Source organism: Notechis scutatus, chromosome 2 (genome assembly GCF_049901735.1).
Source record: "Notechis scutatus isolate UNSWTSFEM ecotype Mainland chromosome 2, rNotScu1.2, whole genome shotgun sequence".
Taxonomy (NCBI): Eukaryota; Metazoa; Chordata; class Lepidosauria; order Squamata; family Elapidae; genus Notechis; species Notechis scutatus.
The window spans coordinates 125,948,418-126,092,596 of record NC_142010.1 but is presented as its reverse complement, the minus strand read 5'-3'; the positions used below and the strand labels follow the sequence as shown (position 1 = coordinate 126,092,596).

The following is a 144,179-nucleotide window of genomic DNA, read 5'->3' as shown; positions in this document are numbered from 1 at the left end:
GTAAGATGGCTTGGGCTAAGAGAGAGGAACTGGCCCATAGTCACCCAGAGGGCTTTCATGCCTAAAACAGGATTATAACTCAGGGTCTCCCGCTTTCTACTCTGGTGCTTTCACCACTAGACCAAATTGGCTGGGCTTATGTGTAAAAAAAAAAAAATAGAATTGCTGTAGGTGAACATAAAGCTCTGTCATCTCTAATGGAATCCATTTCCAGACAGCATACAAAGGCAAGGAAATCCTGTCTATATTAGGATCTTTTTTAAAAAATAGCAACATAAGAGTTCTAAGATTTTTCAAAGGAACCTTATGAACAGATACCTTATCAACAGATCAGTTTTCCCAACCTAGCACCCTTCAGATATATTCAGATTCAGACAAACAGCAATTTTCGCCAATCTTCAAAAAAAAAAAGAAGCATACTAAATAGTTACCTATTATTGTGACATTTATCCTTTTGCTTTGTTGTGAAATAGAGTGGCCATTGTTAGCATGGCACCTGTATTGTCCAGACTCTTGGATGCTAGTCGCTTTGACTGTAAAGTTTGCTGGCACATTTTGTTCAGTCACAATCTTCCTGATATATATATTCCCTCTGTAAAGGGAGTATGTTATAGGCAGAGTCCCAAACTTTGAGTAGCATTGTAAGACAAAGAACTTATCCAGAACACCTACTTGGGAAAATGGTTGAGAAAGGACAGGCAGAGAAACTGGAGCTGGAAAGAAACAAGAGTATTATCAATTGACTGACTGACTGACTGACTGACTGACTGACTGAATGAATGAATGAATGACTGAATGACTGACTAACTAACTAAATTTATTTGCCGCCTATCTCACACATTAGGAGATTATTGCAGTTGAAATAATAAAACAACCCTGTTTCATTGCATGGCAGTTAATTCCTAAAATGGGAAATGAAAGTGCAGAAAGAAAGCCACACACAATGGTGAGGGGAAGTGCAGTCTATCCTTATTCAGAAATACAACAGCTCATTTAGTAACCATTCAAAGTCACAAAAGCACTGAAAAATGTGACTTAGGACTGTTTTTCTCAGTTTTGACCTTTGCAGCCTCCCCATGATCAAAATTCAGATGCTTGGCAGCTGGTTCATACTTATGGCCATTGCTGTGTCCCAAGGTCATGTGATCCCCTTTTGAGACCTTCTGACAAGCAAAATCAATGGAGAAGCCAGATTCACTTATCAACTGAGTTAAAAACTGATCAACTGCAGTGATTCACTCAACAATTGTGGCAAGGAAGGTCGTAAAGTTAAGATTCATTTAATAAATGTCTCACTTCACTACAATTGTGGCCGTAAGTCGAGGATTACTGTATTCTTTATGAAAGTAGTACGGGACAAAAATGCACTACCGCAGGACACAGATATGAGCTGATTCATTTAATGAAACAGATATGAGCTGATTCATTTAATGAAACATGAGTAATCACACACTGTCGTAAAGCTTGGTCACATGACCACGGTGTACCGCAAACAGCTGTAAATGTGGGCTAGTTGAAGAATGGGTCAAAAAGGGTCATGTGACTGCCTGTCTCGGGGGAGTTGTTGGAACTTCGGAACCAGGTCCTAAATAGTTTTTGAAGGTCCATCATAACTTTGAATGGTCACTAAGCAACTGATCATAAGTTGGGGGTTACCTGTACCATAAAGTTACAGAAAGGTTTGCATTCAAGCGTATAAAGATTTCCAATTTATCAGATAAGAAAGCCTTCCTTAGCCTTGGCTTTTCCAAATGCATTGGACATGCCAGCTAAGATTTCCAAGATTTCCAAGCTGTCCCAACTCTCAGCATATCTAGAAGAGGGTTCCTTGGTGCTCTCTGACCTTGCTTGTTTCCTTGCAGACATTTCATTACCCAAACATCATGGTGTTACCTAATTTGGGTAATGAAACATCTGCAAGAAAACAAGCAAGGTCAGAGAGCACCAAGGAACCCTCATTTCAACCCTGAACTACAAATATTCTCCTTTATTGATATCTAGAAGAGCTCCAGGTTAGAGAAGGCAGAAGTAAAAACAGAGGGCTTCACATCTTTAAATCAACCTACCATAAATGTGGAGAAATACTGGGTCACTTTCCTTGGAAATGTTGTTTATCTCTGCTCTACACATATAGATTCCACTGTCAGATACACGGAGTTGAGCCGTGTAAATGCTGGAGTTTATCAATATTTTGTTGTCCTTTATGAGCGAGAGACTGATCGGCATTGGGCCATTCACTTGACACTGAATTCGTACGATGCTGTTTTCGTCCCACTTGGTTTTATTAACCACTAACATCGGTTTGGAAAACAGTTCTGCAAAATAACGAGAGAGCATATATTACTGATCTGGAACGAGAAGGGGAGTCTGAAGATAGTTGTTTATTTAGAAAATTTATACAGCTACCCATCTTAAGCAAATAACCAATATAAAGCAGTAGTCAAAGCACTTCACAAATACAATCTCAAAAGCATGGATACCGGCTTCTGCTAACAACCTGGCTCTCCTTGTGGAGGGGTAACCAGGATTTCATAAACTTCTGAAAGGCCAAGAGGGTCAGAAACATTTAGATCTGGGGCTGGGTTGGGAAATACTGTTTCTTAAGATAGGCACGGTCACAGAGACTGTGTGACTCCTAGGCTCATGCAAGATGGCTCTATATCATTGAGGAGACCTGAAGTATATGTGCCCTGTTGGGACAGTCAGAAATGACTGGGGTGAGGCAGTTTTGGCTCTGTGCTATATTTGACCTTAAAAATTGTAGCTGGCACCTTACACCAGTGAGTTGCATAGACAAACTTAGTCGTGGTTTAGACTTCTGCATCACTACAGTCAGAGAACACTTGCGCCTGTTATTCGGAGACAATGGCATAGCTGTTGCATTATACTTTTGTGAATGCCAGTTTTTTGGATAGGGGGCCTTCAAACAACAATGTGACTTCCCTTCCACCTGCCTCCCAACAGGAACAATCAATCAGCATGAAGGACATGCATCTCTACACAACACATAGTTGACATTTGGGAGGTATGCACCTCAACCCGCCTACAACTATCAGCAACCTACTTTTATCCATCAACCCCTTCACAGTGCAGATATATGTCGATACCTACACTCAGTTGTGGACAAGTCTAAATCAGAGTTGAGATGTACCCAATACTATGCATGTCGATTGTTTCCTGGACCAATTGAAGGATTCAAATGCTTTTCAAGACAGGGTGTTGCAGTAATTCAATCTGAAAATGACTAAGGCATGAAAGACTACCAGCAGATCCAAGAAAAGGTGCAACTGGTACATAAAATGGGATTTGTGCAAATGTCCTGCCCACCTAGCATTTTGAAAGCATGCAAATGTGAGTAGATTAATAAGTACCACTTTGGTGGGACAGTGGAACAGTAACACCATTCCATGCACTTTTGGCGTATAGCACTGCTGGCCACATGACCATGGGAAATGTCTTCAGACAACGCTGGTTTCCTTGGCTAAGAAATGAAGATGAGCACTGCTCCCTAGAGTCAGACATGACCGGACAAGGAAATCTTTACCTTTCTACATTTTAGGCATAGCTACCAACTATTCCTTGATTAGAACTCATGAGTACAGGAGGACTCCCAGATTATACGCTAACTCTGCCTGCGGGGGGTGGGGGGAGGTGTTACTAATACTTCTAGAGTTATCAATGGCACCACTCCAGAACTAGCCCAAATCCAGAGACACTCATACTTGCTTGTATGAGTTGCAATCCAGTAAAGATACCTACCACCTTCACACTAAGATATGTCATCAAATGTTAGTTTTACAGAGTGTGAACTACCCTTTCAGAACCCCAAAAATAAAAAAACCATTAAAATAATTAGTGGGAGCATATGGTCAAAATTCTTGAATAATGGTTCCAAACACAGATAGATAGATAGATAGATAGATAGATAGATAGATAGATAGATAGATAGATAGATAGATAGATAGATAGATAGATAGATAGATAGATAGATAGATAGATAGATAGATAGATTTTCCCTCCGTCATCCAACAGGGAATGTTAAGTTAATAGTACTGGAATTATCACCATCAAAGTTGACACCAGCCAGAGCACAGAACAACACAAAGAAGTTGTGCAAGATCAGAAGATGTGGAGAGACATGGTTCATAGCATCACCAAGAATTGGACACGATTGAATGGATAACATTTCATCATCATCATTGGAATTATAGTGAGGAGGAATTTGTAAGGTGATTGTAGAGATGAAAGGAACAGGTTAACTATAATAACTGCAATGTACAAAGCCTCTTCCTTATCAGTACATAATGCATGGGATATCAAGTCTTAGTACCCCAGGCACGAACTGCACATTTATCTATGAAATGTGTGACCTGCCACAATTCAGTGATTCTTGGCAGCTTACAAAACTGAGCTGCCTTTTTCTGTTTTTAATAGCGAAAACAAGCTTAATTGCCCAACAGAAATTTGCCATTCTCAAGTTTGCAGAAATAATGGGGGAAGGACAATCTGTTGAAAGGAACTATTCAGTCCATGGGTTTCCTGCTATGTAAAAGGGCCTATTGTATGCCAAAGCATACAAAATTATTGTTTAAATTTCATGCATGGGTGATACTGGCCCCAACACCACCCTTTCAGCATTTTGCTCTGGGTCTAATTTTTCCTGTCACTGTCAGGAAACTCTGGATGATTCACTTTCGCTTCTAAGAACACTAAATGCACTTATTTGTTCACTTGCTCGCTGCCGAATGACTGGAAGGTGGCTTTTGTTTCTTCCAGGAAGTTTGGATTAATGTTTATGTATTCTTCTAAAAAGACATCCACAGTACAATGGAAACAATAAGAGAAATCATGAAAATAATAGCACATTGCTGAAAAAGACATAAATGTAAATCTTAAAATACGTTAAACTACAAGGATTACAACACTCATTCACTTTAAAAAGTAGTCCTCAACATACAACCACAACTGAGCCCAAAATTTCCATTGTTAAGCAAGGCAGTTGTTAAATGAGTTTTGCCCCATTTTCAACTTTTTTGCCATAGTTGTTAAGCGAATCATGCAGTTGTTAATTGGATCCTATAGTCATTAAGCAAATCTAGTTTCCTCCATTGACTTGGCTTGTCAGCTGGGAAGTGGTGATTACATGACCCTGGGAAAGTGCAACTGTCATAACTACATGGCCAGTTGCCAGGAGTCCAAATCTTGATTATGTGACCGTGGGATGCTGGTGTGACAGTGAAGCAAGTTTGAAAACTGGTCATAAGTCAGTTTTTCTCACTGCCGTTGTGTGAGAAAACAGACTCACCACTCAGAGATTTGACAAAGTGAGTGAAGCAGCAAAAAGTTTATTGAAAAGTACGTTCTTGGGTGGCTAGCAAAGTAAGCACACCCAAAGACAGATTCCAGCAGCATTTTATTCCCTCAGCCCAAAGCTCAAGTCCCTCCCTTGTTTTCCCCATTTGACAAGGGCCATAAGGTTTACAACCATTCCGGAATGCCTGTTTCACCCACCTGAGTCCCCTCCCTGTTTATATCTCTCCATCACCCTCTACTTAATTCCCTTTCCCCTTGTTTGCCTTTAGCAGTGAATGTGTACAATTTCACCTACCAGTAGCCCACAGGTCCTGCTTTCTTGGAACCCATTTGCATTGGTACAAGAAACTGAAATAAGTAGTTAGTTTCTTTAGCCTTATGCTTCTCTGTAAGCTCTTATGGTTAAACTGTTAGCTGGCATGTTTCTATCACCTAGCTATTCTTCTAAGATTGCAAACATTTCCTATTCTTCTAACTACTCTTCTTTGTTATTCTAAGGCACGTTACTTTTCTAAGTACATGTTCTTAAAAATGTTAAATTATGTCTGATACAAAAACAACCCTTTGTTATTTTCCACAGTTGTAACTTCGAATGATCACTAAATGAATTGTAAGTTGTAAATCAAAGACTACCTGTACTGTAATGCTACCCTATCATAGAAGGAAGGCTCTGTGTTTAGTTGAAGGAATTTTAAGGAATGCACTACATTAGAGTAATTCATATTTGCCCGCAGACTCCATGAGATGGCTCAAAAACATCCTTCTGAATGCTATTTCTGAGTTTGAAAAGTACTCCTGATAAATCTTATTGTCTACTGTGCCCTTCCCAAGTTTTAAGTGGATTCATGATGGTGGGCTGAAGGACTCGGCTGCCTTATTCTTAGGCAAGGCAACATTGTCTTCATATCCTACAGCTTGCCTAAAAACATGCAACACCTTCTGTGTTTGTTTCTAGAACTATGATATATGAATCCCCAATCCTGCTGTACTTAAAACTTGAGGAAAGGAAAGGCATGTGTGTTTAGATACTCCCTTATATTTTGCTGGGTTCGCCTGAAATAGCTTCACAAAGTGTGAAAGACATCATAGGACATCATGAGACCGCTCTGACTAGAATTCATCCATACGATAAATTCATATCTTGAAAAAGTAAATATTCCACTCCATAATTAATGAAAACATAGACTAAAATCAGGCCATGAGTTATTAAAGCAAGATGGAAAAATCTCTTACCAGTCACCACAAGTTCTTCTCCAGAGGTTTTAGATACACTTCCATGCTCCACTGTGCAAATATAATTGCCATTGTCTTCCAACTTGACTATCTTGCAATATGTTAGGGTCTCTCTGCCCTTTGTGCTATTCAGAATTGTTTTATTTTTCTGCAAGATAATTTCAGTTTGATCCTGGCGAAGTAGGACAGTTGAACATGTTATACAAATCTTATCCCCTTCGGTAATATTCTGTGGTGAGTCGATGGTTATTTTAGGAACAGAAAATGGTTCTGCCAAAAAAGAAGCAAATCTATGATAATTTTAAAAAACACAAAACAGCACATGGAAAGATTCCAGAGAGGTAGCTACATTACTCCGCTAAAGCAAAAACCTAAACCTGGGCCTTGTGGCAGCTGTCAGAAAAATAATTTGGGGTTCCAACTCAAGCTGTGGCTGCGTAAGAATAAATAAAAATGAGATGCAGGCAGCTATGAGGAAAGAATAAATATTTATTCCTAAAAGCAAAACAGTTTGCATTTAAGGGCAAGCTGCAGAGAAATGGGGTACAACAGTGGAATTTTATAGGGGCAGCTTGTCCAGGTGTCATGCGCTGATTCTAGGATGACACTTGAGGGGCATGTATGTGTGTATGTGTGTGTTCGTATGTTTATTCTTGTGAATATGGAGCTCCTCTGGGAGACCTAATTTACTTAACTCTATTGTGTTTGTAGATCTTATCTTTTGATATGTGGATTAGGTCTAGGTAACTTGTTTGAGGAAGTTGCTAATTTTAGCTGATTAACTTAATTTCAGCTTGACTGTTAATTATCTAGTGGGAGACACTGATTCTCAGACCATTGTAGACAGTGATGGGATTCAATTTTTTTTATTACCGTACCGGTTCTGTGGTATGATGTGACCCAGTGGTAGGATTAATTTTTTTTTACTACCGGTTCTGTGGGTGTGGCTTGGTGGGCGTGGCAGGGGAAGGATACTGTAAAATCTCCAGTCAGAAGTGGTATTTGCTGGTTCTCTGAACTATGCAAAATTTCCACCAGAAATTGGAGAACTTGTCAGAACCTGCTGAATTCCACCTCTGATAATATTTTGAGGGGAAGATGGAAACAGTATAAAGAATAAAATACGGTATATTCGGATGTAAAACTTCTCACACACCTTATAAGCTAACTAAGAATTTAAGATGTCATTGACTATGGTCCACTTCTTTAGATATATGTAATATTATCCATATAAAGGAATCTGAGGAAAGGGAAGGGTGGGAAAGATAAAAGTAAAAATTAAATAAACTATACAAAGTAAAAACAATTATTACTTATAGTTAGTCGGGCTGTGTTATTATTTATTTCTTGGAATTGTTGAGACTCTGGGAAAATATACATTTGATTTAAGTACTTGGTGTCCAATGGCATGTTTGGGGGTGGGCATGAGATGGTAATTTCAACTGTGTAATGAAAGCCTTGCCCTACTCCTTTGTATATGCATGCAAGATTGACCCATATACAAAAGGAACAAGGGATAATCTCTCTCTCTCTCTCTCTCTCTCTCTCTCTCTCTCACACACACACACACACACACACACACACACACACACACTGCTAGGTCAAATAATGATCTAAAGCAGCTTTTTATCTTTAAATCCAGAGCACTGCATGGGCCTAAACAAAAAAGACCATTCATAATATAATTCTGTACCCCTGTTGAATTTATTCTCACACTGGGGAGATTATTAAGGAACATACACAATGTTCTAAGAAATAAGTATGTCTGTTCAGCCGAGAATAAATTGCATTAAGACCTTTTAATAAAATTTCATCTCTGCTCCTTCATGATGATGAACAGACTTTAGCAAAGTAATTGTGATGAAATATTTGAGTTGGGTTTCCCTAACGGCAACATCTCCACTACTTCTAGATTAAGCTCTGCACCCACAAAAACTCACGTGGTTGTGTCTATAAGGCAATATACTCTTTATATAGCCAGTTAACTCCTCATTCTTTTGGGGTGCAAAAAAAAGTGACTGTGGAGACAATTGAGCAGCATGGATTTTGGAACTTTGGGGTGGATGCAGACCTACTGGGCATTCTTGCCTTGTTCTGCTTACTGGTTTCTAAAGATATCACCCTACCCTTAGCATAGCTGAGTACTTGTGTCAGAAGCACCAAGGGCCTTCCAGGTTGAAAGATTTAGCCAGTGGCATCACCACTGCTCAGAGAAAACCCAGTAGGGCGCTCCTTTCATGTCCCCAGCAGAAGCTGGAGCAAAGGACAGAAGTTCATCCCTGCCCCATGGTAGCATTTGGGTCTCAAACACAGGCTTGCTAACCTCCAACCCAACATCCTAACCACACAAGCCACCGTGCTCCTCACCCTACCACCTTTGCTGCTCTTTTATGGTTTCTGGAGGAGCAACATGGTAGCTCCCTGGAACATAACTTAGAAATCACTAGAAAAACAGGGAAAAGGTGAAACAATTGGGGGTTTTGCGGTGCTTCCCATTGGTCAATTTGAGGACAAATCCATGAGCTCATGAGATGCTTTCAAGCCTCACATCAGTAACAAGAAGAGCAATTGTGGAATGGCTGAAAACAGTTGTTGGAATGAAAACTGTGGTGGTATGCAATGTCCTTTATTTTCCCTGGGTTAAAAATGGTGACGTTCTTATCACAGCATATATTAATCAGCTGATCCATGCAAAAAAAAAAAAAATCAACTGCAGAAGGATACAAAGGTGCATACATAGTATTACTTTCTCTGGAAAAACAATAGACAAAGTTGCACAAACGAAGTGTCACAAGACTAATGGTTATTTTATTTTCTGTAGTGATCTTTGAGGGCTTATATACTAGTTACATTTCCTTACATTTAGTTCTGTGCAAAACTCTTCTATGAACCATGGAAGAATTTGACAAAAACCTTTAATTTATTTTAAAATATATGACTGCCAGCATCAGGGATAATCCAGAACCAGTGCTTTCGGCAGTTCTTGTACCTTCAATCATGAGTCAGCTAACATGCTTGGAATATCTCTGACAAGTTGAAAACCGCCCTGTTGATTCAAAGATCCATCTGGCATAACAATTATTTCTCAATATGTTAGGATATTTAATTTAGTAGCAGGAACAGTAAAGTGTACAATAGGCCAGAAAACAGAGTTGTAATTAATTAGAGAGTGCTGACTCATGCATGAGGCAATCTATGCTATGATTGGTTGCTGTAAGTTTAAAAGGGGAGTTTCCCCTTTTTCCCTCCTTTTTTTTCTTCTGTGTGCTTTGTATAATGTTTAATTTACCCCATGATGTTCCTGTGTTCCTGACTATCTTGTGTTGTTTTTTTTCTGGATGATGAAAAAGACTGCTGTAAATTTGAATGATAAATATATTTGTATATATAAAACACTGCAAGTTTGTGTTAGTGTCCCCAACTTTATCTGGACAGCTGCTGCACAATTCCCTGACACAATATCACCTAGAGAACTGGGATCATTCATAGGTTTCCCTTTTAGGAATATTTCATTGATTTTAGGAGTATTTCGTTTATTTAACTTTTAGAAATATTTAAGGATATTTCATTGATTTGACATTTAAGAATATTTCATCGATTTGACTTTCAAGTTAGTTCCTAAAAGCCAAGTTGACATATGAGATGTAGAAAGAACCATTACTAAGTGATTCCTTAAAGTGTAAAAAAAATGTAGAAGAGAATATATTTAGGCTGGTTGGGTTTACCATGAGAATGTGTTTATCTGGGATAATGAGAATTTACAACTCAGTTTGCAGCATTTTTTAAACAAAATCAAAAGGCATAATTTTGCTTATTAATTTTGAAAGTAAAAGTCTGACTAACTTACCTGAAACTGTGACTATTGTTCGGTTACTGCGCCCTGAAGCTTGAGATCCTGTCACTAAATTCATCTCGACAGCACATTCAAAATTTAAAATACTATCTCCGGCATCAATGGGAAATTCTAACTCAACAAAATTTTCAAGTTTCGATATTCGTTTTCTCTCATGTACAACTCCATTTGCAGACTGTTTAGTTTTATAAAATGTGAAAATTAAAGGTGGCTTTTCATCTGGCATTTCACAGCGTAAAAGTACATTTTCACCTTCCATCACTTCTGTTTTCAGGACACTCAATTCCGGCTTCATTATGCCTTCAAAATAGAGAAGCATTCATGAATTAAAATATATCTTTGCAAGTGACAAGCTGAAAGCCATTTCAGCTTGATCTTGGGATTTTTATGTGTCAATACAGGAAAAATCTCAAGCTCAGGCTGTTTTTTTCAAGCTCTGAAAAAAAAGGAAAACCTAGGATCTTTCTTCCAAAGGATCTTCTTCTAAAGTTCTTTTTTTCTTGAAGTTGTTGTTATAAGTTATGACAAGTTGTAACAAACTGGAGAGCCATGCTGGTTAAGGCACAGGGCTAGAAACCAAAGAATCGTAAATTCTAGTGCCACTTTGGACATCAAAAGCCAGCTGGATGACTTTGGGGGCAGTCAGTCTCTTTCTCAGCCCAACTAGCCTCACAGGGTTGTTGCTGTGAGGAAAATAGGAGGAGAAAGGAGCATTAGGTATGAGTTATTTATAAAAATAATAAAGGCAGGAGGGAAAAAAATAACCCAAAGAGGCAAATAGCAACTGACAGAGAGATCTTTTTGATAAAGTAAAAAAAGTGCCACTTTCTTTGGGAAAAGGATCACCTAAAGAAAGCCATTTTGTATGTCATGGTTTCTTTATGGATTAGAGCCAAATGCCACAAGTGTTGCAAAACCTCTTTGGATTTCTTCCTCATAGTGCAGACTTGGGAAAGACTGTTTTTGTTGCTTTGGAAATTTGTAACACTAAATGGTAGAGTAAAAGGATTTTCAAAAAAACAACTGAATAAAAATCTGCAGTCCAGATAGAATTTTACACAAGAGAAGCTACATCCACAGAAAAATACCAGGAAGATGTGACTATGAAAAACATGAGACACAAGTGATAAAGCTGGGTGCTTTCCAGGAAAAAGGCTAAAATATGTTAAGTAAAGAAAATGAAAAATAACACAAAAAGATTTTCTGGAATAAGCAGAAAGAAAAGAAAAGAAAAATGAAAAGAAAAGAAAAGAAAAGAAAAGAAAAGAAAAGAAAAGAAAAGAAAAGAAAAGAAAAGAAAGAAAGAAAGAAAGAAAGAAAGAAAGAAAGAAAGAAAGAAAGAAAGAAAGAAAGAAAGAAGGAAGGAAGGAAAAATTAGAAAAAAGCACTGTGGTAAAAATACAAGGAAATTTTGTGTTTAATCTTTCCTATCTATAAAGAACAATTTTAATACCTGAGTTGTTTCTTCAAAGTATAAAGAGACACCTACCTTCAACTTTAACGGTCAAAGGGTCACTGAATTTTTTTTTCTCCTCAACACTTAATGAACATTCATATTGTCCTGAAGAAGAAAATCTAGCCTTTGAGATTGTATACTGGGCGCTATCTTGTTCAACTGTGTTAGTGAACAGAAGCTCACCATCCTTGAAAAATGAAAACGTGTAATTCAGTCGGAAATGTTCATTCTTGCTAATATCCACAGAACAGTTGAGGATGAATGGTACTCCATTGTGTATTTCGTTTTGTGGAAAAGCCTGGAGTGAAACTTTATTGATAGTGAACACTGGAAAAGAAGAGAAATGTTCATGATATTAATTTCAGGAATCAGCCACAATCTGTTTCCTCCCCCCAGAAACTATTTCATTGGATTCATACATCCAATGCATTTGAATAAGATGTTAGCCACTAAAGAAATCTGATTGGATTTCTTATGACTTTTTTAATTAATTAAATCAAGAATAGGCTTGATTTGATTAATCAAAAAATTACATGATTGTATACTTTGAGTTGCATTTATTTGATACATTCTTAAACTGAGTAAAGATGATAGACTTGTAGTCCAAAGCATATTAGATTGCAAAGACTGTACTAGGTCATTGTGTAAGATGTTAGTCATCTTTCATTTGATGTTTCTAAATATCCAGCCTTATTTTTATCACAGAAGGATTGTTTCAGTTGATGGAACAACTTCCTTGAGAGCAAAACTGGGGGATTAATAAAAGAGAAAACCTGAGCAATCCAAGGGGGCTGTCCCTCATCATTGAGGAATGATAGTGAACCAACTGTAAATTAAATAGGAGGTTGGTATGGTATGGAAATTGATGGATGCTACACTCTTTGGCTGATATGATACGTCATAAGGTTTTCTCCTCACCCTACTCCTTTCCTCTTCTGCTGCAGCATTTGAGGATATCCCCCCAAATCTGCTCAGGTGGTCTTGGAAGACTGCATGGGAAAAGTCTTCTTCCCCCAATCATCCATCTTCTTCTTATGTTATTTGTTTTCATTTATTTCTTAATTTTAGTATATACGATCACCCACTCATACTTGACATAAACAATAAAATAACCTGCGATCAAACAACAAAAGCATGTTGAGAGCAATTAAAAAGAGCTCATTTGGTCTAGTGGTTAAGGCACTAGGCTAGAAACCAGGAGACAGTGATTTCTAGTTCTGCATTAGGCATAAAGACAATAGGAGCAAGACTCTCACTCCTTCCCTCCCCCTCCCTCCCTCCCTCCCCCCCTTCTCTCTGTCTCTCTCTCTCTCTCTCACAAACACAAAATCACCTAGTGCAGGGGTCCCCAACCACTGGGCCCCGGACCGGTACTGGTCCGTGGATCATTTTGTACCGGGCCGCCTACTTTGCTTGGGTGCCGCCATCTTGTTTCGACGGCGCTTGAGAAAGTGCTTCCGGGTGAGCTTGTCGGTCGTCGGTTGAAAAGCGGCGTTTGGGTGCTGAAGGAATCCTCGCACCTTAGATTCGTCAAAGGGGGGGGGCTTTGAACGAAGAGCCGTCCCGATGGTGGTGGAGTCTCGCGTTACTCAGGAGGAGATTAAGAAAGAGCCCGAAAAGCCCATCGACCGCGAGAAGGTACAAAGGAGTTGAAGGTGGCGGGGAGAAGCGGGGGACGGCTGGCTGGCCAGTCGCTCGGCTCGCCTTGCCTTGGTCGTGCGTGCTGATGCCGGTACTGGTCCGTGGATCATTTTGTGATGCCGGTACCGGGCCGTGGTACAAAAAAGGTTGGGGACCACTGACCTAGTGCATTCACAGAATACCAAAAAAGGCTCATCCCACAACCTGGCCTGATGCCCTGCTTCCACTGAAGGAAGCAGTTCCATTACTAGAAGAGCTTGACTGGATTCCATCCAGAATAAAAAGGAAAGTAACAAAAATTTGGCTGTTTTCATTTGCATTTTCTTAAAATTATACTAAATTAACCCCTGCACCAAGTGCTAAAAACAGTCCAACTGCTGGTAAACAGTCCAATAACAAGTACAAAATGGTCAATGATAGGTAACCAATTTAGTCTAGTGAGCTGTGAGGCACAGTGCAGCCTAATCTTCCGAGGAGAGAGATCAACAATGAGCAGTTCAAGTTAATCAGTAGGAAAGTCGGCTCCTTCAACAGATGTTCCCTTCTTTCTCGCCTGCCTTGGTGGCTGCTACTGTTTTAAAGATGACTCATCTGTGTGCATGTGTAGATAAGCGAGGGGCCCACCATGAGCAATGGGAAACGAAGAAGAGGGAGTGTCCTCTTTCAGCTACACAGTCCTTATGCAACCCTACCAAACAACTTAAAATGGATGACTTTTTAAATGATATTCAGTCAACGGCCATAAGTAATAAATTAGCAAGGTTCTCTCTCCCAAGAAGTCTTGGATAAAAAGCACACAAGTTTTAACTGTTATCTACAGCGACATCAGATTACCTGATTAATTTTAAATAACCAAATGAATAAAGAGAAGTGGGGATTTAGAAATGCGGTTATTCTTTCCCTTAGCCAGCTTCTTCGCTGTGAAAGGCAGTTGGTGGATTTGTAGAGGGTGGAATGGCTTCCCTCCAGAGGGGCTTTTAAACGTATTTTGCTGACTTTTAAACAACCCACTATAGCCAGTATGCTGTTCAAAATGAATTCCTTCCTTAGTGAATTTGGAATTTTTCCTATTCGCATGTTTACTAAGGAGGGTATTAGTCCTTTAATAACTCATATTGGCAAGAAGAGCACTGCTTTCCACAAGCCTAATTGCAACGATTTTAAAGCTGTTAACTCTAAGGATGTTATCTCTCCCGCACCCTTGAGAAGTGGCAACTTGAAAAATCAACCTCCTATCCGGCAGCGTACTGAGATACTGGAATCAAGCCTGATTAATTCTTTTTGTACTTTGCCAGAGCTTGAACAAGTGGGCATCATTAAAAGATTAGACGACTTGAAGGATCTTTTAGAAGTCACACATAAAGCTGCAAAACCTTCCATAGGATTTGCTATCCTGGTTGCAGATGTTATTAATGCTCTTTCTGAAAATTCTGATGAAATTTCTCTTCATATAGATGCTGCAAATAATAACTCTGTAAAAGAGGTGTACAGGCGAGAAGGAGTGGTTGCTCAATTACTGTGGAACAACAAATAGAACAACAAATAGAAGATGACCTTGGAGTAGGTGTTGAACTGCGTCATAAGGAAGTTCCCACCTGCTCGTTGCTACTCCCTTTGGTCTCGGACACTATCCCACTGGGCCAACCTACAATGATGCCTTTGCAACAGGCTGTTGGCCCTCAGAAGCATTTGGAGTCTGTTTATCAATTTGGTAGTAGTGAAGGCAAACACCGAACAAACCAGTGCGTCTTTTTTGACTCTGAGGGAATCTTGGATAATATTACTCCTGTGGAATGACTGGAAAATGTTGGAGTCCCTCCCAATGCTCACATTAATTCCCTCCCTATAATGACAAATGACAAGCAAGTAGATTATTTTCACCTATTGTCCTGGAATATTGCTGGCTGGAAAGCCAGAGCCATGGATGGTGACTTGGAGGATTTTTTGATAAATTTTGATCTTATAGCCCTTCAGGAGACCTGGCTGACCACAGATGAAGAACAGATCCACCTGCCTGGCTTTGATTCGTGGTCTATTCCTGCAGTTAAATCTAAGACTAAAGGAAGGGCCTCTGGAGGCTTGTCAATTCTAGCCAAAGCAGAGTTGGGCTGGCAAGCCCAGAAGCTCGGCTTTGGTGATGCTTCTGTTTCTCATTTAATCGTCAAGTTCTTCTATGGTTCTTTCGAATTGATATTGCTGAATATATATATATCCCTCCTCACTCCACCCCTTATTATACACCTAATATCTGGGCAAATTTGGAAGAGACAGTTCTAAAATTAAATGTCCAACATCCTAACGTTACTATAGTTTTGGCAGGAGATTTTAATGCCAAGGTAGGGGCATCTTTACATAACTTTGTTTATTCTGGTGTTATTCCTGAGGATTTACTAGCTATTCCTCCCTGGCATTCCAGTGATTATAAAAGAAATATTGCAGGTACACAATTGGTTTCTATGATTTATAATTGTAATCTCTATATTATAGGAGGTAAGGACTATAGTTTTATATATCCTTTTACTTATCACTCAAGTAACTCCAGTAGCGTTCTAGATTATATATGTGTTTCAAGAGATAAGCTTGAGAGGTTCGCAGATATACAAGTCCATGTGAGGGAAGGTAGTGATCACCAACCAATTTCAGTTTTATTTCAAGGCAGTTCAGATATATGGAGAAACTCATCTTGTGGCAAAAGTTTTTTTTTGCAAATCTGGAAGTGAGACTGGATAGAAAACTCAAATGGGCCAAAGTTGATACTGCGGCATTATCTATTTTTTTTTTTTTTTTGATTCTGCACAACCTCAGATCTGAAGAACCTTAATTTCTCATTCATCTTCAGGCTCAGATAATATTATGGCCCATTATGATGATCTATGTCATTCATTGAAGAAATTTTTTACTGTCAAACTTCCGATAAGAAACCGCCAACAAGTTGGAGTTGGTTGGTTTGATTCTGACTGTTCGTACAGTAGAAAATATTTGAGAGCTGCAATGCGTAGGGTTCAGCGATGTCCCACCTCAAAAAACTATAGCAACATGTTGAAAATTAGATGTGATTATAAGAAATTGATAGCATCAAAGAAGGCTTCCTTTTGACTAAATTATGGTCGGACTTGGAAATTTGGGCAAAAGGGTCAAATTCAGCTTTCTTTTGGAATGTTGTCTCAGGTATATTGAAGGAATGTAAATTTTATTTTGATATCCCCATTTCTGCTTCAACGTGTGAGAATTTTTATTCTAATCTTCCTTTTAAACCCAATCAGGACTCTATGCATACCCAAAGCAATGATTTATTAACTAAATCTCCCTATCTGGCCCCCTGTTTCTGTTTCAGAAATTAAATCCATTATTCGATCATCAAAAGCTAATAAGGCATCTGGTGAAGATTTTTTGCCCCTGGAATTTATATGGACTGGTGGGCGCCTTTATTAGCAGGGCTATTTACCCTTATAAACAATACTGGCCTCATACCTCTGGGTTGGGAAGTGGCCATTATTGTTCCCTTACATAAAAAAGGAGACAGAGGCAATCCAAATAATTACAGACCAATAAGCCTAATTGGAATGGTTGCTAAAATGTATGCAAAGCATTTGTTGAGCAAAATTGAAATCTGGGTTATGGAGAATAATCTTTTGGCGGAGGAACAAGCAGGCTTTAGACCAGAGCGATCTACCATAGATAATTGTTTCACATTATATCATTTGGTAACAAGGTATTTAAAAATGGGTAAGAAATTATTCACTGCATTTATGGATCTAAGTGCGGGTTTGATTCATTAAACAGAAATATCTTGTGGAGGAAACTGGCGGACCTGAACATGGAGCCCAGACTCCTTTTTCTGGTTATGGCCCTTTACTCAAACACCCATGTGAAAATCTGTACTGTCGTAAATGGAGCCCTCTCTAAGAGCATACCTACCAATATTGGCGTAAGACAGGGCTGCATTTTAGCCCCAATGCTTTTCAATCTCTATGTCAATGATTTACCAGGATGCCTGCATGCAGTAGATTTGCATATGCCAAAGATTCTTGATAAATTTATTAATACCTTTTTATATGCCGATGACATGGTATTAATGGCTCATTCACAAATAGGCCTGAGGAGACTGTTGCATAAGCTGAACACCTATTGTACTTTGAATTTCTTAAATATTAATAAAAGCAAGTCCAAAGTGTTGGTTTTCAGCACAAAAAGTAGGAAATATAATTGGCAGATTAATGGGGAGTCAATCGAACAAGTAAATTCTTACACCTACTTAGGTGTGGTCTTTACTAATACAGGATCTTGGTTTAATCACATTAAAAGTAGTGCATTAAGAGCTGAGATAAGCACCAAAAGATTATATAAATTATTTAACCATAATTACCCAGGCACTTTGACCTCTATGTTGAAACTATTTAGGGCAAAAATAGTTCCAATGCTGACATATGGTGCAGAACTGTGGGGTTTAAATAAAGCACTTGAACAAACACAGACCCGCTTTTTAAGACAATTATTGGGGACTGATAAGAACACTTCTGCTTCAGCAGTCAGAGCGGAATTGGGTATCCACTCCTTACATAGCCATTTAATCATTAAAACATTTACATACTGGCTAAAGATACAATCAATGGATTCGGATTAGACTTCCCAAACTATGCCTAACTGAACAGTTAAATAAGTTCCAATTTAACTCCTGGGCCAGTCAACTCCATAGAGCCATTTTAAGACATGGGTTTTCTACCCAATATTTATTGTCAAGGGTTTCCCAGGCAAGGGAAATTTTTAAACAGAGAGACTTGGATATTAGTGCCCAGACTGACATGGAATTATTAGCAAAAAACAGATCTATAAGATGGTTGGCTAAGAATAAAAACATCTTCCAACCTGAAAAATACTTTTCAATGGGTATGTCACAATTATAGAGAACAGCCTATACCAGAGCCAGATTTGAGTTACTGGATTCCATGTCCAGACATGGGCGCTTCCACCAGGCACCATACCACGAGAGAACCTGCATATGTGATTCGCCTGCCATTGAAGATATTTCCCACATCTTGTTCAACTGCCAAATATATGCCCCCATTAGGCTTAAATATTTATCATTTCTATTGGAAAGAACAGCCCATTGGGAATCAAACCACAGATTGTTATATTTCCTCTGGGCCTCTAATGTACACATCGTTTGTAGGACTGCTAAGTTTATAATCAAGGCAGCGATCCTAAGAACCCAATATATTGAACAAATTGGTGTATCCTGCAAGAGTGATCTATTATCCAATTTCTGACTCCCTGGTTTTCCACATATGTTTTTATTATTGTATTCTTATATATCTAACTTATCTGTATTTGGTCTTGTTATATATTTATGTTATGTTATTGATAAAGTCTTATGACTATTCAATGAAATAAATAATACAATTTAGTCTAGTGGCTCAGGCACCAGGCTAGAAATCAGGCATATGTGTGTTCTAGTTCCGCCTGATCCAGCTGGCTGACTTTGTGCCTCATGCTCTCTCTCTCTCTCAGCCACGTTTCTCAGCCAAGGGAGCCAGCATTGTTAGAAAGCATTTCCATAGTCAGGTGGCCAACGTGACCATATGCTGAGGCATACAGAACACTGTTGCCTTCCCACTGAAGTAGTATGTATTTATCTACTTGCATTTGCATGCTTTCAAACTGTTAGGTCAGGGGTCTCCAAACTTGGCAACTTTATAGCTGGCTGAGGAATTCTGGGAGTTGAAGTCCACAAGTCTTAAAGTTGCCAAGTTTGAGGACCCCTGTGCTAAGCGGGCAGAAGCTGTGGCAGGAATGGGAGTTCACCCCTTTGCGCAGCCCTCAGATCTTGAACCCAGGCTATCAGCTCTCCAGCTGACAAGCTCAGCATCTTTAACGGCTAAAATTATTATTTATAAACTTGGTTGTTTGGATTGAAGTAAAACATACATTTTGCAAACAAAAAAACAAACAAATAAATAATTAAAGCTGCCAATCTTGCGTCTCATTCCCTAAACCACTGATTCACCAAAGCTTTACCATGTTCACTGCCAATCAACTAGCCACATCAGCACCGGCTCACTGCCTTAGCCCACCTCTCCTTTTCTGAACTTTGCAGATGCTTTGTAGCAATGGATCGGTATCTGTAAACTGAACTTGTAGTGTGCAACTGATAATGCAAGCAACAACAGGACTCCTAAAATTTGGAAAACTGACAATGGACACAGTTATTAATTGTAAATCCAAATGAAACAGATTTTGCACAAGTGGACCCCCCCCCCAAAAAAAAATGCAAACAGCAAATGCAGTTATTAAGATTTAGAGAACTTGGTGATCTCTTCTTCCTAAGATGATTTCTCATGAGGAACATTATTGAGTAGCATAAATTTGTGCTAAGAGTTGCTGTTGTTGGGTGCATAATATTATTCAACTGTTACTAAATAGATTCTTACTTTTACATTGAATGTTTGATGCAAAATTTGGCTGAGAGAGGTCAGGGGATGCAATGGAATAGTAAGGTACCCACAAATACCCATGTTTTCCCCCAAATAAGACTCTATCTTATATATATTTTTGCCACCAAAAAAGGCACCAAGTCTTATTTTTGGGACATGTCATCCACTGACTAATCTCACTTGCATGCGTTGCCTGTGGCCTTCTTTTCGCTGTCAGAGGCCTTCAGGAACTTCATCTTCTGCAGCTGGCAAGGCTTTTCTGAAGGCCTCTGCAGCAGATAACAGAGCTCCAGATCGATCCACAGCTTTGTTATCAGCTACAGGGGCCTTCAGGAAAGCCTTGCCAGCCTTGCCTGCTGCAGAAGAAATGGGCCGGCAAGGCAGGTGTCAGGATGTGCGAGGCCTGGCTACAACTGTCCAAAGGTGAGTAGTAGGGCACCCTAGCTTAATTTTTACCCATGTACTTGAGTGGGCAGGATCTTAATTAGGGCTTATTTTGGGGATAGAGCTCATATTGGGTGTACGAATAAAAATCAAGCTAGGATTTACTTTCAGAGTAGGTTGTATTTTGGGGGAAACAGGGTACAACTATCCTATCACCAAACAGTGAATTACTCTGCCCTTAAATATGAAAATAAAGGAAGGGGGACTTAAGTGAGAAATCCCCACATTTTTTTAAAAAAATATTTATTTAGTGATCCACAATTGCAAAAAGTTCAAGAAACACTATCCTAACTAATCCTGCCCATAATTCTTATCCCCCAAGTTTTCAATCCAGCTGAAGTCTTCCACTCTCTGACTGATTCTCTCTCTGTCTTCCGTACAAAATCCCACTGGAATATGGCTACAAGTATTAATTTTGTTATTTTGTTCATGAGAGGAATGTACGTTGATGAATTAGTTATAGGTCATTTCCACACTTGTGACTCATAGCAACATCCAACAATTGTGAAGTGATATACCGCCTGTCCTCGCTACTATTATTTTGTTCTCATTACTATTATTTTGGCACAATAATGATTGGGTGATTCTAGAAGATACTATAAATTACTGGTGCTGAAATTACTTCCGTATCTTTCTAAGGGAAGCTTTCCAGATGTGTGCAATCAAGGGTTGTTGTTTTTTTAAAAATTGGAGCGATCTGTCTCTACCATCTTTATATACTGAGGTGGATCTGCTTCTTTGATCTAAACTAGTGAGCAGATGCCAGGAATATGTGGATCTTGATTGATCCTAAATTGACCAATCCATAGAACACGTCATGATAGGGAATGTAGCAATTTGATCAATCAATAATCAATAAAATGTTGCAGGCCTTTGTCCCTGCTTATTAGGGTATGGTGAGAACTAATTGATTGCAAACAAAAAACCTTTAAAAAGTATTGGGAAGTTCTCAGGAGACAGTGTATTCCTCTCTACAGAATGAAAATTAAAGTGGGTTGTTTCCTCACTTTCCTATCCACTGGTCATTTGTGAACATGAAAAAAATAATCTTCATAATCTGGCCAACCTACTGAGGGGAGAGCAGAGGAACCCTAACTATTGGAACTGCCTTGGATTTATATAATTGATCTTTCAAAGCAGAGGTGGTATATTTATTTATTTATTTATTTATTTATTTATTTATTTATTTATTTATTTATTTATTTATTTATTTAGTCAAAAGCTTACAATACAATAGAAATAAGAATAAACATAAGTTTAAATATAAGAAATAGGAACTAATAATTGGGGACAATAGGACAGGGACGGTCGGCATGATTGTGTGTTTATGCACGCCCCTTACCGACCTCTTAGGAATGGGGTGAGGTCAATAAAAGTTAGTTTGAGGGTAAAGGAGTGGGGGTTTGAGCAGATGACAATAGAATCAGGTAGTGAGTTCTAGACATTGACCATTCTGTTGCTGAAACCGTACTTCCTGCAATCAAGTTTGGAGTGGTTTACACTAAGTTTATATCTGTTGTGTGCTCTTGTGTTGTTGTGGTTAAACCTGAAATATTCATAAACTGGTAAGACGTTGTAACATATGATTTTATGTACTATGCTTAAGTCCAATCTTAGCTGGCTAGTTCAAGGTTGTCTAAGCCTAGAATCTCAAGTGGTGGTGTAGGGTATTCTGTTGCGAACAGATGAATGTAGTACTCTTGTGTTAAAATACTTCTGGATTCGCTCAATTGTAATTATGTCTGATATACAGTGTGGATTCCAGACAGCAGAGCTGAATTCAAGTAGTGGTCTAGCAAAGGTTTTGAATGCCCTAGTTTGCAAAACAATACTACCAGAGGAGAAGCTTCATAAAATTAAATTTACGACTCTTAAAGCCTTTTTGGCAATACTTGCAGTGAGCTTTGGCGCTTAGGTCATTTGATATGAGAACTCCAAGATCCTTGACAGAGTGAGGGCCATCAACAAGGTCATACCCACCTAGCTTGTATTTGATATATTGATTTTTTTTACCAATGTGTAGGACAGAGCATTTGTTGGTCAAGATTTGGAGTTGCCAACTGTTAGACCATTCAGACACATAATCAAGGTTTTTTTGAAGGACGGTAGCATTGATGGTGGTGTTGAATAGTTTTACATCATCAGCGAAGAGGACGCAGTTGCTAATAAGGTGATCACAAAAGTCATTTATATAGAATGTAAAGAGTGTGGGTCCTAGAATGCTCCCTTGGGGGACACCGCTGATAACTGGTGCAGGGTTTTTACTATTTGTTGCCTGTTTGACAAGAAGGCAATAATCCACTTGTGAAGGGATCCAGAAATGCCGTAAGAATTTAATTTTTATAGTAGTTTGTCATGTACCACTGAATCAAAGGTTTTGCAGAAGTCAATGTAAATTACATCTATTGCTTTACCCTGGTCAAGTAGTGTAGGGATCCCCAACCTTTCCGCCGCGCGGTTCGGCGCAGCTGGCGCCGCGGTTCGCGTCAGCTGGGCCCGCCATCTTTTGACAAAATCACTTCGGTGACGCACGAAGTGATTTTCGTCAAATTAGTCTGGTGAGCTTTTCGGGTAGAAATGGCTTTCTACCGGAAAAGCTCACCAACGCTGGCGCGCCATCTTTTTGACGAAAAATTGCTTTTACAAAAAGATGGCAGCGCCCAGCAACCAGCGGCCGGTAAGGCGTTCCGGCCGGTACCGTCCGCGGACGGCGGTTGGGACCCTGGTGTAGTCCATATGTTTTTGCAGTGTAGAAGTTGCAAATTGCAGGACAATTTTTTTCTAAAACCAAATTGTTTATTGGAGAGTAAGTTGTTTGACTCTAGGTGGAAGGTAATGCATTGATTAATAATTGATTCCATAACTTTGCACGTGACACAACACAATGAGATTGGTCTGTAGTTTCCAACCAGGCAGGGGTCACCTTTTTTTGAAAATAGGGATGGCCATTGCTAAAGACCATGGGTTTGGTAAGGAGCTGGTTCTGAATGATATCTCATATATTATGCTTAGGGGTTCTGCTATGGTAGTGGAGAGCTTTTTTAAGAAGAATGCACATAAGCCATCAGGGCCAAGATAAGGATGGTTTTAGGTGGCGTAGTGCATTCTATGTTATCTTCAGTAAAGTCAATTTGTAGTTTGTTGCAGTTAGATGTTGTACAATTAGGAAATGTGGGGCATGAGCCATTACTGTTTACAAAGACTGAACTGAAGAATGTGTTAAAGAGGTTTGCCTTAATGGCTTCATCGTATAGTCTTTCCCATTAGGACCTTTGAGGGATGGGATGGTTTTTGAGTCTTTAAGTTTGGTGTTTACAAAGTTATAGAAGGCACGAGTAGATTTTGTGCGTAGAAGATTTTCTTCTTGCTTGCAGTGGTAATTGGTGCATTCTGCCTTTAAATGTCGGCATAAGGTGTTGTATCAGTTTTTAAAGTTAGCTATGTATTTAGTTTTGTTTTTACGCCATAAGGATTTTTTTTAGATTGAAGTTTTCTTATTATTTTGGGTAAATTGTTTGTTGGGGTTTTTTTTTTTGTGGGTTACTAATGGAACATATAGTTTAATGACTCTTTCAAGTTCAAGCAAGAACGCGTTATAATGTTCTTCTATAGTTTTACAGCCAGAGAACAGAATGTGCTAATCAAGAGATGATAAGTCAGCAGCTATGAGTTTATAACTGGCTTTTTTAAAATTGTATTTTTGAGATTCATCATTATGATCCTCTTTGAGCAGGTATTCAGCAGGTTCTAACCAGTTCTGGAGAACCAGTAGCGGAAATTTTGAGTAGTTTGGGGAACTGTCAAATACCACCTCTGACTGGTCCCGCCCCCATCTATTCTCTGCCTCCCGAGTCCCAGCTGATCGGCTGGGTCTTCTTTTGTTGCCCTGCACAGGAGAAGGGAGCTGGAAAGCAGATTAGTAGGGTGGGGAGGGAATGGGGATTTTGCAGTAACCTCCCCCCCAAGAGTGGGGAGGGAATGGTGATTTTGCAGTATCCTTCCCCTGCCACTCCCACCAAGCCATGCCATGCCCACCAAGCCACTCCCACAGAACCGGTGGTAAAAAAAATTGAATACCACCACTGGGGAAGCGGGGAGGCAGGGAAAAGAAAGATTGTCCTTCTGGAAGAGCCAGTTGTAGAGACAGCTGAAAGATCAGGAGAAACACTTTAGATGTCATTGAAAGTAGCTGCTATTGGAAAAAGACATTATTAGAGACTTTTGGATCTTTGAAAACTGACATAGATAGATTGCTTTCCTGTGGAGAAAACTGTGGAAAGCTTTTCTTAGCCACAAGGAAAATTTAAGCATGAATTAGGCATGATTTAGGAGTTGAATCAGGTATATTTGAGGTTTAATTCAGGCTACCATCACAGTTTGTTTACATTAAAGAGGCCTAATGCAGAAATAGGCATCATTTGGGTTGGGTTTTTGCCCCATATTATTGAGAGTATCTCTGTTGTTCATTAACAGTTGGGTTGGGTTGATATTGGTTATTGTTGGCAAAGCAACTTAAGGATAAAGGTCTTGGAGTGAGGTCTGGGTTTGTCAGAAAAAGACAAAATTGTGCTGTAAAATTGTGTTTTACGGGTGACACTGCTGCAGTTATAATCTAGCTAATTTTAGGCTCTGAAAATTGTGTTGAGAGCCAGTCTAGAAGACGACACTGTGTATGTTCTTCATGTAATGTGGGCCAACGCCCGTTTTCCTTCTCCCCTACTAAGCTGCTGTTCCATTGGAATAACAACTAGTGATGCTCCATTCCTGATAAAACAGACAAAAGGTAGTTTTGCCAGTCCTGACTGAAACAAAAATAAGACCTTTAGCATAATGAAACCTCATATTTTAAATAGACCAAAACCACGGTCAGCTTCCATACAGGGAACCGGATTTGGATATGACATTTGCAATCACCCATTTTTATTCAGGAAGCATAAACGTGATCTCCATTCCTAATTCACAAAAAGAAGTTTTGCTCAGAAATGATGTCTAACCAAACAAAATGTGCACTATGGCTGATTGCAAGATATTATAATATGCCAGGGAATTTTCAGGAAGGGTCCTGGTAGAAATTTCTTGATCTTGGGGATTGGTGCCTATTTCCTGACACCACTGGAGCAAGCACCCGATTTGCTTTCAACTTAGCTGTATCTCATCTGTTGTTTTCCTTTCCCTTGGGCTGCAACACTGGATCTTCCTTGAGCTTAAAGGCAGGTCATTTTTCCCATTAGTGGGAATGTTTGCCTTATAGCACCCTTTAGCTCTTTGGCTGCCTTCCCTCCACACAATTATGTAGCCATGGCAACTAGCAGCTATTTTTATTATCTGAAAAAAACATGATGAAGCAAAAAAAAAAAAAAGGGAATGGAGGGTGGGGTGCAGACCTGCATGCCAATTCTGGCATTGCCCCATGAAGGGAATACAAATGTGGATCATTGCCAGAAAGCTTCTGAGATTTTGGTGAAGAACATTTGGGGAGACATCTGGTGGCTGAATGGAAAAGTCCCAAAGTGATATAATATTAAATAGAAATAGAGAAATTGTTGGAGGCACTAGACTAGAATCTCCGAGGGGATGTCCGTATTTGAAAGATGGAGTATGAAGCTCATGGAGTTAAAATATGAGGAAAAGCCAGACTTGCTATACTTGATGGATTCTACAGAAGGACCTCAGGGATGACATAGCTGCTGGAGGCAAGGGTAATCTGTGCTTGTTTTTCTTCCCTGTATGATGCCAGCTGTGTTTGGAGGAGCTCAACTATCTTCACAATGATCTTATGTAATCTAATTTTAAAGGGGGTGGAGAATTTGCTTGTATCTATTGTAATGAAGGCCAGTAGTCACTTCTTTCTTTTTTTCTTTTCTCCACCTTCTATTCACTTTTCCCCTATCTTTTCTTCTTCTTTTAGTTTGTATTTCATAAATGTTATAATCTTTAATAAAAGGTATTGCAAAGAAAAGGCTTTACCCAAGTTACGTGCTAATTTGAAATGTACCACATCACATGAAGAAAAATGGGGCTTTAATATTAAATTAAGCTGAAAAAGTTATTGAACAATCAGAGACGAAGGATTGGCACCCCATACAATTTCCAAACGTATGTTTGGACTTTGTCAGGTGTTTGGTTTTCCATGTTCAGTCTTAGAATTCCTACTGTAAATATTGTCAATCCTGAGCAAGAGTTCTGTTCTCATGTCACATAACCTTGGCACCAACATCTTTTTAACATATTCTTGTGTTGTTGCCTTCCTCTTGTTCCCAGCCAAAGAATGAGACAAGTGTACTGCATCCTTGTTGTACTAGTGATGCCATCCATGGCAGTAGTGAGATTCAAAAAAAAATACTACTGGTTCTGTGGGTGTGGCTTGGTGGGCATGGCAGGGGAAGGATTCTGTAAAATCTCCATTCCCACCCCACTCCTGGGGGAAGGTTACTGCAAAATGCCATTCCCTCTCCACCCCACTAACTTGCTTTCCAGCTCTGTTCTCCTGTGCAGGGAAACAAAAGCAGACCCAGCTGATCATCTGGGATTCAGGAGATAGAGAATAGATGGGGGCAGGGGCGGGGCCAGTGAGAGGTGGTATTTGCTGGTTCTCCGAACTACTCAAAATTTCCGCTACCGATGCTCCAGAACTGGTCAAATCCTGCTGAATATCCCCCCTCTGATCCACAGGCAGTCTCAAAGCTGATAAAAATCTGTTAGGCGTTGTCTCCCATCGCTTGGAAGAAGTCAACGGCTGCAATGACTAGGAACAAAGGAAATGGAGACAGGATAGGGATTGTCAATGGGAACTACAAAGAAAACGCTGGTATGGTTTCTGCAGATCCGAGGAAGGGCAGAGAGCGCTCTAATTTAGTTATGGAGAAAGGCTCAAGAAATAAGTGGCACCTGTAGGCTTTTAAGCAAAGGACTGCATTGAAATAGAATGAATAAGAACAGGCAATTAAAATATGCCTTTACAAAATTCTAAAAAAAAACATGTGCCTATTTATAATGTGATTAACAGTAAGAAATCAATGATTTAGCCATTCTTCTCCCTCCTCCAATTAGTTAATTGGCTTAGCAAACGATGGCTTGATTGCTGACATTCAATAATGGCAGCAAGGAACTAGCAGACTGTGTCCCACGTGGAATCTGCTGCTGGCTGCACACTATAGATCTATAAGACTTGCCCTTTCTACGGCTGGTATGGAGCCCATCTGCCCAGCCATCCATCTCCTGAACCCCTTCAGTTATGTGAAATTTGATTTCTAAACTTTTCAGAAGAAACTCAACTAGAAGTCCACACATGTAGAAAATGCCAAGTTTGGGAAATATTGCCCTATACAAGTAGTCCTTGACTTATGACCATAATTGAGCCCAAAATGTTTGTTCCTAAGTGGTACATTTATTAAGGGAGTTTTGCCCCATTTTGCAACTTTCTGGCCACAGTGGTTAAGTGAATCACTGCAATTGTTAAGTTAATAACACAGTTGTTAAGTGAATCTGGCTTCCCCATTGGCTTTGCTTGTCACAAGGTTGCAAAAGGGGATCATGTGGCCTTGAAACACAGCAACGGTCATAAGTATGAACCAGTTGCCAAGCATCTGAATTTTAATCATATGATCATCGGGATGCTGTAATGGTCATAAGTGTGAAAAACGGTCATAAGTCACTTTTTTCAGTGCCCTTGTAACTTCAAAAAGTCACTAAATGAACTGTTGTAAATCAAGGACTACCTGTACACACAATCAAGACACACTGGCAGAGAAGATATAAGCATCTCTAGAATCATGATAGCAGTGATATCTGAAGCATTTATTTCCAAAGTGGGGATGATAAATGCATTATAATCTGTTTACATGCATATGTGAAAATTGCAGACGACATTTCAGAATAAACGTCAACCATCTCACTACACAAACGACTGAGGGTTACCACCAAGAGTTCTGTTTCATAATTCAACCAGCAGAGTTAAACGTTGCATTCAAATGGCTCCCAAGCCTGCCTTTTTCAAAAACATTTTGTTCCTTCACAAATAAGATGTTGTTAATGCTATGCCTATAAAATGACATTTGAAGAGCCCATTTTCGAAAAAGTCAGTGTCGCTATTATTTTTAATCAGTTCATCGGTGATTTAAATCACTCCAGCTGTGATTCACTCCACAGTTGAAGTCAGGAAACCTGTGGTCTTTGTTAACACAACTCAGTTTTTTTTCCTGGTTTGGATTATGGGTTGGAATGGTCTTATTAATTATAAAAGAGCAACATGTGCAACATGTAAGTGCTAGGTATCAATGAATCCAATAACTAAAATACAAGTTTTCATACTTTTTCAGGCTATAGAACATGTTGGGTAACTCCCCACTACACAGATAAAGCAATATTATCTGAAGAGTTTAAAAACCCTAATCAAAGAAAAATGGATGTGTTCAAATAAACTTTTAAAATTTTTCTTTTCTCTTTTTTTGGGGGGGGTGTTGCTGTTAGGGTCTCATGGAATTCCATCGAATTCTCATGGAATCTTGTGATCTCTGGAACACAATATGAGAAACACAGAACCAAAACACTTTCATGGAGAATTTCGAACATGTCTTGCTGAATATTTTGAAACAAGGCTGCCATTGTGTCATTTTTACCAACTAGCAGAGCTGAAAAACGATTTTGGATCATTTACCCAAGGGGACCTTTCTCTATATTTAGGGAAATATTCAGTGCTCCCAAGACAGGCAAAAGTGTCAAAAAATGGGAAGATATATTCCTCTTATATTGATTCAAAGATTATGGTATCTTATTTCTAGGAAATTGTTCTTTGATCCGTTTTCTCCTAAACCTATAAGGTCATCCAGATCTTTTTTTTTAAACAAGTTTTATTCAGTTTTCCATATTTTAACATCTCTGATATAGAAGGAGAGCTGAAATGGAATTAACTTTAGGGCTTAGGATTGTTTTACTGTTTGAATGAGTAGATTAATATGTCCTTTTTTGTGTGTGTGGGGGGGGGAATTTAATGAAATTTAAAGGGAGAAAAATCATGCAGAATCTAATTTATATATGCTATGTAGTTTTAAAGGGATTATTAAGTTTAATGTTTTAGGTAATAATGTTAAATGTTTTAGCAAGATTTAAAAAGGGTGAAAATAAATGAATTTATAACTTAGAGGTGGCACACTTATATTGAGATTTCAGGGGGGAAACCAATTTATAGAAGAATGTCTTTTTTTAATTAGAATTTAAGATGAAATATACAAATGTGACAGTTTAAAATACTAAAGTATAATGATTATGAAGTTATCATAACTGAATTAAATAATGAGATAAATATTTGGAATAATAAAAAATAAAATAGAAAATGTATAAAAGCACTGTTAAGGAATTGGATATAAAAATTGAATATGTAACCATGGTCATATTTGTATGTATATGTGAAACCTGTAATCATGCTGTTCATTAAAAAGAGACGTTAAAAAGGTCATCCAGATCTTTAAAAGAACGCTTTTATATGGAAAGAAAGCCAGTTTGGTATAATGGTTAAGGCCGCAGGTTATAAACTGGGAAACCATGCATTCTAGTTCCATCTTAGACCCCAAGACAGCTGGGTGACTTTGGGCTAATCACTCTCCCTCTGCACTGGCGCTTTCAAAATCTTGCTAGGAAAACTGCAGGGATTTGTCCAGGCAATTGCCAGTAATCAACATTGACTTGAAAGCACTAAGTACATATATTCTAATTTATCAAAGGTATATTTTTATCCTTTTCTATTTTAAAGCACAAATACAATTTGCCTAGTATGTATTACTTTGTCAGTACCGACAATAAAAACATCTACTGACATCCCAATTTCGATCTGTGACATTTTTAGCCCCCAAAACATTCGCGTACCACAAGCAATTATTAATGTGATTCGTACACCCTGAAACTGCGCATCATAAATTTAAGTTAGTTATTAATCAATTTGATATGCAAGCTTTAATGTTTGAATGGAATAAAGAATTGGAGATTTCCTATTTTGCCCAAACAATAGGAAGAGGTATTAAAGCCAAACATTTCAGTAGATCTTTTGTCTTATTCAACAAAAATATATATTTTAAACACGTTACACTTAAATAGAAAAAGCCTGAGAAAATCTTCATGCAGTTGTAGATATAATGAGATTAACATTTCATTTAAACTTGTTTTTGCTCAATACCCTATAATTGTTCCTTTTAAGGAGAAAGTTATTACATAGATTAATTCCTCTGTGGGAATATCCTTAGAAGTTTCTATTATTTCTATCAACTGCAAATTGACTTCTGGACAAAGAAAATTGATTCCCTGTGACTTATACTATAGTTATATAAAAACGTTATTTTCTCAACACTGAAAGCAAACCATAAGGCTCCAGCTACTTAATGGCTTTCAGAAGTGATGTTAGCAACATATCAATAAATTGCCTACAAAGCTATATTAGTTATGGAAGATTATAATGAAATATGACTATTATTTATTGAAATGTTTATGTAGAAATTTCATATATATTATGTGTGAATGAATTAATGTTTCCTGAACAAAAATAATGCAAAAAGAAATAATAAGCAAAAGAAATTGGAAGCAGAAGATATGAAAAAGGAAGAGAAAACCTAATTTGTGGTTCAAGATTCATTACACTTCTTATATTTTTTCTTCTGTTCCAAAACATTCTTGATTCAATCACAGCTAGGCACTAATTGATATATTGCCTGCCTTTTTCTCCCTCCCTCTCTCTCTTCCTCTTTCTCTCCCCCTTCCTTTACCTTTATCTCTTTCTTTATCTCTCTGTCTCCCTCTTCTCTCTCTCTCCTTTCCTCTCTCTTTCTCTCTCTCTCTCCCTCCCTCTCTCTGACTCTCTCTCATCTCTGTGTCCCCCCCTCCCTTTCTTTTTTTAAAGCCACCTCACTCTTTTTAGGATCTCATTAATTCCATCTAACAAACCTTTATTGCTTTTCCTCTCAAGCCCATTTATTCTTCCTTTATATAAATTCCTAATTCATTCCTACTATTTTACCAAACCACTATGCCCTATTTCTTTCAAACTGGTCACTCCTTTTTCTATTGAGTTCACACATTCACTCATTACATCTTTAGCTCTTTCTCTTCTTGTTTACCACACACACTTAAGTAAACATTTTATTTATTTATTTTGTCAAGCATGCATTTGATAATATATATGTATAAACATGATTATTAATACATGAAATAGATATGAATAAAAGGGAACATTAAGAAAGGGACAGTAGGCACATTGGTGCGCTGATGCACGCCCCTTACAGACCTCTTAGGAAAGGGGTGAGGTCAATAGTAGACAGTCTGAGGTTAAAGTGTTTGGGGTTAGCGGAAGAAACCACAGAATCAGGTAGAGTGTTCCAGGCATTGACCACTCTGTTGCTGAAATCGTATTTCCTGCAATCGAGTTTTATGCAGTTTACCCTGAGTTTGTATCTATTGTGTCCTTGTGTATTGTTGAGATTGAAGCTGAAGTAGTTATTGATGGTAGGACATTGTAATGGATAATTTTATGTACTATGCTTAGGTCAGACCGAAGGCAGCATAGTTCTAAGTTATCTAAGCCTAATTACATGTATATTTTTCCTGGCATACACAGCTCTCACTTTCCAGTTAACGAAGAAAGATACTCCTATACATAGCTGCCTTTACTTCTTCTAGCAACTTTAAATCGTTAAATCAGACCTCATACTGAATGTCACAGCTAATACATAAAAAAGAGGAGACAACAGACATCAACACATCACACTTATAACAAAAACCTATAAACCCCATTATAACTTGGTATACTGTGTGAATTGAACAACTGTAGTTTATTACCCTTCTGGCTGTTATGGCTTGTCAACAAACAATGATTGAGCAAAACCACCACTTAGTAAAATATTTTTCAAAGTTTATAATATTGCAATTTCCACACATAATAACTAAATTAGTATCTATCTCTCCCCTCCAATAATAACCTATATTCTTTCAGCAATGAGGCTCTTTTGAATACTTCAAAATTCAAAAAGTTTGGGTAGTCTTGCCTCACATAATCTGGTAAGATCTATTCCTACATGAATACAAGGGACTTTTTCAAATTTCTACAACATAGGAAAAATTGCTACTTGTTCTTCACTTCCAAAATAGGACCACAGTTCTTAAGAAGGTATCCTCTGAATAGGGTTTGTGGCGTTAAAGTTATGGTTTGAACTTAATGTGATGTGACTTGTCCAATCCTGTCTTAAGAAACTTCTTTAACCAGTCAATGACATTGGTGATGATGGGGAATCTGAACATGAATGATAACTTCAGGGGTCCCCATTGGGTGCCAAAAGTGATTTGGACCAACCATATTCTAAAAGGAGAAAACCTCCATATAATATTCCAGGAATGACAAATGCTTTCTGGAAATTCTCTTTTGCTTTGAAGAGCAATGAAAATCAGTGACTTTATAACATCCACTGTTAATTTTTGTCTCAGTCTCTCTCTCACAGACAAAAAGAAGAGATTTCCCCCTTCCCCTGTATTAGGGTTTCAACCTGAATTACCAATGAAGGCACAACAGCTATTGACAATTTTGAAAAATAGGAGACCTACCTTTAAGCTATTCTAGATAATTCAAAACAGGTATACAGTGAAGAATGTAAGATTTAGTGTTGATTATGATTAAAGTTGATAATTATAATGATGGTTTGAGTCTATGAGGAAACTCAATCAATACCTACTGTGATTTCTATATTAGAAGAACAACTAACAATCTTATGTGCCTTAAAATCTAATCAATACTTTATGGATCGAACCTTAGCAAATTGCAGTCCGCTTATTTGAGTTCATGGAATATTATGCCTACTGAAATACAATAGGAATAGCTTCTACCTCCATATAGTAATACACACTCATATAGTAATATGATTTCAGAATATTCCATGATTATTATGAAAAGAATGTGGTTCAGAATGCTTCTACTCTGATAAATTTGTTAGACTTTAAAGGTGCCATAAGGGAATTGTAGAGTTGACTATAATAGAATAACTTAGCCCACAGCATAACCACTGTAGAAGCTGAAGATGGGAATAAAGAACATTCTGTTTATACTTTAAACATATTGTGACTTTTAAATTTTCACCTGGGCCAAATACTTGTCTCATATACGCAGATCTAGAGCAATAAATATTTGTATAACTTCACATTTCTTCAGAGTAAAATGGTATATATTTTTCAAAACATGCAAACTCACCGTTATCTTGACTTTTCGCCTTGCTGCCTAAGAGGAAGGAGAAGGAGAAGAGCATTAAACAATGGGTAGGAGGAGACATGTATTAATTTGTTTCTACTGCTGGTATCCCATCCAGAACTTACAAAATAAGAGGATCAACAGCAAAAGGCAATACATCTCGTAATCGGAAAGCGAACATGAAACTCCAGCATAAAGAAATGATCATGAGTTCTAATAGTTTTCTCCTTTAAGGACTTTTATCTTTTCTAAAAATGAAATTCCAGCAGCACAAAAGTCCCAGTGGAAGACAATGGGGCAGATGTGTTTTCAGCAACCAAGTACTACAAACTGGCAAGATATTGGTCAAGTGTTCATTCCCATTACTGGAACTGGAAGTGGCAAACAATACAGATCAGTCTCTAGCAAACAGACAGGAAATGACTGCCTTTCCGTAGAAGCTTTTGTTAACATGTTCGCTTTGTCCAATTTTCTTAAAGTACACTGAAAGCAAGAAATCCCAATGATATTTTTTCAGTGTATTTTAAAATAATTTTGAATGGCTACTTTAAAGCGTATGAAATTCTTTAAGTGTGCTTTTACAGAGCCAGCCACACAGACTTATGGTCAGTTTTACAAAGGTAAAACTAAGTTTTTACTCATGATATTAAACACTTTTCTTTCTTTCTTTCTTTCTCTTTCTTTCTTTCTTTCTTTCTTTCTTTCTTTCTTCTTTCTTTCTTTCTTTCTTGCAACTGTACACTGTCTTGAACACAGCATCCATTTTTTGTACAAATAGTTCAATACAATACAATACAATAGTTGTTGATGCCTATTTAAGAAAATTTGCATTGGCTGCAAGGATGACTGTGGATAATTGGTTTAAATGAGGATCCGTTGCTCAGGTTCTACTTGTATAGTTCTTGTACTAACTCTGAAAGCTGGAATTGATTAGGTCTTGTCTCTCTAGCTATGAAACTCTCAGCTCCAGGGGTACATTTGCAATAGAGTCAAAATCTCATTTTCCTATCCCTATTGAGTCACCCGGAGGACTAAAAAAGAGAATAAAGTAAAAGGTTGACTTTCAACCTTCATGGTTTCTCCTGCCTACGCTGATGAGAACTGCGGAGATGGTGTTAAGTCCAAAACACATGAAGACTCTTGTTTGGGCAAGGTTGCCATAAGTGAGAGCCTCCAACTCTTCCTTTCCCATCTTCAGCACACACTTTGAACTGGAATAATGACTGTGGAACATTTAAGTGAGGATCCATATCAGTGGAAAGGAAAACAGATTTTGCATTTGGGGTCCATGGCAAAAGAATTCGTAGGATTTTAAACTTTTTAAGCAAGCACGATCCCAGGAACTTTCCTTTGTGAGTGTTTTCCTTCAGCCTCTCCCACACCCAGACCATGGCCTGAATCAGAACCTGTTTGTTTTAGCTGGTCACTTTTTCCACAGGCTCTCTGCCGATGAGGATCTGTGTGCTGTCATTCCTTAGCTATTCAGCTGTCACTTGTGAGTACTTACTGCCCAAAACTTATTTTAATTTAAAGAAATAAAAAGCAACGGCATTTTTAAAAATGGAAAGGAAATACAGGTTCAAAGAAAAGGCAGAGAAGAAGGGAAATTAAATGCTTACATGCCAATATTTTGTTTGGTGCAAGTATACTCTTTCCCCTTGCCCATAAAACAAATATACTTAAATTTATGTTGGTTTTGTTCCTAAGTTAAAGAATTTAAAGTAATGTTGATGAAGATTCATTCTGTAAAGTAATTAACGTTACCCATCCTTTATAATTCAACATTCAAATGAAGAAAATACCTTAACAAGGGGAACTGATAGTTTATAAAATGCCAGCTTTAGCTCTTTGGAAAGTAGCCAAAAAAAAGAAGTCTGAAGATTCGGTTGAAATGTTTGGAGCTGCAATGGGAAGAATCCCAGAAAATTAACTATACAGAGCCTTCTTGATGGTGGCACCTGCCCTGTTGAAGGATATCCTCCCAGAAATTTGTACTGGTCCCACCCTTTTTGACTTGCACCAAACTTTTTATTTAGCATACTTTGTTTTCTTTTGATTTTTAAAAAAATATTTACACCATCCAGAGTCGCTATGGAATTGGGTGGCCTCAAACCTGAATAAGTGCACATAATAAACAAATAACATTTTGGAAGTTGAGACTTCCAAAGTTACAGCATGATCTGACACTCCGAGGTTTGGAAAATGGAGCATCACAGAATCAGGCCTGACATTCATATAGCAAAAGAAGCTTTAGCATACTTCAAGGGGGATAACATGGGGAGCCAGTTTGGTGTAGTGGATAAGGCATCCGGCTAGAAACTGGGAGAGCATGAGTTCTAGTTCCACTTTAAGTACAAAGCCAGTTGATGATTCTGAGGCAATCCTTCTCGCTCAGCCTCAAGAAGGCAAACTACTTCTAAAACGTTCCCAATAACACTCCATACTTGTCTATGTAGCTGCCTGAAATTAAGATGCCACAAAAGGTTTTTTTTTTTAGGGGGGGGAGAATTTAGTGAGCTGTATAAGGATTTCTTCAACTTTTTGCAAGAGATAGGGATATTAAGTGTAAACGTTGGTAAAGATTCCCTTACATCAAGCTCAAAGCTTGGTAACTTTATGACCATGGCTCTGCTATTTTCTTGGCAACCATGTGAAAATAGTTGTCTCCTGCTTTTCCTTAAGCTGTTTTTTTCAATTTACTAGATTAAGGGCAGAGTCCTAAGATTTCCTGGGATCTCCTATCCCAATATTAATCCATCTGATTCTACTTTTGAGATCAGCCAAGGTTGGCTTCAAGTCTAAAGAGTATTGCATGCCTTATCTCATGATATAGTTATTTTACTGTCACCCTTACTTCCCCTCCCCTGCTTTGATAAGATGGGAAAGGGAAGCTGAGGGTAGCCTTCTCAGAACACATTAGCCAGTTTCTGGATTATTCCAGGGATAAATTGCTTTGATAAGATGGGAAAGGGAAGCTGAGGGTAGCCTTCTCAGAACACATTAGCCAGTTTCTGGATTATTCCAGACATTTTGGACTGCCTCTCTCACACAATCCACTGCAGTTGGCCATGCAGACATATTTGAAAGCACCAGGTTGCCTACTTCAAACAAATGGATAGAAAATAAATTAAACCCATCAACAATTGTGGAACATTATTTATTGCTGCGCTGGCCTGTTCCCCTCCATGCTTGCTTGGATATTTCAAAGCAAACATGTATTAGAGAATACTGTACCATAGCTCTACAATAACCTCATGACAACCAAACTGACTCTATAGCTTTCTCCGAACATTCCTACTAATTGGGGGGAAATGAGAAACATAACATGTTTTCATGCATCTGCAGGTGACTTAGCTTATTTATCTCTGCAATACTTCCTCAATTTCTGAGGAAAAAGCAGAAATCATTTTGAATCTATCATTTGTATTCAGGTCCTTTTTCATTTATACCTTCTATGTATGTAAGCTGTGTTGGAAGAATTATCCTTCTGGGTTCAGTTCCAAGTGGGGAAAAAGAGACTGGAAACATGGAGGGTATTTGGAAAGATGGTTTAATGGTGGACAGGACCACATGGCTTGAAGCTCCAAAGAAGGATGATCACATGCTCCAAGGTGAAGGAAAAGAGAGAAGGGTGGCCAAGATGCTGAGAGACCCTTATATACCCTCTGTTGGGCCCCACCTTAGTGTTTCCTGTTCCTGTGTAAGAAATGTATCCCATTGACTGTCAGACTCCCAGGGGCGGGGGTCTTAGCTAACTTTGTAGGCTTTGTCTGGACCACATGGCTTCACCTGAGTGTTGGCTGATACAATCTTCCCAGGCCAGGTGGTGAGATGCATAGAGGCCTTTATTATGTAGAGTACTCTGGCCTAGGCCTTAATGGTCCATTAGCAAAGGGGGGGGGGGGCTGAGTTTCTGCCTCTCTAAGGTGAGTTTCTGCTTCTGAGTTTCTACTCTTTTTAGGGAAAATATTCTGCCTTTTTAATATTTCCCAGTGTATTTCATTTTTCTAGGAGAGGGGTGGGTGTTAACTTCCTACACCGCCTATCAAGAATGAGTTTTCTAAGAAGTATAAAAATAAAATAAAAGGAAGCCAAAGCACAATCGGAAAAAGAATGGAATTGTAGGGCTGTAGATCCCTCAACTGAATGGGGTGACCCTGTTCTCCATGATCCCATGATGATGAAGCTTTTCTTGCCTTTTAGCACTGTGGAAAAAATTATACTCCAAAGAATGGGAAGAACTGACTTTTTGGGGAAAAAAATACAAACTTGGTTTACAAACTCAGAAGTGCTTTTTAAAATTAGTTTTTGTGTGTGTGTGCGCGCACACGCGTGTGCACATAGTAAAAAGTATCTATCCGGAGTAAGCCGCAGTGTACATTAGACTTTGCTGGTATAAATCAAGGAAGTTGAAGAAGGCACAATCTTTTGTTCTCCCAGCTTTCCTTATTTATATAAGGACTCCTTTGTTTTCTTCTACTCAATGGGCAGCATTTTTCCCAAGCTTATAACTTCAGGTGTAATCTTTGCTGCAGGCTTTATGTTATATTCATTCCCATGGCAGGAAGCAGGAAGGAAATATTCTTCTGTGTAACAAGACCTAGCAAGTATTAAACCCACCCTTTTTTTAATGGGAAGGGGGCACAAATACAGTTGCAACAGTTGTATACATTTGTTGCCGTAGCAACAAATGACCAGGAAGTAACTGGCAAGTTTATGATTAAGTTACTCATGGTGTTTCTTATCGTATATACATTCTTGCGGCAAAGCTTTGAACAGTGGCCAGGTTACATTGTTCTGACACAGAAGAAAAGAGCCGTATTTATTTCATTTCATATTTAGTACCTCATTTCATTTACTAGATTTTTATCCCACCTTTATTACTTTATAAGTAATTCATATCCAGATTACATGTGAGAAATGCAGAGCAGGCCAAGGATAAACTTAAGGACACTTCCAAAAGGGCTATTTGCACAGATGTAGTATAAGTAATTCTGCCTGGTGCCTCTCATGCAATGAATTTCTTAACTGAGGAGCGCTGAAAATAACCAAAACATCAATCTCTTCTTTTGCAGTTATGAATTTCTGTCGGATGTTTTTAGGGTCAGGGTTTTTTTTTTTAGTGCATTCTAAAATCTTCTGTCAGATTCAAAGGTCCTGAAAGGAGAAAAGTGGCACAACGGCTTTGCAGCTGCCCTTCCATAGCAACTGTTTGAATGTTGTGTTAGAAGACCTTACAAATGCACCACTTTATCACGTAATGGGAATTAATTGGACTCTTAGAGCCACTTTAACTTTTTTTTTTTTTTACATCCTTGTAACTGTTATCTGTGAGTGAGAAGGAATGAAACTTTTTCTCTTGTAACCTTGTAGGAAAAAGCCAGTTGCAAAGTGTAAGATTGCTGGCTGGTTTTTCTCTACTTAAAAGGAAGGGAATAAGATGCAGGGACTTTGCTGCACCAGGGTCAAATTTTCCTGGCTGCACCCCCTTTGTTTCTGAGGCCTAACTATATGCATTGTTTATACCAGGGGTGGGCAAACTACGGCCCGTGGGCCACATCCGGCCCGTTAGTCTGTCCAATCCAGCCCGCCCCTGAAAAAAAATCGCTGGGCATGGCGTATTGCCCTGTGCCACGTGGCCCCCAAAGCTGCAAAACAGTGCGGAGCGCTCTCGGGGTAGGAAAGAAAAGAAGAACTTTGCAAAGGCCTCGGCTGGGAGTTCGAAATCACCTTCGAGTGCGACCTCTCCGAAGATGAGTCCCCCTTTTTTTTCCGGGGCTTCCAGGCTTAAACTTTGCAAAGGCAAAGTTTGCAGGCGGGAGCGTCTTCCGGCCGAGGAGCGGGAAGGGTTCCACCTGGCGGGCGGGCGGGCTGCTTGGAGCGGGCTGCTTGGAGCCACCTAAAGCTAGGCCGCTGCTGGTGGAGCCTTGTCCTGCCTTGGTGCCCCGTTTCCTGGCTCGCTGGTCCTGCTCGGGCGGCAGTTTAAAAGCCTGCTCCCAGCACCCGAGCAACTTCCCAGCAACTTGCGGCTTCCTTTTTCTCGCGGGCGCCGCGCCTGGCCCCGAGCCGCGCAGCGGAGGGGAAACCCGGAGCACCGCTGGGTCGCCTCCTCCAAGCAGCCCACCCGCCCGCTGGGCGGAACCCTTCCCGCTCCTTGGCGGGAAGACGCTCCGCCTGCAAACTTTGCCTGTGCAAAGTTTAAGCCTGGAAGCCCCGGAAACCTGAGCAACTTCCCAGCAACTATCTGCTTCCTTTTAACTCGCGGGCACTCGCGCCTGGCCCCGAGCCGCGCAGCGGAGGGGAAACCCAGAGCACCGCCGGGTCGCCTCCTCCAAGCAGCCCGCCCGCCCGCCCGCTGGGCGGAACCCTTCCCGCTCCTTGGCGGGAAGACGCTCCCGCCTGCAAACTTTGCCTGTGCAAAGTTTAAGCCTGGAAGCCCCGAAAACCCGAGCAACTTCCCAGCAACTTTCGGCTTCCTTTTAACTCGCGGGCGCTCGCGCCTGGCCCCAAGCTGTGCGGCAGAGGGGAAGCCCGGCGGGCGGGCGGGCTGCTTGGAGGAGGCGACCCGGCGGTGCTCCGGCAGCAGCAACAGGCAGTTCCACCCGGGCTCTGAGCCTGAGCCTCCGGTGCCGCTGCTGCCGTTGCAAAGCACCGCCGCGGCTCTTCCTTTTTGCCTTTCCCTTCCCGAGGCAACGTGGGACTGGAGCCGCGCGGAGCTGCGCTGGCGGTAGCAACTCCTGACTCAGGGGGCCTCCGAGGGGAGGGGAAGGAGGAGAAGAGGGGGGGAAAGGGTGGGGGGGGCGATTCCCAAAAAATCTTGTGCTGACCCGGCCCGTCTGTCAAATTTTAAAAGTCAATGCGGCCCCCGAGCCAAAAAGTTTGCCCACCCCTGGTTTATACAGACAGTTCTCAACTTAGAACACAGCACTGAAAAATGTGACTTATGACCATTTTTCATAGTTTCAACATCCACACATGATGATATCCTTCTTTCTCTAGACCGGCTATTCCCAATTCCTGCAACTGTTCTTCATATGTTCATATGTTCAAAAAGATGTTCAGCTACATCTTTTTTTAAAAGATGCCATGCTGCTATTGGAATACATAATTGCTGAAAAAACTTACGCTGTGTATTTGTTCTCGTGTTTATAATAATTACACATAATTTTGTAATTTAAAACCATGAATAGATTATTAACATTGTGTTTCCCTAGGTTTTGAGATCTCTTTATGAGGACCAAAAAGTAGCACATAAATATCTGATTGAATATACAGTATTCATAACGGGAAAACTGATAAATTGTTCCAGGGAGGCAGAAGAAAGTATATGGAGAACAAAATTTACCTTCGCAAACAGTGGTCTGGCCATACTTCTTCCTAACAGTAACAATTTTTAAGAACAAATGCAATTTCCCTCTCACGTACATGCCACTAGTCATTGTGAGTAAATGAGGTATAGAACAAGATGTCTCACAAATAAAGCCCTGATACTTTCTGACAAGATCCTCAAGGGAGAATTCGCATCCTGTTAAAGCAGATGGAACGGAAGGAATTTGTAGGGAGGGCAAGTAAACTAAAGAGCTATATGTAATCCAAGCTGAATCCAAGAAAGACCAGGGCAAAACTACAGTAAGATTGAGCTTTAATCTGAATTGGAAATTTTTAGTGTTCTTCAATCTACAGTTCTATTAAATATATGTTGCTACAGCAGTTCTGTCTGAAGGTAACATAAAATGACCCTGTCTATGCAAAGGGTTGCTAGCTCCCATTTTGTAGGGCAGTCTACACAGTCTGGGTTGAATGAAACTTCCCAGAGACCTAGATAAGCAAAGCAGATATCTATAGGGGCTGCTGAATTGTAATCTCAGCCATTCAGATTAATTGTTGCTGTAGTTGACGTTTTATCTCCCACTCCTCCTGTGGTTTGTAACCTAGAAACAAACCAAAATTTTGGACCAATGCCCTTGTGCTTTTCCATTGAGCTCTAACTCTACAGAAAACTTCCTTATGCCTGAGCTGTATAGATGGTATTACCCCCAAACAAGGTGTTGGCTATCACCTGTTGGAAGAAATATCCTGGGTTCAGTTCCAAGTGGGGAAAAAGACACTGGAAACATGGTGACTGCTTGGAAAGATGGTTGAATGGTGAACCAGATCACATGCCTGGGAGCTCCTGAGCAAAAAAGAGTAAAGAAAAGGGAAGAGATGCTGAGAGTTCCTGGGTTTTATGCCCTCTGTTGGGATTTGAATTTGAGCTTGTATTCTGATTGGTTGTCAGACTCCCATGGGGCCATGCAGGGGCAACTCTGCAGGCTGTCCTGAGTTCCAGGCTTGCTTGAGCCTTGCTGGATGATGATGTGATGAAAGGGCATTGGGATTCCTATTATGGGTCTGCCTCAAGGAGGTAGATCTTCGTTATGTAGAATAGACCGCCCCAGGCCTTGATGGTGCATTGACAAAGGTAGGGAGGTTGAGTTTCTGCCTCTCTGAGTTTCTACTTCTCTTTTAGGGGAAATATTCTGCCCTTTTAGTGTATCCTAAAATATCTCACTTCTCTCGGAGAGGGGTGGGTTTTAACTTCCAACACACCTTTAAAGTCCTGCATGGCATGGGTCCAGGTTACTTGAGGAAGCATCTCATCCCAATGGGACTGGCTCACCCCACCTGTGCCAGCAGAGGGGGCATGCTGTGAGAGAATTTCATCTGGCAGGGTCCAGGAGAAAGGCCTTCTCTGCCATGGCTCCTAAATATTTTACTCCCTGAGATCTCTGCTGATAGGAGAATTGAAGCTCACCCAGTATCTCTGTCAGTGCTGACATCATTTCTGGCTCTTTGCTGAGGCCCAGATAAGCTGCTTGCATCAACTTTGCTTTCAAAAAGAGCATATTTATCAAGCTGTTCTTGCTCCCCTCCTATAATGGACAGTATGAATAACCCCGAGGAACAGGAGGAACAACTGCGACCAAGACATTGTTCAGATAAAAGAAATTTGGGTCTGAGGCAGAAACAAAATTTGAGAAGGCATCTTAAACTTAACCCTCCCTAATTCCCACCAAGATAAAGAGAAGGAGGGAAGCATATTCAGACATGCAAGATTCTTTTACTTGTGCTGTAACCTTATAATAAAGGTAGTACTAGCATTCACAGCTTCACTTTCTAAGTCTGCTCTACATCAAAGAATTGAGTAACTGTCCTGAATAAAACAAAAGTTGTAGAATTACACAAACTTTTATGTATCTACTAAAGCCTGAGCCAATGCCCAACTCTCCATCGTTGTCCTAAATTCTCTACAGGTAGTCCTAGGCAGTGGTGGGATTCAAATTTGTTTACTACCGGTTCTGTGGGTGTGGCTTGGTGGGCATGGCAGGGGAAGGATACTGCAAAATCTCCAGTCAGAGGTGACATTTGCCGGGTCTCTGAACTACTCAAAATTTCTGTTATCGGTTCTCCAGAACTGGTCAGAACCTGCTGAATACCAACTCTGGTCCTAGGGTTACAACTACTTGTTCAGCAAACATTCAAAATTAGAAAGGTGCTGAATGAGAGGGACTTCCACACTTCCTTGTGGCTGTCCCAATGTCCCCATAATCCCATGACCACAATTTAGGTACCTGGCAACAGTGGTGGGATTAAAAAAATTTTTTACCACCAGTTCTGTGGGCATGGCTTGGTGGGCATGGCAGGGGAAGGATTCTGCAAAATCCCATTCCCTCCCCACCCCACTAACCTGCTTTCCAGCTCCGTTCTCCTGGGCAGGGCAACAAAAGAAGACCCAGCCAATCAGCTGGGACCTGGGAGGCAGAGAATAGATGGAGGTGAGGCCAGTCAGAGCTGGGATTTTATGGTTCTCTGAACTACTCAAAATTTCCGCTACCGGTTCTCCAGAATTGGTCAGAACCGGCTGAATACCATCTCTGCCTGGCAACCAGCTCACAATTGCTGTGGCTTCCCACCACCATATTATCACTATCTGCAAGTCCATGAGAAAGCTGTCAGGAGGTTGTAAACCACTCCTGCTCCTGCCACTTTTTTTGTCTGCCTGCCTGCACTCTGTAATGCCCCTGTAATGTGTCACCCTCCTGCCTGCACTCCATAGAGCCTGACTGTAGCACCTATCTGCCCCTGTGTGCCATTATAGCACTCACCTGTGGTGCCCACCTGCTGGCCCATTGCTTTTGCCTGCTCCACCACCACCCCGGCTTGCCCAGGACTCTTGGTTTTTCCCACATTGTGGTCCCGTGATATACTTGCTTAACAACCGGTGCAGTCTTGGGGTTATGACAGCAACCAGGTCTGCCAGGATTGTTGTTGCTAAGTGATGGGGTCACATGACTTTGAGCTTTCCAACCACATTGCTTAGTGATGGGAAATCCAGTCCCAATGGCCATCTTAGACTACCTCTCTCTTTAACCCTGCTCATCAAGCCATGCCAAGCAGAAATCCATCCACCCATAATGCTCAAGAGCACCTCTGGGTTTTCAGGAGCAAGAATCTCCTCTTGCCATACAACAAGGAGAAAAAAGGAAATAACATAACTACCGTTTGGTCCCTTTCCCTGGGCTCTGGCACCTGGCCTGGTGCCATGCAGGAAGAGGAATGAACAGACTTGGCAATTTTGCTCTTGCTCTTTTCTTCTGCTGAAAGGAAACAGCAAAACCATCAATGCATCGTTTTCTTTACAGGGCCTGAAGTTCTGGACTCAGGAGGAAGGGTCAGGCAAGAATTTCCTCCAATGGGAATTAAAGCTACAGCATTTCAACAGCATTCTGCTCCCAGACAATTCAGCTTTGCATGGGTTTCAATTTGATGACAATTTTACTAGAAATAAATCAACTCAGTTCACCAACACAGCTGACCTTTGGCCATGTATGTAGCATTTGCACTCTGAAAGATCAGCACAGTCCTACTATGTTCTCATACTATATTCCTTCTCGGTCAAATCTATTTTCTTCCAGGTAAGCTGTGGTGTAGCTCAGTTAAAATTCATTCTTCAGATGAATTACACCATGACACAGGAACAATTACCTCACCCCTTCGCTCCGGCATCTGAAAACAGAACTTTCTGCAGATTTCACAGGTAACCTCGTCAACAAACCTGGGCTTATTATTTGCATGTATGTATTAAAGTTATATCCCATCTTTCTATCAGGAGCTCAAGGTGCTTTTATGAAGCTCCCACTTCATTTTGCTCTCATAACTAGACTGAGGCCAGTGGGACTCAACGTCCTACTCCCAATCCCTCCAAAATTACCTAGTCTGATTTTTCCTGCTGATAGATGTAAGCAGCTTGGAAGAAGCTCTTGCTTTACTTTGGTTCACAGCTTTGAGATTAAAGCATCACATTACTTGCCCTCTTCCTTTCTCTAGCTTCCCCAACCAAAGACATCAATGTTGCAACCATGGTTGAACTCAAAAGAAGAAGCAAGCCCATGGCTGCTAAACGGCGCAGTGGTGCCAGCTTTATATGGGAACTGGTATGCAGGAAGGATAATACCTTGAAGGGAGGCATCTGAATTAATAACAACACCTCAGGCTTTATGATTTGTAAAACAGCAAGATAAATGAAAAGGGGTATTTGTTCCTCCAGTTCAGGAACAGGCGTTAATTATGATTTGTGCAACTTGCTGTTTGGCAGAAGAAGAAGCACCAAGTGGTTTACTATTCTGAGATTATCAGGAATGAAGATAATCACACCCACTTCCGAATGTTTTGGAGATATTTGGACAGTAATCAGTGCTGGTTGAAGCACCAGTTGTAGCGACACCAAGGACCACAACTGATTTCAAGCTCGCATGCAATCCTCATGTGGAAATGGTCCATTATGTTTTTGTAACTTCAAAAAAGTTACAAAATTGTAACTTCAAAAAAGGCAACTATGATCTTATAGACAACGATCTCTCATCCCTTGATTGGCAATCTCTATTCACTGGATGCAATACTGTTTTTGTCCTGCAATTGGCCTTGGCTGCCTGATTCATGCTGGCCGCTGCAGAGCAGGAGATCTTGGTGTTAATTCCCTTTCAGTCTTTCAAATTATTCTCCTTGCACCACCGGCCAGTAGTAAAAGAGGAAGAGATAAATTTTTTTTTTTTTATTTTAATTTAAAGAAAAAAAAAAAAAAAAAGGGAGGAGAGGGGGGGGAGGAAGGGGGGGGGGGGGGGGAGGGAGGGGGGATTGTTTTTATGTTTTTTTTTTTAAAATTAATATTTTTTTTTTTTTTTTTTTTTTTTTTTTTTTTGGGGGGGGGGGGGGGGGGGGGGGGGGGGGGGGGGGATTTTTTTTTTTTTTTTTTTTTTTTTTTTTTTTTTTTTTTTTTTTTTTTTTTTTTTTTTTTTTTTATTTTTTTTTTTTTTTTTTTTTTTTTTTTTAAGGGGGAAGAAAAAAAAAAAAAAAAATAAATAAATATATTATTTTTTTTTTTTTTTTATTGTTTTGGGTTGTTTTTTTATTTTGGGCAGGGTAGGGGGGGAGTATTGTTGTTTTTTTTTTTTTTTTTTTATTAAATTTTTCTTTTGTGGATCAAAATCCAGGCTTTGCCTGGTGCTGCTCACATTTGGATCTCTCTAGGAGGAAGCTAAAGCCGGTATCTCCTATTTCCCACTGAGCTTCTAGCCAGCATCATAGGGCTGTCTCTTGTGAGCTTGCTTCAGCAGTGCAGAGGTCTCCTTATCAAAGTGGCTTTCAGCCAGAATGCTTATTCCACTTGCACCAGTCCTAACACAAACATGTTGACTGCACATTTCCCAGCATTGTGTGTGGCTGGAAATCTTGATCTCACCGCAAAAGTAAATTCCTTCTTCTTGGAAGCCTGTGTACCACTATGGAGATTTTCCTGCAGGCTTCTTTCCAAGACTGAAGTAGCAGAACTTTGTTCTTTCCCACCCCCTGGCTTTGATTTCCCCTGCCAAAAGAAGATTTTTAAAAAAACAAAGATCTTAGCTACACATTGAGCTGTCTTGGGGCTAATTGTTGCTAAAGTATAGTCCTTTTTTATTATACACATCAGTTGCTGGCCTCCCTGACCGCTGAGTCATGCATACATAATTAATAAAATTAGCTATTGCAAGCTGCCTTTTAGCTTAGGTGGCTTTCAAAAATTATTCTGTGCATTATGTTATGGATGGTCTACCATTTTCTTGTGAGCAACTGAGTCAACACTGGGCTACAAGAAAGAGAGAGAGAGAGAGAGAGACAGACAGACAGAGAGAGACACAGAGAGAGAGACCATCATGACCAAGGAAATTATGAGATCTGAAGCACATGCACCCTTTAAGAAATCCTAAGGAAGCCCTCCCTTTGAAAAACTGTTAGATCAGGGATCTCCAACCTTGGCAACTTTAAGCCTGGTGGACTTCAACTCCCAGAATTCCCCAGCCAGCAAAATTGAAAGCTACAGTGGCATTGAAAAAAGTGACTTATGAGCACACTTATGACCATTGCAGCATCCCCATGGTCACATGATTTACATTCTGATATTTGACAATTGATTCATATTTATGACGGTCACAGCATCTCAGGGTCATGTGACCCTCCCCTTTTGCAACTTTCTGACAAGCAAAGTCAATGGGGAAGCCAGATTTGCTTAACAACTATGTGACTAATTTAACAACTGCACTGATTCACCCAACAAATGCGGCAAGAAAAGTCGTAAAACAAGATAAAACTCACTTAACAAATGTCCCACTTAACCACATAAATTTGGGGCTCACGTGTGGTTGTAACTTGAGGACCGCCTGTATTTTGCATCATAAACCCCATCGCTGTATGTGAATCTAATGGAAGATGCAATTCAAAGTACTTGGGAGGAACCTTCCTGCCTAAATCTGAACAGGATCAAGCTAACATCCAAAAAGTAAAATAAATTTAAGTCAATTTGCCAACATGCAAACCAAATAGCCAGAATCTTTGTTCACTCTAAAGCAGGCAACCGCTCGAGGAGAAAACCCTGTTTCCCACCACCACCGTAGCCCAGGCCTCTGTAGTATCCAAGGAGCACCACCCCCACCCCTGGCCTCTCACTTAGCAACATAAATGTTGGACTCAATTGTAGTCCTATCTCGAGGACTACCAGTAACCTGGTGTATTTTTTTCCCCTTCTTTCAGCATTTTTCCAAGTAGTGAAAACCCCCTTTTTCCCCCCTTCTTTGAATTTCACAATATTACAGGCATTGTTACAAACTCTGCAACCTCCACCCAAAAGAGATCTACAGCACATAGCAACAGCCTGGTTTTCCTATTCCCCCTCCCCCACTGTGCTCTTGTGCTGACCTTCCAGATGTCATTTCCGGCTGGAAACAGAGCAGTGCAGCAACTGCAGAGGAGTTTTACATATTGTGAGATGATGGGTGAGTATCTGCAAGTGGAGAATGGGCAGTTGAGTTATTTCATTTTGTTTTTGTCAAGGTGGGGGCCTAAAGGAACTTTTTTGTTAACTTGCAAAGGAAGGGCACACTAAACTACTGGATAGCCTAATTAGGGCAATCACGGATTATCAGGAGCTGTAGAACTGCCCATGATTATAGCATAGGAATCTAACACAGATTTTTTTTTTTTTAAAAAGATAAAGATAACTTGGAAATACCAATAAAGGAGAACATTTGTAGCTGAGGGTTGAAATGAAGGGTCCTTTGTGCTCTCTGATCTTGGTTGTTGTCTTGCAGGCATTTCAATATCCTAACTAGTTAACATCATTAGTACTAGTTGTATTGCTAACACTGATACTAGCATGGATGCAGTATTAGCACTGATGATGTTACCTAGTTTGGGTATTGAAGCATCTGCAAGAAAACAACCAAGCTCAGAGACCACCAAGGACTCCTATAACTTGGAAGTATTCCGAAACCATTAAGTCAATATGATGTAGCATCAGAGTAGAAGAGGGGAGACCCAGGTTTTTATCCAAAGAAGCCCACTGGGTGACTTTGAGTCAGACTCTCTCCCTCAGCCCAGTCTGCTTCATAGGGTTGTTGTGAGAAAGACAGAAAGGAGTGTTAGGTATGCTGCTTTGAGCTCCTGAAACAACAAAAAGAACAACGCACATTTCAAGTTCTTGAGAACCAGATGGTTGTACAGTCTAGAAAGTTATGAGCATGCTAATCCAGTACATTTGAAGAGCATAAATTGGAGAAGGCTGTGATAGTGCATAGGCATGGCAGTATGGCATCCATTTATCTGCCGGTGAAGCAATCAACAAGTCCATTCCAATAGGAAAGACCCAGAGTAATTTTACTTCACAGTGTTTATTGGCTGGATGAGTAGCCATTAGGATATATTCCTCCGCATCCCTTAGACCTAATTTTAATGTGGAAATGTTTTTAAAAAGTATCTTGGGGTTCAGAGTCACAAGCCAACTTTAAATTCATTACGTTCAATTAGTAAATTTTGAAAAACCAGAGGGGAATAGTTTACATTTGTTTAGCTGGATAAATCATGCACACATGACAGGCTGAAACAGGCTGACTAAAAACAGGTTGCTATCTTAGTCTTTAATTATTATTTTTTTAACGTTGAGATTTAGCAAAAAAAAAAAAAAGACGAAACATTTGTGTGCATCTTTGTTTTAGCTTTTGAAAAAAAAGTCATTTTTGTGGACGGTCTCTCACCTTTTCCTTTGGGTGGGTTCATGGAGAGGTAACATAACTTTGTATTTAGTCAGTCTGCCTTACTATAGCCAATTTCATGACATATGAAGTGTGTGTACATTTGTGTGTGTGAGAGTGCAGGTGCAATTGGTGGAGAAGAAAACACCAGATAATCCTTGCATTTCAGGCTTATCAAATGGGCCTGAGACAGGGCCAGTTTCATGACGTGAGGAAACCCTCCAAAGCTTGCCAGCTGTTCCTTGAGAATAACAATTAACAGGAAAGGAACAAAAGTAGCTGGTAACAATGGATGCCCTTAATTTCAGAACCCTGGAAGTCTAGACATCATGGCTGTGACCATGTAGTTATCATCATTCTCTTTAGTAGTGAGTTTGGAAGGGTGAGGGCTTTGTTATGGATGTAAAAGACAAAACAAAGGCCATTCCCCCACTACTCAGCAAATGTGCTAGCCCTCCGATTTTGAGCTGGCATCAAATAATGCCAGCAGAAAAGCTACCCATCCCAATTCAGTCCCTACTGCATCTTTCTGAGTCACAGCTAGTGTGAGAGTGACTGGATTTTAGGAGACTAGTCAGCAGCAAAACATCCATCACTAGGGCACCATAGCAAGAATTGAAGGGTCTTGCTTCAGGACTCCACCACTTAGACTATTTCATCTGCCCCCCCTCCTCCTCCACTCCATATAGACTTTTATCAACACAAAACATAATGTGAAATCAAGAAACATGGGAAGGCAACAGAGTAGAAGAACTCACTAGATCCTGTAGACCAGAATTGGAACTAGACATCTGTAAGCCAGCCTCTCTTTCTTCCTAAATTAGAGGAAGTGCAGTGTTTCTCAATCTCAGCTATTTTAAAATGTATGAACTCCAATTCCGAGAAGCTCTCCAGCCAGGAAATTCAGGTCCACCATCTTAAAGTTGCTGAGGCTGTGTTAGGCCCCAAACCAAGAATGACACACATGGTGATTCTTCCAAGCTGAGTTTTTCGTTGTTTCACACCTATAGACAAAATCTTGCCAGATTGAGGACTCTATTATCAGCATCTACAATACACTCGGTGAACTATTAGGGAGGCACTGTCTTCACTCTTTCTCTTTCACACAACATCGAGACTGATTTTTTTTTGTCTTTCCACATTCCATGTATTTAAATGGCTTCTATCCTGAGTAGATCTTTTTGTGTCTTCTAAGTCCATTGCAATCAGTAAACGTCTTTCCACACTCCATGCATTTATACGGCTTCTTTCCTGTGGATTATTTTGTGTATTCTTAGGTCACTGTTATTAACAAAGGTAGAATTGCCTCCTACTCTTCTGAAATGCAGCCCCTCCCTCCAGGGGATCCAGCTCCTCACTACATCCATCACACCTTGAGAAACTCTGGCCTAACCTGTCTCTTCTCCAACTGTGTTTGGATTGCAATCCTCATAACTGAAGGAGATCCAGTTATGAGAACAAAAAAGGCTAAGAAAATAGATCCCTTTCCCTCTTTCTTTACTCTGAACTCTCCCAGAAATCCTGAACATTGTACATTGCTTAAGAATTGCCATATTTGTGTGCCTTCTAATTTTCCTGAGAAGTATGAAAAGTAGCTTTCAGAGAAAATATATCAGATATACAACCAGATTATAACAGCATATTTAGTAACATTTTTAGATCTGCATTTTACTTTCTAAATAAATCTATGAGCTTCAGTAGTTGTAGTGATGTTTAGAACTCTATAAACTTTTTAATGTATTTATTACTGTTTGTGACAACAAATCCTAGGAAACCAATCTTTTCTCTCATTTATCTTCCTCCTCCTCCTGCCTTGCCAGAGCAGAATATCTGTAATATCTGCCTGATGTTTTTATGAAAAGGTAGCCATGTTTAAAAACATCAGCAAGGAACTTCATTCTGGAATGCCAAGATACAGTCGGACTATTGTGCACTGCAAAATGGCACCATCTAGTGGAAAAAGCCACCACAGAACCGACTGATCTTGTCTGGGTAGGTTTTCTACTGCTCCACAAAAGACTTGATTTTATGAATGAAAACTCAGGAATTAAGTTTTGCTTTTTGGTCTTACAGAGAAGGCTGTACCTCCGATAAAAATTAAATTTTCATGCAATTCCACTGTGACTGAACTGCTTGAATAATGACTTTAAAAGTATATTTTTTGTGAAAGGTAAATTCCATTTGTACTTAAGCTAATTTAATTTATAATCAATATTATATTGTTCCCCACACACACGAAGGATAAGATGGGATAAATAAAGGGCATATAGGCTACAAAAGTTGTTAGGGAGCAGTTTGGATAGTCATTCTGTGACCATCCGCGCACATATTCTCAAATTTTCAAAGATGTTCCCCATTCCCCCCAAATTTAAAACTCCTCGCCCTAAATTAAATTGTGGCTTCTTTGTTTTTATCTTGTCTTGTGTGAATTCTGCCACTACGCTTATATGAAAAATGGTTTATGGAGGGGATGTGGGGAAACCTGAGCTATTGTCTTCTGATGCTGAAATTTGGCAGCATGTTGACTTGCCCTGCCTATTAGATTAAATCAGGGATCTCCAAGCATGGCTGTTGTGAATCAATAAAAGTGAATAACCTAAATGCAAATTAGGGGTTGAAAACCTGCACACTTGATTGGTCCTTATACAACAACTTGGGATTGGGCCAGAAATAGTCCCTGATTGGCCACTTTGGGACTCTTCTTATTGGTTAGTAGTTTGAACTTGTTGCACATTTTCATTGGTTAATAAGGCAGCAGCTAACCCTATAAAAGGGTTACTGCTGCCCATAGCGTTGCTCTGTTCTGTTATGTTCTATTACTTTATTAAAGAGTTGAAGTCACTGGTCAGATGTCTGGTCTCCGTTATTCTCCATACTTAACACTGGCGACGAGGATGGGATACGGAGACCGAAGAGCTGACTAACCTACAGAGCAACTAACAGAGCACGTGGTTGAACACGCACCATCAACGGCAACATGGCCAGCGGTGTCGTCACCACCCGCCCCATTCGACCCAGAAACCGAAGACTGGGAGTCGTACATGGATAGGTTCCAGATGTTTCTGGAGACCAACAATTTGAAAAATGCAACAGCCGGAAAAAAAAAGAGCTATATTTCTAACCCACTGCGGCCCTACCGTGTTTAAAATGGCAAAGTCACTTGCCAAGCCAGCAGAGGTAAAAGAGATGGACTGGGACGTCCTCGAGCCTTTACTACGGGCTCACTACGCGCCCACCGTGCCAACCTTAGTCCGATAACACGAATATTACCGGAGGGACCAACAGAAAGGTGAAAGCCTTGCTGATTATATCGCGGACCTCCGAAACCTTGGAGGCCTCTGCGGATTCGCAGACTTAGAAGAAGCTCTCCGGGACCGTTTGGTTCTGGGCCTAGAAGACGGCACGATCCAGAGTAAAATTATGGCTAAGGGGGACATCAGTCTCACCGATGCCCTTAAAGAAGCCTCGGCAGCAGAGGCGACCAAGAAGTCGGCAGCCCGAATGCGCCGCACCAACGCACCGCTACGTAAACTCGCCACTGATACCTCGCCGCACAGAGAGACACCCGGTATCAACTCACCACAAAGACCTAGAGTCCTCGTCCGACAGCGATGGGGAAGAGGTCAACCGACTGCGAACGGAGCGAGACCAGCCCACACAACACTCATTTCGACCGTGTGTCGGTTGTGGATCCAATCACCCACGATCCGGCTGCAAATTCCTCGACGCGCTCTGCCGAAATTGCGGGAGACGAGGTCACATCGCAAAGGTTTGCAGAAGCAAACAAAACTCCAAACCCCGACAGGCCGAATGCCAATCTTCAGGATTCTTCGGCACACACCGAAAAAAATTGAACCACTCCTACAGAAACAAACCGTCCACCACTTCCACCAGGCGTGAAGAAACCCGGCGGAAGAGACCCACCAAACAATCACCATAGGCCACGCTACATCCCTTGATGCCGGAAAATCCGAGTAAAGGTCGCCATCGAAAACAAACCTTGCGTGATGGAGGTAGACTCGGGATCTTCCTCTCGATGGTATCGTGGAAAACGCCCAACAGCTCATTCCCACGATCCGCCGCCAAGACCTTAACCCTCAAAGGGTTATACTCAAAGACTATCAGGGTAACAGAATTCCCGTGTCGGGTCCCGCAAATTCCAGGTCTCATTCAAAGACCGCTCCGTCGCACTACCACTAACGGTCGTGGATCGAGACAGGCCTAGTCTTCTAGGCCTTCAATGGTTCAGGCCGCTCGGGATCACTGTAGCCGGAGTCCACAAGGCCGAGAGCGCGATTGGGAGGAAGCACTCGTGCAAGAATTCCAAGACGTTGCGCGAACGGACTAGGCAAGTATAAGGGGACCCCAATCTCGCTTAACTTGAACCCTGAGATAGCACCCATCCGCCTTAAGCTGCGTCGGTGCCGTTCGCCTTGAAGCCTAAAATCGACGAACAACTCGATAAACTAATAGCGCAGGGCGTACTGGAACCCACCGACCACGCCCGTTGGGAAACCCCGATAGTGACGCCTATCAAGCCTGATGGGTCCCTAAGAATTTGCGGAGACTACCGGGCCACATTAAACCACGCACTGCAGCAAAGTGCTTATCCAGTACCGGTAGTGCAACATTTACTCCATTCCCTGGGCGGCGGGAAAGTCTTCGCCAAACTAGATCTAGCCCAGGCGTATCAACAATTGCCTGTAGACCCAACCACAGCCGAGGCGCAAACGATCGTAACACATAGGGGCGCCTTTAAATGCAACCGGCTCCAATTCGGGTAAGCGTCGCCCCTGGAATCTTCCAGAGTTTAATGGAAAGGTTGTTACAAGGGATAAAAGGCGTTGTTCCATATTTCGACGATGTACTCATCGCCGCACCTAACAAAGACATCCTAGAAAAACGACTCAGAGAGGTTTTACGAAGATTCCAAAATGCAGGCCTCAGAGTAAAAAAAAGATAAATGCCAGTTACGCATCGAAAAAGTAGAATTTTTGGGATATCTCCTGGACAGCCAAGGAATTCATCCCACCGAAGACAAATTACGAGCAATTAAAAGGCACCCACTCCAAGGAACAAGGCAGACCTACAGGCGTTCCTTGGACTTATCAATTTCTATAAGGTGTTTTTACCCCACAAAGCAACAGTAGCTGAACCATTGCATAGACTATTAGACAAAAAAGCAACGTGGGTTTGGGGGCAACGGGAACAACATGCTTTCCAACAAGTAAAGAAATTGCTAACTTCTGATTCAGTACTTATGCAGTACAACGAGACTCTGCCGCTCACTATCAGTGATGCATCACCTTTGGGGTTGGGGCAATTCTGGCCCAAGTGTTACCAAACGGAGCGGAGGGCCCCATCGCGTTTTTTCGCGAACCTTAGCTAAAGCTGAACAAAATTATAGTCAGCTGGACAAAGAAGCTTTAGCTATTGTTGCTGCAGTTAAAAGATTTCATGAATATGTTTATGGCCGTGCGTTTACAATAATCACTGATCATAAACCGCTACTGGGGATCATTGCGGGTAATAAACCAACCCCGTATATATTGTCCCCCAGAATGACCCGTTGGTCTGAATTCCTGGCGGCCTACAACTACACCTTGCAACACCGCCCGGGAAATCGATTCTCCACGCCGATGCATTGAGCAGAACACCGCTCCCAGACGCTGTTGTGGATCCAGCCCCAACCCTCTCAACACTACAGATCGAAGCTCTACATGCATCACCCTTGACGGCTAGAGACATTGCTTTTGAAACGAAACGTGACCCAGTTCTGCAACACATACTACGCTGGGTTGAACGGGGGTGGCCGACGGACCAAATAGCACCTGAATGGGCGCCCTTCAAAGCCCGCCAAACCGAGCTGTTTTCCCAAAAAGGCTGTATCTTGTGGGGCGATCGAGTCGTAATCCCTGGCAAATTGCAACAGACTGTTTTGGCGGTATTGCATGAGGGACATCCGGGTATTGTGCGGATGAAATCACTCGCACGCAGCTATGCTTGGTGGCGGGAATCGACAAAAGAATCGAGGCCTGGGTCGCTACGTGCCAACGTTGCCAGGACGTCAGCAACGCCCACCTAAAGCAAGCCCAACCGAATGGGAAACGCCGAGGGGACCGTGGTCCCGTATTCATATTGACTTTGCGGGGCCTACCTAAGGTCACACTTTCCTGATTACTGTCGACGCCTATTCTAACTGGCTCGAGATTCATCGAATGCACACAACTACAACAGACTCAGTTATTAATAAATTAAACAGACTATTTGCCACACACGGGTTTCCGGACGTGTTGGTCTCGGACAACGGCCCACAGTTCACTGCATTGCCCTTTGAACAATATCTTGCTGATTGGGGCATCCGCCATGCGCTAACCTCGCCACGCGCACCCTGCGGCGAATGGACATGCAGAACGCATGGTACAATTTGTAAAAAGACCCTTCACAAAATGGAATTTGGCAACATCGACGAGAAAATCAATCGAATTCTCTTGTTGCAGCACATCACGCCCACAGCGTGACCAACAAAACACCCGCTGAACTTCTTATGGGCGGAAACTACGATCGCACCTTGACCGGCTCCACCCGCTTCGCACCGGAAAAACCTTTCGGCTCCAGCAGCAAATGCCGGAATTTAAGGTAGGCGATTTAATCTTTGCCAAAAACTTTTCCGCGACCCGTTATGGATACCCGCAACTGTTACCCACCTCACCGGCCTAGATCTTACCGCCTGCTAACAGACGATGGGAGGGTGTGGAAACGCCACATAGACCAGCTCCGATCGAGATTACCACCCAGCGGCCATGACTCCCGGGTTCACCAACTCAAGGGGGAGGAAGTATCGAGGAATTGACCTTGATACAACTAATAGCAGGTCAACGGGAACCCTACAGCCCAGCGAAGCACCGGAACGTGAAGCGGGGAGGGAGTTGACGTTTTCAGGGAACTTTAATACGGGGAAAACGAACTGCAAAACCCAAGAAACACGGAGTAGCAGAAACAACCACAGTGAATGCAGCACGGAATCGCCGTGCAGCGAAATAGAATTTAACAAAGGTCATCCAAACGCTCCACCGAACCGGACATTAGACAAAACCCGTGGAGCCTCGGAAATCATCCAGGCAGACCAAACGGCCTGCCTATCTTAAGGATTTTATTACAGCTCCTCAAACGGAACCCAAGGGGAGGGGTGTTGTGAATCAATAAAAGTGAATAACCTAAATGCAAATTAGGGGTTGAAAACCTGCACACTTGATTGGTCCTTATACAACAACTTGGGATTGGGCCAGAAATAGTCCCTGATTGGCCACTTTTGGGACTCTTCTTATTGGTTAGTAGTTTGAACTTGTTGCACATTTTCATTGGTTAATAAGGCAGCAGCTAACCCTATAAAAGGGTTACTGCTGCCCATAGCGTTGCTCTGTTCTGTTATGTTCTATTACTTTATTAAAGAGTTGAAGTCACTGGTCAGATGTCTGGTCTCCGTTATTCTCCATACTTAACAATGGCTACTCTATGACTTATGGACATCAACTCCCAGAATTCCTTAGCCAGTCATGCTGGCTGGGGATTTTGGGAGTTGAAGTCCACAAGTCTTAAAGTGGCCAAGTTTGGACACCCCTGGATTAAATAACTGTATGTTCACTCTTCCGTGACGATGCGAGTTTGACATTCCTGCTTTACTCAATCAGAAGGTGGTTTAGTCTCTGAAATACTGTTATTCAGAGTCTACACTGTCTAAGTCAAACCCACAAAAATATGTTAGATAACATTCTTTGGACAAAACACTTTATATAGTTTATAGTTAGTTTAAATGTCAAGAAACACAAGTCTTACATTTGCATTAACTACTACATGAATTATTCCATGTTTGGTCAACTAAATCTCAAAATTCTCTGCTTATAGTTTATCTTGTATATGAGTAAAATATGTCTGTAATGTCATGGAAACCTACAGTGAGTAATGGCAGAAATTTCCAGTTATCTACAACTTTCACATTGATAAAATCAGTGGCTTTTATCATTGAGGCCTTTTCTGAAATAATTGTTCCAAAGTATGAAAGTAAACAGTTTTATCACATCTCAGCGCTTACTAACTGTCAGCGTTAAGCATAGTAACACCATTGCAACTGTATTGCTCATTTATTCTATACATCCCTTACAATATATAATGAAGAATCACACTGCTGGCTCTTGTTCTCCTTTTAATTATCTTGACTTAACTAGATAGGATGATTACTTTTTCATCTTGGAACGTTACACGGTGGATGACCTTGTTTATAAATGAATGAAAAAAAATGCAATCCCTGGTGTTACTTGTTCATTCCGACTCTCTTTAAATACATTTCATTTCAAAAGCAATGATGATCCACTAACATCAGCGTGTTTCCAAAGTTTGTGCTGAGCAAATGAAATATCTTTATTTTATTCCTATTTTCAACTGTTTTTACAATATTTATAGATAGCTTTTATGTTTTATGTCTATTTGAATACCACCCAGAATCACTCTGGAAGGGAAATGGGTAGTCTCTAAATATGATGTATAAAGAATAGAGTAGAGCTGAGTCGAGCAAAACAGATAGAGTAGAGTAGAATAGAGTAGAATAGAACAGCACAGCACAGAACAGAACAAAGCGTAATAAAGTTGGAAGGATCCTTGGAGGTCTTCTAATCCAATCTGCTGCTGAAGCAGGAGATATTATGCCATTTCAGACAAATGGCTATCCAATCTCTTTTTGAAAATCTCCAGTAATGCAGCACCCATACCTTTTGAAGGCAAGCCATTCCATTGGTTAATTGTTCTCACTATTAGGAAATTTCTCCTTAGTTCTAGTTTGGATAAATTAATTAGGATTTCATGATATGGCTTCTGAGTTGCACTGCTTTGCTGTTAGCTTCTGAGTGTTCATAGTTATCTATAAAACATGACATAGGTTTGATTTTGAGTGACTGCCTATCTCTGTTCCTTCAATTAAACATCATCTGTCGGGATTTTGGAAGCACACCTTCTCTGTAGCAGTGCCTTTCCTCTGAAATCAAGTTTCCCCCCAAAGAAATGGGTGGTCCTCACTTTGCTCTCGTTAAGAGTCATGAAGACCTGGCTTTTCATCCAGGCCTTTGGAGAGAGAGACTTTTATCTTTTATTGATGTTTATTGTAATTTATTTGTTTGTTGAAAGCCACCCAGAGTTGTTAGGTGTCTGGCAGCTTACAAGTATAGTAAATAACAATAGCAATACAGTAGAATACAGAATACAATCAAGTATTTGCCATATCATCAATTATTGTATGTTGTCCTGTGCCTGATCTGTTATTTTTCTGTCAGAGTGGAGAGATTACCTAAGTAAGCTACCTCTTAGGCAATCTGTCTGTGACCTGTTTTGTTTTGTTTTTTCCTTCCCTGTTACATAGCAATGGGAATAATTATTCTTCTATTTATATCTATGATTATGATTATGGAGCTAGTTTGTTGTTGTTAAGATGGTCTAGAAACAAGGAGACTATGAGTTCTAATCCCACTTCAGCTGTAAAAATCATTAAGATGACTTTGGGCCAGTCACTTTCTCTCAGCCCAACCCACCTCACAGGGATGTTGTTGTGGGAAAATTAGGAGATAAGAAGCATTGGGTGTGGCTGCTGCCTTGAGATAAATAAAAATAAGGGTGATATTAAAAGTTTGAACAAATATTATTACTACAATTGGGCCTTAAGTTTGGATCTCCATTTTACACTTAGGAATCTGTTCCTCCACTTCTCTATTCTTTTTTTTCCCCAGATTATTGTGTCATTTTCACTTTTCAGCTTAGTGTTCCTTTTCCTCCGGGCATGCAAACAGTTTTGTAATGGAGTTTTCTGGTGACTTTCTCAATGTTTGATTCGCAATAATGACATGAACCCAGTTCAAACTTGTTTTCCAATTACAATTTTCCCTCTAAGAATAGCTTAAATTAAGCAGAAACAGAAACTAGTATAGAGAAACTTCATCACACTTTTTAAAACATTTTTTATAACTTTTCATTCTACTGATTCCCACCCATTTATTTGCATTAACTTCCTCTTCAGGCAAAACTTCATTGGCATGATCAGTATTTTGCACAAAAGAGGAAACAGCTTCTTCATTCTTGTTTAAAGATGACCGAAAGACTAGGATTTCTGTATCTCTTGTTAACATTGTGTAAGGATTGCTTTATTTTTTTAATAATAGTTCAGTTTGTTTAATGTCATTCAATATTAAATGTTTCACTTTGTTAATGTCACTCAACATTAATTATTCTTAATTTCAATCCATTTAGGGGTGCGAAATACAAAGGAGAATGGTGTTAATGAAGATAATAGAGCTAACCCTGGTAAGTTTCTCCCCGAAATTATAGAAGTACATTTATGTTATATTTGTATTTTCTACTAATCTAATATTTTTCTATTAAGACCATCAGTTCATAGACTTGGTTGTGATATGTGTTAAAGCATCTGTCATAAGGATGAAGAACCATCTGTTCAAATATATATATATATATATATATATATAATATATATATATATATATATATATATATATATATATATATAATGTAACTTATATGAAAAAGTTTTAATTGTCTGTTAGTCACCTTGGAAATCTGGTTGTATATTATGATGGCAGAATGGCTGCGGATTTTCTGTGTCTTCATTGCTCAGACTGCAGAAAATAATATACATTTATTATTATATTTTTAATCTTTGTATTTGGAATATATACTCTGAACTGCTCCTACAAATTGAAGTCACTTCTTTAAATTGGAGATTGGTATCTCTCCTTGCTCGCTGCAAATCCACTGGTATCTCTCCTTCCTCACTGCAAATCCACATTATTGAATCTTACTTTACTGAAATTACTAACATTCACTGCCTATGGATGATCATGCTGTTAGATGTTATTCAAAGTTGAGAAAGTTCACAAATGAGAAGAATATAAATGACTATATGGAGAGTAAACCTGCTACTGAAAACTTGTTGTTGAGAGAAGAGCAAGAAAAGTCAGCCATTGCCATTCCAACCAATTTGGCTTATTTACCTCATGAGCTATGACCTTGCATTACAGGTAGTCCTCTAGTTATGATTACAATTGAGCCCAAAATTTATGTTGCCAAGTGAGACATTTGTTAAGTGAGTTTTGTCCTATTTTATGATCTTTCTTGCCATGGTTGTCAAGTGAATCATCGCACTTGTTAAGTTAGTGACATGGTTACTAAGTGAATCTGGCTTCCCCATTGACTTTGCTTGTCAGAAGGTCACAAAAGGTGATCACGTGACCTTGGGACACAGCAACGGCCATAAATATTAATCAGTTGCCAAGCATCTGCATTTTGATCATGTGATCATGGGGATGCTGCAACGGTCGTAAGTGGGGAAAATGGTCATAAGTCATTTTCTTCAGTGCTTTTGTAACTTCACTAAATGAACTGTCCTAAGTCAAGTACTACCTGTATTTATTTTCAATACAGTACTACAATTCACAATATTAATTGTAAATCACCTATCAGCAGTAACTGAACAAACCACAATGAACAAACAATGGTTTCACATGACGTATGAATGCATGCCTAGAGCCAAGTTTACAATATCTGTATTTTTATATTATGATAATAGCAAAACCTTATTGTGGTCATGGATCAGAATACTCCTGATGTTCTTTTGATATTCAGTATACAATAAATAGCTATGATGACATATAGTTAAAATTGATGTCTATAAAGATTCTCAACCATCCAGATCATGATTGTCCCTCGGGTGTTTTTTTCCAAAAGGCAACTGGACTTTCTTGGTGTTTTCTTTGAAACCGTTTAGCTTTTCATCTAAGAAGCTTCTTCATTTCTAACTGACTGGTAGGGAATGGAAGGATCCTTCAAGTAACCTATGCCACAAAAGGAGCTAAAGGCACTTTGAATTGGATCTGAAAAGAGACTGGTAACCAGTTCAGTCTGCAAAGCAGAGGTGTGGCATGTATTCTAACACAAGGGTCTTCAAACTTGGCAAGTTTAAGACTTGTGGACTTCAACTCCCAGAAGTCCAGAGCTAACATGACTGGAGGAGGAATTCTGGGAGTTGAAGTTCACAAGTCTTACAGCTGTCAAGTTTGAAGACCCCTGTTCTAACACACACACACACACACACACACACACACAATTGTTCATGCCATTGCATTTTGCACCAGGTGAAGTTTACAAAAACTCTTCAAGGGCAGGTCCATATAGAGCATCAAGTAGATTTTTCAAAGACCATCATCATATGCAGCTCAATATGCAGGTAAACATCTAGTGGGAGCAGCTTGAATGAAAGTTATACCAACACACATCAACATGCAAGCTGCTTGAAAAATAAGACTGGGGCCGTGATGGGGAAGAGAACTATGGGTCACCATTCAAACTTTAGAAATCTCAGAAGTCCAGTTTGGTATGGAGACTCTTTTATTTACATCTCAGACCTCCAACAATGTAAGAGGCTACCTGTTTCATCTTTGGAGTGCTCTATTGCTTACGTGCTCTGTGAAAATTATTTCATCTACATTACTGGCCTACGATATAACATATGTATGCAATGACAAAAAACAGAGAAAGCAGAAATGACAGAAACTTTCTTTTGCCTCCGATATATAAAGCTTCTCAAAGCTGAGGTTAGTGTTGAAGAACAGCCAGAAGCAGAATGTTTTTTTTTCTGACAACAAAGATAAACCACCCACAAAATAAGTTAAGTGGAGTGTATTATTCTAGTTGCTGTTGCTCGTGATTTATTATCTTTGACAGCAGTGAAATATATGGAGATAAAAAAGCAGTAGGTGAAGAGAAACAGAGCTAAATGGAGAAAAAGTTAGATTCTCCAGATCAGGGGTCCCCAACCCTCAATCCGTGGACTGGCACCGGGCCAAGACATGCCAGCAACCAGGCCGTGTAAACAAGTGAAGCCACATACACAGGATGCAGGCAGCACACAAAACCATGCCCCCTCCGGGCCATGGAAAAGCCTCTTTCCACAGAACCGGTGCCTGGTGCCCAAAAGATTGGGAGCCACTGCTCTAGATCAGAAAATTTCAGAGCTAAACATGTTGGCTATTTCTTCACACAAAAAACAAATCAATGTTATGGACAATTCTGATGATGAACATCACAGATGTTGAAGCATTGCTGAAAGCAACAATCTGTTTACAGGGTCTGCATCGGAGAAAGAATTTTTTAAAAAATCCTTACAATAATGAGCAACATCCATCTTCAGCAGTCTTTATGGAAAAAGTATGATTGGTTTTTTTTTTTTTTGAATAGCAGTTGGAATATAGCTGAAAATGAAAACTGCTTATCATGTGGATTTTCCTTTCCATGCAGTTCAGAAATCCAGCTGTATTTTTAATTTTTTCCAAAATTTTCCAACACGGGTCTATATTCTTTTGGAGAAGGAGAATATTTGGAAAGGAAAGCAGAAAGGTCAACTTCGGAAATCAATCAAAAATTAAAACTTTCCAACAAATCTCATTTGACAGCAAAACATCAAATATTTAAATGTTTTTTTTCAAGGGGCTTTAATTATTGTTGTTTATCCTGGGATTATGGATTTGTTTCTGTATGGATTGGGGGTTTTTTCCTTTTTTGTTTGTTTATCCAATAGTTGCAGAAAAGTTCATTGGCCTAACTTCAGCTAATGTAAAGTGGTAGCAGTAACACTAATGAAACAGTTTTTGTGCTATTAACAGAAAAACCTGTTAGTGGATTTTCGTGGGAGGATAGCAAAGCCAAGGTACAGTGATGACAGCAAGTGGGTTCAGAAGACAACCATCTTGGATAACCAGCAAACACAATGGGATATAAATAGGGCAGAGATGGGATTTGTATTTCTCAATTTTAACCTTACTTCCTTTTGCAGCCAGGACCTTATGAGGAGGTGCTGAAGAGTCAGTGCTACTGAAGTTAATACAGTGTGAATTGTTTGATAATCAGTGTTCAATTTTTATTACAGAATCGCCTCAAAATTGTTCAAAGATTGTGAAGGATGTCAAAATCTACAGTCCAACCCCAGAAATCACCACTGGAGGAAAAGTGACATTGGTGTGCTACTGGGAGACAGATTGTCTGCCAATGAATTACATCTTATTTTTAAACAGAGGAAAAGTGCAAGGTCCTGCACCACAGAGCATGAAGAAACAAAAAGTTGTATTTAACATTACAATCCATTCCAGCAGTCAACTGGGTCCATATAAGTGCAAAGCTGGAAACAAATATGAGGCAGCGTATAGCCCAGGTTTCAACTTTACATTAAGAGGTACATGTTGTATTTCCTTATTAAGCCAACAAGTATGTTTTAGGGGTAGCTTTTGGGGTGTTAGTTTGTTTTAGGGTTTGTGCTCTAGATACTTATTCCCAAAGAAATTGGGGAATTTTTAAATGTAATTCCACCTAATTATTATCTCCGTCATTGTAGCTGAACAAAGGCTCTACACTACATTTGCTCCATACATAAGTAAATATATGGAAAAAGCATAGAGAATGAGATATATCAGTACTGGGAGTATCTCCTAGCCAAGTGAAAAGAGTCTGGAGTAGATGAAAAGATTGTCCAGTGAAGAAGAATACTAAAGTTGTAACTTAGCAAGGTCTCTTGGACTAGGTTATTTCCATTCTTAACCTAGCAAGAAATTAGATTTTTCATAGCTTTGAAGGAGAGAGTGTTTTTAAAAATGTGATAATAGATTATTTTTAAAATAGTAGAATATGAAAGAAAACAATAAAAATAACAATGAATTATAAAACATAATCTATTATATATATATATAGGCTCCTTGGTGCTGTTTGGCCTTGATGTTTTCTTGCTGATATTTCATTACACAATTACCCAATCTATTATATCAGGGGTGTCAAACTCATGTCACCACGGCGGTGTCACATGACGTATCCGGACTTTTTCCCTCTTCGCTAAACCAGGTGGGGGTGGGGCCATCACGTGATGCATCCGGCCCTATGGGCTGTGAGTTTGACACCCCTGTATTATATGATGATGTTACCTAGTTCATAATGAAACATCTGCAAGAAAACAACCAAGCTCAGAGAACACAAACTCCTTCACAGTTCAGAGAGCCATAAATATTCTCTTCTATGGACAATAATATATATCATTAAAATGTAAGAAAGTAGTGAGTATAGATTTTTTTAAAAAAAAACACAGTGAGAAAACTTTCTAGAAACAATCCTCTCTGTTCCATCCATTTGTGCCTCAAACTGCTAACCACAATTTAAATATTTATGCTTTACACCAAACAATGATTGTTGTTGGTTTCTGTGTTAGTCTTAGAAACAATATTACGAAAGGGGAAGACCATGTTTAGTCTGGTAGTCATAGCAGCCTACACAAAGGAAATACCCATTTCTAGCTTTTTTCCCCCTGGTTTTACTGAGTGAAAATAATAACTCACAATAAAAAACTGAGGGGAGAATAGTAATCAGACCAGAGGAGGTATTCAGCAGGTTTTGATTGGTTCTGGAAAACCGGTAGCGGAAATTTTGAGTAGTTTGGAGAACCAGTAAATATCACCCCTGACTGGCTCCATCTCCAACTATTCTCTGCCTCCCGAGTCCCAGCTGATCAGCTGGGTCTTCTTTTGTTGCCCTGCACAGGAGAATGGAGCTGGAAAGTAGGCTAGTGGGGTGGGGAGGGAATGGGATTTTGCTGTAACCTTCCCCCAGGAGTGGGGAAGGAATGGGGATTTTACAGTATCCTTCCGCTGTGTTATGATATGTACAAAATAACAAGTAACAAGGATATGCACTTGGAAACGTTTATGAGAGTAGTTATGAATAATTATTCAGCCACACACAGAAATTGAATTAAAGTTTACTTTAAGAAATAGTACAGTCCAATAAACAGTCCAGGTCATATACGTTTAACAGTCCAAAGAATATCCAATTACAAAGCCTTCTTACTGGTTGCCTGTGTCATTTACAGTAAACAAAGATATCAATGTATAAGCACAGCATAAATATAACAGAGAACCTTAGATAGCAACAGAATGTCAGAGAGAGCAGCTATGATCTCTAGCTCCCTCTTATGGTAATTTGCAATATAATCAACCAATCGGAATATAGTATAAATCAATACAATGGTTTTGTCTTAAAGCTACAAACATACATTGTTGGTTTATATATTGCCAACCCAACTAATTGGTGTACAGATTCCTAACACCCTCCCATGCCCACCAAGCCACGCCCACAAAACCAGTAGTAAAAAAAATTGAATCCCACCACTGATATAAATCAGACCATCAGTCCAGCTAACTCAGTAGCAACCACACTGATGGCCTGAATCTCTCTAGGATTTCAGATAGGAATCTTTCCTTAGACCTTCTCCAGATGTTAGATACGAATTGAGGAACTTTCTACATGCCAAATACACGAGCCACAGCTATCGTTCCCCCAGGAGTAGGGAGGGAATGGAGATTTTACAGTATCCTTCCCCTGCCACGCCCACCAAGCCACACCACGCCACACCACACCCACCAAGCCACGCCCACAGAACGGGTAGTAAAAAAGTTTGCACCCCACCACTGAACCAGACCAATCATATTTCCCAGTTCTCACTTCATCAAAAATCAATGTTAAAGTCACTCTCTGCCTGTATTTATCTTTTATCTCAATGACTTTTACACACAACTATACGTAACATTAATGGGGTCCTCACATGTTTCTGTTAGAAAAACACTACTTTGTAGAATTCTACTTGGTAAATGCCAGAAAAGAAACAAAACAAGGACCCAGGTTCTTCCCCTCCATTAAACATAATGTATTTTATTTTCTAGATTATGAATTGTTATAAGTCACTGGTGTGTTTATTTTTTGTTTGAATCTAATCCCAGTGAAATAAATCGATTTATTTATGAAGTTGCACAATTCTGTGTACTATTAAAGGGTCATAGCATCACAACATTTGAAAACTTCTACATTAAGCCACCATGTATTTCTTTTACTTTAGCTTAATGGAATCCTTAATGAGACAGTATGATTCTAAATCTAGATTTACGGCGTACTACCGATATTAAAACCGGTCAAGATTTAGTATGTTTGCCAAGCCACTGATTTTGGTCCTTTTATGAATACAGCAGAGTTTACTTAGGTTCAGGAATTGGCTGTCTCTTAGTTGGGCTAGAGTTTTGCTGGATAGCCTGTCGCTCTTTGTCTGCACCCCGTATCTCTTTAAATCTTGCTCCTGAGAGTGGAACATCTACACTACTTGGGGACAACAAGAAGGGGAAAATCTTCAGACAGAAGAGAACATTGATGAAAATTGCTGCTGTCCATGGGTTTTTAAAATTATTATTCTGTTTAATTATGTCCAATTCTCAGCAACTATCTGGACAAGTCCCTGCAATTTTTTTAGCAAGGTTTTTCAGTAGTGATTTGCCGTTGACTCTTTCCTAGGTCTGAGAGACTGTGACTGGCCCAGGCTCATCCAGCTGGCTTCGTGCTTAGGAGTTAAAACTTATCATCTCCTGGTTTTTAGCCTGATGGCATAACCACTACACCAGTGGTGGGATTCAATTTTTTTTTACTACCGGTTCTGTGGGTGTGGCTTGGTGGGCGTGGCAAAGGAAGGATACTGTAAAATCTCCAGTCAGAGGTGGTATTTGCCGGTTCTTCGAACTACTCAAAATGTCTGCTACCGGTTCTCCAGAATTGGTCAGAACCTGCTGAATACGACCTCTGCACTACACCAAACTAAACTAATAAGCAGTAATTGGGGAAAGATCAAGTTTAGGATCCAAGGATCCTTGCAGTTTAGTTAATTTAAAATGTCATCATACTTAATGAAAAATACTCATTAATATGATTTTTTTTCCTTTTTCTAGCAATAGAAAATAATAATCTAGTGGTTTTCATTGTGCCTCCTCTCATTCTCCTGCTGCTTTTGATTGCAGCAATTGTGACAATTCGACTATTGATCCTTCCTTGGTGTAAGGCCAGTGAGTATTGGCTGGGCTTGGTTTATAATTACATTCCTTTTATCAGAAGTGTTTGGTATCCCACAAATTTAGAGAATAGAGCATAATACGTGCAAACGTATTATGTATCATGAGGTAACAGCTTTAATTTCCTTTACTTTTAAATTAAATTTAAATTAAATGTAATTGCACACAATTATAATATGTTCAGGCAACATGATAGTTTTGTGACCGATTCTGCCTTCCAGTGGGTTTCCAGGGGCAATTGAAGATGTTGGTGATCACCTATAAAGTCCTATAGGGGAATCATATGTTGCAGAAGATCCTCGCATTTATAATTCAAGTTTAATTAAAGTAGCAATAGCATTTGCACTTAGACTTATATATCACTTCATAGTGCTTTACAGCACTCTCTAAATAGTTTACAGAGTCAGCCTGTTGCCCCCAACAATCTGGGTCCTCATTTTACTGACTTTGGAAGGCTGAATCAACCTTGAGCCCTGTCTGGATCGAACTCTAGACTGTGGGCAGTTTTTGCCTGCAATACTGCATTCTAACCCCTGTGCCACCAGGGCTCCTTGGTGGTATGACATATCATAAATAGGATTAACTATTAATGTAATTTAAGGAAGAAATCAAATTTTGGAGTTTAACTAGCCAACTATACTCAAAACTTTTGAGAGATTGCATATGATCTTGAAGACTCAGATTGAGCTGGTTTTCAGCTGGGAATCCCAGGATTTCATTTGATTTCATTTATATGGCCACTCAACTCACCAAAGAAACTTTGTGAAGCTAATATGGCATTAATTATTTTTTAAATGAAAATCAACCTACATTGTGGTAATCAAATACACAGTGTCACCTCCCAAGACAAGTACATCTAATATCCTGAACTAAACGATAAAAAAGACAGTTTTTTCTGACTTCTGAAAGGTTATCAGAATTAGGGCCAGTGAATTTTTGGGGGGCAGGGGGGATGATTTTTACAAAGAGCAGGTACCCTACAGAAAAAGTACATCTCTTAGGTCCAACCAGATGACCTTGGTTTAAAGAGAGGACTCCAAGCGCTCCAGCCTAGAATAGTATCTGGGATGGGAAATACAGCTGGAGACAGGTGGTCTCACAAACATCAGTTTCGTGCCACATGGGGCTTTGTAGGTGATCACCAGAACCTTAAATAGTATGCCCATAAATACCTGGGCTGCTGCACTCTGGATCAATTGCAACTTCTGGATGACCTTCAAGGGCAGCCCCAAGCAGGCCACGTTGCAGTAATCTAACATGAAGAATGTAGTTTACCACTGAGTATCACAGAAACTATTGTTTACTTGAGCCCATTGTTTCTACCACTGAATTTTTTTTTCCTTTTTTTTTTTTTATTTGCAGGGAAACTGAAATCAGCTAATATTTGCACTGCCTATGATGATACTGGTAACCGTCAACCTTTTTAGCATTGCCATAAAATGTATTTCTTGCAAATGAAAAAGAAGGAAATATTTTTGAGCATTTAAAATAGCCCCGTCCTTGCTTTTTGAGAACAAAAGCAACCTTTTAGCTGCATGCTGGTGCACCTGTTTTGCAGAGCCATCAATGATCTTAAGCTTTGCTCCCAAAAATACTCTATAGGGACAGGACTATTTTTTATTGGCTAAGCATGATTGGACACTATGATTGGATAAGGAATTTGTCTCGGGTACATAAGCTCTCAATGTACATACAAACCACAAAGTGATAAGTCATCAATCATAGATTCTTTAGGCATAAGACAGTGCTGTGGGACAGTGGTGGGATTCAAAAATTTTTACTACTGGTTCTGCGGATGCAGCTTGGTGGGCGTGGCATGGCTTGGTGGGTGTAGCAGGGTAAGGACATTGTAAAATCTCTATTCCCACCCCACTCCAGGGAGAAGGATACTGCAAAATCCCATTCCCTCTCCACCCCGCTACCCTGCTTTCCAGCTCCATTCTCCTGTGCAGGGAAACAAAAGAAGACCCAGCTGGGACTTGGGAGGCAGAGAATAGATGGGGCTGGGCCAGTCAGAGGTGGTATTTGCTGGTTCTCCAAACTACTCAAGATTTCTGCTACCAGTTCTCCAGAACTGGTCAGAACCTGCTGAATACCACCTCTGCTGTTAAGTTAACCTCAAGATGGTACCAGTAGCAGCCTCAGTGAAGCGGTCTCTAGTAGTTTTAAAATACTATTTGATACAAATCAGACCAAGTACAAGAGAAATAGCTGGCTAGGATTAATCCCCTTCCGCATATGCATCTGTATAATAAGGAAAACCATCTTTCCATCTTTCTGGACGTTAGATTGAAGTATTGGTTTAACCCCAAGAGATAATTTCTCATGTATTTGCTGAAGCAAGAATTGAGCTGAGAAACTACAGTCGCTTAACTTTGGGCCTATGCTTTTCTTCCAGGAGAGAACCAACTTGACAATGAACAATATGTGGGTAAGAGAACCTTCCATGTAGTTTATTCGATTTCTCCAACATATAAGAGAAAAAAATCAGTTTCTGAGTGCAAGAATATTATTAATTTTACTTATTTATAAATACACTTGTTACGGAATAGGGGAACAGTCCTATAGGGGAATCATATGTTGCAGAAGATCCTCGCATTTATAATTCAAGTTTAATTAAAGTAGCAATAGGCATTTGCACTTAGACTTATATATCACTTCATAGTGCTTTACAGCACTCTCTAAATAGTTTACAGAGTCAGCCTGTTGCCCCCAACAATCTGGGTCCTCATTTTACTGACTTTGGAAGGCTGAATCAACCTTGAGCCCTGTCTGGATCGAACTCTAGACTGTGGGCAGTTTTTGCCTGCAATACTGCATTCTAACCCCTGTGCCACCAGGGCTCCTTGGTGGTATGACATATCATAAATAGGATTAACTATTAATGTAATTTAAGGAAGAAATCAAATTTTGGAGTTTAACTAGCCAACTATACTCAAAACTTTTGAGAGATTGCATATGATCTTGAAGACTCAGATTGAGCTCACTTCTGGTTTTCAGCTGGGAATCCCAGGATTTCATTTGATTTCATTTATATGGCCACTCAACTCACCAAAGAAACTTTGTGAAGCTAATATGGCATTAATTTTTTTTAAAATGAAAATCAACCTACATTGTGGTAATCAAATACACAGTGTCACCTCCCAAGACAAGTACATCTAATATCCTGAACTAAACGATAAAAAAGACAGTTTTTTCTGACTTCTGAAAGGTTATCAGAATTAGGGCCAGTGAATTTTTGGGGGGCAGGGGGGATGATTTTTACAAAGAGCAGGTACCCTACAGAAAAAGTACATCTCTTAGGTCCAACCAGATGACCTTGGTTTAAAGAGAGGACTCCAAGCGCTCCAGCCTAGAATAGTATCTGGGATGGGACAATACAGCTGGAGACAGGTGGTCTCACAAACATCAGTTTCGTGCCACATGGGGCTTTGTAGGTGATCACCAGAACCTTAAATAGTATGCCCATAAATACCTGGGCTGCTGCACTCTGGATCAATTGCAACTTCTGGATGACCTTCAAGGGCAGCCCCAAGCAGGCCACGTTGCAGTAATCTAACATGAAGAATGTAGTTTACCACTGAGTATCACAGAAATTATTGTTTACTTGAGCCCATTGTTTCTACCACTGAATTTTTTTTTCCTTTTTTTTTTTTATTTGCAGGGAAACTGAAATCAGCTAATATTTGCACTGCCTATGATGATACTGGTAACCGTCAACCTTTTTAGCATTGCCATAAAATGTATTTCTTGCAAATGAAAAAGAAGGAAATATTTTTGAGCATTTAAAATAGCCCCGTCCTTGCTTTTTGAGAACAAAAGCAACCTTTTAGCTGCATGCTGGTGCACCTGTTTTGCAAAGCCATCAATGATCTTAAGCTTTGCTCCCAAAAATACTCTATAGGGACAGGACTATTTTTTATTGGCTAAGCATGATTGGACACTGTGATTGGATAAGGAATTTGCCTCGGGTACATAAGCTCTCAATGTACATACAAACCACAAAGTGATAAGTCATTAATCATAGATTCTTTAGGCATAAGACAGTGCTGTGGGACAGTGGTGGGATTCAAAAAATTTTACTACTGGTTCTGCGGACGCGGCTTGGTGGGTGTGGCATGGCTTGGTGGGTGTAGCAGGGTAAGGACATTGTAAAATCTCCATTCCCACCCCACTCCAGGGGGAAGGATACTGCAAAATCCCATTCCCTCTCCACCCCGCTACCCTGCTTTCCAGCTCCATTCTCCTGTGCAGGGAAACAAAAGAAGACCCAGCTGGGACTTGGGAGGCAGAGAATAGATGGGGACAGGGCCAGTCAGAGGTGGTATTTGCTGGTTCTCCGAACTACTCAAAATTTCTGCTACCAGTTCTCCAGAACTGGTCAGAACCTGCTGAATACCACCTCTGCTGTTAAGTTAACCTCAAGATGGCACCAGTAGCAGCCTCAGTGAAGCGGTCTCTAGTAGTTTTAAAATACTATTTGATACAAATCAGACCAAGTACAAGAGAAATAGCTGGCTAGGATTAATCCCCTTCCGCATATGCATCCGTATAATAAGGAAAACCATCTTTCCATCTTTCTGGACGTTAGATTGAAGTATTGGTTTAACCCCAAGAGATAATTTCTCATGTATTTGCTGAAGCAAGAATTGAGCTGAGAAACTACAGTCGCTTAACTTTGGGCCTATGCTTTTCTTCCAGGAGAGAACCAACTTGACAATGAACAATATGTGGGTAAGAGAAGCTTCCATGTAGTTTATTCGATTTCTCCAACATATAAGAGAAAAAAATCAGTTTCTGAGTGCAAGAATATTATTAATTTTACTTATTTATAAATACACTTTTCACAGAATAGGGGACACAGATTTTATAAATACATCCTAGGTCCACAGAGCAGTGAGCCACAAAGGCTCAACTCATCCTTCTGATCAGGACTAGACAATCTAGTAAGGGGATCTTGTTACTGTACAGGTAGTCCTCGACTTTCAACAGTCATTTAGTGACTGTTCAAAGTTACAGCAGTGCTGAAAAGAAGGCTTATGACCGTTTTTTCCACATACATTGCAGCATCCGTGTAGTCACGTGATCAAAATTCAGATGCTTGGCAACTGGTTCAAATTTATGATGGTTGCAACATCCCGGGGTCATGTGATCCCCTTTTGCGCCCTTCCGACAAGCAATGTCAATGGGGAAACCAGATTCACTTACCAACCATGTTACTAAATTAAAATCTGCAGTGGTTCACTTAACATCTGTGGCAAGAAGGTTTTGTCCCTTTTTATAGGGACAAAACTCACACGTCTCACGTAACAACCCTAACTATAGACGGCCCTGGCTCCATCTCTGCCTCCGACGCAGAGCACTCGTCAGAGCCTTCCCCGGACTCCAGGACTGGCGCATGTTCTTCTCCAACCTCCCCACTGTCCTCACAGCCATAGCAGCAAGAGATAAAACTGCAATCCTATCATCAAAACAACAGAGACAACTACTCCTTTTCAAACAGCCGTATTTCATGCTTGAACATGAAACCAGCCTGCATTATTTCATACTCAAACCAAAACTCACGTGTTTTGTTTCAAGCATGAATAATTTTGAACTTGGATCGTTTCACGTTTGAACCATTTTGCATATCCCAATTCATATGTCTGAATTCCTCTTTCAAAGGAATATCACTTAATTCATTGCCCTTGCTATTATAATAGTAACTGATTTCTTTCTTGCATTATCATTCAGATTATGGAATAACTGAAGAAAATAAATATTGCAATTTGAAAATGAAAACCAAGACAGATTACAGATACGGTAATTTTAATTTGCGTGGATCAAAAACATTCTAATTATTTGTGAGCATTTGTGTGTATGTATGTGTGTTTATGTGTATATATGTATGTATAATGGTAAGTTGTTTGTTTGATTGATTTCTATAGCCACACATCTCAGCAAATGACCCTGGGCAACTCACAATTCAAAACATATATTACAATTAAAATGAATAAAACATTAAAACAATGCAAACAATAAAAAGCATTAGAACTGCAAAAAACATTAAAACTTCTAATTTGAAGTGGATACCAAGGCAAAATATCTGGCCTGTTAACAATATAACTAGGAGGCATGTAGTGCCCCAGGCTCAGCAACATGGGCACATTGGTAATAATAGGGTTGGAGATTGGTCTGTGGATGACCAATCACATACATTTGGGCCAGGGAAACTAGCCAATAATTGCACTAACATTAGGTAGTACTGCCTACTTAAACGGGAGCATATAATTGCTTCCTAAAAAAGACAATGAATGTCTACATCAGAGTAAGAGAGTTCCTTGCTGTTTCAACTACTAGTTTACACACAGTACAGTCAGGATATACATGAGATAAATCACTTGGGTGTGAAGCAATGTAATTAAAATGCAGAGCACATACTAAAATAAAAATTATCTGCAGTTCCCTAGAATTGGTCTTCCAACTGCAGTTATTGGCAGCCATAGCTAGAATAGCCAATAGTAAGAAAGTCAGTGAGTTGTAGTTCAGCATTGTCTGAAAAATTACTGGTTCCTTACCGTTGCTTTACAACTATTATTGGTTGAAAATAAGGTGTATTTCTGAAATGTTGTGAAGTCATTCTGTTTACTCAGAAGTGAGTGCCATTGCTTTCAGTGAGACTTCCAAATACCAGTTCAGTACAGCTGCAGACATAAACCCTGCTAGCAGGGGTAGGCTTGAATCATCAGCATATCCAAGTGAAAATTACACAACTTTTACAGTGCAATGGACATGCACCTATCAGTTTACTGCCTGGACAGGTATCAGCTTTATAGGTGACTTATCCAGGTATAATTACAGCCATTTGTCACAATCTTCTACCAGCAAGCATAGATCTACCGTTTTGCCGGCGTATAAGACGACTTTTTGCCCTGAAAAACATGCCTCCAAGTGGGGGTCGCCTTATACGCCGGGAGGACTCGACTCCCACTTCGAGCTTGAGTTGCAGCTGGGAGGGAGGCTGGGGGAGCGGTGTGTGTGTGTGTGTGTGTGTGTGTGGCGGGTGTCACTCGCCACGCGCTGCGCAACCTTTCCCCCTCTTCCTTCCTTAGCGGTGTGGGGAGGAGAGGATTCAAGATCCTCACGTGCGGCGTTTTTTTCTTTTTTTCTTTTTGCACGCAGGTTTTGCATGCGGGCGGCTGTAGGTTAAGGATGGGGAGCCCGGGTGGGTTATCAGGTTTTACGGTGCTTCCAACATGTGCGAACGGTGGGAGAGCGGAGAAGAGAGCGAGCGAGCGCCCTGCTGTGTGAAATCCTGCCGTCAAAGCAACACTGGGGGAGGCAGGGTATAAATTTACCAGGTTAATGTAGCAATGGTGATTAATGCCCAGAACATTGTTTGCGGGTATTGGTGTGTGTGTGTGTGTGTGGTGGTGGTGGTGAGGAGAGGTTGTCCTTTGAATGCGGAAAAGTAGGTGTGACCTGTGTAGGAAAATAAAGAGATCCTTTTAGCGTGTTTGGCTTCTTTGCCTCCCTGCTCGTTTTGATGTGGAGATAATGGCCTTCGGGCGGAGGGGAAGAAAACTGTAGCTGGATCATTTCAAATTTCACTTACTCTCCTGCCTCACTTCAATATGTCTGAGCGACTCCAGATACTGGAAGACTTTTTGAATGAAAGTGTTACCTCCATATATTTTTTTAAAGAGGGCCACTTGGGGAAAAAAAAAGATTCTAAGGAATTCCTTGTTTCTTGATTAAAGAGAAGGCATTGAATATACTGTTCCTTGGCAGCCTTTTCAGTGTCCGGGTTTTTGTGTGTGTGTGTGTGTGTGTGTAAGTGTGTGTGTGTGTGTGAGAGAGAGAGAGAGAGAGATCAGCTGTATTGAGAAGAGAACGTTTCCTGTGTTCTCATTTTATTTACAACATATTTTACGCTTAATGGTAAGCAATGAAAAATATTTTTAAAACTCATTTCTAAACTCCATAGCTATTGGCATATTCTTGGTTCAAAATTGGATTAGCTCATTTCAAAATTGTCCAAAGCAGAAAAGTGCGTCAAAAAAAAAAAAAGTGCAAAAGTGGAAGGTGTGTGGAAGAGGGGGTAGTCTTATACGGCGAGTATATAACAAACTCTATATTTTGAGTGGAAATGTTGGGGGTCGTCTTATACGCCCAGTCGTCTTATACGCCGGCAAATACGGTAAGTCATTATCTGAGTTATTTTTGAGTCTCTCCTCAGAATAACATTTTTAAAATTTATGTTTCTATTCTAGTGAATGACAGTGAAGACAGTACCGTAATCTATGCAGATGTCATCTGTAAATACGAGTGATTCCTTTATACAACAAGGATGAATGTTTAAATTATTCTTTAGTTTCATATTATTTTTGTCACTCTGTATCTGTACAACATGGCAGGCAATCCAACATCAGAGTAAGTATCTGAACATCGATGCAGTCCCCAGAATCTCATTTTTCAGCATGACAAAAAACGTTGGTGCAAACATGTTTTGAATCATTCTTGTTCATTCTCAAGATTACAGTAATAGTTAAGAGAAACAAGATGAAAAATTACAAAAATGTGCAAGATACATAAAATTCAGAACTATTTTTGGGACGGTCAAGTCACAGAAGAATGCCATGATGGAAACTGAGGCAAGAATATCTAAATATCTGCAGACTTTTTTAGACTGGTGCAGGCTTCCGTCCTAGGCTCTGACTGGTAGAAGGCCTGACCTTCTGTCATCTCTTGCAATAGGGAAACCACCTGTGAAAGCCAGGCAAGTGATCTTCCTGTTCACCTTTGATGAGTCTTCCTCTGGAACTCACATAACAGTTCTCTTCAGCAATTTTCTTCTGAATTGTCCTGAAACAAGCTCTTACCAAGATAAACATGTCCTATCCATTTACTGTTCAGCATTATACTTTAGTAAATCAAATCTTCAACGGCCACTGTCTAGAACCACGTCAGCCACCGTATCTTCTCCATCCAAGTTCTCAGAATTTTCTAGGCAGTCTTCTTTTGCCAGCTAATTAACTATCCTTTTCTCTCGTCCATCAGAATTTTCCTATGAGAAATTAAGCTACCTGCCTTACTCACAGCTTTCACTTACCTGCTCAGTAAATAAAGATGGTTAGTTGGTTGTCTGCATGGACCTAAGACCCTTTACTGGGAAGACAGAGCTGAACATAGGTTCTCAGAGTTGAACTGAACTCCCAAAATAACCAGAGGATAAAGGTTGCTTACACCTGGTGTAGTGAAGACAAAAGCCAATTGGTTTCTGAGGAATCCTTTCAGATGTTCTCTTATAAATCAATGGAGTTTTTTGCATTCACTTTGAGTGCTTCTATAATTCATTATATAAAGATACTGAGTCTGTCTTATGAAGCAGGGTTTCCACTTGTTTCTCCAAGCGAGATAGTCTCTTCCAATTGCTCAGTTATGCTGAATTTCTAGAAAGTATTTCACTACTTATAAAATGTCACATTTTAAAGAAGCGAATGCTCCTTATTTTATGTCATTACAGAAGTTTGATTTTATGTCAGTTCTATTGAGATAAAACAACCAAGAACGGATTGGATCTTTTCTGTCCAGTTCTTCAGAAGTTCAGCATTACTTATTGTCCCTTGGTAATTTGACTCCAAGCTGAAGTTCTGTTTTTATTAAAAAACAACCACATGACGAACACCTAAGCATATGACACCATCTTGTATTAGCATGCTTTCAAACTTTTGGAACTGCCATTTATGTATATTGTTGTTGAAAATGGGCAAAAAAAAACCCCAATTGATTAAGTATGGGCTTAAATGGTCCTCCTTCAGATGATAGATACCCTTAACATACCCATCCCAATTCCTATTTAAATCCAAATAATAGAGAAAAACAATATTAAATCTTTGAAATATCTTTTTTTTTTTAAAGCAAGTTCCTAACTTTGGAAATGAAATGTTCACATATTTTTGTTTATGTTAGACATAGTTCTGTGCTATTATGAATTCACCAAAGTAACTAGTTCTACACATGCGAGATTTTGTCTGCTTTACCTTCCCATCTCATATGGAAAAAAGGCATATCCCAGAAAACAGAACTATATTCTGACCTAAAGAAGTATCATCATTCAGAAAGAAAGGTTCAAATTTGCCTTTATTTTTTAAAAAATTCAAGTATTTTTAGCAGCAGACATATATTTGATTAAGAAGTCCTTTAACCTGGATATATGCATTGTTTCTTTCAAAGTAGTATCTCTACTTCGCAACTGCACCAGCCCATTCTCTAGTGTGGCATCACTGATCAGGATTGTGAAAAGCACACCCATTTCATCATACCTATCAACAAGAATAAGAACAAAGAGTTTCTGTTCAAGGGTATACAGCAGCAGTATCAGGCATGTATATTAGGAAAGCATATTTTAGGAATCGATTAGAACAGGGGTCCCCAACCCCCAGGCGGTTGCCTATTCAGAACCAGGCACGTGAGCAGCAGGCCGGCACGCACACACAGCTCAACTTGTGCTCGTGCAACCCGGTTCCCCTCCCCCCACCGCTGGGCCGCCAAGCTGCAAAAGTTGGGCACCACTGAATTAGAGAGTAGATATGATCCAGTTAAATCATCTAAATTACTTTTCCATTACTTTAACAAATAATTGCTTGCTTTTCAAATGGAGTCCTGAATTTCCAAAAGACCTAAACTACAGTAGATGGAGTTACATTTAACTCCAAACCATAAAATACTCTGTATAAATCTGGTTTAAGTGAGAACTTATCCAAGTGTGATTTATCCAATAAATCACATTTACACTACTTATTTATTCTGTCAGCTCACTAAACTGAATGTTAAGGAATATGATTAAAGTCAATTTACAAATAAATGTATTTGTAAACAAATAAAAATCCAATCTTGTTTGGATTTTTTTGTAACTTAAGATTAATTGGTTTGTTCAAAAAGACTTTGAGCAAATTTAACAACTTGTCAATGTTGTAAATTTTTCAACATTTAGCTCTCAACGTTACATTCTGAATTATGCCCTTTTCCCCCTCCTTACTTGGTATAGAGCTGCTCCAAAGAGGATTGCATGGTTTCAAGATAGCCAGGCCAAACAGAAATCTCATTTTCTAACAATTCCTTGAACAACTCTTGGCACACCTTTGAAAACAAACACTTTCTTGAATCATTGAATGAAAAGACAAAACTGTAATGATAAAGAAGTTTATATCTGGCACTAAGGAGATTTAAACACATGATACGAGGAGTCCTTGGTGCTGAGCTTGCCTATTTTCTTTCGGTCGTTTCATTACCCTAAGAAAACAAGAAAACCAGCAAGCTCAGAGAGCACCAAGGACTCCTCATTTCAACCCTGAGCTACAAACATTATTCTTTATAAATACATACTTTCTGGGTGAAAGAGAAAAGTAAAAAATACCCTTGTGCTAAGAGCTAAGATTGGTTCGTTTCTTCCAATATATTTTATTTTTAATTTTCTACATTTTTTTTATTTTTTTTTGCAAAATTTGGGTTCTAAACTATTTTTTGTAATTACTTAAGATTTATTAGCACTACTAGGAATAAGAGATTGGTGGTCTCGGCTCCCAACCATGACAAGAGGGACCTATTTTATTAGACTTTGCCTTACGATTCAGGCATTCTCATATAATATCTGTTTAATATGATGCACTTCTAATATTGAATATGGGTTTACCTACACTGATAACTGAACGAAATTATAGAGAGCAATTCTCTATTTGAGTCCTGGTAGCCAAGAAGCCAAAAATATTGCAAAGGTTTTTAAGAAGGGTAAAAAAAATTTCGAAAATGGATCAAAATCTTACGCTGCCTGTTAAATCAGAATCACAAAATTTGAAATGACCTCAGAGATTATGTGGCCCTGCTCAATGCTCATCACATTAGATCCTTCAGCTGTTGTGAGTGGGATGGAGCTAAGCAATCTAGCCATTTACTTATAGTTTTTAATAATAAAATTATACTCAATTTATTTTAGTTACTTGTTTTCCATTTTAGATGCCCCCAAATTAAACCCTATGTGATGGCAATTGATACAGAAGCTTGACAGAAGAATCTTGATAACCCTGGTGAACTCTTGAGTGAGATAAAAACAGAATGGAAGTTCTCTGTCCAGTTTTCCTACAATCACATAATATAATTGTGACCTGTGACTCAGTACTAAGGACTATGCTCTTAGCAAAAGTGAAAGCTTTTCTAGTACAGACCTAACTTCCGTAGATATCAGCTTCAGTGCCAGGCAGGTTAACAGGTTGGTGGATCAGAAATATTTCTCCTCTGCACAGCAGAATCCTTGATCCAACAACAGATACAGAAAAGCCATATTTATATGAAGTTGTTTTATTTAATGTATGTAGAATTAAATCTGCCCTAATGTTTGCCCTAATATTTTCCTGGAAATACCCCAGCACTGAACGTAGATTCTGGCTTTTTTTTTTTTTACCTTTTGGAGAAGGACTTTTATCTTATATTAGAGCTTGGCCAAAAGAATTAGATGGAAAGTGCTTTTAAAAAAACAACAGTTGATTTTATTAAAATAGAGACATAAAAACTATTTTAAAAATCTTGATGTGATAGCTCACCTGCCTCAACTCTACTGCTGGGCCCCTTCCCATATCCAAAGCTACTTTGATGGGTGCCAAACACGGATGAAGCTTAAGGACCTGAAATAAAACATTTTTGAAAATAAGGTAAAAAATAACAATTGCAAATATTTACAGAGTAGGAGATTTCTTAAAAGTAGCTTCTTTTTTCTCAGAATGTTCCTGCTGGGAAAAATGAAGGTGATACTTGCTTAGTCTCTCTGCAACTTCCAGGGTTTCTTTCTTCCATGCCTTCAACCTCCAGAATTATTGTGGGGGAAGGGGAAGAGAAGAGACACACACATACAGTAGATGGGGAAAGTGGGAAAGGGTCAAAGATCACTCTGTTTTCTTATGGAAAGTTTCTATATCCAGGCCACTGAAAGCAACACAAACTACCTTTATAGTTTTCAAATTTACAGCAATGGAATCTTTAATTGTCCAAATGAAAAGTCCCAAACAGGAGACAGCACAACTGCAAGGGGAAAATCTTACACTTAGCTTCCATTTGCATTGATTTAATTCAATTTAGGAATATGAATCACCTTTCTCTGCAGAGCCTTTTTTTGGGTCAAACCATTTTCAGACACCTGCATGCTATCATAGAGGTATGCTAATACTCCACTGTCCAAATTGCCGTTCACAGAGAGGACATGAGGAATAACATGCTTTCGCCCATCTCGACCCTGAAGAAGAAACATCAAAATGTGCATTCTGTTAATGTGCCATTTCATCATAATCACCTATATCGCTCGTATTATATGAAACGGATGGTACAGGGAAAAATGGGATGGTGCTAACATAACAGCACTAAAGAGTTTAATAAAACTTACATACAATCTTGATACATTTCCTGGATACATTTGTAATAGTTCATTGTCTCCCAGCATCTGCAGAGTTTCTATTGTTTCCTTCCCCCAGGGAAAATTATAATACAGATTGTTTCCTCTTCTTCCTTCTTCATTGTGAGCGCCACTGCTGAAGTTGGATGGGCTTATGGCAAACTATTAAAAAGAAATATAAAAATGCAGGGATTTACAGACTAAGTACATCCCAGGTAAACACAAAGACTACACATATTTTAATTCTCAACACAACTGAAAATATGGAAATACTTTGGAAAGCAAGTACATATTCATTTATAAAAATCTGGCTAGAAAATAATGTATACTTCAGTATTCATTACCCATATAGACACATTACCTATATAGATACTGACTGCAATTTTTGTTGATACAGGAAAACTTATCTTAATTCTAACAAGTTATAAAAACTTAATATTCCCCCAAAGTAATTGTAAAAAAGTATTTTTAAAAGTCATTTGAAATTTTTCTGTTTAAATTCCAAATTAATTTTGGACTGTTGGTTTGTAGTTGCTGATTTTTTTAATATAAATTTTATTAATGAACAACAAACAAAAACATCAAAAACAATGAACATGGTGCATACATAACAAAAAATACAAATTTACATATGTACATAAATATTAATATTTTTTGTTACAATTACTCCTTTCTTTTTTTAAATCAGTGGTAAAACTTCTCCCAAATTTTATAAAAATCAGATTCAGTCTTATCTTTTAATTCTTGAGTTACTCTATCCATTTCAGCGCACGACCAAATTTTCTAATTATTTCCATCTCTTCTGGCATATCATTTCCTTTCCATCTTTGGGCAAGAGCTAGTCTCGTGGCAGTGGTGACATGAACTATTAGGTATATTATCTCCTTGTTATATTTTCCAACATTGATTCCCAATAGAAAAATTTCAGGTCTAAACTCTATTTAAATTTTAAACATCTCTTCTAACCAGTTTCTAATACTCAGCCAATATTTCCACCATATTCCACATTTCCACCATACATGGTAGTATGTTCCGATTTCTTTGTTGCATTTTCAGCATTGAGGGGTGGAGCCAGCTGTCTGGGAGAGAAGACGTGCGAGCAGATTCCTCTGCGAAGCACGATCTTTCAAATTTCATTTTGCGGGACCTTTCGGGGCTCAAAAGGAGGCTCGTAGGGTTTCCAAAGGTGTAGGGGTGCTGAAAAACCTACACGGGTAGCGGTTCATGCAGGGAAGCAGAGAGAACCTGGATCGAGCAGACAAAGTAAGGCGATCGGCATAGATGAAGACAACTGGTCCTATTATCGGTGAAACAGCGGAATGAAGGTGCATATAAAATGGACAGCTTTAACAACTTTAAAGTGAGTAAAACAAAAAGGGGAGCCAAAAGCGAACGATATAGAGAAAACCCTGCATTAAAAGTCAGCCCTAGTTAACAACGGAAGGAGCGGCAGATTTAATGGTGGGCAAAGAGATTGGAAGAAGATAGGGAAGCCATAAAAAAAAATCTGGTGAATAGAAGAGAGAAGATCGATGTATATGGCTATTAAAGAAAAAACGATTAGCTTGGCACCTGGATTTAATGCAAGAGAAATTTTGGACTATACTTGGAGAAGGGTGACATTTGAAAGTGCTAAGTGTGGAACTGTGAGAGATCTGTGGGATTACAAAATAAAAATGGGAAGGTTTGGAATGGTTTGAGTAACTTTGAACTGATGAACTTGATTTAAAAAACTGAGAGAGAATTGATAACTGATCAAATATTGTGGTGAGATTGGATTCTTTTTGGATTTTGGTTCTATATTTCTTTTGAACTGTTCTGAACTTTTTTGGAAAAAGAAGCTTGGAACTAATTAAAATGGAGGGTACAAAGAAATGAGTCTGCAATTTTGAAGTTGACAAAGAGACATTGTAGCGCTTCATGAGAGACACCTGCTGGTTACTGAACTGAAGTGAAACTGTGACAAGAAAAAGGATACTTGGTTACTTTTCCCTTTATAGTAAAGTTCTTGTTTTTCTTTTCTTTTTGGTATATTTTGTTGATTCTTAATTTAAAGAAACTTATTAATTTATTGCATATATAGGCAAGTATATAGGTAAATGTAATACTCTGCTGATCTCTGCATATATTTGGAATACAGATTGATATAATTATACAAATATACAAATACAAATATAAAATATATTATATACCTGATAACTAGGTTGATTACGTAAAGTATAAGAATTTTTTAAATAATTATATATTTTGATAGATTGGTATATTATGCTATAGATTAATTAGGTATATATTTGTTATCTTCAAGACTTGACTAAGTGGGATTATTATAAGCAATATATCTGTTTGTCTTATTGTGGATATATTTTAACATACTACTGATTATTGGATATTAGATGGGATTTATTTTTAGATTGGCTTCAATATTAATATAAATATTTGGACAAGTGATAGAGTTATAGAACTGATATAAGGGGGAAAATTATTAATTAAATATTGCAGAGTGATGTGTTAGTGTGAGAATTAGAAATTTAAAAACTGGAGGGAACTGGAGGGATTTGAAAGAGAAGAACAAAATTGGAAGACGTGATGGAAAAAGATTATAGCAAAGATATTTAGTATGACAAGTAATACAAATATACCTAAGCCGGGAGCTGGAAAAAAAATACCCACCCAAACATTGACAACGAGTCCCTCCACACAGAGAGCTATAGATGAAATGTTACCAAGGGAGAGATCAAACTCGATAAAAGGTCTGCAAGGACTAATGCTGAATATGCAGGAAATGCTATCTAAAAACCATGAAGATCTGAAAACAGAGATAGGATCACTAAGGTCTGAATTAAAAGAAAAAATCCAAATTATAGATGAAAAATTTGAGTGCTACCAACAAGAGATGAGGAAAAACCAAGAAAAAATAGTGGAAATAGAATCTAGAATGGATAAAGTGGAGAAAAAAGTGGAAGACCTGATGGATAAGCTGATACAAGCAAATAAAGAGCTGGAATCTACAGTAATTCTACTGGAAGCAGAAAAAGCAGCTCACTATCTGAGATTCCAAAATATTAAGGAGAAAAAAGAAGATTTGCCGGATGTAATGGGTGAGATAATTGCAAAAATATTGAAAACAGAAAAAGAAATTGTGATGGAAATGGACGAGACATATAGAGTGCAGACGAACAATGCAAGAAGACACAATATTCCTAGAGAAGTTCATGTTTGACTGATTAAGATGAAATATTGCACAGAACAAGAGATGATCCAATAGAACATAATGGAAAACAAATAACTGTCCTTAAACAGGTGCCAAGAAGAGTCAGGGACTTGAGGAGACCTTACCACTTTCTGACAACAAAGCTAATAAAATATCAGTTTTAGATGATTGATGCTGGAGGGAATTATGGTCAACTGGCAAGAGAAGAGAGATCGACTAGACACAATTGACAAAGCGGAAGATTTCTATGATCAACAATTTGCTAATGAAGGAGAGACAGCAGTGGAAGAAGAGGAAGGAAAGACTTGGCTGAGGAAAGAGGAGCAGAGGTAGAAAATAAGGCAGAAAATTCACCGGACAACAAGGAGAGGAGATATGGAAGAAGAAAGGCAGAAACATATGAAAGACAATATGCAGAATCCAGAGAAATGAGAGTAACAAGAAATTGAAAAAAAAGAGAGAAATGTGAGGTAATTTTTTTTTTTAAACAAGTTTTATTAATTTTTTTCAAAACACACAAGTCGTCATTATCCATTACATATTTAAACCTTTTTCCATTATAAATTTAACAAGTCAGATAAACTATAATTCTGTTTTAAACCATTTCCATATAAACATACAAAAACCTCTTATCCATTTTCTTTCTCTTTACTCTTATTCCATTTTATTATTATTATTTCATCTATTTCTTTCTGACTTAGTTACCATTATTCTCATTCTATATTTCTGCAAGGTTTCATTAATTCTCCCCCAAAAAAAAACATATATATACAACACACAAAACATAAAAAAGATCTTTTTGGAAAGTAACTTGGACCCAGGTATTTCTTTCTTCATGGACTTCAACTGTATTCATACTCATCTTACATATCATTACTTATTTTATTTACCATTCTAAATCTTCTATATTAACTTCTCCCCATATTTCACTCTTTTTAATTCTATCTTAATTAATCATCTTAATTTGAGTCATTATATTTGTATCTTTTGTCCATTCTTTATTGTACCTTTGTCTCATTCCTTATTAAAAAAAAAAGAAATTTCTCCTGAAATCACTAATCAGAGTATGATGCCTTTCTATCTCCCGACTAAATTAATCAAATTAATCTTTAGAATACCCAATCCGATTTTGCTTGGTACATTCTAACTGAATAATACATCCAAAATAATTAAATACATAGTTAAACAATAGATCTAAATATTAAAAACAAATACTATAATGAAAATTTTATAATAACATCAATCCCATAATCTTATTAAACTCTTTAATTAAAGCTCAATATTCTAAATCTCCCCTCATATTATATTTTAAAACCAATCATTATTAACATTTCAACATTTTAATCTCTTATCAACTCTTAAGCCATTTAAGTTTTCTATTTCTAATACAATACTACCATATCATCTTATGTACCTTGCAAAATCTCTTTGAAGAAATTATACTTATCCTTTATCCTTAAAAAAATTCCTTTTTTCCCATTTAATTTCAAAACTTTGTAGCTTTTCTCCACCTTTTCCCTTTCTTTCTTCTCCCAACAAACCTTTCTACCCCCCTTCTTCTAGCCTCTGCCTTACTGGCTTCCCTTCTGTCGTATTCCTCTTCCCTTTTGTTTACCATCCTTATATTGATTTTGCACCTTGTTTTTCCCTTTCTTAAATGTTTTTTTAAATCTTAAGTCCTTTATTTCTCTTCTCTTCCCTCTTCCTTCCTCTTGGTCGAGTTCTGAGATTTATTAAAGATGGTTTCCTCTCCTTCTTCTTCTTCTGCTGTCTTCATCTGCTGCAATGTTTGTTGATAGTTAATAAGCGCCATTTCTAAAAAAAGGAAGGCTTCTTTCAAACCAGCTTTACCATTTTTTTGCTTGCTCATAATCTTTTCTCAGTTCCTCAATAGAAGGAGCCATTATAAATCTTTTCTTTTCTTTTCTCTTACAACAGTCAGAATATTCCAAAGGAAAAATAAGACAATCCCCAAGTTATCAGTCAGTCCAAACCAAGACAGAGTTCCCACTCTCTCCTCCTAGGGTAGTATCAATCAGAGAAAAAGAAAGTCCAAATCTGTTTCTTAAAATCTTATTGCAATATATTTTAGTCTTTCAATCCTTAAGGCATCTCCTCCAACAAAGTCTTAGCATACAAATATTTTTTTAGTCCTCTCTTTTCCCACTCATCGCTTAAAGCCAGTTTTCACCTAAAAAAAAATAGATTTCTTAATATTCACTTTTTATTCCGTAGAAAAAGAGGGTAAGCTATCCTTTCAGCACCATTAAACTGCCGCTTTTTCCTCTTCTCGAAGTATCATTCAGAAAGTCATACTTTTCAGGAATTTTGTTAAATATGTCTTAGAGTCCTAGGAGCCAAGAAAACTTTCTCCTTTCAAGCACTTTCTCCACTTCCTCCTGCACATTCTTACCCGGCTGCCAGCTTCTTTGTGGCGGCCATTACGGACCGCCGCTGCACCGTCCTGGGAAAATGTGAGGTAATTTTGATGAACGTTAATGGCCTAAATTCCCCAGTGAAAAGGAAGAAAATATTTCATAATTTACAAAAATTGAATGCAGATATAATAGCAATACAAGAGGTGCATATAAAAGAGAAATAAAAATACTTGCTAGATAATAGAAAACTAGGAAAAGCTTTTATGTCATTAGATAAGCAAAAGAAAAGAGGGGTGGTGTTATACATAAAGGACTGGATTTCGGCTAAAGAAATGTTTAAAGATAAAGATGGTAGGATATTGATGGTAGAGATAGAATTAGAAAATAAAAAGATTCTTTTAATAGAGATTTATGCTCCGAATGCCCCACAAGAACACTTCTTTCAAAAAGTATATAATAATATTAAAGAAATGTATTATGAAGAGATTTGCATCTTAGGTGATTTTAATGCAATTATAGACAAAGCAAAGGACTATAAAGGTAAAAATAAGAAAATAACAAGAAAGGTATTACCGAAAATTTTTCATGATTTGGCAAAAGAGGCTAAGATTTATGACGCATGGAGAGATCATCATCCAAATAAGAAACAATTCATGTTTTATTCAAACAGACACCAGTCCTGGTCGAGACTGGATATGGCATGGATGCCTAAGAAGCTTATCTCAGAAATAATTGAAATAGAAATTGAACCGAGCTTGTGGGCAGATCATAGTTATATCAGGTTTAGCTGGAAAAGCCAATCCAAGATCCCAAGATGGACCTTACAAAGAATTATTCTAAAGGAGGAAGAATTTAAAATTAAATTGGAAAAGGAAATGAAACTCTTCTTTGAGGAAAATAAAGAAGACACGTCCCTACAAAGCACCTGGGATACAGCTAAAGCAGTTATGAGAGGAATGGCGATAAATTATATGGCGAATAACAACAAGAAAAAGAAGATACAGCAAAAAGCATTAGAAATGAAATATGAAAACTTGGAGATGAAACTACAAGAACCAAAATTGAAAGAGATAAAAACAAGAATGGACTTAATAAAACATGAAATAAATTTGCTGAAAAAAAGAAGATTTAGCCCAAAAACTGAAAAGAATAAAACAAAATGTATTTGAGAATGCCAATAGACTAGGAAGATGGCTAGCCTGGAAATTGAAAAAAACAAGCAGAAAAAAGATGGATCACTAAGCTACAAAACGAACAGGGGGAAATATGTTATCAAGAAGAAATGAAAAGGAATACAGCCCAGAAATTTTTTGAGGATTTATATAAAGAAGAAGAACAGGTAACAGAAGAAAAAGTGATAAAATGTTTCAAGAAAGCGAATCTTTCGAAAATATCGGAAGAAGAAAAAATCCTATTGAATAGAAGTATAAATCTTGAAGAAGTGACTTGGGCAATAAATAAACAAAAAAATAACAAGGCGGCTGGCCCGGATGCACTCCCTGCTGAATTATACAAAACTCAACAAGAAATATTAGGCGACAGATTACTTAAATTATTTAATGAAGTCCTGGATAAGGCAAAGATTCCGGAATCTTGGAAGGAAGCAACGATTATGATTATTCCAAAAGAAAAAAAATGATCAAACAAAGATAGGAAATTATAGGCCAATATCTCTATTAAATGTGGACTATAAAATTTTCGTAACTATAATAGCCACAAGATTCAAGAAAATACTAAATTTATACACACAGACCAAAATGGCTTCCTTCCACATAGACATCTTAGCAATAATATTAGGACAATTTTAGACGTCATAGAGTATTATAAAGAGCGTAGTGGAGGTAGCATTATTATTCCTGGATGCTAAAAAGGCCTTTGATAATGTAAAATGGAGTCTCGTTCTGCAACAAATTAAGCATATGGATTTGGGGCAAAAATTCCTAAATGAAGTATCAGCAATATATAATAAACAACAAGCTAGGATATTGATAAATGGCCATACAACAAATAAATTTGAGATATAAAGGAACGAGGCAGGGGTGTCCATTATCACCTTTATTATTTATTTTGACTTTGGAAGCACTAACAAGAATAATTAGGAAAGAACCGGAAATAAAAGGACTAAAAATAAAGAAAGAAGAATATAAATTACAAGCCTTCGCTGACAATTTGGTTTAGAAGATCTGCAAAATTTGGGACCAAAATGGATAGTTGCTGATTTTCTGAACTACTCAGATGAAAAATAATTCAGTTACCACTAGATTAACATTTAAAGCAGTGAGCTGCATGAATTAAATGTAAGAATATCAATTTTACTTTCAACTTCACAGCAGCCTTTTCAGAGGAACCATTCAATATGTTGATAATTTTAACACCTCATATAGATAAGGTCTCTCTAAATACCTTTCTCCACCACTGAAGCCGCTGACGTAACCAATAGCCAAGCCACTGTCCAGCTGTTCTGGCAGAGTTGTACCAAACAAGGGAAGCCATTGTCCTTTCACCTGTTCTTTAAAGAATACCAAGAAGAGGTCAACAAATAAGCAAGTTGTTTTTCTTACAGAAAAGGGCACATAGCTACAAAAAAGAATTTAGGAACTTGGATTACTGTACCTCATGGGATTTTTGTCATTTGGATGAAAACATATTCCTATTTGCGCAATTCCAAAAGGCAGTCTCTGGTTTACCAATTCCAGACAATCAATATAATGCTCTAAAGCACCTATCAACATAAATTAATAAACATCAACAATTGATGCATTACAATATTGCAGAATAATTTCATTTATCTTGAACAGAAACAGCCTGTGGATGATTGTATCATGCAAATATGCTATGCACTGATGTAAATGTCTCATACAATCTCATGATTCTAATGCTTGAATATATCATACAATGACCTAATCTCAGACATAACACTTAACATATCCACATTTTCTATTAATAATTACAGTACCCTCTCTGTACGGTTAAATGAATCAAGCATAGGAACACAACCGCCACATAATCATAAAAACATAGAAGTCATGGATTAGGCAACAACTAATTAACCATAAACACACCAATAGCAAAACATTTATAATTACACTATAATGCAAGTTCCTCCTTTTCATGTGGAAAAGTAGCAGCACTTTTATGCAATTTTATCACCTACCATCTACTCTTTGTGGCAGTGCAGACAAGTAGCGCCAACCACTAGTACTAACACAACCCTTATTATACAGTTACTGAATCTTGCAAGTGTGAAAGTACTTCTCCTGTCCCTCCTTTTTACTCTCCCCAAAACTAGGGTGGGTCACTTTTGAGATACTTTCTCCATCCCCACCCCTTTTTGGATTCAGATTTCATTTATCAGGTGTGTCTAGGCTGCAGTTCTTCCTCCTGTCCCCCAAGTCATCCCCACATGCCATTACACTTATTTTATTTTATAGGCACCTCTTCCCCAAACCCGTGTATTACAACATTTTCTGACACACAACTGGTCAACAGAGTGCAGACTGTTTACAGATTGATGGATGCAAGAACTTCAATTTTGTAACTTTGCTTATTTGTGGTATATAGAGTTGCTGTCACTGAATGCCCAATCCCCATTTCAATTCTGAACCTTAGCGGCACAGTGGTTAGAGTGCAGTACTGCAGGCTACATCTGCTGACTACAATTTGGAAGTTTGATCCTCACCAGACTCAAAGTCGACTCAGCTTCCCATCCTTCCGAGGTCGGTAATATGAGGACCCAGATTGTTGGGGGCAAGAGGCTGACTCTGTAAACCGCTTAGAGAGGGCTGTAAAGCACTAAGAAGCGGTATGTAAGTCTAAGTGCTATTGCTATCAGAAGTAACAACCTACAGAAGTGACATCCTACCATGAAGAAGGTTGTCGCGAAGCATCCCGGACTGGGCTAGCATTTTCTGCAAGGCGGCGAGCGGCTGCTCTCCGTCCGATCCAGCCTCCTGCAAGGTCTCCCCGACGGTGCGCGGATGCACCAAGCGCAGGGACTCCCCCAGGGGCCCTTGGCCAGCAGCGGGCTCGAGTCGAACCGGGCCCTCCACGCCCAGCACTTGCTCCCGAAAGACCACCACGGCCTCCCACCACTGCGTGGCCAGGTTCTTCTTCAGCGCCACCCCCAGAGGCCCGAAGGCCGGGTGGTCTCCTCGCAGGTAAGAAGCCCAGGTCTGCTTGCCCTCGTCTCCCCCTCTTCGGAGGAAACGCCGCCTCTGACAAGCAGCCAAGGCTGCTTCGCCGCACTCCTCGCCTGCATGGTCGGCGCTGCTGCTGCTGCTGCTGCTGCTAGACGTTAAGCAGGAACGCGACTGGGCCACCGAGAGAACGGCGGAGCCCCGGAATAGCCGCGACGGCGCTGCACGGCTCCCCGCGAGCAGCTTCGGGCTGTCGAGCTGCTCCCACGGGACTCCGGGCTGCCTCTCTCTCCGCCTCTTTCGAGAGCGTTTGTGGAGAAAACTGAGGCGCCCACCGGATAAGAGGCAGCCGGAGCCGCGCTCGCCGCTGCGAGCTACGGAAAGGCCGGAATTTGCAAGGCACAAGTAGCCCCACCGGGAGGACCGCCTGAGCCACATGTAGGAAAACACCCGGGGGGGGGGGAACTGATTGGAATGCGCATGCGCCGCTTGGCCGGGCACTCACGGAGGGAGAGCGGAACAGTACGTCATTACTGTTCCTTACGCGTTTGGCAAACACTTATGGGACCGCTGAGCTTTTCGGGCGATGCTGAACTACAAGTCCCGGCATCCTTCGCTGTTAGCCACGCCGCTTGGAGGCTGCTGGAGATTTGTTTACCTTTGGCTTTCGGCCGGGCTCTAATCTTCGTTTTTTGAGGTGGGCGAAAGCTGTCGGTGCAGGTTAGTAAGAGATTTGAGAGATACTCGCCATGCCCTCATCCAGTTAATTCAAGACGCTTAAAGGAAGCTAACAGATGCTGATCTGTTTTGACCGAGAAGCTTTGTGGCGGAAGGCTACGAGTAGTATTTCATAGGGGGATTTTATGTTGGATTGCCCTTCAGGCTTTTTATCTACCATCAGAACTGCATTATTTTCAGCAGCTCACACGGCAGGTCTGTCATTAACACAGGGTTTTCCAAAAACGACCAGATGTATTGTACTGTAAGTAGTCCTTGACTTACCACAATTGAGCCCAAAATTTCCCTTATTAAGGCAGTTAAGTGATATGTGCCCTATTTTACAAACTTTTTTGTTGTTGCCATTTTTGTTAAGTGAATCATGTAGCCATTAAGCGAATCTAGTTTCCCCCATTGACCTTGTCAGCTGGAAAAGTTACAAATGGTGATCACATGGCTCCAGGACAGCGGAAACATCATAAACACATACCAGTTGCCAAAATTGTAATTATGTGATTTTGGAGAAGTTGCAATGGTCATAAGTCTCTTTTCAGTGCCATTGTAACTTTGGTCACTAAACTAATAGTTTTAAGGCAAATACTATTTGTTCAATTCTCTGAATTCTCAGCAGGCATGCCTTTGGGGAAGCAAGAATCCAAAACATTATGGAAGACAAGTTAGAGAAGGCTGATGTAATTTTCCCATTGTTTCACAACCATCACTAATTAACCCTTTATGAGAGCTCTGCTGGGACTGCAAGCCTCTCTCCTTAATATATACTATATAGGATTATACATGAAATATGGAAGTGCAGTGCAGCATCCTTATTTATCCCTCAAGCTTAACCCTGGTCCCCAATTTTAACCTTGGATTGTACTGTAAACCTAGGCACATCTCTCCCAACTGCTGCTTCCAATTTGTACCAGGGAACAGAACAACCAATAAAACAGAATGCATGGGAAATATACCGAAAAAACTATTGATAGTAAATTTGGTTATTTGTTTTTGACTCCACCATAACATTGAAATAAAAAACCGTAACGGAGTGGGGACCTGTCACAAATGCCACTTCTTTTCATGGATTCCTGTATAATGTTTAGGTCACATCTTCAATTGTTCCATTAATCCTTAAAATGGTTTAGAATTTGATTGTATTTATTACAATATGCACTACTGCTGCTCCATTATTGCAAATTTAAACACTTCAGCCAGAAATTGGGATCTGCATAAGACCATTTAATAACATTCCTCTTCTGTCAGTTTGCATTGTTTCCATTTTGTGTTGCTTTAACGTTTTCTTTAATTCAAAGTATCTTCTTAGATGCAATCTGATTTGAACTTGTTTAGAATCTAACTTGGCTATATTCTCAGTAGTTATTGTGATTGGGTAATTTACAGCGCAAAACCATTTGCATGCCCCTGGTGTATATGTATCATAGCCTGAAGCTGTAGTTCTCTCTTCACTTTAGTGAATTGAACAGACCTGATTTCTCAATAACCCTAATACTTCATTAGGGGCCAAACAGCAGTGGTGCAGATAAAAAGATGTAACAGAATTAAGATGTAAAAATATAAAACCTTATTAATGATGTCAGAGTTTGGTTAGTAAGGCACCAAGCTAGAAACCAGGAGACATTTCATAAGATGGGGTTTGTTTTTTTTGGCACTCTTGAAGACAGGCAATTATTGCCTGAAATCAAATGAGTAAAATTTAGATTATATATTCAACCAAAAGGCAATATTGTGTTTCTGAAAAGCAAAAATTTGGGAGATGTTATTTAGTATTCTATCTTAAGATTCATAATAGAAATAAAATATCTTCAGTTAAATCCCAAGAAAAAGAAAGGACAGCCTACCTCAGCAGAGGGGAAAATCTACATTTTATATCCATGTAGAACCAGCTATATACAGGCTACATTAAAAAGTTGCAAGACAATGGTCATTCTCAACTGCCACAAAAAAGTCTATAAACACTACAGAGTACTGTTCTGTACTGCAAATAATTTTTTTAGCAAAAATCAGTGTGCAATGTGTACCAGAATGCTTTCACTTATACTTAAAATCACATCTGTATTTGCATTTATTTTTCATGATGCCAGAAGTACTACATGCATATTTTAAGGTTATAGGTTTGAACAGAAGATAAATAATTCAGTACTGAATGCTGAAGGCCAATTATAACTAGGTTCTTGTACCCATGCCAATATTATTTCAAGAATTCATTTATCTCCTTGAACATCTGGAAACCTACTATGCAAATTAAGATTTGGGTTGACACAATCAGTGACCCAACAAGCCAGAGGAAATTTCTATTATGCAACAGAATTGCATTATGGGCAAGTTGAAACATATCAACTCAAATATTTACATTTATCTGAAACAAGTTTATTTCTTAACATATTGGACATTTAAGCCTAAAATAATTTAAGATCCATCATGGGCTAGGCTGCAGACTGGGAGATTTGAGTTCTAATCCTAGTCTGAAGCACAAAACCAGCTGATGGCTTTGGGCCAGTCACTTTGTCAGTCCTAGGAGACGAAGGTAAACCACTTCCAAAATGTTGCCAAGAAAACAGCAGAGACTTAGCTAAGTAGACAGGAATCAACACTAACTCAAAAGGACCAAAATCTCTAGAATGTGTGTTTTGGCACAGTGTTCAACCTTATGGTTGTATTTAGAACATATCTAATTCCCAAAACAATTTTAGGCCCTTAAGTATCTGAAGCTGTAATCTGCCCATATCAGGAATCTAGAAGGTTTACATCGCAAGAAGAGTGGTTTAAGTCTGGGGACAAAAAAAATCAGTATAGTAGAACCTTTTCTATTGACATCTTTTATTAAAAGGTATTAAGTTTTTGTGAGAATGTTTAGTATCCCTTTGAATTATTTCTCAAACTTCAGGAACCCAGTTATAAATCTCCAAAATTATCTTTGTTGAAGGTTCAACTTGCCCAGTAACTGTCTATTTCTCATGTAGCAACACAAAGCTGTGCTAGGGAAAAGAAGCAAGAAATATTTTCCAATGATGTAATAAACCAGTTCCTGTTCATTCCCATCTGAGAATTGCCAAGTCGGTCTCAAAAGAAATACAGGTACTTCTCTTTTCCACTGGATCAAACATGTGCCCTTTGTAGCATTAACTACTCTGGGGTTAGACCAATACATCACTCAAATACCAAGAACATTCTGTTTTGAAATACCTTTATTCGAAGGCCATGCAATGCCTCCAAGTTGCTGTTATTTCAAATCACTGTACATTTACTTTGTGAAAACACAGTCTGCATTTTCTAGTACAAAAAACTAAAAATCATTCAAGGAATGTAGAGAATATTCAACTTAAATAGCGGAAAAAGTGCACCATTGTTACTGCTGCACTGCAGACCTTTCTGCATGTTCCATAAGATATTAAATAACTATCTTTTCTCAACACACAATATAAAGAGCAATTATGAAAAACAAGACATTTAAATAGACTAAGTTATTGGGTATAACTTGCTGGCATTGGATAACCTATCATTGGAGTACCACCAGTTGCAGGGTATGCATACTGTTGTTGGTTCATTGCACTGTGCATGTTTGCCATGTTATTTCCATACTGCTGGTCGTAGCCATTTTGATAGGCTGGAGTGCCAGCCCTAAATCCACCTTGCATGCCAGCTGCTCCAAAGCTGTTACCAAAGGTAGTTCCGTTACCAAAACTTTGAGCACCAAAGCCACCATTCTGTGCTTTTGCTCCAAAGTCTCTCTTGCCCACTGCACCATAGGTTCTTTCAAAGTTTTCCCTTTCTCTAAAACCAAATCCACCTCTTTTACCCGCAGAATATCTGTCACGTCGGTCCCCTCTGGAACGACCTGTAAAAATTAAAAAGCAAATTAACAGGAGCTTCCCCTACTCCCTAAGTTTCTTCCTCCAAAGGTGCTCTTTTTGGAGGCTTACAGTACTTCCCATTCAACAGATACAAACATGCTCTAGTTCAGGCACTGAAATATTTAGGCCAAAAGGCAATTAAGAATCAATGGGTTGGGTAAGTCATAATTACCTGAGCCTCTGTCTTCAATCAACTGGAGCAATTTGGGATTGATTGCTTGATTAGCTTCACGAAGTACAGAGATGAGGTCGCTTACTTGTTTTATATTATTAGGTGTGAAAAATGTGTATGCTGTGCCTGTTTTGGTGCTGCGGGCAGTTCGTCCAATTCGGTGGATATAGTCCTCAGAGGAGTTTGGGTAGTCATAATTGATGACAAATTTCACATCTTCCACATCTGTAAAGTGTTGCAGTGCAGCAAAAGCAATGTACAAAATTTTGCACACCACAACAGCCAGATGAAAAAGCAAGTTAGATACTAACAGATCTTAAGATGGTAACTGCTGAAAATAATGTTAATTATTCCAAAAAAGAAAAATTGAGCATCGATGCACTTTTCCCTCTGAATTTCTTTGTAATTTATCCCATGATCTAAATCCTTACCAGAGTGCCCCTACAAGTCAAGTGACATCTGAACGCTTCTTGCAGTAGGACCAATAAGTTCACAGTAGCCTCTTCATGTGCTCCCAAGGACCTCACTTTAAACATGAGGTCTTGCCACGCACCAGAAGCTCAAAAAGAGGGCCACACTGCTCATCTTGCCAAGACCTTTTAACCGCAGCTGCAAGAAAAACATACCTGTCCCCGAAAGGTCATCAAGTTGTTTTCATGCACTGTGTCTCGTCTAGGCAAGAGCTTCCAAGAAGCCAGCGTTCACTTGAGTGTCTCTCTCTCTGGCAGGTCTCGACATGACGGTTAGGGTATAGGTGACGGAGGAACTCCAGGTTTGCTTTGCCACTTTGCTTTCCCACCCCAACTTGTAAATGAGAGGTGGACTTTCAAATTTCATGTGCCAGTACTCACCAATTTGTTCAAGGCTCAGTACATTTTAAAGCTGCTCTCTCCATTTCAAAGGTTGGGAAAAAAATACCAGGCCACTGAAGTTTGATTATTCTTCAACATTTCAGCAAACTCACTGAAATCCAAAGACTCACGGACCACAGCAAACAATATGCACACAGACTAAACAGCAGTGCACCATGGCAAGTCATGCAAAGCATGGAACAGTAGAAATAACCGGGCAAAAGTGAACCGTGAATGAAGCTACCGTTTGAGAGAACAGTTTATGGGACCGTAGTTTTAGTCTTTGCCTTTTGAAGATTACTGGCACACAATGATCAACTTTCACCTCTCTACTGGACTGGAAGCGTCCAGACGATCACTTCCACTAGACCTCCATCCCCCTCGAGTCCTCCGATAGTCATGCCTAGGCCTTGCCACAAAGACTGCACCTTTATGTGAAAAAACTTAGAAAAACGCAGAGGTTAAAGAAAGCAATTAACTTTCTTTAAAAAAAAATTGTGTATCACCCAAGCTTAGAGTTGTACTAACCTAGACCTCTGGAGGCAACATCTGTGGCAATCAGAATAGGAGCCTTCCCATGTTTGAATTCTGCAAGAAATGGCCAAGTTAGTTTGCTTCACTAAGTATTTTGCAGAATTATTGTTTATTATCCTTTTTACTCACCATTTAAAACCCAGTCTCTCTCCTGTTGACTTTTGTCACCATGGATACCCATTGCTGGCCACCTGCAATTATATTTAACAACATATACCAAATACTTTTTTCAAACCAGTACAGGGTTCCTGCAACAAAAATTATTCCATTTTGCACAGGAACTAATTGGGGTGTTGGCAGAATCATTATTTAAAGAGAGTATGACAATACTCCTTTATGCAAGACACAATATCCAATTAGGTTTCCTTTCCTGTTACTCAGTTTCAGGCAAGAAGGCTAGAAAAAGTCTACAGCAGGGGTCCTCAGACTTGGCAACTTTAAGACATGTGGACTTCAACTCCCAGAATTCCTCAGCCAGCTATACTGGCTGAGGAATTCTGGGAGTTGAAGTCCACAAGACTTAAAGTTGCAAAGTTTGGAGACCTCTGGGCTACAGGAACTGGGACTAGAAGCAAACTGCAAAAGTATTAAATAAGTAAATATGAATTCAGGCATAAAGCCTATTCCTTCAAATTGTTTTAAAGGTATAGCTTACCCATCTCTCCTCATTTTTCTTGTTAGATCATCACATCTTCTTTTGGTCTCCACAAACACAATTGTCTTATTTTCTTTTTCACTCATAATTTCTTCCATCAATCGAATAAGCCTATTACAATAAAAGTAGAATTTAGTAATAAAATTGACCACATAAAAAGCAATCTATGCCACCACTATGAAGAGAGTTAATCAAATTTACTTACTTGTCATCCTTCTCTACATCATGACATACATCCACTATCTGCAGAATATTGTGGTTTGCACTTAGTTCCAATGCCCCAATGTTGATGTGTACATATTCTTTTAAGAAGTCTTCTGCAAGCTGTCTAACTTCTTTAGGCCATGTTGCACTCCACATCAGTGTCTGCCTATCAGGCTAGAAGTAAATTAACATTTAACAATGTACGTGACGCTGTATGTAAGTCTTAAATGCTATTGCTATTTGCTACTTTAAATGCTACCTACAGAACCTGGAACAAGCATGTTCCAAGACAGAATTACCTATCATTCAGCACATTAAGCATGAACATTTATACTTACTCTAATCTGTTCAACAATTTTTCGGATCTGAGGTTCAAATCCCATGTCAAGCATTCTATCAGCTTCATCAAGAACAAGGTAAGTGCATCTTCGTAAGTTGGTTTTGCCAGCTTCTAAAAAATCTATGAGTCTACCAGGTGTTGCAATGCAGATTTCCACACCTAAAAGCAGTAATAAATGTGGTGGATAGTTTTATAATTTCCTAAATCATGTTTAGGAGAAATTTGCTGAACAGTGCTTTTTAATACCTCTCTCCAGATCACGTATTTGTGGTCCCTTTGGAGCACCTCCATAAATACAAGTAGACTTTAAACGGCAAGCTCTACCATATTCTGCAGCCACCTGCTGCACTTGCTGAGCCAATTCTCGAGTTGGTGCCAGCACCAGACACTATGAAGAAATGCAAATACAGAATTACTAAACTTGTTGCTACTTAAGTTATATTAAATATCATAAGCACCAAATCTAGACTTATTTGTATCAAAAACCCATTGATATGAATAGGTTTTTAGTTACAATCAATATAATTTGCATCATTTCACTGACTCCAGCCTGGAAGCTATGTTACTTCATTTAAGAGATGCCTTGAAATATAACATGACTTTAAAAAGGTAATGCTAAAATTTAACTGATTATTATTTTCCCACTAGGAAATAGCCAAATTTCAATTTAATTCAACCAAGAATGCTACTGTATTGCAGGGACAATCAAAACTAGCTTCATCTCCCTTCTTTCCCAAAACAAGGGTCATAGTTTCAAATACTTACAATGGGCCCATCTCCTCTCTCTAGGAATGGTTGATGATTTATATGTACTATGGCTGGCAACAAATACTATTAAGGAAAAGAGAATGAACAATTGTTAATCCTCTTAATATGTTTCATTAATTTAAGAAATATATCAATAACCACAGTAATTACTTACAGACAATGTCTTCCCTGATCCAGTTTGTGCTACACCAACCATATCTAGTCCACTCAAAGCAACAGGCCAGCCTTGTGCCTGAATAGCAGTTGGCTCTGTGAAGTTCTGCCTCTGGATTACTTCCATAACATTTGCTAGAAGACAAAACATTTGTCTAATTAACAGTCCAAAAATCCATTTTATAACTGTTAAGCTACATTACCAGTATTATTTTCTTACCAGGAAAATTAGCTTCATAAAAATTCATAACTGGTTTGGGACAGTTATGGCCTTTAACAGTGATTTCTTTGCTTGCTCTATATTGTTCAATCTCTTGCTGCAAAGATAGCAAAATATCATTTCAGTGGATAACATTTACAAGAACCAATACTGCTTGCAGACTACAATCTTACTAGGAGAACTTAAAATTCAAGATATGTTTCCATACCATAGCACGCCGGGCAACATCGGGATGTTCCTGATAGAAATTTTTTTCAAATTTGGGAAGCTCATCTAGATTCCATTTCTTCTTGGTAAGCTTTTCTCCAGGATTTCCGAATTTCTTCCCCCCTAAAGATCCCCCTCTACTTCCTCCAAAACGAGGGCCACCAAATCTGCAAAGGCAAATTACAAAAAAAAAAAAAATTAACTAAAAGTTTAAGCCGTGCTTTAAAAAAAACACAACGAAGGCACTGATGTTTATTATCACCAAACCTCAAAATTAATCCACAGTGGGCCCTAAAGCACCACCAGAGAAACCAGGGGAGAAAAAAAATCAATCCAAACAATAGTGTTTTCCAAACAAACGTCTAAATTGTTTGGAACTCCCTCTCTGCGTCAGACTCTGAAGTGGGCGAGAAAGAATTACGAAACCTAGCCGATTTAAGGAAGCTGGCTCTTCAAACAGGATTGTTTCTTTAACAGATTCGTAAAAAGGCTGCTCTCGCACGGCGTGGGAGGGAAGGTGTATGCGCAAGCGCCGTCGGATGCCGAAGGGGTTTCTTAAAAAGCCCCGGCCGCTATGTCTGAAAGCAGCGTCGCCTCAGGGCAAGTAAATCAAATCGCTGCCCCCGGCTCCCCTTTTGTGTCGTCTGCGGCGCAAAACAAGAGGCGATGACGGGGGACGAAGGGGGCGGCCGGCGCCCTCCCCCACAAAAGGGAATTCGGGTCGAGCGGGCTCTCCTCTCTTTTTTGTCTTCTTTTTTCCGTCTACGCCACATTTTCCGGCGGCGCGTCCATTTTAACGTCGGGGCGGGGATAAGAGAGAAGCAGGCGGAGAGGAAGAACAAAGACGACAGCAGCAGAAGCGGCCGCCGCCGGCATTTTGATTTTTCTCTCAGCCACCGCATGGCGGGGCTAACCATTAACACAGCCGGGGACAATTTTTTTTTAGACATAAGGAAGCCGCTTTCGACGAAAATGCGGCCACGATAATGTTTTTAATCGCACCGCTTCCTTCTACACTCCATACCGGCACCTTCTCACCCCTTTTTCCCTCTCCAACGCAGTCCATCCGCCCCCAAGCCCTACCGGCTGTCCCTCGCCCCTTCCTTCCCCGTTTCCCTCCGGGTGCCGAGGCCGCGGATCCCAAGAATTCCTCGAAGCGCTCTGCTCTCCTTCCAGAGAGGCCTCGGGCGCCGATTGCCCGCCCCCCCATTTTCCGTCTCGCGCGCGGCCGTCGGCGGCGCTGGGGAAAACGGCGCGTTAAACCTCCGCCGCCATTTTAACGCCCCAACTTGCCACCCGACACAAGAAATGGCTGAGCCTCGGCAGGGGCCGAGCCGACTCAACCGAGCCCCCACGGCTCACCCGCGGTCCCTCTCACTGGAATACCCAGGCATGTTGACGACGACGACGAACACGGCCTTAACAGCGGGGATCGAGAAGTCCGCAACCTAAATTGAAGCCGATGACGAGGGCGACTGAATGGGGAGTGGCTGAACAGCCGGATGCCGGTTATATACCCGGCACCGCCACGAATGTCGGGAAGCCGGCTCCTGACGTCACTGAAGGTCCCGCCCACTTCTGTGCTCTTACGTTCTTGTTCGAACGGCTGAAGGGCTCTCTCCGTTTTTCCTTGGAGGCGGGACTTAGAGGCGAGTGGCGCGTGCGCTGTAGTCTATGAGATCAGCATAGGGGCTCGCTTAAAAGGCTTTGCCCTTCCCCCATTTGCCAGCACCATTTCAGAACTGGAGTTGCCCACGCTTGCTCAGATACTAACGTGTTTCGTTTGTCTCGAGGGATTTGGTTGTTCTTAAAATAATGTAAGCAAAACTTTGAGTCTCTTGTAGGGCTCGCCTCTGAGCATCCTAGATTTCCACGCAACTTTATCAAAAAGTCTCTGACCACTCAACCCAGCCCAGCACCAACACAAACCCTAAAAAGAATTACACTGCCCATACATCAAGTACATCTCAGAAACCACTGACAGACTAAAAGTTTCTAGAGATTTTCAGTCATCCAGGTAGGTCATGGCTGTCCCAAAGGTGCTTTCTCATGAGGCAACTGGACTTTCGTGTTTTTTCTTTTGAGAAGCACTATCCTGTCAGCTGAAGAAGCTTCTTATTCAAAAGAAAAAACAAAGTCCAGTTGCTTCCTGAAAAAGTCCCTTTTGGACAACCATAACTTGGATGACTGAGAATCTCTACAGACTTTTAGCTATACAATTTGGGATGAACACCTTTTGAATGGCGTGGGAATAAGAATGGATTTCCAGAGAAAAATTTCAAACTACAGGAACTAGGAGCAGTACTCTCGTAACCCTGAAGACACAGATAAATCTCCAAGTGTTTCAAAGACCCTCTAAAAGGATGCAAATTATCAGCTACTGAAAGGAATATAAATCCTTCCATTTCCCACTATCCTCTCAGAGCTGAAGAAGTTTCTTGGATGAGAAGCACAACGTCTTCAAAAGAAAAAACAAGGAAGTCCAGTTGCCTCCTGAAAACACTAACAGATTACTTTGGGACACTAACAGACTACTACAACCACATGGAATCAGCATAGCACACAAGACAACTAAAGCCCTTCAAAACATCCTAAGCAAACCAAAAGACCCAACAACCCCAGAAGAAAAAACAGGAGTCATCTATAATATACAATGTGAAACCTATAACAACCACTATGTAAGACTAACAGGTAGAAAACTGGCAGAACACATCCTTGAAACTAACTAGCAATCAGAAGATATGTTGAAAATTCTTTAATTTTATAACATATAGACAGATTTAACCATAGTTTCAATTGGGGAAATGTGACAATCCTAGACCAGACCAAGTCCAAAAATTTCTAGAAGCCTAGCACTCTGACAAATTAGCCGTCAATAGAGATGTAGGCATTAACATCTATAGACTATGCAAAAGAGACAATCAACCAGCCATTAAAGGGAACAAAAAGATCAAAACACTTATCCACCAGCAATCAGCACTAGATCAGCATAGATTAACATCAAACCAAGACTCAAGTGAACAATACCCAAATCAAGAAACTGCCAAGAGCTAACAGTAAACAGCTTAGCCAAAGAATCTCTAAGACCACCCCCACCACCACGGACAGGGCAAACCACCAGAATATAATCTGACAGCAAACCACACTCCTTACTAGCACTGATAATGTTACTATTCTAGTAGACATTTCATTACCCAAAGTAGTAACATCAGTGCTAGTAAGGATTTCAGGTTCTGCTTTCATGCTTATCTAATGTTCAGTTCCGCTTTCATGCTTATCTAATGGATCTAGCATTCTTACACAAACAAATGACTTCATTCTCCCTTGGATTCCCACATGGTTGTTTTTATCACCAGTTTTGCTCCAATGTACAACTTTTTGAAGTCTCCATTGTGCTTTATTGTGCAATCAGTTCCATGCCACTACCATAGCATTATAGTATTTGAAAGGCATGTCGTTTATGAATGAAACAGTTGAGGAAGTACAACCACCTCTCTAGAAATCAGCAAAACTTTCATGTCTAATCTCTGTTTCGGCAAGAAAAGTGCCTGGTTTTTATTTCACCACATAAAATATCCATTTGGCAAAACATGAAACTACAGGAAACCCATACAATTGACATATGCTGAGAAAACCTCATGTGTCTTATGAGAGTTTTTGCAAAGAAAGAAGAGGACCTGGTTGTATAATAAATGTACTGCTACTTTTAATTAATGAAATATTCAGATTGGCTGAGGAGTTGCTTAACACAGTTCTTCCAGTATATCTCTATTAAGGGAGCCAGTAAGGTGAAAGAGTTGAAGGATGAATTAAAGGTGAACTAAGAATGAGAAATACAAATTCCATTCTATTCCCAATTATGAAAGCTCACTGGACTTTTAGTCCCACTATTCCAACCCAAGTCTCTTCTACAGGGTTGCTGTTGTGCAAAAAAATAGGTGGAGGGAATTAAGTAATTCAGCAAAATGATAGGTAGAATGTCAACAGATTGCTTTTCCTTTCACTGTATTTTAGCTTGGAAAGCTAGGGTATAGTGAATATGTGACTGCCATGAAAATTCATTAAAAAACAAAAGCTTTCTGCTTCATATTAAAATTAGTATTGCAGCCCTTCTGAATGTCCAGTTCAACAGGCCTATATATTTAATTACATTGTTGTAATACTGCATGGTTAAAGAGTCAGATCATTAATAATATGCTGTATATTCTCCTTAACTATTTTAGTTGTTAACATCAGCAATAAAATAATAGTACAAGAATAGCAATACATTCACATAAATATATTGTTTAGGAAAAATTAATACAACTAAGAAAAAAATAGCAATATTTTTATTGATGATTGAGCCTAATATAAAACAAGCATAGTATTCTAAATCTGGAATAGCACGGTAGATGGTAAAGAAACTGTAGGAAGTTAGCACCCACACCTCTCCTAGAAATATTAAATATCCTGGGAAATATAAAAAGGCAGAACATTTCCTCTAAAAAGAGTAGAAATTCAGAAGCAGAAACGCACCCCCACCTTTGTTAATGGGTGGGCCATTAAGGCCTGGGCCAGAATACTTTACATAACAAAGATCTCCAGGTAAAACTATAGCAATTGCCCAAAGCCCTTTCAGTACATCATCATCCAGCAAGCCTCATCCAAGCCTGGAACTCAGGACAGCCTACAGAGTTGCCCCTGCATGGCCTCATGGGAGTCTGACAACCAATCAGAATACCAGCTCCAATTCAAATCCCAACAAAGGTTATAAAACCCAGGCACTCTCAGCATCTCAGCCCTTTTTCTTGATCTTTTCCTTCATCTTGACGCATGTGATCATCCTTTTCACTTTGGAGCTTCAAGCCATGTGGTCCTCCTGTCCACCATTAAACCTTTCAAACAACCTCCATGTTTCCAGTGTCTTTTCCACACTGAACCCAGAAGGATATTTCTTCCAACAAAACCTAAAAGAATTAGAAGATAGCATATAGCTGCCCTTAAGCAATGAATTACAGTTGCATCACAGTGACAGAATATCCATTACTGCAGAGTTTCAGGGAGCTCTAGTGCTAAACAACATCACACCAATGTAATTAAAACAATCCTAGCACATACTATTTTGCTCCCATGTGACAAATCAGGAAAAAGACAATCAGAAATAAGGTGTGTTAACACAAGATTGATAACTTATTGCAGCAAAAACAGATCGAAAACAACAGTCAGTCTGAACAAACTGAACAGTAGCAAGTATTAACCACAAAAAGCAGCAATTAGCAGCACCCATAGGACTTTCATGCTTTTGACAGTGATTCCAATGGGACTTTCAACACCTACAAGAAGCAAAACACAGGTAGTCCTCAACTTACGACTACAACTGAGCCCAAAATTTCTGCCACTAAGTGAAACAGTTAAGTTAATTTTGTTCATTACTATCTTTCTTACCACAATTGTTAACTGAATCATTCCAATTGTTAAATTAGTGACAAGGTTGTTAAGTGAATCTGCCTTCACCCTTGATTATGTCTGTCAGAAAAATCACAAAAGTTGATCACGTGACTCTAGGACACTGCAACCTTCCTGATTCACCTGCCTAGTGTTTGAATTTTGATCACATAACCACAGGGATGCTGCAACAGTTGTAAGTGTGAAAAACAGTTATAACTCACCTTTTTCAGTGTTGTTATAACTTTGAATAGTCAAGGCCTACCTGTAAAGAAATTTTTTCCAGATTAAATACAATCTCATCATATCCAGGTTGATTGTCAAGACAACTGGATGATTTGGGGATGGCCCAAAGGTGTTTAGTGGCTATAATGCCCCACTATTTTTTCATGTGTGCTTTCAATTTAAACCATAACTTTCTTGTGCTGTGGTTACTGTGCTGCACTAATTTAAAAACCTCTTTACAAGATATAATCTCACTACATCAAAGTCACTTCTCTAGATTGTGTGCATGGTTTGGTATATCTCACAGATGTTTTGGAGTGTTCAGTCACTACTATTATTCATTTCTACTTACTGTATTTTCACTAATATCAACATGTAGCATAACTGAACATACCGTAAGCTTTGGGCCAAACAAATTTTAGTAATGCTACATCCTGTACTATTTCAGGCACCTGAAAGTTGATGATTCTAACAGACCCAAATGCAGGATGCTACACTTCAGATTATATCATCTTGTATGAAGGAAATTATTTTTATTATATTGAACTATTATTTATTTTAGGAGTAAGTATCAGGAATAAAACAAGAAATTAGTAACGGGACTGGGGAACAGATGGAAAGGCAAACACTTGGAGGAAGGCAGGTGTTCTGATATGCTGCACGGAAACCCTATTCTTTGCTTCTGAGACCATGCAAACAAAAACCAGGTACATGGGCTATTGCCTGGCTAACAAAGGCTTAAGAGTAGGAGGGGAGGCATCCAGAAGATTGGAGTGAAGTAGGACCTCAGTAGCAACCTAGCATAGGGCGGATGAGGGCAGGCATTGGGGAAGAGGGCAGTGCCTACACCAGCTTTGTCCAACTCGTCCCATAAAATTACTCCAAGATTGCTCCAGAATTTGTTTTTTTTTTTAAGAGTTTGTCATCATTTCCAGCATTCAAAACAGAACCTGTTTGCATTATGTGTGTGCACAGACACACACCGATTTTCTTTGGCATGCAGAGGTCCCTAATTGTAGCAATAAATGGTACATTTTTGTGTCATTTATGGCTATGATCAGGGCCCTCTGCATAATTAACTATTAACAATTGTTAATTTACCAGTGGAACAGTTTGCTTTCAGAAGTTGTCGGTGCTTCATCACTGGAGGTTTTAAAGAAAAGACTGGATAACCACCTGTCTGAAATGGTATAGCATCTCCTGCTTGGGCAGGGGTTGAATGGAGGTTCATTCTCCAAGCTTTCCAAACATTTCCTTACCAGGCTAAATAACATCTTCAGCAGAATTTAGGGAATGTTAGTGTTGATGTTCTTCTGTTTATAAGGGCTTTACATGGCAAGTAAATCTTGTGATGGGAGAGTCACATCAGGTGAGACTCTTGTGATCTGTCTTGTCAGGTGTGGGTGGTGATGGATTGATATATAGGTTGGGTCTGTTATGTTAATATTACACTTTAGGTTCTTCAGGTATGTCAACTCTCCTGCTTCAGCTATCTTATTGAGATATCAGGCTAATAATAATCAAATCATTCCCTTCTACTTCCTGTTCCAAATGAATCTTGTGGCACTACAACTTCCCCTTAGGCAAGACCATTCTTCCTTTTTCAGGAATAAACTGAAAGTTCCAACATTCTCCACATCAGATTGAAAATGTGGATTTCTGACCTCATGTTGATGGATGGGTGCCTTCCCCAGGCCTCCCTTTCTTGTCTTGACATCCAAACAAGGGGATATTTCAATACCCAAACTAGATAACATTGTGATGTTTGGATAATGAAAGGTCTGTAAGAAAACAAGCAAGTTCAGAGAGACCAAGTACCCCTCATTTCGACCCTAAGCTACAAATATTCTCGTTTGTTAAGGGCACAGAGGTTAATTGGTGGAAAAGGGAGCTTCTCCAGGTGTTTTTTGCCACAGAATTGAACAGAAAATCTTAAGGTCAGAAAGAGTGAGTGTGTCCATGGAGATACTCAGTCATCCAGGTTATGGTTGTCCCAAAGGTGTTTTTTTTAAGAGGCAACTGGACTTTCTGGTTTTTCTTTCACGACGTTTAGCTTCTCATCCGAGAAACTTCTTCAGCTAAGACTGGAGGGGAATGGATGGATTTATATTCCTTGCGGACAAGAATGCAAATGTGCGTGTCGCGCTTTGCATTTTTGCCCTTGGATGCTAACCTGTTTCAGATCCTTGCAGGAGAAGCTAGATGCCACTCAACCATACAATTCTCGGAATGGCCCTGGGCAGGCACCTCAGTCTACCGCAACTCACAAGATTGTTGTGAAGGGAGGAAGCCAGGCGTACCAACGCTCGCGACAAACAGCCTGCCAACAGAATGCGAGGAGCAGCGCCCTGTTCCCGCTCGAGGCTTTACGTAGCGCGCGCGGCCTCTGTTTCTCCCCCCCACCTCTGGGAACTTGTTTTTTTAAAAAAACAAAGCCTTCGCTAATAATTCCTCCCCTCCCTTCGTTGCCGTAGAAACCGACGATCGCGGAAAATAAACAATAAGCGTAACTGAACAGCGTTAGCCCATCCGGAACTAGGTGAGGGAGGGGGGGGGAAAGGGAGTAAAGCTAAAAGGAAATCCCGCCTTTTCCGCTTCTGGCTGGCCAATCATCAGGCAGACGTCCGGAGAGCGGTCCAGGATTTAAATCGCCGAAGCTTTGGCATCCTGCGTTTTGGCTGCTGGGCGCGGTTTTTTTCTTTCCCTCCTGGCGTGAAGGGTTGCGGAATGGCTTCTGCTGCGGAAAGAGGTGGGTGGGATTGGGGAGTGGGATTCAGTCTCCCCAAAAGGAGAGGCTTGATGATTCTTATTCCTTCCTGTTGCCATCCTCCTTGCACAAATGGGCGGTGCTGCTCCGTGAAAACAGCCTTTAAAAAAAAATTAAAATCAATTCCTCAAGACCTCGTACGGGGAGAACCGTGTTAGCAGTCTGTTACAGCTCCAGATGACAAATCTACACGCGTCGTAAGATTCGCGCACGTGTGAATGACCATCAGGTCGAGCAAAGTTGCTTTTTAAAAGAACAGGGTAGTTTAAGAACATATTTATGCTACCGGTATATATGTTGTAGTAGTCATTCTCTTTTCTCGGGGAGTAACGAGGAAAGGAGAGTAAGACGCTCTGGCATGCTATAAGTTAGCCCACAAGGTAGTAACTTTAAAAACGGAGGAGAGGAAGCAAAGCCTGTGTATAATAGGTTGTGGTGAAATGGATTATACCGTTGACTGAAGTGAAGCATAGTAATTACTCAAATAAGTCTCCTGTTGCATAAAGCAGGAGGAATTGTTAATATTCCAAAATAATTTCCCTATTTTAAAATGGTCAGTTGTGTATATAACCTGTTTATCCAAAATTGACACGTATTGTGCTCAGATGGCTTGCTTAGCCATTAAAAGGTATATTTGCATAATATGCAGAATAATACATCTTTGAGATAGGTTAAAACCTACACACAATGTCATTGGCTAGAGGTAGTTCAGTGAGTTACAGGCTGTTGTAAAAAACAAACAGCTGGAGGACCATCTTTTTCATACTCCTCCTTCCCTACAATGACGTGACTACCATTATGCTCTGGCTTTAGAATATCCTACCCAATAAATACCCTTATATTTGAAATAGATCTTGTTGGTTTTTATTGGAATTATTTCTGAGTAGATTTAAGGACCAGATTAAAGGCTATGTGATTGCTAAGAGTCTATGGCACATCAGATTGGGATAGCATTGTGGAGAACTGCTGGCTTTGAAAAAACACATAATACTTACAGTTTGCCTTTGCTTCTTCCATTGGCACTATTACATTGTGAGACGGGACTTCTGGTGAAAAGATGGCCAACTTATGACACACCACTTTTTATTTTTCTTTGTATTTTATACATCGATAAAGCAATAAAAGTCATGAGATAAAGCATTGTTCAATCACTTCTGGACAACTATGGGGTTTTTCATAAAATGGAATAATTAAATTGTATTTTTCCTGTTTAAATAGTTCAAAGAAATTTGGGTAAAATGGTGAAAAAAATCAATTATTCCCAAAAAGCATCAAACATAATACTTAGTTTTCAGGTTTTGCTAGTAATCTCCAGGATATAAATAGAATTTGATAGAATTTGGGAGGAGAATAAATTCAGTTTTACTAAACTAACATTATTCTTGATTACAATGTCATTTTGTGGGAATTAGTGTGTGATTTACTAGATTTGGTTATAACATTTGGATTCAAGTTGAGTTCTATTTTTAATATTAATAAAAGCTTAAAAAACCTTATTGGGATGCTTGGAAAGAGGTCTGAATCTCTACTTATGTTAATGCATCTTCTGCTTTTTTTCTAAAACCATAACATTTCATGTTCTCTTGTAATTTTAAAACAGATTGGGTCACAGTTGCCAATGATCTTCTGACAAAATGTAACATAGATCTGCATGTTAACAGCCTCTCTGACTGTGGAGCTGAAGTTTTTGTTCATCTTTATGAATCGATATTAGGAGAAAAAGTCCCTGGTAAGAATGCATGTATCTTGCATTATCCTTACAGCAAGGTAACAGTTCCATATTTACATTTGAAACACTAGTAATAAATCTATAGTTAAGAGGCTTTAATAACAATTTTTTAAACTTAACTTTCCCCACTGCATCTGCATTTCAAGGAAAAATGTTCTGAGTTTGAAAACAGAAGTATAAAAACCCTTAAACAGAGGATGAATCTCAGTTTAGGCTTTAGTATTTATCTTGTCTGCCTGTCCTGGTTGCTCTCCCAAACTCTTCCCCCTTTCTGTCTTCTGTATCTGGAATTTTCAGAGTCACTCCCAGGGCATCAGCATGTCTGAGCTGATAAATTATAAATCACAATAATGATCTATACCAGGGGTGTCAAATTTGTGTTGTCATGGCAGCATCACATGATGTATTGCGACTTTTTTCCCCTTCGCTAAACTGGGTGGGAGCCGGGCCAGCACATGACGCATCGGGCCTGCAGGCTTTGAGTTTGACACCCCTGATCTATACTGTAAAATGGAGCCTCAATAAAATAGATGTCAGACATAAGAAACCAGGAGCCAAGATAGAGTTCAGAAAGCATTGTGAGTTTATTCCATGCACCCTATGCACAAGAATCTCATCTACTAACATTCAAGGCAAATTGAAGAGTCAACAGACTTCAAGGGGGGCTGGTCTTAGATCTCTTTCAGGGACTCCAGATGGATGATGTGCTTGACCCCACCCTTGGGCTCAGCCTGGTCATCTTCTACAGTAGAGCCTCAGCAAAGGTAGCAAGCTTAATTCTGAATTTGAGGATAATGTGGATAAGCTAACTTTTGTCTCATATATGTGAGAGAAGTGTGTGTGAGAGAGAGAGAGAGAGTGGCAGGGGGAATAAATGTAAGGGGTCTCAGTGGTGGTGGGAGCACTCTTGTCTATGGCCATCCAGAGGGGTGAGAAGAAAAATTTTAGGCCTTTTTCAAATGTTCAGATAGTGACTTGAGAATACTATGTTGGAGTATTATTTACATTTTGTGTAATAATTCATTGTTCACTTCAGAATTATATGCATTTCTACAAGCCAGCTTAGGTGGGGGAAAAAATCATACTTGCTCTCCAAAAAATTAAGATACAGTTCATTTATTTGACTTTATACTAGTATATTGTAATGCACAGTACTAATGTCAAAAAGTTGTTAATAGATTTCATAGCTGTTCCTTCTTGCCAAGAAGACAATATTCATAATGTGCAGGCGGTGATAGATTCTTTGGCACTGGACTACTTGCAGATCAGCTTGTCACATATAACTGGTGAGTATAATTTAAAAAAAAAAACATTGATGCAAAAATGTACCATACATTTGTGATACATGCAAGACTGTTAAAAATAGGCATTTGTCTTAAGTTGATCTACATTTGATCGTGCTTTGGGCCAATAGAAATTTATTTCAAGTTAGATGCTTCTTTATCCAAATTTGCAATATATTCTTAGATACTTTTTATGACATTTTCTTTTGCTTATAAGTAAATTCCTCTAAAAATATTGTGACAACTGCTGAGCAATCTTCTCCAAAGAACTCACTCATAAATTGTTCTAGTAAAATCAGTGAAATAAGATAAAACTTGCAGTTTTAGAAATGTCTATTCAAAAGTAAACTTCAGGGAGGGTTGTTTTCAAGTAGGCGGAAGTAGTTTTAATCTGCTTTACAGATTTTAAACCCATTGCTGAAAATTTGAAACAGGCTTTGACGGCATAAAATTATTAGAAGCGTACATTCAGGCATGCCCTACTTTTATGAAAGCTATAGTCAAAATGAACGAGAACACAATTATGCTAGAGACCTTTAACTATAGTAAAATGTATGGCAACTATTTGTTGTGTTCTGCTGACAAACCTTGGTCAATCTCAGCAATATTGAAAGCTGTGCTATCTTTTACATTAACAGCCTGGAAGATACTTTTATACTACATTTGAGCTTCATCAGTACTAAAAAAATGTAATTAGCTGATTAAAAACCTGCACTTAATGCAAGATACTTCCATCAGGCCTTAATAATGTTTTAGCTGGCAGATAAAGTGAAAATTGGTAAGGACAAATTGAGTTGTAATTATAAATAAATGTTTCCAAAGGATCTTGATAGTACACGTTATATAATAAGTGCCTATCTTTGTTTACACAATAAATGATTCAGGGCCTAGATTTAAAATTGGCAAAGAATCAATTTCTCATCTAAACTGTCCCTTGTTCTAATGGGATTTAAACTTTGTAGAATGCACTTTGAAAGCATTAGGCTCTTAATATACATTGCAGATTGCTGGAAGGAGCCACCAGCTGAATCTTTTCCTGATTAACTTGCCTCAGTGCAAGCCATCTTCCTAACAGGAAAGTCTCGGTTGTAACAAACTGGTTTTCCTTGGGACGATTTTAGCAAAGTAGCAAAACAATCCCCATCAAAACTGTGAAATGCAGGTCAGAAGCAATTACTGTATGCCTTTCATGGTAAAGCACATGGGCATAGAGGGAAAAATAACATATGTTGTGCGGCTTTAAAACTCATGGTAACCCTAAACATATCACAGATCAAATGGTGTCCCAGATGTTCTTAATGTTTTTCACTGAGCTGATTCAATAAGTCACAGAATTAATGTCTGGTTTTAATTATTTTTCCCCATTCATGCTGGTATTACAATTTTTTATGTTGGGTTACTGGGTTTTTTGGACAATGCAGATTTGAGACAGCTATTATAACCCTATGGGAATTATATAATGAGTTTTTCTTTCAGCATTGCCTTTCTTGGAGGAAGGCCAGGCAGAAAAAGTTGTCTGGAATGAAAAAAACTGATTTTGCATGGTGTCCTGTTGCTGGAAGAAATTTTTCTTCATTAGAATGAGCATTCTCAACAGAATAAAATCTAATACATGAGCAGTTCCTATTTTAAGTTGGTAGGTTCACTTATCAGGAATGCTCTTTTAAGCAGAACTTTGCTCTTAGCCCAGTTCAGTTGCATCCTCCCAACCTTTTACTTCTCTTCTAAGATAATACTGTGTGTTTTTATTAAGGGGAGAATATTGTGAAAGGAGATAAGGAGTCTATTAGGAATCTCTTGGAAATATTTGATGGCTTACTTGAATATCTTACAGAAGAAATCAGTGAAACTGCTTCTCAACAGGATGGTGAGAGAAATAGCTTATTAAATCATGAATTATCTTTTTGAGAAATAAGGTCTTTTTATTAGTATTTATATGTCTACTTCAAGAGATTGGGATGTAATTAATTTTTTAAAAAAACCATTACTGAGTGTTAAGCATTTTCTGGTTCATTAAGTGATGTGCCAGCCTTTGTTATAAAGTAATTATGTTTTATTGTTTGGATGTACTGTATGCACCTTGCTATAGTAATACTGGCAAGCACTGAAATTACGTTTTTTACACAAAGTGTAGATGAAACATTTAATTTAAAATTGTCTCTTGCAGTTATCTCAAATTGCCTTTTGCTGAAAAGGAAATGGTACATTAATTAGTGGGAATTAGTGCATTTCCTTCTCATCTCAGTAAAAGCAATTTGTGATATTTATATGACACATGTGTTCCTATATGAAATTCTGATTGCTACACATGAAGAGCCTTCATTGGGTAGGATTACAAATTATGCAAAGCCTTAATGTGGTTTGTTTAATTTAAGTAAGATGCAAGTAGATTTTGACTTATAATAAGCCAAGCAAGTTTTTAGAGTCTTAGAAGACTGTAAAAATGGAACGTTGGCTTCTGAAATCTGCAGATGGTATAGAAATTGCCCAGCAACATTGTAGGAGATGGAGAGGCTGATATACAAGTAGCCCTCAGCTTATGACTACAATTGGGGCCAGAATTTCCATTGCTAAGCAAGGAAGTTGTTAAATGAATCATGTGATCATTAACCAAATCCATCTTCCCCCATTGACTTTGCCAGAAGTCAGCTGGAAAGGACACAAATGGTGATCCCATGACTCGGAATGCTGTAAATGTTGTATGTACATACCAGTTGCCAAACTCCTAAATTTTGTTCATGAGGGTGGGATGTTGCAACGGTTATAAGTGCAAGCCGTTGTAAGTCATTTATTTTTCAGTGCTATTGTAACTTCAAATGGTTGCTAAATGAATGGTTGTAAAAAGAAGATTGCCTGTATTGGGCTCTTATTTCTTAAGGGTTGTTGTTTTTTAATTGGGGAAACTGTTTTAACAATCTCCCAAAAGGTTTAACAAACCTTTTTACTGGGTTTTCAGAGGAAACAAGTATCAGTTTTCAACTTTGTTGTCAAATTTCAGCAAGGCATTCTAGGATGGCTGTGGTTTATGATTTTGCTCAACACATGAGTGCAGCAGCAGCAACAAACTTAACGGTAATAAATTGAGGGATTAATCCAATTATACAAAGTAGAGCCATTCTTACGGACAGATTGTGAATTGTAACATCCTCTTCATGGATATTTTGTGGTTAAATATCTTTCTATGAAAGAATAGAATAGAATACTTTATTGGCCAAGTGTGATTGGACACACAAGGAATTTGTCTTGGTGTAAATACTCCCAATATACATAAAAGTAAAATAAAAAAGTAAGTAATATAGACGTGTAATTAGAATCCAAAGGGAGAAAGCTGTTGTACCTTGGTTAAGGATTGAACAGAATCTCTTTAAATGTATTTCCTGGACACAGGAATCTATCTGTGTTGCTGCTGCTTTCTTTTTGGGTTTGCCAAATATGCATTTACAATTCTGGTAGGTGCAAAATACTCCTGAACACAATTCTCAATCAAAGTTAAGTGTGGGAGGTGATGTTGCTTGTTATTTATATTTCTTTTCCATTGCTTACCCTTTTGTTTAAATTATTGGAAAGGAATTGTTGATAAAAGAACCCTCTTCTGTTTGCAACAAAACAAGCATGTGATGGAATTTGTTACAGGTATCCTCAACTTACAACCATTTGTTTATTCACCATTCAAAGTTATGATGCTGCTAGAAAAAGTGACTTACAATCAATTCTCACACAACTGTCAGCATCCCCACAGTCAGGCAATCAGACTTTAGGTGCTTCGCAACCAGCTTGTATTTACGATGGTTGCAGTATCCCAGGGCCATGTGATCATCATTTGCACTCTTCCTAGTTGTCTTCCGACAAGAAAAGTCAATGGGAGAAGCCAGATTCACTTAATGTCTGAATGATACTTAACAACTATAGTGGTTCTCTTAACAACTGTGGCAGAAATGGCTGTAAAATCGGGCTTGACTCACTTTAACAATCGCCTTGCTTAACGGGTTCAGCTTCAACTGGGTACTGGAGTATCTTGCTAATAAATCACTTTACTCACAATTGGTATGATGAAATTTATTACAGCAGAATAAAGGCAGCGCTGAGAGCGCCTGCCTCTCAGTGCCTTTTCTGCTGTGCTCTAGTCCAGTGGTCCCCAACCTTTTTTATGCTGCGGCCCGGTGCCGGCATCAGCTTGGCGCCGCGACCGGTGCCGGCATCAGCTGGGTGCCGCCATCTTGTTTTGATGAAAAAGTGCTTCCGGTGAGCTTTCTACCGGAAAAGCTCACCGGAAGCACTTTTTCATCAAAACAAGATGGCGGCGATGCAAACCAGCAGCCCGGTAGGATTTGTTCCACGGACCGGTGCCGGTCCACGGACGGTGGTTGGGACCCCTGCTCTAGTCCTCCCAGCTCTACAACCTGACATCCGCTGCTGTATTATCTACTCCTGGGCCTCCTCCCGGGCCTATTTGTCACCACCTGATCTTTATTTACATTCCTTTCCCTGTGCTATCTGTATCCTTACCTGCCTCCCATTCCCACCCCGCATCTATCTGAATCAGGATTATAAACCCCCACCAACTGATATTCCCAAAGCCCCACATTGCGGTTTACATCAACAAGGGGTCCAGAAATAAGGCTGATGACTGATTAGTGTCTATGTGCCTCTCAGCTGTCTAGCTGTCTCAACAATTCAGCATAAATGATAGTCGTCCATACATCCATCAGTCTCGCTGCCCCAGCGATGTGTCGGGCTCTGAGCGAGTGCCAGACATAAGTAAATTCCCAAAGCCCGACAAACGGAAGTTTTGGTCCCCATTATGGTTGTATATCAAGGACTTCCTGTACTCTGCTGTAGCCATCAGTGGATTTGCCAGCTACGGTAGTAAGATAATAAAAATGAGTATTTAAAGAAATGTTCTGTTTGGATTTATTTATTTATTTAGCATGTGGCTTCTATTTGGATATAGTCATTTTCAAAACTGTTTACAGTTGCTATAATACACATTGCAGTATTATAGTTCAGAAGCAAACCATAAGAAAGGAAATGAAAAGGTTTGATTACACTTACCATATACTGTATTTTTCAGAGTATAAGACACACTTCTCCACCCCCCAAAAAAAGTGGGTGGAAATGTCTGTGCATCTTATACAACAAATACGGGCCCATTTTTGGCCTCCCCAAGCCTTTGCGCATCCCATTTTTGCCCTCCCCAGCATCCAGAAGCACTCTGCAGGCCGAAAACACGATGCGTGTAGTCAAAAATTTTTTTTTTTGTCTTCCTCCTCTAAACCAAGGTACGTCTTATAGTCCAAAAAATATGGTATATGCCTAGGTTAATACTGCAGATCTCATCAATGCATAGCAGCTGCCAAGCACCCGGATGTTGATCACATGACCATGGAGATGCTGCAATTGTTGTGAGAACCGGTCATAAGTCACTTTTTTTTAAAATGCTATTGGGTACTTTGAATGATCACTAAATGAATGGTTGAGGACTATCTGTATTTTTTGTTATTTTATTTCATTGGCCAATAGATTCTAAAATGTGTCAGGACAGATGTATGCATAGGAGGGAAGAGTGTTAATATATTTTTCAATATTATTTTTTTTTGGGTGTTCATTGCTTTTAAAAGTGTTGTTTATAAACAGGTGGTCTTAATCAGATGGCAGAAACAGAAGTCCAGCACACTGATTCAAAGACGCCAGAAGATGGCTGTGACATCCCGGTTCCCTCCCTAGAGCAACCCTCAGCTGAAGGGTAAGGCGGGTCCACAGTTGCCTGCTGCTTTACTAGTTTACAAAGGGCTTAGTAGTAGTGGGTTGTTAAATAACTAATAAGGACTAATGCAACTGTTCATGCTCTTTTCAGAGATTTCACCTTTGCCATGTACAGTTGGCTGCATCTTTGAAATATTTTATATGTGGACAGTGGGTGCCGTAACTGTCTTGGACACAATTCTGTGTGAATTAGCATTAATTGCAGTAAATATCCTTTCTCTTCCAAGTTGCTTAAAAACATTTACTACTGGAGCAACACTTGCTACCTTCTTATCGCTGCCTCTGCAATTAGATGTACTTGTTATACATATTCGGCTGACACATTGGAAAGACTCAAGGTAGCCTAATTAATAAATTATAGATAGTCTTCGGTTAACAATGGTAATAGGGACCAGAATTACTGTTGCTAAGCAATGGCATCATAAAGTGTGATGGTCACACGACAACATTGCTTAACAATTTCAATCCGGCAGTCATTGTTAATTGATGGCCTTGTTAACTGAATCTGACCATTAAGTGTGGATCCACCAGCCCAAGCCATTCACAGCTTGGTCCCTTCAAAGCCCCAGCAAGAGCCTCAGTAAGGTAAGGGACTGCCTCCTCTTGAACTCCCTCCACCTACCCATCTCCTTCCCGCCCTCTTTGCCCTGTTGGCCGCCTAACTACTTTCTCCTGCCAGCTGCCCACATATCCAGCCCCGCCTACTGCCCCTATCACATGCCACTACTGTACCATTCAGGGCTTTTCACACCTCTACTTTTCACACTGGCGCAGCCAAGGTTCCTGTGGCATCTCCCCAGGACCTTCTTTCACAAAAGAAGCTGGCACAAGAAAGAAAACACCAGTTGTGCTGCACAAAATAAGTGCTCAGCTAGAAAGTTGAAGTTAACCTTTTTCCCCACTGTGTTTCTGTCATTTACATTTTTGTTATTTTCTAATATTTTATTGACCTGCTTTGTTAAAGTGGAAGTATAATGCCAACATCCCTTCCCCTTTAATTTCTGAACGACTGAAGGCATTGATCGATGCTTCTTATGTATTCTACCACCTGGTGGCCAAATTAAAAAAAAGCACATGACTATACTTTATTGTGTTCTGTTTAGATCTTCACAGTCATCAGAGCTGCTTGATCCATCTTGCGAGGCTGGTGGTTCAGAATCTACAAGTGAGCTGATTAAGCTTGGTGACACAGCTTATTTGTTCTCTCTGAGAAATGAAGGTGAGCAGGCTCTGAAAAGAAAAAGAACCGCCAAATGCGACTGATGAAATGGTTATTGTACAAGGAACACTTTGAAAGTCTCAAGTGTGAGCTGTTGCCATCCCCGCCCCCCGCCAAAAAAAACCCCACCTCTATATGCTTTATTAAACAATAGCTTTCACAGAGAGTATAGGTCAGATCATTCATCTATACAACCTATGCAGTTTTCACCCCATCCTCTGTGCACTGCAAAATAAGAGTGTTTTTTTTTTTTTTTGAGAATTTTAATAGACTGGTTTTCTTTTAAGAATGTTGGGTGATATTAGAGTGGCCTAGTGGTGCAGATTCTCAACTCCCACTCAAAAGGTTGAGAGTTCAATCCTAGGTAGCAGCAGATGTTTCTCTCCTAGGGCACAAAGAAAAAAGTATCTGTTGTAAACTCCACATAGGCATCGGGAAAGGCACACAGCCAGTAAACGCTCAGCTCCATGCAGTCGTCCCAGCTCTACCCCAAATAGGGACTACAGGATTGTAAAAAGTGAGGGTTTTTTTTAAAAAAAAATGTAGTGTAATACAGTTCCAAATTTTGAGTAGATTTTGTCCTCCACGTGTTGCTATTTCTAGAAAATAAGGTGCAGATTATTTCCCAACTTGTCCTTTACTTCCTGGGCAAAATATATAAAAATCCCCCTCCAGTGGGATATCACAACTGTGGAAAACCTTTATTAATGCCCAGAAAGAAGGTACTTGATTGTATCTTGTGCTTCTAAACCTACTTCCAAACATTCACGAGATTACTAGGTCAAATATTCATATTTTGCTAATGAATGTTTTTCAGTGTTACCATCAGGAAAAGAATTCCCCAAAAAGGCTGCAGGATCTGAAGTACGTGCAACTTTTAGAGAATCATTTGGTCTGTCCTACAGTGGAAAAAACACTGTTATTTCAGAAAGACCAGGTGAGCATCTTTCTAAGATAATGATATTGATGTTCAAAGGTCTTATCCTGGGGATGGTTATATTTCTGTGAGGAATATAGCAGTTATCCATGAAGACCTTCCATGGATTTAATCAGGTGGATTTAGACTGGGATGTTCTAGTAGGTAAAACACAAAATGTGACATCTTTAACCATCTCTGCTCCCACCATTGTCTCACAGTCTCCCTACCTGTTTTCCTGACTTTCTTTGGCTGCTGCTTCCAAATGCAGTCTGGAATCCTTCCCAGACTGTTCATGAAACTACACAAGAAAACTTCCCCTACACTGGGAAGAATTTAGTTGGTTCTTTCTGTTCCCCCAAAATATGCTGTGTTTTTTCTTTGGCAGACAATATTGAAAGAGAATCTTAATGTTGAAGCTCAATCCATTGATGGAAAACGTGGTAGTTTTTAAATTACCAAACCACCAATAAAATAATACTTCAAAAGCAGTAGCTTTAAAACCAAATTAAAAAGGAAACTAAAAATTTTAAAAAATGTATCTCCACTTTTGAAGAGCACAGCATATCCCATGATGCCCTGTGTAGCTTTAGCCATCCAAAAAGGTACCCCCTTACAGAACGGGGAAGCGTGACTTAATGCTAATGTGGCATATTTTTACATTTCATTTACTACATTGAAAATCTAATGTGTGTTCTCTAAAAGATATTAGAAGAAAAGAATTCAGCCAGCATACCTTGGTGAAGTGTATGAAATTTCCATCAATAACACTTGTTTTTAACATTTTCAAAGGAAACTCCCCCAGTAATGTATTTTAAGCATATTAACTCTACACATTTGAATCACAGTATTGTCTGCCCTGTTTGCTACAGCAAAATCGGCACAATTGTCTGAAGAGCGGTTGAGTTCCAGTGCTAAGAAGCTGGGGGATCCAATCCGTCCAGCAATTGCTTTGCAGCCCCCCTACCAGCCTTCCGTCAGTGGAGTCTCTTATCTAGCTGAAAGAAACAATATCACAGGAGACAGGGATTCCACACCGCCTTTATTACCCCTTAAACCTCAAGAACTGTCACCTGCTGTTGTAAGTGTGATATTTCCTTTGTTTTCGTTTAACTGTCATCATTCAATGGCATTGTACATTTTCATAAGCTTGGCAGATTTGATTGAATGCTGTCCAAGTTATCCAAGGGAGAAGAGAGACTAAGAAGAGTATAATAGAAATTAAATACCGTATTTATCGGCGTATAACACGCACTTTTTCCCCCTGAAAATAGGGGGCAAATGATGTATGCGTGTTATACGCCGATATAATGTTAAGAAGCCTTCGAGGTGAATGCTGCTGGGATCGGGGATCAAGGACACAAATGAAAGAAGGGGAGGGAGGAAGCAACCGAAGCCTGTCCTTCTCTCTGGGTCAGCTCTCTCAGTCGCTCTCTCGCTCCTCCACCAGCACAGGAAGAAACTGCTTCAAAGAAGCGGGGGGCTTTTCCTGTCGCCACAGCTTCCCTGAAGCGCCCGTTTCTCCCCACCCCACCCCGTCCGCCCGCCCGCCCGCCCGCAGTGCTCCGTTTTGCCTGCCTGCCTGCCTTCTTTAATGGTTGAATCGGAACAGCTTCGGCTGAGTAAAAGAGCGAATAGTTATTATTCTCAGCGAGCTGCTCCCAAACAACCAGAAACTAAGGCAGGCAGGCAGGCAGGCAGAATGGGACACTGTGGATTGAAGCGCAGCGCGGGTGGGAGTGGGGGTGAAATTTCCCTCTTAAAATGAAGATGCGTGTTATACGCCTGTGCGTGTTATACGCCGATAATCTACGGTAAATCCTCCCTAGCCTTCCTATTCATTCCTATTCCCCTGGACTAAAAATCTAATCATCAAGTCTTAGACACATAAAATAGTGTGTGTGTGTGGGGGGGGTGTCAAATATTTCAGCCTTCCCAATTTGGTGCCCTCAAGATTTGTTGAATTGTATTTTTATTTTATTGATATATCAAATTTAGAGACCACCTATCTCTCACATGGTGGCTCTGGGTGATTTCCCAAACTACCGGAATTTTTATTTGTTATTTATCTGTTAAATGTATATGCCTCACATCACACTATCAAGTGACTGAATTGAATTCAGCTCCAATAAACATTTGCTACTCAGGAAGGTGCCAAGGATGCTAGCTAACTAGAGACCATGAGACTTAAATGTCAATATGTTTGAAAATTGAGAAAAGCTACCATATCTTGTTGGATAAAAGGAGTGGGAGTATATTTTTGAAATATATGACGTTGACGTGATATGGGGTGGGAAAAGTTGTAGGGAAAAGGAATAAGCGAACCTCATATGAATTTTTGACTGAAATTAGTACAGTTTTTCTATTGTTAGAATATGTGTTTCAGTCAAAATTTGCTATTGATTTTAACCTTTGAGATGAGAAATGGCAGAACTGAATTGTATAAACTCCTTTATTTGTAGATTATTTTTTAATTTAAATTTTAAAACAGCAATAGGAATAGCACTTAGACTTATATATTACGTCATGATGCTTTACTGCCCTCTCTAAGCAGTTTACAGAGTCAGAATATTGCCCACAGCAACCTGGGTCCTTATTTTACCAATCTCGGAAGGATGGAAGAACTGAGTCTACCTTGAACCGGTCAGGATTGAACTCCTGGCTGTAGACAAATTTAGCCTGAAACACTGCATTCTAACCACTGCGCCACCAGGGCTCTAGACTCCATGCTCCATAAGATCAAGGCCTCTTTCAGAAGCCCACTCGTTTTGATCATTTTACTATATGCCTTTTCATTTGTGTTGCGTTTTCTTTTACAGCTTGCAGAACCTCCTGAGCGTGAATCTCCTGTTTTTTCAGATGGCATCCAGTCTTTTCCAGATGCTACTTCTTGTAAGAATTGCTCTTTAAAGTGTTTTGTTCCAAACTTTTATCGAAGTCAGATTCTTTGCTGCTCTGAATTGCTATTGATTTGTAGCATGGGAATGGGCTTGTAAGAATTCAATGCTTGTGGACTGGAATATTTTAAGCGAGTTCTATTTTGTATGTCAGGATTTTAAGTTGAGGAAGGAGAAGTTATGGCCTTCCAGGTGTTGCTGGATGCTTCCTCTTTTTATCCTTGACAATTGACCATGCTGATTGTGGCAATAGTCATTAGCATCCAACAGGTTTCCATTCTTGGAACAAGGGGACATTTGTGGTTATGTTTCTTCAAGTGAATTGCAGATTTTGTAGCGGACAGATCTTAAGTGTACAGATCTTAATTTCCTACACAAAACATCATCATCTCAAATCTCCTTGAGAATAACAGTAATGTTCCTGGGGCCAAATCTTGTTATGTCACTTAAATAAGTTATAATAGGTGAATTCATGGATAATGACAAGCCATAATGAGTGAGTTAACAGATGCTTGCTCAAAAATCCTCAGGTGCATAATATGGTAGTGTCAGTCAGGACATACTCTAAGGGCACCCTGTGCCACAATTGCAACAATGAAGTAGAAATGCTTCTTGTTGGCAGAAGCATGCAATTATTTTTAGCTGCACCAATTCTTACAATTATTTTTCTGCTAACATCTATATTTTTAGCAAACAATGTTGCTCACCAGACATTATTAGCAACACTGTATTTATAGTTGGAGAAACACTTTAAAAATCTAGCAATCAGATAAAGAGAAAACAGATCTTCTCTTGGACATCTGGATTAGATTTATAAGTAAAACTTTTGTTACCAATTATTTTGAGCAAGGTTTCAAGTCTTTACTCACACTCTTGGAATTTCTTGTTTTAAAAGAAGACACAAATCCATAATCGAATAAATAAACTGAGATAACTTTATGATGATGAATCTTATTTTCCCTTGTGGTGAGAAAGATATTGACCATAATTTTCTGAAAGGAAGAGAACTCCAAATCCCGATCCCAAAAAAGAAAAAGGAGAAACAATAAATAAATACAGAAAAAAATTCTGTGCAATGCCTAGCTTTCTTACCTACGTCCCTCAGACTTACCAATTCCAGTTAAAAACTATAGAGTTGATGTTGGTTTTTATACACCAAGCTGCAGGTTTTTTGGGCATCACCTTTTATGTAATCTAATAAGTGAATGTTTAGTATTTAATAAACTACAGCTATATTTCTGTATGTAATTTATATAATTAATTTCTTTGGACTCTTCAGATTTTCCAACGGAACTGTCAGGAACAGGAGTTGGTATAACTGGTGAATCAGTGCCACAAGCCAGCTCACATGATTCAGGAACGGTAACACATTGTTTAGTTCGCTATAGATGTATCTGTTATGTGTTCACAATAATCATTGTCTACAAGCTTTCCATTGTAACCAAAACAAACTTCATATCTTACAAATCTAAAATTCTAATGGGAATCTTGAGAAAGAATGCAGCATGAGACAGAAGAATTCAAAGATATGTCCCCTGTGTGTCAGGAGGAAATGAAAAATAAGGGTTCAGTAGGGAATATCTCAGAGTAGGTTCATCTGTAAAGAGGCATGTGGACATATAAGATATAGCATTGTGTTATGTCTCACCTGTACCAACGAGGTGAGAAGTCCAAATTTCCAAATGAATACAAACAAGCAAGCAAGTCCAGTAATTCCAGGGTTAAATTCCTTGAGCCGATAAAGTTCTTGGCAGTCTCACACACACTGTCTGCCAAGTCCGACAAGAAAGCAGGAATATAAATCACAAGCTGTCACCACACACAGGATACTCCGAAGCTTCTCTCCATAAGTAATACGTTGTCCCAAGTTCCCAGAGCGAACACACCCACTTTTATTCCCTGTGGGGCGTGTCAGTCCCTCATCTCAGTCTCTGATTCGTCCCTTTTTTTCTGCGTTGCAACTCGCACTTTTGCCTGCGCCGTTGCCTCGCATCAAGCCAACATTCCTCTGCTGAATTCTCAGTCAGAGACTCTGATACGCCCTCCTGGTTATCTGCCGACACCTGAGGCACAATCAGGGAGGAAGGTCTTGCCGAAGAGGAAAGTCCTGGGGAGGAAGGCAGCTCCAAATCCTCCTCTTCCTCATTGTCCGAGTCTTTATCTTTTAACAAAGCAGGCTCAAACCTCAGAGCCAAATCCTCCTCTTCCTCATTGTCCAAGTCTTCGTCCTCTAACAAAGCAGGCTCAAACCTCAGAGCCACAACAGCATTGTGTAAATGTTATAGGATAGCAACTCCCAAAGGTTGGGAGCCGCTATCCTATAACACTTACACAATGCTATATCTTATATAGACTTAACGGGGCCCAGTTAAGTGGAGGGCAATTTTTCCATGGACCAGGAAGGGCGTGATTTCATATGCTGCCTTGGATCCCGCGCATTTGCAAATGGGGCTTCACTCACTTGTATGGCCTGCTTCTTGGCAGGCTGTGACCCAGTGTAGGCCATGGTCCAAGAGTTGAGGACCCCTGTTCTAGGAGACTATATCAGGCTCATAGGAATGAAAGCTTGAATATCCAAGCCATTTAATAAAGCAGGAGACCTTTAAAAGGCTAAGTACTGAGGGGGGATCACAGAAGAGAGATGTATTTGGATGCAGTGTGGAGTTGGTGACGGTCTATACCAGGGATCCCCAAACTTGGCAACTTTAAGACTTATGGGCTTCAACTCCTAGAATTCACCAGCCAGCCATGCTTGCCAAGTTTGGAGACCTCTGGTCTACAGGGAATTCTTGTGGTAAGGAGGAGCTTAAAGTTGATCTAGCAATGAGCAGAAAACTAGCCTGAGGATTTTATGTTTCTTTTGTATCCTTTTGACATTGATTATTTTTCTAAATAAGGTTGGCTATGATTTAATGCTAGTTTGTCAAACCCTAACTTCCAGTAATACTTCAAATACAAATTAATATTGACATTTCTGCAACTGATGATCAATTTAATCATATTTTTATTGGTTTGGCATATATTATGATGGTCCTCTGATACAACCAGCTAGAATGTTATAATCATCCTAGTTTAAACATATGAAAACTCTTTTTAGAGAAGCATACATGAAAACAATTCCCATTATGAAAATGTAATACTAAAAAGCTTATGTTTGTTTTTACTTTGATCTGGGAATGTTGAGATTTTGAAAGACTGCATTTCCCTTTTTTATCCCCCTTAAGGAGCATTTAATGTATGAATGATTGATGTAAATGGCTTTGAACTCTAAATGCCTTTTTGGCTTGGTAATCCTGCTGTAAATATTGTTGTTTAAAAGGTTGCTGATACCTAATTTTCGGTATTATCATAGTAATTCTATTGGGCAATTCTTCTTTATGCAGTCTGATCTTTATTACTTTAACACCAGTTTAATATCTTTAAATTTATCCTGGGCTCTTTGAATGAAAGTTTTTCCTCTCCACCCTTCTAAAAGGAAATAGGCGAGAGTTCGCAGTACATATCGATTCAGAGTTGCAAGGAGAATGGATTACCTCAGTTCACCTCTATACAAGCCACAAGGCCCAAACAAAGGAATCTATTCATTGGGAAAAGGTATGTGTTTCTTTCACCCAAAATGGAATTTGGGGTTGTCCTGCCTCCAAGTTCATACATATTGCCACCAACCTGGGGCTTTTAACCTTGTACTGCTCTACAGGTCATTCAGTCTGTTGTCTAAAGATGATGGGAGTTGTGGTACAATGTCAGTTAGGGCAGTGTTCCTTTAACTGTGGTCTGTGGAAAACCAGTGTTCCTTGAACCACTATGAGGTGTTCAATAAGAAAAGTCATGCTACCTCTCTGATGATGCAGGGAAAGTATGTTGCAAACTCCCATCAGTTAAAGCAATGGCCTCCAACCTTTTGAGCACCAGGGACCGGTTCTGTGGAGAGAGATTTTTCCACGCCCCAGAAGGGGTGTGGTTTCGCATGCTGCCTGCATCCTGCAGATGGGCCTTCGCTTGGGCAACCCGGTTTTTGGCATGCCATGCCCCAGTACTGGTCACAGATAGGGGGTTGGGGACCCCTGAGTTAAAGAATTCCCACTGGCGGGATTCAGGAAGGGAGACTTCTCTGCCATTGCCCCTCCCCTTTGGAATATCCTCCCCCCAGTGGTGAGATTGGTCCCCAATTCTCATGGCCCTTTGAAAGAATTTGAGGGCCTGGCTCTGCCAAGTCGCATACACACAAATTTGAGATTGGTTAGTGCCTTCACATCTGCCCCACACCTTTTTAATTATTGTTTTAACTGCCTTCTTTTACTGAAATAAATTTTTATGTGGTTTTTATGTTTCTATGTTTTTAATTGTGCACCATGTAGAATCACTTTGTGACTGAAATGTATATTTATATTATTTTATGTATATTTGATACATAAAATAAAAATAGAATAAATCCTTTTGCAAAAACTAATTTTTCAGAAGCAGGTTACAGCAAAATACAAATTATTGAACAGGACTGAATGCTACGCTGGCTCTAAAATGTTCTTGATCACATGGTCCTGTTAAGATTTTTAATCAATGCATTAATATATAGAGCAATAAAGGTTTTATTTACTCATTCATTTAGTTTAGAAGCTGTCCATGTGGACAGCTTGCCTGAAGAACAGTTAAAAGAAGAAAGACAGCTTAAGCATCCGGAAGACAAAACTGAATTACCGTATATGCCGGCGTATAAGGCGACCCGGCGTATAAGGCGAACCCCAACATTTCCACTCAAAATATAGTTTGTTATATACTCGCCCCCTCTTCCGCATGCCTTCCACTTTTGCACTTTTTTTTTTTTTTGAGGCACTTTTGTGCACCGTGGAAACGAATCCCGTGAAGCCAAAAGGAGCAGCCAGCCTTCTCCCAGCTCCCAAGGAAGCGAGGCTCGCACCGCCCGGGCTCCGCTGAGGTATCCGGCTGGGGCTGTCAGGAGTTGTTACCGCTGGCGCGGCTCCGCGTGGCTCCAGTCCCGCGTTGCCTCGGGAAGGGAAAGGCAAAAAGGAAGAGCCGCGGCGGCGCTTTGCAATGGCAGCAGCGGCTCCTGGTTTTGCCTTTCCTTCCCGAGGCAACGCGGGACTGGAGCCGCGCGGAGCCGCGCCAGCGGTAGCAACTCCTGACAGCCCCAGCCGGATACCTCAGCGAGCTCGGCGTGCGAGCCTCGTTTCCTTGGGAGCTGGAGAAGGCTGGCTGTTCCTTCGGCTCACGGGATTCGTTCCACGGTGCGCAAAATGCCTCAGCCGTGGGCAGCCGCAGTGCTTCCCAATTACTATTTGCCGGCGTATAAGTCGACCCGGCATATAAGGCGACCCCCAATTGGAGGCATGTTTTTCAGGGCAAAAAAGTCGTCTTATACGCCGGCAAATACGGTACAATAATGTTCTTGGTTTTTTTTAAATGTTCGTTTTCTTTTAATTCCTCTCCTCTTTCCTTTTCTTCTTTTCTACCTACCCATCTTTCTGTTTTCCTCTTGAAAAACAGGGATAGGGACCCATGCGCCAACTTACATGCTTAAGATGATCCCGTTTGTAAAGTATTATACTTTCAGTGTTCATCTTAAAGCTCATAGATGTGCATTGAATATTGTTTCTTCGATCATCAGATCTACTATTTATGGAAGTAGCATAGAATTACAGCTGTGTATCTACTGGGACCTATTGGTGAATGTTTCTGATACTGCCAAAATGCAGCTCAGGGTCTACTGTCCTTAATATTAATACCTGGTCTTGACTTCTGGCTGAATTTTGTAAGCCATTGTGGTCTGTGGTCTACTTTGCACTCCAACCTCTCTCTCTCTCTCTCTCTCTCCTCCCCCCTCCCTCCCTCCCTCTTTCTCCCTGTCTCTCCCTCCCTCTCTTTCTCATTGTGTGTTTGTGTTTGATTGTGTATGTTATTTTATCATGTTTTACTCCGATTTCCCAGCCAGAAAGAACGCCCTGCTCTGCCAGACTCATTTGTAGAAGACTCTCTTCCCCAAAGACGCGCAAAGCAAAAACTCTCTGAAATGTCACAGAAACTCTCCCGGAGGCTGAATGAACTGGATGCAGTAAGTTAATGTCAACAATTCTTGGGATTGTGCTAACCAAACAAGCAACATGACTGGAGCTAAGCAGATAGAGATGAACCAATTTAGGATCCTGCAATCATCCTCTTGAGCTTTGTTAAACCCTAAAGTACAAGCAAGTACCGTATTATCGTATATGCGCACAGGCGTATAACACGCATCTTCATTTTAAGGGAAATTTCAGGAAAAAAAATTTAAAAAATTCTGCCTGCCTGCCTTAGTTTCTGGTTGTTTGGGAGCAGCTTCGGCTGAGAATAATAACTATTCGCCTCTTTTACTCAGCGAAGCTGTTCCGATTCAACCATTAACGAAGGCAGGCAGGCAGGCAGAACAGAGCACTGCGGGCGGGCGGGCGGGCGGACGGGGTGGGGTGGGGAGAGCGACAGGAAAAGCCCCCGCTTCTTTGAAGCAGTTTCTTCCTGGGCTGGTGGAGGAGCGAGAGAGCGACTGAGAGAGCTGACCCAGAGAGAAGGACAGGCTTCGTTGCTTCCTCCCTCCCCTTCTTTCATTTGTGTCCTTGATCCCGATCCCAGCAGCATTCACCGAAGGCTTCTTAACATTATATCGGTGTATAACACGCATACATCATTTGCCCCCTATTTTCAGGGGGAAAAAAGTGCGTGTTATACGCCGATAAACTCTGACAAATGTAAAATACTCTTGACAAGAGTAACTTTTCTCCAAAGTAATCCAGTATTCACGATAAAATAATTAGGAGATACCATTCTTTATTTATAATTTACTTATTGATAAAATTTACAAAATCATAGCCAGTTTGTGGTGGCACTTGTAGATTTGATGCGGTGTCTGGCCACCTCTGATGAGTATGGCACAATAGCAAGTTTGGCATTTGCCTGGATGAGCTGTCATTTCACCTCAAACTGACTCTTCATCTGTCCTTCAATAGACTGCCAGAGTTCCCTGGGTTTGTTGCTGTGGGTGCCTTTCAGTCAAGGCTGACACTAGCCTGATAACTCTTGCATTGTTTGGAAGGGGGGAAAATGCCCATTGAAACAGGTTAACTGAAATCACACTTCAAAATATGTCATATGTTTTGTTTTTTCTTGGATTGGATTGCAGATTGATTTGAAGCTAAGCCTGTTGTGGGATTCATGGTCAGCAGAGGACCCGAGCCAACAGGAAAGGGTTAGGTCCTCTCTTGCATGAAGAGTCAGGGAAGGATCAAGGATTTCTTCCTGCTTCTTGGCTCTGGATTCTAGAGCAAAGTCTGCATTCTTGAGTCCCCCTATTTCTTCACCTCCCCATCTTTCCTCTTCAAATTAAGTACCTGAGGTGTAACCTAAGAAGCCACCCACTGCAACCTCTGACCCAAAGCAAGTGATTGGAGTATGGTAGCTCATTAGTACAGCATGATATTGAGGGATTAGCAAGCAAGGAGTTGTCTTCCGTTGAAGCTGGACTTTTCTAGTTTCCATAATTCCTACCCTTTACCCCCAAGTATTTATCACTGAACATATCTGGAAAAGCACAGACATTATTTCCCTTACTGTGCTGCAACAGGCTTTTTTCTCTCTCTCTTTAACCATCTGTTTTGTTATTTCTTCACCTGATCTGAAAATATCCAGTTTCACAGCCAGGAGCAACATCTAGTCAGAAGGTTGTATTTAGTAAAGAAAAATAGTTATGAAAGCTTCTTCGTAAAATTATGGAACCCACCCAACCCAAATTATGGAACCATTATGGATTCTGCTTGGTAGTAGGAATCCCTACGTTCTCCCTCCATTTTGTAAATTGGCTTTAAGTTGTAGTGCCTCTCATTTTGAAGTCAGGAAAGTGAATTGCATATTATAGGGTTTACATGTTGCACAAAATATTTATTTCCCATTATCTGGTCATGTAGCAGTGGTCTTGGTTCCCTAATACCTACAGACACTTGAAACAAATAATATTTCTGTTATATATTTATTTTTATGCAAAATGGCTCTTTTGCTCACTTGGGGGCGTACCGTTCAGAATGCAGTATTGCAGGCTAATTCTGCTGACTACCAGGAATTTGATCTTCACTAGCTCAAGGTTGATTCAGCCTTCCATCCTTCTGAGATTGGTAAAATGAGAATTCTTAGAATACTTAGAAAGGGCTATAAAGCCCTGTGAAGCGGTATATAAGTCTATTGCTAAGTGCCATTTTATCAGTCTGTTGAATTGAAATGCATGCAGAATGAATTTGCCCTTGCTTCTTGCTAAATTGTATTGGGCTTCCTGTTTTGAACGGAAGTTCAAGGTTATAATATGTTCAGGCCTGGCTTACACATGCAGTAGAAGGAGATACTCTAGTCCTGCTTGATTAAATGGAATGTACGGCTTCTTAAGTTTAGTTCACATTTCTAAATATAAATTTTCAGCAAAAGAAAAAAAAACTTGACTCTGAAAATATAGAAACAAGGAATATGGACTAAATAAACCTTGGATACTTGTTTCTTACTTGAAGGGATTTTTCACTCTAGGAAGCATAATTAATACACAGCAGAACCTTTTGCTGCGGTCTTTTATAGTGCAATAAAGTAATATAGCACTACTGAGAGTTCTTTAATAGTACCTCTATATATCTATAGCACTATAGAGTTCTATCAGCCATTCCTTTGCTTGTGCAAATTCAGCCTATAGCCAGTGGCACAAAGTGGTGACATGGAGTGTTTGAAGTAAATATTAGACTTTGTGTACTTAATTATTTTTCTTGATTAAAAGCAAGTGTTTCGCATGTAAAGTCATGGAAGATTACTTTGAAATCAACTCTGAATAGATTTTTTTTTTTAAAAAATACAGATGTTAAAGCATGCTTTGGGTGAACAAAGCCAGGACGAGTTATCAGCTGACGAGGATACCCTTTCTCAGCACAGTGACAGCATCATGGACTATCGCCAAATCAAACAACAATCAGGTAACATTCTGAAATTCATTAATGAACGAATTGTATTGTTCTAGGTTGGGACATATAATTTCCATCAGGAATAGAAAATAGCTACATACCTGCCTATGATCTAGCATTTTCCTTATCTATCAGGGCTACAACTTTCATAATTCCTGTTGGCCATGCTAGCTAGGACTTTTGAGAATTCTCATAGTAACACCTTCTAGATAGAAAGTGCGAGATTGAAGAGATTTCTTTGTATAATGGGTGTCACAATAGCTAAACTGAGGGGTTTGAGCACTATTGGGAACTGTGCTAAGTCAAAAGTTTAAAAACAATAACTTTACAAGGAGCCTGAATCTAATTGCTAAATGTAAAAAAAAAAGTGTCTTGGATTGCTTGTGGAGATTCTTAGTCATCCAGGTCGTAGTTGTCTCTCAAAGGTACTTTTTTCCAAAGGTGTATCTGATTGAATGTAATACAGGGCAGCCTGTATCTGATCCCAAAGATGTGACAGGGCAAGCATTAGAAACAGAGCTTCTGAAATTTATTGAAAGGGCCTTTATGATCCTTTGTTTTTTGTTTTTTTAAATAATTGTGGGAGAGCTATCTAAAGTTTGTTTCTTTCGTAGATATTTGTTGGCTAAGGAAAGCACCCAGCAGGCGACGGTCATTTTCTGCTTCCCCGCCTCCATCCAATTATCAACAATCACATGTGTCAGATAGTCCTCTTCAGAAAGATGCAGAAGAGCCACCGCGAAGGGTGCGAATATGCTGGCAAAACGAACAGGATCAAAGGAAGTTAAGAACAAAGGTAATGGCAGCAGGAATGGAAATGGGGGCAACTAAACAACGCCTTACTGAGTGAATGTATTAATAGATGCTCTCAGCGTACATGGAACCTTGGCGGTCAATAGAACTTGGGTGAACAGAGATTTTATATTGTCCCCAAAAGAAAAACATGTTCCGAGTGTGACAGTATGCTGCACATATCTCCCAATGGGTGGGACGGTAGCATTGTATGTTGGCTTGCTAGATGATCTTTAGAAATCTGAGTTTGTATAGAATAGCATGCGCTTGCTTGGGGAAAAAACTGACCTGCTTGTAACATAATGGCCAAAATGTTCTGAAGCTGACCAGTATTGTCCTTTGTTGGGAGGGAATATTCCAGGGGTGGGATACTACCAGTTCTGCTCGGCTTGAAAAAGCAGGAAAAAAGTGGCTTTTCAAATGCTGCGCACCTGCGCACAGCACTTTTCAGCTGTCTGGGCGGCACAGCTTAATGGTTTTTGCGCAGCATGCATCTGGCGGACAAAACGTAGTCACCGAACCGGTAGTAACACCGGTTGAATCCCACCTTTGGAATGTTCCATGGAACACAGATATGGTTACAGCTAGTAACCTGGTAAAGCTAGTTTATTGAAGAGTGGCACACTGTGGTGGTTAGAATGCAGTACTGCAGGCTACTTCTGCTGACTGCTGGCTGCCAGCAATTTGGCAGATTGAATCTCACCAGGCTCAAGATTCTCAGCCTTCCATCCTTCCGAGGTGGATAAAATGAGGACCCAGATTGTTGGGGGCAATATGCTGACTCTGTAAATTGCTTAGAGAGGGCTGTAAAGCACTGTGAAGTGGTCTATAAGTCTAAATGCTATTGCTGTCACACTAAAAATATCTGATGACCAAAGCCATGGGAGTTGGCTGAGGTCAATATTTATTGGCCATCTACTGATTAGTATGGCAAGTGGAAGACTACAACTAAGAGCCTGGATAAATGAAGGAAATAAAAGAAAAATAGATAAATTGTACATTTGGGAAATTAAGAATGGGGAAAGATGTAAAGGATCGGAATGTAAAAAGACCAGTCTTGTATGGCATTGAGAAATCATACAGGGAAGTCAAAATATAAAATTAACTAGGCTAATAACTATCCCAGGAAGTATGAATTGGTGTCATCTCAATTGTTGTGGACGGGCATGAGAAAAAAGTTATTGTCCAGTGAATGATGATAGTAGAAGAACCAGAAATAAGTTTGGGAAAAATTGTGGAGTGTTCTGAATGAAAGTAATCCAAGGAGAGAAAATATTTTATTAAGGTAACAGGAATAGATAAGTTGAAATGAGACAAAAGAGTCCATAAAAAGTGATCACACCATTTGGAGACACAGCAATGAATGCAACTGATCATTCATTGTAGAAAAATGGCATTTTGTTTCAACAATGTGGTTTCAGGGTAAGTCTCCACACATGCAGATGGAAAGGGCACGAATCCAAAAGCATGATTAATTGGATTATTCTAGATGAGAGGCTAAAATAATTACTGAAAGATATAAAGGGGTGATTAGAGATGCTTAATATAGACTAGACACTTTTGGAAATGCCAGTGGAGAAATCTGGGTAAGTAAAAAACAGACATGGAGGAAAAGAAAGTGACAGAATTAAGAGTATAGGTAGAATGACTGCAGGAAGCGAAAGTGCAAGTGCTCTTATTTGTTTTATTGAATGAATCTCTAGAAGTCCCTACCTGAGGCTCAGAAATCTGCCTACTGAGAGCTAATCTCCTCACTGAGACTGGTCCCTGATCACATCCACTTGAAGAAATAAAACCTATTCTGACTGACAGCCGCCCAGAGTTTCCACAAATTGCGAGATAGGCGGCATATAAATGTAATAAATAAAAATTAATACATAACTAGGATACTTCTGTCAATATTTAGGATATTGGTTCTTATAACCCCAAGCTTGGTTTAGAACTTTATCTGAACAGCATCTTTTATTGTAGATCCATATCCATGTATTTCAATTTTATGTCTTCTACCTTCTACATTTAGATAGGTGGAAATAGTGAAGGGGAAGCCTTAATATTGGTTAACTTTTGTCTTTCTTGGATCATTTTTAATTTCTTCAGGTTTTTTAAAAATAGAAAGAGAGAGCTTATCTTTTTTTTTTTCTGGCTCTGAAACTTTCAATCATTAATTGCTCTTTCAATATGAGTTTTTTGTTCTAGAACTGCAGCTGAATCTAAATATGTTAAGTTTCAATAGCCTAGGACCCACATTAAATGGAATTCCTGATTTCTTAAAAATTTCGTTGGCGAACTGCTGTGAGGGTAGAACGATCAAACAAAAGGCATGTTTCACAAATGAATAACTTGTTACAGACAGCAATCGGACTTTCTTGTGTCTTCTAGCATCTGAGTAAAGCTTATGACGAAGACCTAAGAGCATACGAAGCTAGTGAAAGACTGGAACTTGCGAAGATAAAAGCAAAAGCTCAGGAAATGGTAAGGCAGCAGAGAAATATTTCTCAGTATGGTTTGGAATGTTAATATTTGAAGGGCAGCTTTTGCAATAGGTCAGCTCTCATATATTTAAATTTTGGTGAGGATTTTCTCCCCACCAAATTTACCTGAGCAGAACTTTAAATACAGGTTATCCTCAATTTACAACCATTTGCTTAAGTCTCAGTTTGAAGTTATAAGAGCACTGAAAAAAAATGACTTACAACCAGTTGTCTGACTTAGAGCCATTGCAGCACCTCGATGTTCAGAATTCAGGCGCTTGGCAACTGGCATTTATTTATGATGGTTGCAGCATTCCGGGGCCATGTGATCTCTATTTGCAACCTTCCCATCTAGCTTCCGACAAGCAACAGTCAATGAGGGAAGTTGGACACTACAACTCACTTAACAGCAGTGATTCAGTTAATAACCATGGCAAAAAAGGTCATAAAATTGGATGCACCTCACGTAACAACTGCCTTGCTTAGTAACAGAAATTCTGTTCCCAGTTGTGGTCATAAGTTGAGGACTACCTGTAGTGGTCACTTTTTGTGTATCTCGGACAAATCAGACAGATGAGTTTTCCTGAGACTCTTGGGAAGGAGGTCCTGTTTTTCGAGGTGTGCACTTCTCGTTGGTCATGTTTTCACCCTGTGTTAAATTCTAGAAAGATCCAGTCATATCAGGATCACCGGTGTGACTTGGTCATAATTTTTGTTTACTGGAATCGAAATCCACATAGCCCAGTATGGATAGCTGCTTATTCATCGTGTTTTTTTAAAAGGAGAAAGATAAAATTCTAGATTTGATTTTTCAGCATACTTTCTGTTTTCTTTTATACAGATTTTAGTTTTTTAGCTGTAAAAATAATCTGTAAGGACCTAAAATTGTTCGCCTGTTAAAAGAGTTTTATGGATGAAAATTGACTCTGAGCTGATGTGGTTAGTACAGGTAGTCCTCAACCTAGGACCACAATTGAGCCAAAAAAAATTCTGTTGTTAAATGAGAAATTTGTTAAGTGAGTTTTGCCCCCTTTTACAACTTGTCACATCTGTTGATTGAATCAGTGCGGTTGTTAAGCTAGTTAAGTGAATCGGGCTTCCCCATTGACTTTGTTTGTCAGAGAGTTGCAAAAGGTGATCAAATGATCTCGAGACACTGCGACTGTCATAAATATGAACCAGTTGCCAAGCATCAAAATTTTGATCACATGACAATAGGTATGCTGCAAGAGATGTAACTGTGAAAAAGTCACTTTTTTCAGTGCCATTGTAACTTTGAATGGTCACTAAATGAACTGTTGTAAGTTGAAGACTACCTGTAATAGGTTGTCTCTGTGATCAGAGTCAGAAAAACAGTTGTTTTTAGGATGTGGCCGGAGATTTAGTATTATTTAGTGTTATTTTCTGAGGGAAAATGCTACTTGGACAGTTACCAGTTACTGATTTAATATGGAAATTATTCACTGTTCATTTAATAGATAGTCGGATACCACAGATATGATGACAATATAGATTTTTTTAAAAGTTGTATGTTTGGATTGAAGTATCACTTCCAAATATTGAGGAAGCAAGATGGCAACCTCTCTCCCTCAGTGTGTGTCCAGGGGAAGCCATTCTGGAAAACTCTGAGAGGAAACCAATACAGTAGTAGTCTTTGTCGTCTTTGAAGTGGAAGATGTTGACCTCTTTGGCTCCAAACCAGATATTTGAAAATGGGGGAATAAGATTTTCTGTAGCTAGAGAGGCCAAGATGTGCTTTTGATTAGTGTGAAGAAAGGCCTTTCTGCCTTTTAAGATTATATTTTAAGGCTTTCATCTTAAAGACATGTAGCCATATTAACTAGCCATTGGAGAGCTTAAATGTCTGGTGTACAGAAAATCACCAGCTTCTTTTTAAAAAAACAAAACAAAAAAACAAGTTTTATTGATTTTTAAAGACAAACAAAAACAAACAAAACATAAAAAACATCCAACTTTCTTTCATAAATGTACAAGCAGTGTGTTGGTTGGTTTACAAATTTTTTGTGCATCCATTTCATAGTCTCAATTACAGTTACATTACATAATAACTCATATTATCAATCAAAAATTGAATACCCTAGTATCACTATTAATCAGTCATTTGACTATAATTTTGTTCATTCATATTTTGCGAGATAACTATAATTTACTTAGTTTATTTTATAACAATTCATATAATCGTCCCCAAATCTATCCTAAAAACATTTTATAGATATAATAACAAAAAAAGAAATACATCTTTATATATTCATTATTTTCTAAAATTCTAAGTATTTTATTATTGCATTTTATTATCTAACCATTGATGGAAAAGGTCCCAAATTTTGTAAAATTGTTTATCTTCTTGTTCTCTAATTTCAAATGTCAATCTACTCATTTCACCAGCTTCTTCTTGTACTTCTTTCTGCATGAATCGTGAGCTGTCATTAAGATCTGCCTGCACTGGCATAACGAGTGATCCAGTAACTATTTGTTCTCTGTGTGTTTGCGTCCAGGAACAAAAATACAAAGAGAACGTACTTAAGGGAATTCCAAGAACCTCACATGCAGCAAAGATTTATTCTCGAAAAAATATACCTCGGCATTCCAAACTCAACCAGAGGATTTCAAGAGGAGGTCTTGCGAAGCCAAAAAAAACAGCTCCAAGTAAGAACTGAACCCTTCTTGGTAGAGAGAGCCTGGCAGCCTCTGAAAGCATGTTCTTTTAGTGCATGGGCCAAGATCACTGGCATTTTAGCCGCATATAGCTGTGAAAAAACACTTTTCTGATTGCCTCCATATGTCTTAAACCTGGGCAAGGGGAGCAGAGAATTTAGGGAGCCTTTTATCAGCAATTTCTTCGAGGTCACGAGGAAGGCTGGGCTTCCATGGCTGCAACTCTTTATTAGTTCTCTTTAGCTTAGTCTGTCACCTGATTGGTATATTGCTTACAAATCAATGCTTCTCCAAGCAGAGCATTCCAACAGCCTTCCTTTTTCCTTTTCTTTCCCCGCCTCCTGTCCCCTTGACCCAGAAAAAAAAGTAACCATGAATGCTGTCAAGCTATATATAATTAATTCAAGAAAAGGAGCAGCCAAAATTCAAGAAAAGGAGCAGCCAAAACATTTCAAGCTTAAAAATAATCCATTGTACCTCCTTCAATTTCAAAATGTGTCAGTTCTACAAAAGACCATAAGGGTGTCCCCTAATGGTTCTTTCCTGAATGCTTTATTCTCACCCAGTATATGAAGTGCAAAAACTCCACTCTGAGTAACTTCAGATTTGTGCACCGGTATGCAATATTGCTTAGTAATATGTTATGGCAGCTGTTATACTGAACTGCTATGCTTGTTTTGCTATAGGCTAAGAGCAGGGAATATTAACAACGACCATGCTAATTAAATATTTCTATGTGTTTGTGATGCTCAACTGATGGAGCAAATCTATGGATGAGAGAGTCCTAAGATAAAGCAGCTACCCTATCTACCACTTAGCAGAAAAGTCACTTTTTTTTTTCAAACATTGATTTCTTTCTCTTTCTTTTTTAGTATTCTGCCATTGGGGTTAGGACTTTTATGCATGTACATACAAACATGACAAAAATGTTAGCCTGTATTTAGTTCAAACACAATCAAGTATCTCATTTGGAGTTGTGGTTTCAAAGTAGAAGAATCTGCATCCGTAAGAATTACATAAATGCAGTAAAAAATCATTAGATAGCAAATTATGTGTTTTCAAAAGTCAGTTCACAATCAAACAGGATTAATGCATTGAATTTCAGCACCAACGTAACTTGTTTGACTGTTGGGTTTACAAACTGATTCGTGCGTACAAGCCATGGTTTATACCTCGCAAACTGCTTTTTAAAAGTACTGTTTTGTGTGATGTTTTGTGAGCTGTTATGCATTTCAGCTGGCCTTCAGTGCTAAACAGTTTGTCCTTTTGTCAGTTTTACTGGGCTCAATAATATCACCTTAGCATGCAGAGGATCCTCAAATTGTTTTTCTTGGGTCAGGATTACAAGGTCTTTTTGAGTCCAAGCACATATCATTACTGTTTGGGAAAACATGGACATAAATTCACCAGTAGTAGTAGTTATTTCTCATTACAAATGAGACTTAAGAAGCAATGATAATTCTCAGCTGCCAGATTCCCTTAGATAGGGTACAGTTGTAATTATGGAGCTGGCCAATATCATTCCTTTAAAGAAGTAGAACAGAATATAAAAACATTTTTAAAAAGAAAAATCATTTAAGAGATACACATTTTTCTTCGATGGACTTAGTTATAGTGCTGATGGTTTCCTTGTTGAAAGACTTGAAAGATCAAGTTAGAATCAGAGCATCATGGAGAAAATCTAAGTGGTTGCTAAGGTTCAACATGACTTGATGGCACGTGATCATTTCCATGCTCTCCAAACATGTCTATGTGATAAATATACATGCCAGTTAGGTCTAGTGCAAGGATGTTCAACCAAAGCATAGGGCCCACTCTTCAGCTGTTCATTGCTTAGCTCTGTCTCTTTCTTTCAGTGAAAGTCAAAGAGAACGATCTCTTGCCTTTACTACTCGAAGAGTTTCCTCACATGAACATTTCTCATCCAACAATGAACAAGATGTGGCGGCAGCAGCTCTCCCAAATTGAGCAATTCAAATCTCCCAGAGATAGGAACCAGTGGAAATTACAAAATGAAGTGAGTTATCTGCAGGCTCAAGAAAGTCACGGCCTTTCAAAAGTGAGGCACAAAAATGTGCCAGCAATGGCTAAAAGATACAAACATGGGATGAAAGTCATATGCACTAACCAGGACTACAGGTAGTCCTCGACTTGCAACGGTTTAGTGACTGTTCAAAGGTACAATGGGACTGAAAAAAGTGACTTGTGACCGTGTTTTATTCTTAAGGAACATTGCAGCATCCCCATGGTCACATGATCAAAATCCAGGCTCTTGGCACTTGACTCATATTGTCATGTCCCAGATCATGTGATCCCCGTTTGCAACCTTCTGACAAACAAAGTCAATGGGGAAGCCAGATTCACTTAACCATGTTACTAACTTACCAGTTGCAATGATTCACTTAACAACAGTGGCAAGAAAGGTCCTAAAGTGGAGCAACGCTCACTTAACAGTTGTCTTGTTTTGGGCTCAATTTTGGTCATAGGTTGAAGGCTACTTGTACCAATGGTACTTGTAGGGTTTTGTGGGTTTTTTTGGCACATTGTTAATGGCAATGAATTGGCCTCTATGTTTACTCTAGGAGGGTCTGAGATTTTTTATTCAAACCAGAGCTTTATTCTTATAGGCTGATGTCACTCGATCACTTTGTGACATTGAAAAAGGAAGGAAATGGGGGAGCAGTAATGGAGAAAATGGATTACAAGTCCCGAAAAAGCAGAGGGAGTAGCTGGGGAAAGGGGAAAGTGAGGAGAAATAGAGTGAGTTGTTATTATTGTGGGGAAAATAGGAGGAGGGAGGAGTATGAGATACATTTGCCACCCCGAATTATTTATTCTAAGTAATAAGGGTGGGATAAAAATCAAATACATAAAATGCATCTGCCTTCAAATGTGAGTCAGGTTTTCTGTGAGTAAATCATGATGATTGGGGATGTTGGAAATTTTAGTCCAAGTTGGCATGGAAACTATTCAGCAGGTGTTTCTGAAAGAGAGTAGATCATGGTGGAGAAATCTTTCTTGAGAGCTGCTAAATTGGTTAATATGCAGAGGTGTGATAAAGAAATCTGTGGGGTCCTTGGTGCTCTCTGAGCTTGATTGTTTTCTTGCAAACATTTCATTACCCAGGTAGGTAACATCATCAGTGATACATGAATAAAATCTGTGTACTTCTTTCAGGTACTGGAAACACTGAAGAAGCACAATCTACTGGTGGACGTTCTTAAGAGAGAGCAGGCTCACAACAGGAGATTGGTATATGTGGAAACAAGCTAATATATTGATGATAATTTAATTTTAAAACTTATTTGTAGGCAGCCTTTCTGAAGAAAATATAAGTCCAAGAATAGAACAGTATAAACATATACTATCTATACTTAATCAAAACACAATTCCTTCTAACAATATATTAGAACATTATTTGGTCTCTATAAAAATGTAGAGCTATGAGAATAAAGATATAATAAATTAAAATACCAATCATGTGCTTTTATAAACTGCTGTAGTTTTTTCTTCAGTGGCTCACCAATATATAATTGGCAATAGCACTGGTGAAAGCACTTCGACTTATATACCACTGCACAGTGCTTTACAGCCCTCTCTAAGTGGTTTACAGAGTCGGTATATTGCCCCCAGCAATCTGGGTCCTCATTTTACCGACCTTCAAAGGGTGGAAGGCTGAGTCAATCTTCAGCCAGTCAGGATTGAACTTCTGGCTGTGGGCAGAGTTAGCCTGCAATACTGCATTCTAACTGTTGTGCCACCAGAACTCACAACTGGGACTAAAAACTGAACAATCCATTGAAAAAACAACGTCAGCTATTAGAAAGTAATCCCTTGCCATACATAGTGGAACATTTAAGACTCCAAACTGAAAGCAGGACATCTTCCAAATGCATCTGGGCCTAGTAGGATCTCAGTCCTAGGAATCATTCCCCTAGGAAGTCTGGGGCTTAACAAATTCCTGCACCTGCTTCAGTGCCAACTAGAAATCTGACATGCTGGAGCACTGCCACTTTTCCAGCCAGAGCTGCACCATAGGAAAGGGGAAAGGCATCGTGCCTTTTAGAGCATTGCTTAAATATTTGCAGAAAACAGGGGCGGCTTCCCTCCTCAGTCTTCAGGGAATCTTAATAGCTTTTCCTCTTTGGCTTTGTTTTTCAGCACGAGTTTAGGCAGCGCATTGAGAGACAGAAATATACACAGAATAAAATGAGGGAGGGACGCCAGCAAGTTGCCCGAGCCAAAAAATACTATCAAGATTACAGAGTTCAGCTACGTGCCAAGATGATGAGGACCAGAACACGGGAGGAAAGGGTAAGTTAAGGGATCTCACTCTTCAGATTGAAAGAGTTTGGGACAATTTACAACGTTTTCAGCATGGGGTGTGATTGCAGTTGTAAATCCACCAACTCCCATTTCAGCATCGCATTTGGAATGCCTACATTAGGTGGTTGAGTGCCATCAGCTAGTATGATGAATTTGGGAAGTGCTTAGGTGTTGTAGCTGCCGTGTACCATTCCTTGATCAAGAAAAGGATAGAGTATTACGTCCTGGAAAGGCAACCTAGTGGTGAGAACTCTGTACCACAAATGTCAGAGGGTAGTTAATGAACTTAAAAGTTGGGAGCCAACTTGCCTGCTTTTTAAAATCAAAATTGCATTTCCCATGCTGCTGTTGCCTCAAAAAGTTATTACAGGTAGTTGTTAATTTAAAGCCATTCATTTCATGACTGAAGTTACAGTGGTCCTGGAAAAAAAAGGACATATGATCATTTGTCACACAACCTTTGCAGCATCCTCCAGGTCACTTGATCAAAATTTGGACACTTGGCAACTGGCAGGTATTTACCATGGTTGCAGTGTCCCGGGGTCATGTAATCACCTTTTGTGACCTGATAAGCATAGTCAATGGGCAAGCCGGATTCACTTATCAACCGAAAGTTGATAAGTGAAGTTGTTATCTGACGAAACAACTTCAATGATCCATTTAACAACTGTGGTAAGAAAGGTCCTAAAATGGGGCAAAACTCATTTAACAATTGTCTTGCTTAGTAACAGAAATTTTGGGCTCAATTCTGGTCGTAAATCGAGGACTACCTGTACTGGGAGTTCAGTAAGATGCATATGCATAAATATAGTGAATTAACTAGTTGAAAGGAAATGATCAGTTAATTGATTTGATTAATTGTGATTCAGATTAATGAAGACTAGATTATTTATGGAGAACACATTGGGTTATTGCTTCTCTCTCTTGCTAACTTTTTTAAACAATTCAACAGTCCCAATTGCTACATCCTTTGCATCACAAGGGCATAAAATAAGAATTTTGATCTTGTAGCATATTTTATATTATGAAATTCCTAATCTGCAAGGTTTTATAGTAAGTGTTACAAACCCCAATGAGTTTTCCATTTCTGCTCAAGGATAATTTGATAACAATAGAAGGATCTCCTATGGGAATAAAGAATTATCTATAAAATGGCTGGATAGTGCTTCTGAGTCAAAACTGATAATCAAAATTGTCAAAAGGGAAACTAAGATTTCACTCTATATATAACTTTGTGACAAAGTTGGACTTGGGATCTGTGTCTAAAGATAGTTATGTTCGCCTGAAATTATTTTTTTTAAATAGCTGTTATGCTTGTTAACGAAATGTCATTTTGGTAGATATTTAAACAACTGTTTGAAGAAGCTTTGGAAATTCAGAAACAAAGATTTCTTGAGTTGAGGTCATATGCCAAGGAAAAACGTGCTGAACAAAAGAAGCAGTATCAAGATGAACTGCAATCCATGGAAAACTATTACAAAGATCAGGTAGGTTTGCTCCTGATATCATAAAGATGGTGCTTAAAATCTCTCGCAGTCCATTATTAATTTTTCTTTTTCTTTCTTTTAGTTTGCAATGCTGGCCGAAGCTGTTTCAGAAGAACGTCGAGATATCCAAACCAGAGAGCGAGTACATACCCAGGTAAGTCTTCTCCCATAGAGAGGAAATGCACATTCTTTCCTCAGCGCTTTGAAGATGGCTCCCAAATGTTGTAGTTGAATTTGTACACAAGAGCCATGGTGGTGCAGTGGTTAGAATGCAGTATTACAAACTGATTCTGCCCACTGCCAGGAGTTCAGTCCTGACTGGCTCAAGGTTGACTCAGCCTTCCATCCTAAGATTGTTAGGGGCAATATGCTGCCTCTATAACCTGCTTAGAGAGGGCTGTAAAGCACGGTGAAGCGGTATATAAGTCTAAGTGCTATTGCTAAGTGCTATTAATCTGACAAACGGGGAAATTATTACATAGATTTAATTATGATTAAAACTATAATAAATGGCCCAACTTCTTTTTGAAGTATTTTGCTCAGCCGGACAACTATGCACACTTTTCCTGCAAAGATTTAGAACTATAAATGAAGTGACAGATGGCTCAACATAATCCTAATGCTTTCTTTTCAGACATTAAATAAAGTGAAACGTGAACTGAGATCCAAGCTGGAGAAAGAAATTAAAGAGCTGCAGGACATGATCACACATGATGATGATGATTTGTTTTTCCGAGAACTAGAAGCTGATCGGCTGAAATCCAGACTCTTGGTGGCTTCTTTTCAGTGCAGCAAGAACTATCTGTTTCTTTAAAGGCTTGTATCGTATCTTTGTGGCTTTTTTCAAGGAGACAGGAATCAAAAATATAAAATTAGTGGTTTAGTTTCCTGGCCCAAGACCAAGATTATGTTGATGTTATGAAAACTGATATTTTCAAAACAAATGGTTTTAAAGACTTTGTCAATAAAGATTAGTTTCTTTATAATCAAAATTCAACTATCTCTGAGTGTAACTTCTGTGGCCAAATTTTATTTTGCTCCTGTAAATTGCTATCCCCAGATTGGGGTAATGTTAAAAAAAACCAAATTGTAGATTATGACACTTGAATCTTCCCAGGTATCGCTGTCAAACTGCCTGACTGGTCATAGTTTGCTGTATTTTCCCCCTCCGTTTTGAAGATGGGTATTTGCTCTTCTCCTATCATCTGGCCCTTGTCTAATTTACCAAATGTTCTTAATTATATATATATAAAGTATTAGCTAGCCACCAATTCTGTAAGGTGCAATTAATTTTGAAGTCATTCAAGATATATTCCCTAACCATGTCTTAAATGCCAATCTTGTTGTTTCAGCCTGTCCTTTGGTTTTCTATTGAAACACATAGTTAGTTGCTTGCTTGAGAATTTTTCTACTATATAACGTTTTATGAGTATTGTATCTCATACACTTTATTAGAGGAAGTATCTCCAGGGACTCTTATATTTATTTCACGAGATACTAATGGATAATGGAGATCTGTTATAAATATTATTTCCCTAATGTTGGGAAAAGTTCTTCTCTGCAGAGCTATGCTTTTATATGGCTGCATCTTCTTTCCTAGGCAAAAAATGTGAGAAAAACTTTTAATATAGTTTTTCCTATTCATTGGAGATAAATCTTTATATAGTGAAAGTAGAAGTAGGCCAGCTGTAAGAGCTGGGTTTAGGTACGTTCTACAGGAGAAACACTTTGCTTGCTCATCTATTGACTGAGATGTAGTCTCAGAGTGGGAAACGATGCTGCAGTGCTTCTTTCTCTGTGGCAAATCACAGTCAATGTTGACTGATGTGGAGAGGTCCAACCCAAATCCACCAGTTTGTGGAGTGCCTCAAAGCTTGACACTCACCTCTCCTGTAGGACAGCTACACAAAGCCCACTGGTTGAGGACATGCATTGATCTGGAGTCAAGTAGTAGCAGTATGCTGATAATACTCAACCAGATACCTTGTTCTTTGTGCCCAAAGGTTATTTGGATCTGGATGAAGAGGAACAGGCTTCAGTTTAATCCTGGCAAGACCAAGTTGCTATGGCTTCATGGTTATACTGGTACTGGAGGTTCTCCATCTAATTATGCATCAGGTTATACTTCCTTAAACAGCTGGTGCCCAATTGAGGATCATACTCAAGGCTGACTCAGCCTTCCATCCTTCCGAGGTGGATAAAATGAGGACCCAGATTGTTGGGGGCAAGAGGCTGA

The 144,179-nt window shown here is 39.5% G+C and overlaps 5 protein-coding genes and 1 long non-coding RNA gene across 9 annotated transcripts in view; 3 read left to right on the top strand and 3 right to left on the bottom strand.

The window, feature by feature from the left end:
* Window positions 1-33,966, bottom strand: part of PECAM1 (platelet and endothelial cell adhesion molecule 1) — a 63,333-nt gene extending 29,367 nt beyond the window's left edge. Inside the window, exons 1-7 of one of the 2 annotated variants that reach the window (XM_087956110.1) lie at window positions 33,713-33,966; window positions 33,591-33,617; window positions 11,889-12,182; window positions 10,394-10,699; window positions 6,547-6,816; window positions 2,067-2,315; window positions 432-713 (exon numbers count right to left, since the gene is read on the bottom strand). In XM_087956110.1, coding sequence (XP_087812236.1) covers window positions 432-713; window positions 2,067-2,315; window positions 6,547-6,816; window positions 10,394-10,699; window positions 11,889-12,182; window positions 33,591-33,617; window positions 33,713-33,746 — 1,462 coding nt within the window. In that variant the 5' untranslated portion in view covers window positions 33,747-33,966. The remainder of the gene's footprint in view (window positions 1-431; window positions 714-2,066; window positions 2,316-6,546; window positions 6,817-10,393; window positions 10,700-11,888; window positions 12,183-33,590; window positions 33,618-33,712) is intronic. The other variant, XM_087956111.1, reaches the window with a different exon arrangement.
* Window positions 33,967-59,226: 25,260 nt separating this feature from the next.
* Window positions 59,227-69,693, top strand: MILR1 (mast cell immunoglobulin like receptor 1). The gene is made up of 6 exons (XM_087954192.1): window positions 59,227-59,358; window positions 59,477-59,530; window positions 63,165-63,467; window positions 67,042-67,155; window positions 68,524-68,568; window positions 69,560-69,693. The coding sequence occupies exons 1-6, from the start codon at window positions 59,316-59,318 to the stop codon at window positions 69,691-69,693; spliced, it is 693 nt and encodes a 230-aa protein (XP_087810318.1). The 5' UTR covers window positions 59,227-59,315.
* Window positions 69,694-70,821: 1,128 nt separating this feature from the next.
* Window positions 70,822-77,054, top strand: LOC148132231 (uncharacterized). Its single transcript, XR_015747748.1, has 4 exons — window positions 70,822-70,870; window positions 71,863-71,895; window positions 72,895-72,963; window positions 75,414-77,054. It is a non-coding gene; the product is annotated as an uncharacterized LOC148132231 (long non-coding RNA).
* On the bottom strand, window positions 76,613-92,042 carry POLG2 (DNA polymerase gamma 2, accessory subunit). Of its 2 annotated transcripts, XM_087956109.1 has the most exons (9): window positions 90,033-92,042; window positions 88,784-88,892; window positions 88,574-88,679; window positions 80,573-80,743; window positions 80,285-80,425; window positions 79,740-79,820; window positions 78,182-78,282; window positions 77,349-77,465; window positions 76,613-76,793 (listed from the first exon to the last, which is right to left on the bottom strand). In XM_087956109.1, the coding sequence occupies exons 1-9, from the start codon at window positions 90,742-90,744 to the stop codon at window positions 76,757-76,759; spliced, it is 1,575 nt and encodes a 524-aa protein (XP_087812235.1). In that variant the 5' UTR covers window positions 90,745-92,042; the 3' UTR covers window positions 76,613-76,756. The 2 variants fall into 2 exon arrangements, with proteins under 2 accessions (XP_087812235.1, XP_026534541.2); XM_026678756.2 differs by lacking the exon at window positions 76,613-76,793 and having other exon boundaries at window positions 77,266-77,465.
* A 2,166-nt stretch (window positions 92,043-94,208) lies between these two features.
* DDX5 (DEAD-box helicase 5) lies at window positions 94,209-100,481 on the bottom strand. Of its 2 annotated transcripts, none has more exons than XM_026678754.2 (13): window positions 100,359-100,481; window positions 98,998-99,163; window positions 98,790-98,886; window positions 98,571-98,704; window positions 98,414-98,479; window positions 97,895-98,036; window positions 97,647-97,807; window positions 97,310-97,482; window positions 97,105-97,215; window positions 96,579-96,640; window positions 96,444-96,503; window positions 95,065-95,289; window positions 94,209-94,876 (listed from the first exon to the last, which is right to left on the bottom strand). In XM_026678754.2, the coding sequence occupies exons 1-13, from the start codon at window positions 100,388-100,390 to the stop codon at window positions 94,503-94,505; spliced, it is 1,803 nt and encodes a 600-aa protein (XP_026534539.1). In that variant the 5' UTR covers window positions 100,391-100,481; the 3' UTR covers window positions 94,209-94,502. The 2 variants fall into 2 exon arrangements, with proteins under 2 accessions (XP_026534539.1, XP_026534540.1); XM_026678755.2 differs by having other exon boundaries at window positions 100,383-100,481.
* A 6,777-nt stretch (window positions 100,482-107,258) lies between these two features.
* CEP95 (centrosomal protein 95) lies at window positions 107,259-142,956 on the top strand. Its single transcript, XM_026678758.2, has 22 exons — window positions 107,259-107,394; window positions 109,013-109,141; window positions 110,320-110,427; window positions 112,178-112,291; window positions 116,059-116,167; window positions 117,291-117,406; window positions 118,224-118,343; window positions 119,195-119,403; window positions 121,142-121,214; window positions 122,499-122,581; window positions 124,695-124,813; window positions 127,163-127,286; window positions 130,089-130,203; window positions 130,806-130,987; window positions 133,363-133,455; window positions 135,971-136,121; window positions 137,987-138,147; window positions 139,308-139,382; window positions 140,292-140,444; window positions 141,797-141,943; window positions 142,026-142,097; window positions 142,578-142,956. The coding sequence occupies exons 1-22, from the start codon at window positions 107,373-107,375 to the stop codon at window positions 142,755-142,757; spliced, it is 2,655 nt and encodes an 884-aa protein (XP_026534543.2). The 5' UTR covers window positions 107,259-107,372; the 3' UTR covers window positions 142,758-142,956.
* Window positions 142,957-144,179: the final 1,223 nt, after the last annotated feature.

What these genes read in the sequence shown, in the direction of transcription:
- CEP95 (XM_026678758.2), top strand. Translation starts at nt 107,373, where the DNA reads ATGGCTTCTGCTGCGGAAAGAG. An exon ending in TTTTCCAGATGCTACTTCTT is followed by an intron (nt 121,215 to 122,498) that starts GTAAGAATTGCT and finishes TGGACTCTTCAG; the next exon opens with ATTTTCCAACGGAACTGTCA. An exon ending in GAGAGCGAGTACATACCCAG is followed by an intron (nt 142,098 to 142,577) that starts GTAAGTCTTCTC and finishes CTTTCTTTTCAG; the next exon opens with ACATTAAATAAAGTGAAACG.
- DDX5 (XM_026678754.2), bottom strand. Translation starts at nt 100,390, where the DNA reads ATGCCTGGGTATTCCAGTGAGAGGGACCGCGG. An exon ending in AGAAAAATGAGGAGAGATGG is followed by an intron (nt 96,641 to 97,104) that starts GTAAGCTATACC and finishes ATATAATTGCAG; the next exon opens with GTGGCCAGCAATGGGTATCC. An exon ending in GAGAGACTGGGTTTTAAATG is followed by an intron (nt 96,504 to 96,578) that starts GTGAGTAAAAAG and finishes CATTTCTTGCAG; the next exon opens with AATTCAAACATGGGAAGGCT.
- POLG2 (XM_026678756.2), bottom strand. Translation starts at nt 90,744, where the DNA reads ATGTGGCTCAGGCGGTCCTCCCGGTGGGGCTACTTGTGCCTTGCAAAT. An exon ending in AATGACAAAAATCCCATGAG is followed by an intron (nt 88,680 to 88,783) that starts GTACAGTAATCC and finishes TATTCTTTAAAG; the next exon opens with AACAGGTGAAAGGACAATGG. An exon ending in AAAAGGCTCTGCAGAGAAAG is followed by an intron (nt 79,821 to 80,284) that starts GTGATTCATATT and finishes GTTTTATTTCAG; the next exon opens with GTCCTTAAGCTTCATCCGTG.
- MILR1 (XM_087954192.1), top strand. Translation starts at nt 59,316, where the DNA reads ATGACCGAAAGACTAGGATTTCTGTATCTCTTGTTAACATTGT. An exon ending in AGATAATAGAGCTAACCCTG is followed by an intron (nt 59,531 to 63,164) that starts GTAAGTTTCTCC and finishes TTTTTATTACAG; the next exon opens with AATCGCCTCAAAATTGTTCA. An exon ending in CCTTCCTTGGTGTAAGGCCA is followed by an intron (nt 67,156 to 68,523) that starts GTGAGTATTGGC and finishes TTTTATTTGCAG; the next exon opens with GGAAACTGAAATCAGCTAAT.